The sequence below is a fragment of the Melozone crissalis genome, unplaced genomic scaffold, assembly GCF_028551555.1.
Source record: "Melozone crissalis strain CALT ecotype California unplaced genomic scaffold, PUWL_Pcris_2 ptg000019l_1, whole genome shotgun sequence".
NCBI classification, from domain to species: Eukaryota; Metazoa; Chordata; class Aves; order Passeriformes; family Passerellidae; genus Melozone; species Melozone crissalis.
In genome coordinates this window covers 15,426,142-15,548,648 of record NW_026535797.1, presented here as the reverse complement: position 1 = coordinate 15,548,648, position 122,507 = coordinate 15,426,142, and the positions used below count along the sequence as shown (strand labels likewise).

At 36.0% G+C, this 122,507-nt stretch overlaps 1 protein-coding gene across 1 annotated transcript; it reads left to right on the top strand.

Annotated features, from left to right (window-relative positions):
- The first annotated feature begins 6,008 nt into the window (after window positions 1-6,008).
- Window positions 6,009-80,215, top strand: DNTT (DNA nucleotidylexotransferase). Its single transcript, XM_054276577.1, has 11 exons — window positions 6,009-6,211; window positions 9,457-9,631; window positions 16,146-16,271; window positions 23,968-24,138; window positions 25,428-25,499; window positions 28,159-28,282; window positions 29,380-29,512; window positions 53,652-53,754; window positions 60,315-60,578; window positions 62,027-62,110; window positions 80,129-80,215. The coding sequence occupies exons 1-11, from the start codon at window positions 6,009-6,011 to the stop codon at window positions 80,213-80,215; spliced, it is 1,542 nt and encodes a 513-aa protein (XP_054132552.1).
- Window positions 80,216-122,507: the final 42,292 nt, after the last annotated feature.

Sequence of the window (122,507 nt, the reverse complement as noted above, 5' to 3'; positions counted from 1 at the left end):
ATGGGAAGAACGACATGGAAGTTTTCTGGTGAAATTCTTTATTATGGTGTGTTCTTTTGATTTGTCACTTAAATATTGAATTACAAGCTTGACTAATAGTGAAGTGATAGCATATTTAGTCTGACTTTTTACGTGGAAGAAAATTAATTTCAGTTTCTTAAAACTGAATCCACTCTGCAGCAGAAAGCACAGGAAAGAGGAGTAAGGCTCATAATGTAACTATGTCAGTTAGGTGCAATTGTACTGTGTCTTTGAAAAGTATAAAAAATGTGTCATAGCTTGTGATGGAATTTTCTAATAAGCAAGTGTGCATCATAAAATAATGGCAAGAGACTTGTACCTGCCATTTAAGGAGTCAGATGACTCTAAGGGCTGCCTTTTCAAAAGTGTTCTACAAATAGTGCTTTGTTTATAAAGATTGACCAGCACATGCTCACTGCTAAGTAAACATGCAGTGCTACACTGGGGCACAGTTTATAGGGGCAATTGCAACTTTGAAATGACAGTAATATTGAGTTTTCTGCAAGATGAAACAATGGAAGCAAACCTTGAGATAGCCTGGAAGAAAAATGGCTCATAGCTTGGAGAAATATTTTTTTATGCAGTTGGAAATAAATTAACCTTCTTTGTAGTTAAAGGTAGAGCCATTAAATCCACATTGCAAAATAAAAACTGTGTAAATATTTTGTGATACTCTGGGCAGCTTCCAAATTATTAGGTGAAGTCAGTAAGAAATGGAAAGTATGCTTTTATGTGGAAACTGTCAAAATCTGTTTTGTGTTAAAAAATTCCTGCTTCCTGATTCTAAAATTTTCTGCTATGAATTAATTACTCCTCTAGGTCACTTCTGCTGTAATTAGTTCTGCATTAGTGGAATGCTGCACCTAAATAAATTAAAAAGGTGAGAATTCCGTTCCATTCCACTCTGCTTTTCAGCTTCCTTCAGTTCAGATTTCTAGGATTAAAAAAAAAGGCTTCTAATTGATTTTTCCTTCACCTGCAAAATTCACAACACATCACTTGGATGAATATCTGCTTTGTTTTCCCTCTGTAGATAACACAAAGATGTGTCTAATCCTCATCAGCAATTCCTTCAGCTTCTCTGATGTTGGCTCTTTTTCCTGCAGCTAATTTCAGTGGAGTGTGCAGAATGAGCCCTGTCAGGACTCACTGTGCTGTTAGGTCTTACCTGTTGCTTTTGCTCAAGAGCCAAATTTTATCTTGGTTTGACTTGCATAAACTCTTAAAAGAGGGGCATTTTGTATAATATTATTCATAAGTTTTTCTTCCCTTTCCCTATGGTACTAATTCTTACTTAATTCTCTCTTTTATATTAATTGATCACATTATCTCCTCAGCTTGATGGTGTGGGAGCTTTCCTGTACTACTAAAAATTGAACACACAGTTGAAAGATTTCTGTGAATCATGGCAATAGCCTTTTCCCAGTTTTCATTTCTTGGGCTTAGGTACATCTATCTTTATTAAAGGCATCATGCTGTGCTACCTGTAATTATAGAAGGCATAAATCTCACACATACTGCTGTTTGTATGTTCTGTAATGTAAGTAGGTCTGGAAATGCTGCAGTGTCACTGCAAGGTGCATCAATTCTGCCACCTGATAACTGTTACAATAACTAATTAAAAGAAGATAAATTAACAATTTAGATATTTTATTTGCAGTGTCCTACTAGAGGAGCAGAAAAGGACATAAATATTCTTTATAGATAAAGAATGATAGGAGTCGTTGTTATTATAACAGCGTTATAATTTTATTTTAATTTTACAGTGTTTATTTCTAGTATTATATGGTTATATAAGAAGTTTTTGAAATGTCCACAGAAATATTATTGAGTCATTGCTGAGATAAGTAACATTTACAGCTGCCTAAATTTAGACTGTTCAACCCTGTTTGTGAAGCTCCTCATCTCTGGAAGGTTGCTTGGTATTTCTCAGCTAATGGAAATGTCTTTAACACTAGCAGTGAGATAAATGGGACCAGCTAAATGCTGCTCAAAATCCAGGCAGATTTACCTTTGTATACTGTGCTTGGAAGAGATGTGTAACTGTCAAAGGATCTGCCTGGCCATGTATAGGGATGGGATTATGCAGATATGTCTCTGCTTGTTGCTAAAGGTTCACAAGGCTCTCATGAGACTAAAGTATAAAGAAAACCATTGATGTACCAGCACAAAAATCAAAGAATAGTCCAATAACAATCACAACAAGGAGAAGCAACTACAATAGGCAGAGTAACTAAAGAGAACAATTGCAAACCTTGTTACTGAACAGAGAGGCTGAAGGATGAGTGAAAATAATAGTTTCCAGGGAATATAGGAATATTGATGTGAATAGGAAACAGCTCCTGCCAGGATTTGTCACCAATTACTTTTTCTCTATGCTATAAGGGAGAACCCTATTGCTCTATTTAATTATTCAGAGCTATGATATTGCTGTTCCTAGTTTCTTCAGAAAAGGCTCAGAAAAAAACCTTAACCTTTCTAGAATACCTATGTATGCAGTAAATTAAACAAGCTGTTACCTCTTGGTATGATTTGAGAGATGTTGTCAAATAAATTCTTTTTATTCAGATTTTCATTTTAATTAGGTAGCAAAAAAAAAAGACAACCAGCTCTTTTGACCATATATTGACCATATATATCAGTAATATTGTACATTTGGTGACAACAGCTGCAGAATTTTGTGTCCTCTCTAAGTCTACTTTACTTTATATGCCAAATAGCATCATACAGCCAAGCAAGCACATTCAAAGCATGCCATCATTTAATAAGTTTTCATGAAATTCTTGGTCATATGGCTTCTTATGGAGTTTATCACCTTTGATGGGAATAATTCAAGCACGTATAGCTCAGAACTGCCCCCTAAAAATATTCCAGTGGTTCAAAGAACAAAAACATCACAAAATCAGTTAGGCTGGAAAATATCTCTAACGTTGAGTCCCACCTTTGACTGAGCACCACCTTGTCAACCTAGTGCCACATCCAGTGTTTCCTTAAACACCTCCAGGGTTGGTGACTCCACCACCTCCCTGTACCCTCATTCCTATGCCTAATCACTCTTCCTGTGAAGAAATTCCTCCTAATGTCTAACCTGAATCTCCCCAGCTGCAGCTTGATGCTATAAAAAGGAATGTGGGAGAAACAATTTTTAAAACAGGAAAAACACCTGCTGTATGATTTTTAGGCACTGAAAGATTGGTATAATGGGTATAAAAAACAAAGGAAATGCTTAGCAGTCAAGAAAGCCAGAATTCAAACAGAATAACAGTAATGGGAATATCTAGACAAAAACAAATGTGAGAAGAATTTAAAAATTTCCATGAATTGGTTCATTGGAAAATACTGAATTACTGAAGAAAAATTACTAAATTAAAAAGCTAGGGAAAATTAATCATTGTGTAACAATACTGCATGAGAAGCAGTTAAGCCTATATGAAATAAGAAAGCATCCAATCACTTTTCTCATTTTTACTGTTGGCATTTGAGAGATGTTTTCTCTGAAGGTTAGCAAATTGTAGCTATGTGTTAAAAGAAAATTTCACAATTCTCCTCATGAAAGCGACATGAATGGACAAGTACTATTTTATAAAGTATTTACAATGCAGCTCACATGATATCAGGGCACTGAAAGACTGACAATAATCAAGAATGTGCAGTGAAAACGTGAATACTGAAATTCAGAGGAGCTGTACTTTGCAGCACTCTTCCTCTCAAAGAACCTCCCTTTGAAGTTGATCAGTACTCTTCTCCTCAGAGGAGTTTGGGATGCTGTTGTTGGCACCCACATCACAAGTGATGAAAAATGTTTGCTTAAATGGCCATCAGTATTTGTGTCGAATTCTTAATCTTTGCCTTTGATAGTGTTCAGCAGTGATCCATAGCAAGAACGTAGAAGTTTGTTCAGATTTCCCTCAAGGAATGTGAAATACTCTGTACTCCATGAGGCTGTAATGAGACGGAAAATTTCTGCAAGTTTCAGTGGTTTTAGGCCATGAATCATATGTGGTGCCATGGCTCAGGTAGAAGTATACTTTTCCTTTGTCATAAATAAGAGACATGCCTTTTCTCTGTTGTATTTGCTTTCTCTCTAATGCATGTTCTACTTTCTGTGGTACTGTCGAAAATATTATGATATAATATTGTAGGAGAGTAAGTAATTCACTCATCTGGGATATGGAAATCCTATTAATTTTAGAAGGTGCATTTAATAAAATTGCATCATTGGCAGAGACTTTCATATTATACTGTGTTTATTAAAGAAAATCTCTTTGCATTAGGTTCAAAGCCAGAAATTGATTTCCAAAGGAGCTGAATGCTTAGGTTGCTTAGATATTTTGAAAATCCCACTAGGTCTCTGTTTGCAGCTTTTTGGCACATAAATACCCTTGAAAATCTGGCTTAAGAGTTATAACAGTAACACAAAGGAATAAAAACTCGTTATTCAAGCCAGAAGGATTTTACTGGCACTGAGCATATTGATGTTACACTGGGGAAAATTATATTTACATGTTTTAGGGCACTGAATTAATTATAACATAAAATAAAACTTTGTTTAACATATGTAAAGAATCTGTTCTCCAATACATTATTCCTTGTAGGGACTGAGATAAAGTGTTCTACCAAGTCTAGGAAAGCTATAAACAGGGAAGTGACCAACGTTCAGTGGTTGATTAGTAGTCTGGAAAAAAGACATGGAACAACCAAAACAGATTGCTCAGCCTTAATGCCAGATCCATTCCTATTTTTTTTTTTTTTGCTTCCTTGCTGCTATTCTTTTGCTTAAGCCTCTTGAAGTCAGCTTGTCCATTTTCCAGGTTCTATGAAAATATCTCGTATAATTTCAAAATAACCTTCAAATGATTTATTTTGACAATTTTGATGTTATAAATCCAAAAGAGGAATAGATATTTTGGCTTCTGGGTTATCCCTAGGCAAGGGAAGAAATTAATCTAGTCTAATCTATATACTGCACTATGTATATATTTTTTCATGGCCTCAGGAAGACCCCAGAGCTGAAAGCTCTATATTAATTTTTAGGTGGTTAGTTTCTATTTGGATGAAAAATATTTCTTTATCTGCAATAATACTGTTGAAGCCGCAAGAGCTATAGGGCTCAGAAGATGTCTGCAATACTTTTACAATTTAATTTTAAAATCAGGTCCATAATTGCAGGAAGCGGGTTTTGACTAATTTTCCTGAAACTCAGCTTGTATATCTACCTGTGATAAAAGAACTGAAAATATAATTGATGGATCTGACTTAGGAATTTTTCCACCTTGCTTGCCCATGAGAACATGAGCAATGAGAACTGTAACATAACATTTCTGATGTGTTGTGAGGGACTGGTACAATCCAAATTCTCTGCTATGTTAAAAATAAAAATCCAGCTTGACATGGGAGTAGGGGTATTCACCACTGAAGCAGGTTTGTGCTGAAGTAGATTTGTGCTGAAGCAGATGCACAGGCTGTAAACCTGGTTCATGGTGCTCACCTTACTCTAATAGAAATACAAGGAGATACAGAACTGCATCCAATGTGACACTGGCAAAAACTTCGGTGTAGTTCTGCAATGAGCAGTACCCCCTCCTCCAGAAGAGGAATGTAAATGGCCTCTATGATGTCCTCTGTAGCTATTTGGAGGTCACTGGGTGCTTAAATGCAAAAAGGTGGAACTGAGCCATTCAATTAGCTGAAGACCTGGTTGAAATGTTGAGATGATTTGGCTGATCAATTTTATCTGGATAATCTTTGTAGGCAATGGCTGTTTTAAGGAATGAAATAATTTTTGCACCTGTCTGGAGTATTTCTATTGAAGAAGTCCCAGCTGGCAGAGAGACAGTGATGTTTCTGCTTGTGTAGCACCTGGTTTTGATTTCAGAGGGGAAACAAGAAAATTACTTCAATGGGTGGTGACATTAAATACAGCTGTTGCCTGGCAGAAAGCATGTTAGCTCTATTTTACCCAAGTGAGAGCATTTCTACCTTGCATCATGGATAGGTTCAAAGCTCCAGCTGTAATCTCCCAGAGGAAGAGACAGAAAGGGTTGCATTCCCCAAAACCTCCCTGCAGTTATGAAATAAAGTTCAGTAACTTTGTAATTTTTATTATGCAGAGGAAGATGGGGCTGACCAGAAGGATGTTTTTGACGGAACTGGGAAGAAGAAAAGGTTTCAGAGTAGAAAATGAGCTAAGGTAGGAAAATATTTATATGTTTTGAAATAACATGTAGTAATGCTGTTTGAAGCATTTTAATTCAATATAGTAAATACAAGTAACTGATTGAAGCTTTTGCCTAAGTTTTTGGTAGTTATACTTGACTCTTTCCATTATAAATATGTTTCAAGGGTTCAGTGGGTGTTCCTATTATGTGGTTTATTTCAATTATCTTCTGGACAGAGAGCAGGGAAAGCACAAAACTTAGCAAAATTTCTAATTTTTCACTTTTAAAATGTGCATTTCTAATTTATCTTAGATCTGTCAATTTTCATGGGTCTGCGTATAAATTGTGTCTTTAGCTCATCTGAATCACTCATTGTTTATTTCCTCTTTGAAGTCAGGTTAAGATTAAGCTAAATTTAATGGCCAATTTTGAAAACGAAAAAGGTTAAATGTACAGGAATGGAAATGTGATGGGTTGAGGGGGACATTTGTCTACATCATCTCTGGTATTATAGTATTTAACTTTTTTACCCTAATGTGAGTCTCAAAGTTATGGCTTCTGCTTTGGTACAATCTGGAAGAGCACTGGAGAAAAATCTTAGGAGTAAAATACCACAGATGTGGCATTTGAGAGTGGAAACACACTCCAGATTCAGTTTTGTCTGGTTTCAGCAAACCAGCTCATTCAGAGGGAAGCCTTCCTCCAAACAGGGCTTTACATAAGTGCTGGTTATGTCATTATGCAGTTTTCCAAAAGCTGCATCATTATATAGGTTCTCTGAAAAGCTGGAGGAAAACCAGGTATTGATCTCGTCTCTGGATCTGTCTCTGGAGTGTACAACCCTACAAAAGTGTATTTCTACAGACTTCTTTTCAATCCCATCAACTTTGAAAGTCTGAGGAAGAAGGGAGGGTAAAATAATTTATAAAGCAAGATTAAAGCAAGTATTGAACAGAAGTAAGCAATTAGGATCTGATACAAAAATAATTGAGTTCTTGGGGAAAAAAGAAATAAAGAGTGCTCTTCTGGATCCTATGTTAATAATCTGTAGAGTAAATGCTTTATCTGGGCTGCTTTGACACACAGGTATTTATTGCCAGTATTTTAGGCTTTCTGTAAGTTTTATGAGGCAGGTGTTATGTTTAATTTCAGCTTAGCTGCTACTGGATAAAACAAAACTATTTAACTGTTGATTTTAGCTTTTGAAAATGACAGAGGAAATGTTAAATCTGTTATGTTCTGTGCCAAGAAAATAGCACAGCTGTACAGGTATGAGAGGAAACTGGGGCACAGCAGCTAAACTGCTGCTGTGTGCATAGTTATGGCAAAGTTCCCAGCTCTGCAGCTTGGTACAAATACATGACATATGAATATTTTATATGAAGTGAAATAAACCACAGGAAGCAGAAGTTCTATGTCTCTAACTGTTTGGGTTTTTTTAACTTGGGTATAAAGATGTGACAGTTTAATTAAAGTAGGACCTAGCTGGGTCAAATAATAATAAGTGTTTCATGGGGATTCACTTAATCTGTGTTTGTGGTCTTTTAGAAAAAAATAAATTGGGATTTATTCTTTTTCAATGGAATCTGCTCTCCAAGTTGCACTATATGGAGAGAAAACAATTGTGCTATAGCATGACACACATTTCTGAAGTACAATTCTTTCAGTACCTTTCTTATAGTTTGAAAATACAGTATGTTTATTGCATTGGAGAGTTATTTGATAACAATTTTCTATGGAGCAATTCCAGTATTTGTCATTGTGATTTCATGACATAATGAAATTGGTGATCACTCATTTGAATAAGGATCACAGAGATAGGCCAAGAGATTTTCTTGGTTTTCTGGAAGGTAATTTGCTTTGAAGTGTGCAGTCTGCCTTTAACAGCAGGAACATGTTTTGAAGTGATTGCCACCAGTGGTGGTGTCCTCTCTGCTTTGACAGGCTGATGGCTCCACTTCTCCAGCTCTTGCAGAGGGCTTGCAGAGCAATCTGTCAGGTCCTCCATTGGAAATTTACTGTATATGCAGAAGGCTGTCACCATCATGGGCTACCAGAAAGTCACAGACTTTCAAATGGATTTGGCTGCCATTAAGACAATTTATGTTCCAGCTCTAGCTTCCTTTTGTAAAAATAGTGTCAAATAGTGACACTGCCTGTCTGTGCCTTACCTGCAAGGAGTTATCTGTTGCCTGATAGAAATGAATGTTGGACTATATTATCTAGATACTTAATTCTACAAGTTGATGGAAATGAAGAATTTTCTTCTTTCTCTCATGTTTTTTTGTGGGGGTGACAGCATCCTTGTGGGATGCATAGGGAGCAGGAGCACTCAGAATCATTCAAAATTTCCTACCAAATCTGTATTTTTTCCAAACTTGCTGAGAAACATCAGTAGGCCAGACAGAAACTTACAGATCTTCCTAAGTATGCATGTTATCTTTTCTTGAAACACAGCTTTGTCCCTGTCCATTATTTTTCTGTGATGGGTACAGAAGTGTCTCTTTTTAATCTTTAAAAGGATCACCTTTTAATCAGGTGTTCCTTTCCAATGTTGTTCTTGTACAACAACTGAAATTTACTGCAATAGCATTTGTGCTGTTGTATTTTTAGGCAATGTACACCATATAATGTATTGAATAACAATTCCAGCTGTGAATTTTGTATTCACTAAACCATCAGTTCTGTTATATTGGCTTAAAAGCAAGGAAATGGTCTTTATATGGAGCATGTAGTTCATAAGATTTAATTCATGAATATTTGGCAATGCCATGTGTAATAAATGGCTTCATACAAGTACAGAAAACTTGAGTATCCAAATAGATATTACTAGCTGGAAAGTTTTAAATAATTATTGTTAACTGACTTCTTAATGTTGCAAATCTTTAACTCGTTGATGAGGAATATTGGGAAGAGGCTGTCCGGTGTTGTCAAGCAGCTTTTTAATTATAGTACTGCTTGTGTAAGCAAAATATTCTCAGAATTGCAAAGAATGTGTATTAGGTTAGTGTCTATGGAAGGTAAATGATCCTTCAAGAAAGAAAATGCTGCACTTACAGGAGCTGTCAGACTACAGTCTTTCCTCAAGGCAGAGTCAGTGACTAGAATAAATATATGGTGATATGAAAACTTCACTGCTCCCACATCCTAAAGTACAATATACACTACAATTGTCAGGAAGTGTATGGTAAGTAAATACAGAAAAAACAGCTTTGTATCTGTGTACAGTTGGATTCAGTGAAAAATAAAAGAAAACTCTTTGTGTACTTCTTGACAGTGATTCTGTCACTCATATTGTGGCTGAGAACAACTCTTACCTGGAGGTGCTGGACTGGCTGAAGGGACAGGCTGTGGGTGACAGCTCTAGGTTTGAGCTACTGGACATCTCCTGGTTCACAGCCTGCATGGAGGCAGGAAGACCAGTTGATTCAGAAGTGAAGTATCGTCTCATGGTAAGACAGATCCCGCAGTGTGAATGCAGTGATAGCCAGAATGAACGGCTGTGATTTTATTTATTTTTTTAACTGAATATAGATATAATTGTGTTGTGTTATTATTTTTAGGGTTTTTTTCTGTGAAATTTATGAGTAATTCACACAGATTCAATAGAGTGGAAACACTTCTGTGCCTTCTTTATCAGTGTCTGGTAATGCTGAGTTACTGTTTCATCACAGGGTACAAACTGGTAAATACAGAAACACAGAATGGTTTGGGCTGGAAGGGACTTTGGAGATCGTCCAGCTCCCACTTCCTTGCCATGGACAGGGAAACCTTCCACTAGATCAGGTTTCTCAAAGTCCCATTCAACCTGGCCTTGAACACTTCCAGGGATAACGCAGCCACAGCTTATCTGGACAACCTGTTCTAGTGCCTCAACACCCTCATAGAAAAGAATTTCTTCTGTATATCTGATTCAAATTTCTCCTCTGCCAGTGTAAAGGCATTACACCCTGTCTTTGTCACTGTCCCTTGGTAAGTTCTCTCTCCAGCTCTCTAGCAGCCCCTTAAATTACTGGAAGGCTGCTGTTAGGTCTTCCTGGAGCCTTAAGGGGCTGAACAGCCCCAGCTCCTCTGCATTATCCATCAGTGAGGCACTTGTTGCTGTTCTGGTACTTGTGGTATTTGCTCAAATACATCAATATCATGGTAAATATCCCAGGGAAAGCAGGGCACTTCAATGGGCTGTTGATGGCATTTTTGGCCTCCTCAAAACAATGCAAAAATATTACAACTTTTGCTGTTGCAGGGTGATCAGGTAACAGCTGGGCCCTTGAAGGACCTGTGAAAAGAAGACTGATGTAGTCTGTGGACATGTGTTTACAGACTTGGCACCGTCAAGTAATTGTGCTAAGTTTTATTATATTCTCTTATCTCTCAATGGAAGCTGTAAATCAGAGGATGTTGAGAATGGCAGGTTGATGATTTGATGCATGGTGTTTGACCTTGAAGCTATGGATGATGATGTTTTCCTCTGATCTATATCTGACAAATTACCTGCTAGTTTCTCAGATTGGAGCGTAGTGAGGAGCAGTGGTACTCAATATCTTGGCACAGACTCTAGAGTGGTGGGGGTTTGGTGGGAATGCCAGGTATGCTGTGCCCAGCTTGTGCCACTGAGCCATGAAATAGGCCCAGCAGTGCTGCTAGAACGAAGCTGTCCCCTCCTTCTGCACCCGTCTGAGCCTCATGGTGAAGGGTTTCATGTGCACCAGCAAAGAAATTTATTCATATGTGAAGAGAGCTACAAGTCTGATCTAAAGCTCTCTAAAGTAAAGTGAAGGATCCCTGCTGATTCCTGAGGGTCTGGATTAGACTCTATGTGACCACACAGGGGCCAGGGTAGGATGTGCAGCATGTGCCCTCCTCTGAGGCACAGAATGCCTGAATATTTAACAGCAACATTGCTCTGTTTGCTGCTTCATCATTTTGGTATTTAGATTATGAAGGGTGATGCATAAATACCATCCTTTCCCAAGAAAAAAACTGTAGCTGATTATTTTTTTTCCCAGTCATATTGCATTTTCCTTGCCAGAAAATATTTTCCAGGTTTTTACATACAAGAATTACTGTTTAATAACAGTTTGGGTTGGGGGGAGGGGGAAGTGAATACACCAGATGGAGCTGTCGCTCTCAGGCTCAGCATGATTCCATGACAGAATGTGTGTTTATATTTGAAATCCTTCCAAGGATATATTTTTGCAATAAATTTATAACATTTTTCAGTGAATTTGCTGGAGGGAGAATAGACAAAGGAAATTAATAAAAAAAGAAAAAAATACAAAAGGAAGCCTTGTAACTACTGCTTTATTTTATGTTACAGGCCATAAAAATATAAATACAGGGAATGCAGAGAACTACTCTGTAAGTAATGCATCAAAACCACAAACAAAATCCTGTGAGCCTTCCTGAGAGTTTCACATCAGCATTAAAAGTAAAACAAATTACCTTTTATGTGCATTCTTAATTTTGGCAATATGAACACACCTATAGATTCAGATAGCTCAGAAAATGTGATTTCATCGTTTTTTTTTCTTTTCAAGGCTAGAAACACTTTTGTTTTTCTCCAGAATTCCTCCAATTTTCTTTTAAATCAATGAGAAGTTTTTTTAAGTCTATGAAACTGCCTTAGTTTTATATAAAATTCCTTTTGGACTATTGGTGTAGCATAAACTTCTGAATAAGGTATCAGCACCGCCAGCAGATCGTAATTATACTGTGAGACTGGCTCTGCAAGTAAAAGCTTATGTTTTTATTGAAACATAAAGATTTCATGCTAATAAATGCAGAGCACAATAAGGAAGCCAGTGACAGCTATACTGGTATTTTTAAAGCTTATAAAACCAATCTTAATTATATAGTTGCTCTGAAGTAATAAACATTTTGTAAAGAAAACAAGGAGAAAAGAAGAATTCTAGAAGTGTAGCGTATTTTAAGATAATTTTATTGTTGCAATGTCACCATGCTAATTCTTTTTTCTGCCTTGAGAAATGAGGAAAGATTAAAGTAAAGGTTAATTTTCTTTTTAAGTACTAGACCGAACTCATACATAATGTAATTTAATTGGAATTTCACTGAAGACAAATTTGGTTCGTTATGTCAGACTTGTAAAATGTGAAATGAAAGTGAATTAACAAACCTTGAACTCAAGCTAGATCATTAAGGTTTTGAAGTAAAAGGAATGGATTGCAGTGGGGGAGTGTTTTGGGTGAAATCTTGTCCCCATGTAGTTTTGTGGTCAAATTCCTATTAATATCAATAGCAGTAAGATTTCATCTTTCAGACCCTGCAGCAGCCTATTTGGAAGGTTATTCCTCATTCAGGACATTTGTTTTACTGCATTAGTAAAAAGAAATGCCCTTCTTCATGCAAAACAAGGGGAATCAAGTCAGAGTTACAGACCGTTAGCTAACATCCTAATTACAATTGTCATTAAAGTACATCTTTCTGTGGTAGTGATGATCCAAGAGATGCTCTGATGTCAGTGATTTATAGAGAATGAAAGGTTGGTTGACCAGATTTAAGATGGACAGAATTATTATTGATTCATTCAGTCACAGTTGACTTTTAGGGTTAGTAGCCACCATTTAGTTTAATTTTAAGCTTTGGAAATGTGGAAGCCAGATATCTGCTTTGAGAGGGAAGCAGAATATTTCTGTGGCCGAGGTCAGCCCTTGTGCAGAGACACCTTTCCTAGCACAAGCAGGAGGGTATCCTTGACAATAGCAGGACATGGACATTAATGGGTACACAAGGGCATCCCCACATGCCAGAAGCTACTGATGCTTCCTGGGCTATGGAAGAGAAATAGGCAGAGGGGAGGTGTTCAGAGAGGTAAAAAGAGAGGAAGAGATCCTTAAGGGTTGCTGCACACTCAGCAGCCTTAAGAACAGTGCTGTGATTGCATCTCTTCTGCCTTTTCCTCAGTCAGAACCCAGAATTTGTTAGCTAATTAGTTTTTGTTAGTTTGTTTTTGTTAGTTTGTTTTTTCCTAGAAAGGAAAAGAGATTTATTTATTTGAAGAAAGGATTTTTCTCCACATTAGGGAAAGAAAGTACCATCTTTTGATCTTTTGTCTTATCATGTGTCAGGAAACATATTTAACATTTTCTGGAGCATCTCTCTCTGTTTCATTGTGAAAGAGAGAGGCCGTAAGTAATGGAAGAAATCCTTCATCCTGACAGTCTGAGTTTCTCAGGAAATAAAAATGAAACCTATAAACTGTCTGCCTTCTCTTCATAAAATTCTGGATATCAGAGGACTTTATTATTTGGTCAGTGCTGCCAGGGTTTTACAGAGCTGCTGGCTGCTTGTCTCTGTGCACTTCATTCACTGCTGCTTCATTTTCTCCCTTTTATTTCCCTGTGTCATTAAACTTCTTGGTGTGTTAAAAAATAATTTGACAAAGAGCAAAGTACTCCTCCGCAATATTAATTCTGCAACCAAGTCTGTCTGCTTTACAAATTGATGCTAGTGGTAAAGGCTGTTTCCCCTGCTTATGCCATGTGGAAAATGTCAGTGTGAAAGAGTAGCAAGTGACATTCACTGCAGCCTGGATGTGGGGTAGAAACTCTGACTAGCTCTAGTGATTAAGTAGCCTACACATTTAGGTATTTTTCAGTGGTTGCCCCTGTGCAGTGTACTGCAAATTCATTTAAATGTAGAGTTATCTTAAAAAAAAAGGAATTTTTAATGCTTACATTTTTCCATTTTTCTCTTATCTTTAGTTGTTTCTTCCCAGTACTAGAAATTATTTTTGGTCTAATAAATTTCCAGGATTCCTTGTTCTACACTGTAGTTGCTATTGATGGAAGTTTAGGTTTGTCCTGTAATCTGTACAAACAATTTTTTTCTCATCTAGTTTTCCCACCAAATATCAATTTGAGCAGTATCAATTCAGCTCATGTTCTGCTGCTGATAGATCATTTCTATAGTTCACATGCAGGCATTATAATATTCCCTGCAAATCAGACTGTAGTAATCATTGTTTGCCAGATGTTTTTCCTGTTAATTTCTATCCAGAATTTCTTCTGTTCTTATATATAATCAAGGCCAGTTAACTAAATGCATCACTCTTATTGATTAAGGAAAATGCTCAAATTTCTCTACTAAGGCAGGAATAGGATGTTTCTGTCCAGTCTATCACACTCTTAAATGCACAGATTTTCTGCATTAGTTTTGCCCTCCTCCACAGTAGCAGCTGATGCTGCATCTAGGGCTCTTGTTCTTTGTGTGTCTGTGTCCTAGAGAAGGTAACAGCTTATTATATATTCTGTTCAGTAACATTCTGTTTGTTCACAGTCTTTGCAGCTGGCACTATCATTTCAAGCAGTATATTAGCACTAATCAATCATAGTTTATATGATTTAAAATAAATTTTAAAATATAATTCATGAATGTGTGCAGAAGTGGATGAGTTGTGTTGCTGTCCTGACTGAAACCCATTTTGGTTATTCCCAAGACTGGTCTTACACATAAAATTGCTTTCTTCCTTTCAGGGCATGCTATGAAAACCACCGTATAATTCACTGCTCCTTCAGTTGTGCAAGCAAATACCTTTTGTGTGTGTGAATACTGTTCTTGAGCTACTTTGTATCAAATACAAAGGAAATTTAGCATGAAATGATAATTGGGGATGTGATTATGAAGATACACACATGCTTGTAGGTTTGCTAGCCTTTGTGTGATTGGATACAGGGAAAAAAGGGCTTATCATTCCATTTTTGGTGTGAAAATTCTTTTGTGTTTTCATGACATTTTTTATTGTAATTGTTGAACTCTTTCCCTGTGGCTTTTGGATAGTGCAGTGGAATAAGTTTTTGACACATCTGCCAAAAATTTTCAAGCAGAAGGACCAAGACCAAAAAATACAGCGAATTGTTAGAGGTACTTCATGTTTCTGAAGTATTTCAGATTTGGCACATCAAAGAAAGTGAAAGAATTGAAGGACTGGATATATAAAGCAGCAGAAAACCAGTGTGACTTTGCCTTTTTCTAGGTGCTTCCTAGTCAGGACATCCACATGTTGAGGACTTGTGCTCAGGATTCTCTTTTGCCAGTGGGGATATGACTCTGAATCCTGCCTTTCAGGAGAATTCCTGTCTTTGAGGGATGGATTGCCCACAGACCTGTACGACCTTGATCTATTTTGCATGGAGCAAAATTAGGTGAAAAGTGAATGAGCATGGAGGCAGCCTGGAGATTGGGAAATGCCCATTCAAGTCTTGGCATTTGTCTCTGTTTCCCTGCTTTGGTGAACATGTCAAAATGATGTCTGGATTGGATCAGCATCTATGGGAATTGGCTAAGGGAGCAACCACATCACCAGCTGGCTGTTGAGTGAATAAAGGATGGTGATTACTCTTCTGTAGCTGTTTATAAATGTTTCCTTCACTCTAAAATGACTCCAAAATTAAACACTTAGCTGGATGAATTAAATCCAAAAGAAAAAGTTTTCTATAATTTTACCTGCAAGAGGGGAGAAAACTTGATTTCTAATTCATACAAAAATTTTTCCCCCACTACTGAATTTAGCTACAGACAGAAAAAGTCAATAGAACATTTCCCGTTGTATTGAATAATCTAATGTTTTCTGTGAAAACTCTGTGTTTTAGAGCTTATCTGCTCTTAAAGTTTTGTAGTTTTTCAAACTTACTGCAGTAGTGAGAGTAGTAGAGACGCACATCATTTAGAAAGACCATTTTTTTTAAAATGACAGTGCCATTGAAAACTCCCTGTAAGAACTTACTGCAGAAAAGCAAAAATCCCAGTAATCACCAGATAAACTGTACTGTCAGTCCAGCCAATGTGAAATCACCTGTTTTTCATAGCAGGATGACAGGAGCATTATTATTTTCTTGCCTGCTCTTCAAAGGTTTGTATTTTGGGCTCATGAAATGTACTTTTTTTTTTATTTTTAAGCTATTTGCCATGTGTGTCACTAACTCTTCTTTTTTTTACCCTTGTTAGGAGCAATCCCAATCTCCTCCTCTGAATACACCTGCATTGGAAATGCCAGCATTTATTGCAACAAAAGTATCTCAGTATTCATGCCAGAGAAAGACAACTTTAAATAACTACAACAAGAAATTCACGGTAATATTTATTCTATCTATAAAATAAAAACCGGTATAATTAGAATAATTACTATAATACTTGCCTCAGTATTTTCTGTGGCACCCTCAGCAAATTCATGAGTTAACAGGAAGCATAATAACAATTTAAATAGTTATAAATCTGCCATACTTAAATTAAAATTGAGTGCAAGCTTACTTGCATCCTCTAAGTATTGCTGAAAGCTTAACATAGTGGATCTTTAAATACATTAACAGCTTGTAAACACATGAATTTTTAAAACAAATGATAGAATAACATTCCAAAAATGTCTTTTAGCCTTTCATCACAGTCTTACTTGACAAACTGGAAGTATGATAAACAAAGTTGGGTTTAGGTGAGTCCAAGGTTCTTCACAGTTGCTGTGCTGCCTTTTGGTTTTGCCCAAGTTCAGTTCTTCAAAGTGTGGCACTAAACTTCAGATTTTCACAACTGAGCAATTAGGAAAACAGACTGCATGTTAATTACTTTAGCATCACAAAACCCCCTTTGAATTGTCTACTTAAATAGAAATCTTGGAGACTGCCATATATCCTAGTTAATGCCCATAACATTGCACATTTCAGAGGGTATGAAGGTCTGAGTCCTTGAGTCTAAATTCCTCTGGAGTTCTTGTGCTTAATGGCTCCTCCTGGCTCTAAATACTCAGTGACCACTACTCAAAAGAAAACATTTCTCAGAGACTCTAATGTAGTGCAGTCTAAATATATCTGGCATAGTTACATGCATATGTTTCAACTATAACATCAAACACTTCCTCATTTTCCTAAAGCTTTATTATGTGTTTTGTTATTATTTGTAATTTTTATGATTCTACTTGTGTGTTCCTGTAAATACATACAAATATTCAAGAAAATATTATTTGTAAGGTTCATATAAAAAGAATAGCAACAGATACCAGTTATTGGTGAATATAAACCGTTTACCAGGTAATTACTAAAACCTTTGGGTATTCAGAACTAAAGATAAACCTATAATGAACTCAAAAATGTCTTGATCTGGGAATGCACAGTTAAAAATTAAACAACCTAAAATTTGGCTTGTAGTTATGCTTTGAAATAATCAGCAATTACATCAAATATATGCTACTATTTATGGTAGCCAAGTAGGTTAAACTGTTTGCTTATTTACAAAAAGCCCCCTTTGAGCAACATGATGGGAATTGAGTTTTGACCCTGTTTTGAGCCTGAGATTGGGCTAGAGACCTTCTTAGGTCCCTTCCACTTAGGTCCCAGTGTTACCAGTATTCCCAAAACTGCTGCTTTTGAAATGGCTGCATTTCCCTACCTCCTGCTACAAAAAAGGACTGTGATTGCAACCATTTAACCTCTTGAAAGCAGCAGTTCTTTTTCACTGTTTATAAATATCAAATACAAGCTGCTGTAGGGGAACATGTCACACCAAACATAGTACGACTGAAACATTATGTAAAATACCAAACTTCTTGGAGAAATAGGAAGTGTCTTAGTTCTACACTTCTTGAAAAGAGTAGAATGTGGGACCTGGCTCTTTGATGAATTTTCTATATCACAACATTTTGTCAGACATTCTAAAGGTAAAGAATTAAAAGGAATGTGACGGATAATGGCAAAGGAAAATGTTTGCTCCCAGAAGGCACAAAGTTGTTGATTTAATTGTCATTAGCATTTAGACCACATTCTTAGAGTGGTTTCTGTTATACCTGTGTTTCACAGAGGCAGTCCCTAAATTACTTCCAGCTTTATCAATGCAGCAGTCTTAATGTCAAAGTACAGCTTGTATTTGTTGAGTGAATTTAGCTGAACACATTAGAAGTGGGGCAGTTTGATGATGGGAGTATGGAGATTCCCTTCTGTTACCCTATATATTAAACATTTCTGGGTAGACACTGGGTTTTGTGGTGACAAAAGTGTCAGTTTTTCGTCTTCAACATATTTTGAGAGTAACTTCTCAGAGTTCATGCTGTGTTTTGTTTCTGGAGGTGGAACTGAGTAAGTTTATGAATCTGTCTAGAATCAGCATCTTGACAGCTGTAATGGAACTCCTCAGGGCTGTTGCCCTTATTCCTCACAGCCAAAGCTGGCAATGACAGCTGAAGGGTTGGGTGTTTATGGGCTGCCAGAACTGGCCCATGCCTTGGAGAACTGCCAGTTAGTCTCCCTAATGTCGCAGGAGCCTGATTTTTAGATTTGCTGTTGTTTTGTTGGCCTTGTATTAATCCTGTAATTCACATTCTCAAATAAAAGCATTCCTACAGATTTCTCAGTGCAAGCACTTAGCAAATGCACTGAAGCATTGGTGTAATTCACTTCTGCATGCTGTGAGCAGCCAGCCATTAAATGACAGATTTTCCTTGGGTCAATACCATACATCCTGAAAATTGGGTCCAAACCATCTTGACTTATGTGTTGATGGTAGCATTTTGTTATAACAACCTTATTCTGTGGGCCAGGCTTGTTCCCTTTTCTTGCAGATTTTGTTTTCTTTGGTTAGCTTGTTTTCTGATCATGCCCATAACAAGGGTACAAACCTATTATTTGCTAATGTATCCTTCAATGAATTCCTGGATTCTTCCTTTTACTGGACTTTGCCCTGAGATGTTGTATCCAGTTCCTCTTTCAAATAAGTAGGGGTTGTGTTTGAGAAAGTGTAGTAATTACATTGGAACAGACACTAATAGGCAGTAATGTGGGTGCAGCAGGATTTTTACATCCTGGTTTCTTGGGAGAGGCACTTTAGGGGACTTGATTTCTGAAGAAATTGATAATTAGTGACCCTTTTTAATCTTGAGTCCTGTTCTGCATATATTTCATCATGAAAGACTAATTAAAAAAAGTAACAGATATTTGATGACAGCTCATGAAGAAAAACTGGTGGTTTAATATACTAGGTGCAACTTCAATGTTCAAATGTCTCATGTTTCCTGTCTGTTGTAATAACCAGAAAATAACTTGCAGAAAGTTACAAGAAATCAGTTTTACACATGGAAGAAGCTACCAAAGAGTTGACATAAATTGCAGATGTCAAGGTTTTGTTAGTGCATTCAGTATGGGGCAAGTCCTAGTCAAATAATTTATGAGCGGTTGTGTAGTAAGGCTTGTGGTGTGAAGAACACACTAAGAATGTCAGATGCCACGGAGTAGACAGTGGAACCATGGTTCAGTTGATGGGGTAGAGATGCAACTGATTCAGGCTCAGTCTCTGTGCAGTCTTTGGGTCCCAGTGTCCCCTGGCCTGGGGGCAGGCAGGCTGGGAACCCCTGCCTGGGGCTTTGCAGGCCTGGCTGGTCCAGGAATGCCCCTGAACACATCACCCTACTCATAGGTGAGCTGTGGCTGCTCACATGGGCAAAGCTGCAGAACAAAAGAGCAGATCCTGTGAGTAGTGTCTCTACCTTAGCAAGTTTCCTTTATGTTTGTCTTAAATATGAACGTTATTATGGAATATAATATTCCAGTATTGTTCTCTGGCTTATTTGTAGCTATCTTCTCTCTCCCACTGAAAATATACACTTGGAGGCTGCATTGTGTTTTCTTGTGCTAAAATAAAAGGAGTCATTCTACTGTGCCCAGGAGGGGATGTTGGATTTGAATACTAATATCAGACTGCAATAAAATTCAGAAAGACATTCTTCTGTGAAGAAAATACAATTTAATTCTTACAGAAGAAACTAATTAAGTCAGAGGCAAATGGTTCTGTGATTCTGAGGCTTATTGCTAATGCTACTGGATGTTACTTTGCTTTGGCTGTTACTCATGGTAATGAGAATGTGGATGTTTAGCACAGGAAAGATGCCTGGTTTCCTTTCCACTATGTTAGAGAAAAATAAAAAAGAAATATTTCTTTCTTCTTTTATATCTTCCAAAGAATGTATCAATGATGCCAATGGCTCAAGCGCTTATTATTATATTATTATTATTATATTTTAAAGCATACCTCAGAAGATCCTCAATTTCAGTTTCATAATCAACTTGGGAGCTGTGTAGTAGAAAGCCACTAACTGAATGGACACTTAATAACGTAGTGTCCCACTGACACAGCTTCCTTCAGTAAAAATCTGCAGACTGCACCTCTGAATTATGATGTGAATGTGTGCAAAGTGTATGCCTATTCAAAAATAATTGATTGTTTGGTCTAAGGAGTAAATATGTATTCAGATTTTTAAGATAAATGGGAAGGTGCTTTGTAAAATACAGAGTACAATGGCATCTTTACTTTTCAGCAGTTTAAATTTGTGTGATACATCAATCTATGTTGCTTTCTTTGACCATATTAATGTATGTAATATATGTATTTTATATTTCTTATTACTCAGTGTATCTATCATGCAGGTCATTGTTTTGTGATTAACACTCTAACTGCATTTCTGTGCTGTGTCAGCAGACCTTTTTTCAAAATTGTATTGTTTTCTTTTATAATGTGGAATAACATTAAAACTTCTCATGAATTCCTCTCTGTTTCAAGAAATGAACTTGTTATTGTTTCTTAATATGAGGAGCAACTGGAACTAATGTGTTTATTTCTTGTAATGGTGTTTATGCAGGGACCCTGAGATCATGCACATTATGCTTTAATTGTTACTTTCTCAGCTCCTTTGTTTTTCTAGCTGATGTAAAATAACATGATAAAATCTTAGGATCTGGGAAAGTGTTGGGCTTTTCAGTCCAGATACAAAACCAAAAAAATCAGACGGAACAAAAAGGAGTAATTTCATTTATTTGGAAGTAACTTTTTTCAATAATTCAGGTTGGCCTAAATTGCTTAATTCTTCTTGAAATAAGCACCTGAAGTATTTCTTTTCTCTCTCTCAGCCTATACAAAGGTCATTCACATGCCAGATATCTCCTCCTACCTACATACAAAATTGAGATTTACAGAGGTGGAAGAGAGAGGAAAATCATTTGAATGCAAGCTGCATTCTAAAACTTTGGTTGCTTTTGAATGATCATCAAACACTGATGATGCTGATGTAATGAGTAGTGGGACCTGTCCTTTGGATTTGCAACCTACTAAATAAACAAGTAGAAAAGAGTGACTGAGAGGGAAAACAATTTAACTCAAATTGCTGTTCTGAGTATAACAGGTTCTCAAACACACATACCATGTAAGATTTTTGCGGATTTTAGTCACAATTTGCTATTAAGCTCTTTGGCTCTTTTAGCTAATTTGTGCTGCAGTAATGTTTGCAGACTCAAGTAAGGTAGGAGCCTTTTTTATGAGAGGTGCTGTACAAGCACATTGTGAAAGCATGCAGGCCCTGCAGTGTTCACAGTCCTAATAGAGAGTGAATGGTAGAGAAACAATGGCAGGGAGGTGTGGAGCAGTTTTCCAAGCTGGCAGAAAGTTGTGAGTGTAGGCATGGCTGTAAGACAAGTGCCTTCTCCATAAAGATGTAACAAATTCTTTACAAAACAGATTGGATTTAAAATATGGGGGTTTTAGATTTAAAATATGGGGTTTTTTTTGGTGTAATATTTATAATTTCTGTTCTAGCAGAGTCTTAAACTGAGTTTATTAAAGACTGTTTTGCAAGTAGCAATGGACCAGCTCTGACATTGTTGTTGAGAATAGTATGAAATAACACATGGGACCATTAATTTGTTTTGCTTTTCTGCATGACTTGTGCTCTGATAATCAGGCTGAATGTTACTGGGTCAGCTGTTCAGCAGCCAGAAAGTAGCATGGTCTTACTGATTATTTTTTTCTGAGAATTGTTCTCATATATTATTTGAGAATCTTGCACTTTTTCTTGGTTTCACAGGAGTGATTTTTAGTATTTATAATATTTCAGTTTGCATTTTTTGCATATATAAGATGATTACTGGTAACTTTGATGATGAAATTAATGATATTTTATCTTATTAGTTCTTAAATACCAGATATTAAATGAGAATCAGAATTCCTGTCTATATCTGTCACCTTTCTTATTTTTAACACAATTCAGCAAAATCTTAGTGGGTCTTGGATCTGATCCACTGGAATCTAAAAGTGCATTTAAACCCCACATTTTTGCCTGATCCAAGTCTCACCAGCAAACATTCCACAATTTCAGAGACAGAAGTAAAATTTTCAATAACCGAAGAACTGAAATGTAGCCCAGCTCTGTTGCATATTTAATTAGAGCAGACCCTGCAGAGTACTCTGAAGATAATGAAATTGTAATGTGCTGGAAATCTCTGGAAATTTAGTTTCCTATTAAGCTGGTACTTTTTAAACAGGTAATCTGAATATTGATCTGATTGATAAAGTGAAGGTGAGGTGCTTCATGTAAGACATATAATAGTTTAGAATAAATGGTCAATAACTTTCCTTTTTATATCACCATAAGTTGACTTCACCAGAGATCCATTAGATTGTAGATTTTTATTAAATAATATTAGGTTTTTGTATGCTTTTCTCCTCTAGAATATTACTCAATATGAGCTATACTGTTTAATAGACAGCAAGTCCAGTTGCTGTCTTTTTTTAATAAAGAAATGTTTAGTAAAAAGAATGGTAAAAGCAGTTTTATATTAAAAGACCTATAATTAGTTGCAGCATTTGCAGGCAGTGTGGTTTTTTGCACAGAGAATAATGAATATTCAATACTCTTTAATTGTTTATTTTAAACAGCTTAATGAGCTTCACAAAGGCAGGAAAACACTGAAAAATGTAAGCTAGAATCATAAAAATGCTTTGATTCTATTTTCTTGCTGACTATCAACAGCCTCTGAGTGAAATGCTTCATGTGATTGTGTTTTTTAGTAGTGATGGTGACACAGCTTTCCTGAGAGCTGCCCTCCTGGCAGTGGGAAGGGGCTGCCACCTCTGTGCAGCAGGGCTGGTGCTGGGATGTGCAGACACAATTACTACAAGGGCTGATTATTCAGTGTAGAACACTTCATGATTATTCAGTGTAGGACACTTCAGATGTGCATGTGAGAAGCTGCCTTTTGGGAGTGAGAAAAAACATTCTAGGATTTTTTGAGCACTCTAATCAAGAAGATGGTTTTGCAGCATTGGTTCCCTCTCAAAAGCTGATACTCTACAGTGGCAAGCAACAAAAAAATTCCTCATTCTCTGCTGTTAATATAAATATTTTTTAATATATTCTGCAAGGGACATAGACCTCATTTGGATCATTTAGGAAAAAACCAGCTGTATGGACATTCCTCAGGTATTTTTGAGTGTAATGTTAAATAAACCAAACCATAAAGAAAATGTGTTTCTATTTGCAAAGTTATACATCTGAGAAATGAAGAAAAGGAGAATTTTTTCCCTGAATTACCAAGTAGAAGGATGGCTACGTGTTGAAAAAGATGCAGGTGGTTTCCAGTACTGCCACAGATTCCTATTTGGTTGTGTCTGAAAATGCAGATGTTACATGCTGATCTGCTGGATTACTTATGGTTGGGCATAATTCTAAAAATTATGGCTCTATTTGACACTGATTTATAAGATCCACATAGAATACAGAAGGCAAACCTCACAAAATGTTTTCAAGCTTGGCTCTAAAATACTGTTTTAATGATACCTGGAAAACTTCAAGTTGGTAGAAAATTGGTCTGCTTTTTTTTAATGAACTCTATCTTTTCTATGTAGTGAAAAGGAGTAATTCTTGAATTAGCATACAAAGTAATCTTTCTAAAGAGCATACTGAGTATTTTAAGCTTTTATTAAACTTTAACTTTTTTTTTTTCTCTACCTCACCCTGTCCCAGGATGCCTTTGAGGTAATGGCAGAAAATTATGAGTTCAAAGAAAATGAAATATTCTGCCTGGAATTTTTAAGGGCAGCTTCTTTGCTGAAATCTCTTCCATTTTCAGTAACCAGAATGAAAGATATCCAAGGGTTGCCCTGCGTGGGAGACCAAGTCAGAGATATCATTGAGGTAATGTACTTCTGAATTATTTGCCAATGGATTCTTTTACAGGCCAGCATTTACAGGTCACAGGGAGGAGCACTGACACATCTCTGTGTGTGTACAAACCTTCTGCATTTCCTGTAATAGCAATGTGTTATCTATGCTTCTAAGAATGAAATGATTTTTGGAAACCTTTTGTCATAACACAAGGGTCAGTCATGGAACCCCCACTCTTAGGAATGAGGGTAACAAGTGAATAAATACAAGGGAATAAATAAAGCAGTATGAGCTTTGCATGGAATTTCTAAGGACTCACTCTGATTTCGATGCAACAGTTAAACTGTTAATAATTTTGTTCATGTGACTTCTGCCCTTGGCAACATCACTTCACTCACCTGAATGCTTTATTAGAAATATATTTTTTGTGGAAGTGGTAAATATTTTACTACTTTAATGCTAAATCTTACCTTGCTAGGTTATAGCAAGTTATATATAGTTATAGCAGAGCCTTTTAGCCTGGTGATGGATGAACTCTACATTCCTACTGGAACTTGGAGTATTCCCTGCATTTTTCTTTAGTTCTTAGCCTTTTCAGGACCCACATCTGAGTGCTGCTGTTCCAGCAGGCAGCTGCTCAGGGGTCATTGCTGAGTGCTGTGCTTTGCTCTGGCTCCTCATTTCCCCATTCCACCAGTTAAGAATGCACCCTCTGAAGTGCTTTCAGTACTTCCTGTGTGGGGGCTGGGATTGCAATGGGGATCCCACAAAAAATAGGATGGTTTTTAGGGGTGCTATTGGTGGTTTTCTTTGTTAGTTTTATTTTTAATTTTTTATCAGAAAGACTAAAAGAAATGTACACTCCAGAAAAAAGGTATTCGTTCTTGCAATGGTCTTACTTTTGAGAGTAGAAAACGTAACCAAATAATGAAATCTAATTTTCAGGACAAGTCATTGATAGCTTGTGATAAATAACTGCTTTCTGGCTGTGACTTTATGACTAAATAAGTACTGTGAAATATATTCCATGGTCCCGATTTCTACTTCATCCTTGAGTAAATTTATGAGTAAGTAAGGACTGTGAAATTTATTCTGTGGTTCCAGTTTCTCCTTCATCCTTCAGCAATTTTCTTTCTTTAGAAGGGTTGCAGAATTTGATCATAAGAGAATAAAACAATATGCTTGCTAGGGGTTCTTTATTGATTAATAAATATTGATAAAACTTGATTTTAGATTATTTCACTAAATCTTGTAATTGTAGTAAGGTCTTAAAATGGGTTTTTAATTATTTTTAACAAATAATATTTTTCTTTGTTTAGGAGATTATTGAGGAAGGAGAGAGTTCTAGAGTTAAAGAAGTGTTAAATGATGAGCGGTACAAGGCATTTAAGGTAAATCCTTTGAGTTTTGTTGCTGCTGTTAAAAATTTTCCTCCCTTTAGTAGAACTTGGACAAGGCCATCCATGTTATTATAAAGGGAAAACCAATATCTAGTACAAAGAAGGATAGGTCTTGAATAAAAAGAAAGGGATAGCGAGAAACAGTGACAAGGAATAATGTGAAATATCTTTCTATTTTTAATTAATGTGATGTATACATAGTTGCTGTTAAGTAATATAATGCAACTTACACTTTGCTGTAAGTTTAATGTGATGTTGGTTTCATTTTTGCCTCAGCTGTTCATACTTTTAAAATTACTTTATTTTATTCTGGAATTAAGAAAAAACCAGATGAAGAAGATGACTCAGATCTATTGTAATTTTCTTTTGTGTGAGGCAGGAGGACTGTTTCTTCCTTAGGCACGTTGTAGAGCCTTATTCACACAACTTCATTGTTGCAGGGAATCTAAACCACATAAATACTGCAGTTCCCATTACTGAAATATTTATTGAATTCTCCATTGGAAGCATGCAAGATGAACAAACATTTTTAAAAATTTTATCTGCATTTTTGATCTCTATACTCAGTCTTCAGAAAAATTAAAACAGAGTAAGGATTGTTTAATTCTCCCTGTTATCACTCACTTTTACTTCAGCTATCCAAAGGCTCTTCCATTCTCTCTGACCTGCAATGGAAGGGTGTTCAGTGACAGCTGTTGATGCCATCTCTAGCGATATTCAAAAAGAGGTGTAAATTCACATGTATAGTAGGATTCAAGAAGCAGTCTTGCTTATTAATGCATGATTGCATTACAGCATAATTGAGGAACAGCTATTAAATCTTCAGGGTTTAAGAAAATCTCTTGGAGATTAGAAAAAAACCTATTAGGAGACAAATTATCTCAAATATGCTTTATACCTTGTTTCACATGCAAAATTACAACAAACTTAGGTGGCTCTACTTCTTAGCTGAGCATACATCTCAACATTTTGTTTAAATTAGTTGTGACCAGTTGTTTCCACTGATTTTTTTATGAGATTCTGAGAAGAATCTCATATTAGTGAATTCTTAGATTTTCCTGTTTAGCATGGTCTGGTACCTGCTGCTTCACTTATCACAGCTCGAAAGATCACTGCTGGCCCCAGGACCATGATTATCAAATGACTGAATTAAATTACAGTCAATGTTTTAGATGCAGGGACATGAACTGACAGAAGTGGGTGCTGCAGAGAGTGAGTTTGTGTAATGGGTTTCACCAGCTGAAAAGAAATGGACTCCCTGTCACTTGTGCTGCACAGCTGGCAGCATCTCTAGCATCTAAAAACATGCTAAATAATAATGGATCTAAGTACAGAAAGAAAAAGCCACAATTTTGTTTTTTCCCCTAAAACTATGGGTGTATAGAATCCTTTTTCTTTATTTCTTTGTCTCAGCATTAATTAAGTCTCCTAGAATAATTTAAAACCCAGTCATAGACCCTTTCGAAAATATTTCAGCACTCGCAAAAACATTAAGAGATAAAAATCAAAGTATTTAAAAAATTATATCCTTTTATAAGCACCCATGATTCAGACAAAGAGTAGGTAATTTCACACATTATATACAAAATGTAGGGCAATTCCTATTTAATATTATCAATTATTTTAATTTTTCACTTTTAAATCTTAATTATTTCAAAGGAATTAATATCTTCACAAAACCACAAAATAAAGCCAGGATGTTTGGGATTCAGAGGTTGTAGATTCAATGGAAAAGAGCAGTTATTCATGTCTTACACAGCTACTCATCGAATTCCATAGAAGTACAATGCAAGGTGGAGAGCTACAGCATTGACAAACTGAACATAAAGAACATGCTTTTAGGCAAACATGAAAGTTTTCCCTCTTCTTTCATATGAGATAGCAATCCAGTGAATCATGCTTACAGCTTCTGCTTTACATCCTTTTGTGGATAATAACTTAGTGAACAATATGACTTTGTTATAGATGGAATATGACCACACAAAAATTTCTGGTGGACTGGAAGATTTTGGTGTGTTTTAGGTTGTTTTTTGTGTGTCACTTCTTGGTTTGTTCGGGGATGTGTAGGTTTTTGGTTTTTATTCTGTTTTGTTTGTTTTGTTTGTTTATTTTGATGTTTTGCTTTTTTGGCTTTTTTTGTTTGATTTTTTTGGTTGGGTTTTTTTTGGCCTTTTTTTTTGTTTTGAGAGCTGGTAGTGCATATAGCACACAGCCATAATGTCAGTCAAATTCTGAAGATAAAGTTGTGACATCTCTTGTTCTATCCCATCAGTGTCAGGGAATCGAGCTATCTAATGTCACCGTTTGATTTCTATTAAGAAATGGAGTAAAAATAAAGAATACTACCCTTATTTCAAACCTCAGTTAAAAGTGTACATTTTAGTAAATGATATAAAGGTGCTGGGACTACTGCTGTATTTTTGTTTGGATTTCATGTTAATGAGAGCTGCCCATGTATAAAACCAGTTCTGTTGAATGTAGTCATGCAAAGAAGGGAAGCTGAACCTGTAGGTTTGTATCACACTATTTTTCTTCAGTGTAGGCTTAACTCTGCCATTGCTTTCCCTGAGAGACCTTGTTGTTGCCTACTTATTATTAATTCACTACTGCCTTAGAAAACAGCACTGAAATGTTTTTCTACTGACCTTAGCAATTCACTTCAGTCTTTGGAGTGGGAGTGAAGACATCTGAGAAATGGTACAGAATGGGTCTGCGAACTGTGGAAGAGGTAAAAGCTGACAAGACCCTGAAGCTGTCAAAAATGCAGAAAGCAGGTAAGGTGAGAGTGTCATAAAAACGTGTATCTCAGTGGTCTAAGAACTTGATAGCAGAGTCACAGGGGAAGGCAAAGCTCATTTCTGTTCTCTTGCTGCAGTCTTGTGAATACTGAATTATTAGGTGAAAATATTTGGACCACCTGAGCTCCTAATTAAAAATTGTGTCATTCAAAATATAGGAATATGCATATTTTAAATTGCTTGCACAGATACCAAATGAAATCTCTTATACACAAAACTATTAATGATTCATTATTGCATGGGTTGTGAAAAAATTACAAAATTGGGAAAGCCCAGAACTACTTTTCAGAGGAGATCTGTCTCCCTTAAGGCAGCCCTAATTTACTGATAAATCTAGACTTGTAATAAAGTACTTTTAAAATTTTTTCTACAATCCTAGCATATCTTAGATCTAAAATGTTAAACTTGATCACAAGTAATGCTCCTTCCCCATAGATTTTGTGTGTATGCACTGTTTCCCTAAATAAATGAACTAATTTAAACAAAGAAATGAGTTACATTAAGGAAAACATTCTATAATATGACATTAAAATAATGTAACTTTATTTTGCATTACATTTGTCACCTTAGGCTCCCTTGGATCGAATTTCTTGTATTTGTGCTTCTTTGTCCCTCTTTATTTTACATGTCATATTCAAATGTGAAGCAAGCTGCCGTACTGGGTACTTTCAACCCAAGCTCTATGATCAGAAATAAGATAGCTGAGATATTTCACATACTTCTGGGCTCTGTACTTGTGTAGACCACCATTATTTTGGAAAGACTGCCTTTTGAAACAGTTCATTCAAAAATGCCATTGATGGGAGATGATAGGGAAATCAGAATAATTTATAAGTATTCAGGTCCTAAGAAAGTGGAAAATTATTGTGATTGCTGTGTTGACAAATTACATGACAAATTGTAATGACAAAAATACACATAAACTCTATGGACAAAGATGAAGGAAGAAAGAGGCTGTCTTTGCCCTGAGGCTGTCTTGTACCCACCCCACCTGTGATTTGGGCCTTGAATAATGCTGTGTATATTTTATTGTTTCTGTGGAGTGATCAGCACTTTTCCCCTTTGATTTCCAGGGCTTCTCTACTATGAGGACCTTGTTAGCTGTGTGTCTAAGGCAGAGGCAGATGCAGTGAGCTTGATTGTCAAGAATACTGTGTGTACATTTCTACCAGATGCTTTAGTCACCATAACTGGTGGTTTCAGGAGGTGAGTGAAAAAAAATGAGGTCACTTGGCTGTTTTATGCAGGTGCATAAAAAAGGATGTTTGTGTCTTGGAAAAATCAAAGAAGCTTTGTGGGAAAGTATCAGAGTTTGTTTTCAACATTTTTGTGGGTTTGTTTGTTGGTTTGGTTGTTTTTTTTTTTTTTTTTTTTTGAACAGGAGAGAGAGCAGTTCTATGACAGTCCCAGGTTCCTGTTTTTTGTTGCTGCAGATGGTTAGTTTTACTGCATCTGGATTCCCAAGGCTGAGACTATTGTAAGGCCATGCTTGAAGGCAGGCTTAAAGCAGTCTTGGTTTGCACTGTTAGAGCTATACTTGGAATAAACAGCTACTAAAATGACTATAAAGCACTGACTAAATTAAATATATACTAACATCTGTATAAATGGGATGATCTCAGAATTCCTTTCCTGGTTGATTTTTATTACAAATAATTTTGGTCTTGCTCTGCAAAACCAAACCCAAAGCTGTTTTTCAGAAAAATCTATTCTTTTACCACTTATTTGAGAGCTTTCTTACAGCCACACAACAGAGTACTGAGACTGGGAATGGTCTTCAGGAGTTCTGATTTCCTTGCTCTATTCCCAGTCCCCCATTATGTCCTCCTTGTTCTACATGTTATGCTCTTAAACCAAAAAAATGTAGTCAGTTCTGCCTCTTACTGCAGAATGTCATACTTTGTAAGACTTTGAATATATTTTAAATATAAAAGTATCTTTGAAAGATACTTATTCTCATAAAACTCAAAATATACAATTCTGTGACTCTCATGCATCTAAAACTGATATGAGAGCAAAAGACAGAAGAATATTAATAATTAATGTAACACCTGTGTGTTTTAATATTGTAAACCTAGATAGGTCAGACTCAATCCAGTACTAAATTAAGACCTTTTATAATTTATAATTTCTACAGTTCAGCGATTGTGTTGAATATTTTTATGATCTTTGTCCCTTTTCATTATATTTATAATTATTCCTTGTATATCCCATATTTATTGTGGGAATGTTAGTACCCTCCAGCTACATAATTTCAATAAAACTGTGTGGTCAATAAGAAGCATTAGGCTAAGTAGGAACCCTGACCAGAGGTTTAGGAACAAGGTGAAATTTTATGTTCAAAACCTCAAATATCATCATTCTGTGAGTCTTTGTTTCAGGGACACGTGGTGTCTCTCAAGAGAGTCTCTGTTTAAGGGAATCTTTATTTAGGAGACTCTCCCCACTGATGCAAATCAGGGACCTTGTGTTATTGGTAACTTGGATGTAATTGATTAACACATCTAGATGGCTCAGAGCTTTACGGGTTATTTACTGAAAAGTCCCAGTTTCTTCTAATATAATGTATTTGTGAGCTTTGTTGGTAGCATAGTTTGCAAAGTTTGACTCTCACAAATCAAATTAAAGCCTTTAGTCTTGCCTATTGTCGTGGGGAGGTATGATAGCCATTTTCCTTTTTATTAAGAATAAGCTTTTGTATCTCTAAATGAGTGTAGCAAGGCAGAAGAGAAATTATTTAAGTACCTACTGATGCCTACTATTGGGTAATTCTGTGTACTAATTACATGCCTTTAACTGTACAAGAATATATTGAACAATAGGTTTCAATATGTCAGTCCTAATGGTATTTTACCAGCCCATGGAAAAGAAATGCTGCAGTGCAGGATTTGCAGATAACTTGATGGATTGAGATCCCTCTTTCAGGCCCCTGTATTTTAATTGCTGAGTTGCAATAGGGTTGACTACATCCATTCTTTTTTGCCTGTCTCCTGTAGTGGAAATGCTCTCCAGCAAGAAGTTTGTGTAAGCTTAGTAGCTCACAGTTTTCAATTACCAAATTATTTTTTGTTCCTTTCATCTTTATATAAATATTTTTGTAAAATACGCAAGCTGTATCATTTAAACAATTCCCTCATTCTACACCCTGTACACTGCTGTTATAAGAGGAAAAGTAGCTCATGATTGCTCTGAATGATATACCCAGGACCCAGATTTGCCTTGCTTTGTAGTCTTCTTTCATAACTTGGGAAGAAATTAACAGTTGATTGTTTTCCTCCAGATTTTTGATTGGAGAGTTCAAAGTCATGAGTCTCATAAACCTTACTATGCAGGAGAACTGGATGGATCAAAACAAGCAGAACTTCCATAGAGGTCTGCAGCTATGGAGATTCAATAGAAGCGAAAGATGAAAGTTACATTCTTTTCCCCAAATCTATTATGTACACACATGGGTGCATATATTTGTTGTGTTACTAGATATTTTCCTTTAAATGTCAAGAAATCTGATGATGTAGAAATTCTTCAAATCAAAATTAAGAAGCATAGTACAAAAGGTAAAGTAACTGATAGATTTTGTTCTATTTTAAATCCCAGCAAACTTATTAATGGACTTTTCTTTGGATTGATTTATCTTTCACCTTTTGTATGGCTTATTTTCCTAGTCTTGTAAAAAATAAAGGAATCATAATGGCAACCCTTCATATCTTTCTATTTTGAAATAATTCAGGACCAGAAATTAATAAATTAATGAAGTCTAGGTAAGTTTATCCCTCATTGCTTTCCTATGGGAACTGCTGTAAAACATTCCTTGAGTTTCAGTGGGTATAGTTTCAATTGAGATGTTGGGAGAGTTTTTCTTTTTGTTTTTCTGTCAACCTTTTCCAACACTTATCTGGGTCATTTTGAAACAGAAATTGCAACATTGTAATGCATGGAAATAGAGAAATAGAGGAATTGTAGTTATAAAATAAATCACACCCACATGGTGTGGAAGGTATTTCATTTTCTATTCAGGTAAGGTGTCAGGGAGGGTGACTGCAGAGGAAGAATCAAAGATGCTGATAGTGCAATGTAAATCATGCCATGGACAACGTTATTAGAAAGACTGAATTTGCAAAGTCTGTTTGAATTGGCATAGTATTATTTTCAGTGCTCAGCCTTTCTTATTTTGTGATTTAAGCTAATGAGACAAATTCTGAAGTGGAGAATAGCACTTCATAGGTTGCACAAGTCCCCGAGGGTGAAGTATCCCTTCCTACATAAACAGGGGCCTTGGGATGGGGAGAAGAAACCCCTTATTCTAATCAGCAACATCCCTGATAAATAATGCACTTGTCCCAGCTATATCCAAGATAGGAGTATAGTTTAGGCTAATGTGTGTTATCACTTTTAAATGAGTTAAATTGTGGACCTGACAACTGCTTTTTCCTGTGGATATTAAAAGAGTAATTTTATTCCATGAAGAGAATTAAGGACATTTCTGTAGTAACGGCATTAATTCATTTTGTGGACATCACTGCATGTTACAGAATATTTTATTTCTGTTAGCAGTACGTTAATGCCTTTAATAGTAATACTAGCATTGTTGTAGGGTCATTAGTAATGACAAGGCACTGGAGCATTATGGTATTCTGTAAGATCCTGGGTTTTAACTAACTTGATTTAGGTGCTGATACTTGGTTTTGCCCACATATGTGATCTAAATTGTAGGTTTCATAAGAGCTTGGAGGAAACACTATATCCTATATGTAGTTTATGGTTTCAGTCTCTTTACTGGTTGCTCATATCTCAGTACTGATACCCACAGCCTCCAAATTTGGCTAGAGAAGTTCAGAAAAGGATCTGGAATAAGAATTACATACCATAATAAGAATATTATATATGTATATATAAGAACTATGGTTTCAGAATGGTTTTCTGTGCGCCCTGTCCATATGATTCACACATTATTTACAAATTAGGATTCAGTTTTATTGTGCTGGATGTAACAGTTGTGGTTAGCTCTGCAGCAGTAGAGTTCTTTCTCTGTGTGAGGGCATGGTTGCCATATCATCTATAGGCACTTATTTTTTAAAAAATTATTTAGAGATCCTCTTAGTATTATGATTTCACTTGTCAATTTCTCAAATATTTACTTAGGCACACTCTTGTTGGCTTCTCCAACCTTAGCCTTTAGAGAAAGTGAAGTAGACTAAGGAGAGGTTTTGTTTTGGGTAATTTTTCATATTGCAGTTCTGAAGAAGCTGTTCAAGTGTCTTGGGTATTGCATCCTGTAGAATAACTAGTGTATCTTGTCTTGTTTTATCTTTATGGGAGGTTAATTTTTCCATACTGTATCAGTCTTCAAAAAGTTTTATTCCCAGTCTCTCTTATCGTTAATTCTGTCCTAACATGAACCTGAGTGTAGATCACTATCTCCTTGCTTGAATTTTTATTATCTTTTAGAAATGAGGATTTGATACTCTGTAACATTTGTAGATAAGAATTATTAATAGAAAAGCAATGAAGAGAGCAAAGGACATGGTGACTGTGTTTGTCAGGCACCACTGCCACACTTTTGGATATTACAATGCAAAAAATTCTTTCCTGTGTGCAGTGACATTTCCTACAAGGCAAAGGAAAGCATAAAGTAATGACACGGGACAGGATTCTGCTCTTTCCTGTTCTGTACCAAGAAAATAATTTAAAGATATCTCTTCTTTCAATCTTGGAGATAAGATGAAATAGCTGAGACAAAGAAACACTTTTATTTTACAGGTTCATGCAGTGATAAATAACCAAGGTTATTGTGGCACCTTTGTTTCAGAAATAAGACTTCTATATGGCATGTAGAATCACATTTATCTAACTGTGCTGGCACATGCTTATAAAGGAGAGACTGTGAGATTGAATGTCTGAAGAATATTACACTTTCCAGGTTTTGGAATATACACAAGACTTTGTGCTTTATTTAATCAAGCTTGTCATGTGAATTCTGGCTGAAGTTCTTGATAAATCACAGAACATCTGATCACAAGTTCTGATCCTGATAAAAAGCTCCATTTGACCTTTTGATATTGGATATTCCTAATAACTTTTGGAGGCTGTAAATGTTCTGCAATGAGGTTAGAATTCCTGACATAACACCAAATTTTTCAGGTTCTTGGAGTAAATGTATTCGAAGTGTTGTTATACAAATTATTTTCTTTCTCCTCAGGTCTAGGATTAAAATAATGTAAGGACTAACTTGCTAAATTAATATAATTAATTTTGCAAAAGATTCTTGCAGTAAGATTTTAGGCAAACTAAAGCAGAGATTGCTTATTCTACTTATACTTTGGTTTTTTTTCACTCTAAAACACAAACTGTGGTAGGAGAAGATACAAACTATATCCAGGTACTCAAGCCCAAATATAGTAATTTCTGCTCACTTTTTTTCTACTGCTGTTGAAAGAATTAGATTTTTTTATATGCTGGTATTTAATATTTTCCAGGGAGAAATCTGCTATAGAGGAGTTGTGAGGCGAGCTGCTCACTGAACATTCAGGCTGATATGGTAGTTTGCACACACTCAAATTTAAGCAGATCCTGGAATAATCTAGCAATTATTTCAGCAACACACTGGAGAGACTGCTTGGCTATCATTCATGAGCGCAGCCTTTCCTCTGATAAACTGTAGCCAACTTTGGATGAGAGTTTTAACCTGGAGATGTTCTAATCTGATCTGGGTGGTTTTAAAGCTTAGTAAAACAGCTTTGCCTTCCCAAACTCCCTAGGATTAGAAATGATTGAACTTGAGGTGTTGATATACTGCAAGTAAAAATATTCTCTGGCAGGAGTTAGAAGCACTGCAACTGTCAAAGAACTAGGGTCATCACAAGTTTCTGCTTTTAATTTTCTGTAATCCATTAATAATTAAGTTGAGAAAGGAGAAAATCAAATTAATGGCTAGCCAAGTCAATTTAAAAGATAATCTATTGAAGTAATTCAGATACTTCCTTTTGTCATTAGAGCTTTGATTATTTTCCCAGTCATTTCATCTATTATTAGCCACAATGAATCATGAAGTAGAAACTGATGAATAAGGTATTTGGGAGTCACTGACAAAAAGAACTTTGTAAGAATCCATGAAACTTAATAAAAATTGAGCATTCAGCAGGGCATATACTTTGAAAGTCTTTCAAAAACTTGTTGATTCAAAGCTTTTTACATGCCCTACACTACTTGACCCTTTCCTACTTTTACAGCCTTTTTAGCTCATTAGAAGGATGCTGTTTTGCTATTTGCCTCTCTCATCTCTAAAACTAGTTCAAGTGGTGGGTCAAGCATAGAGCTGGAAATGGAGGTGGCTGATTGCTGCAAATCCAGAAGTTTTACACTCTGTATGTAGAGCCAGAAAATTCCCTGCCTTAGTCTTACAGTTTCTGTGATCACCATTTACCTTCTGGAATGCATTTGTAAGAGCCTTTACACTGTTCACTGTTTTCTGTTTCCTATCAAGTCTGATGGTGATTGCTAGTAAGTAAGCCAGAGCAATACAAATAATGTTATAAAGCAAGATATGAAATCTCAGACTCTTTAACAGTCCCAAAATTATACAAAGTCTCTTGTATTGGTGTTTTCTTTTCAAGCTTAATTGGAAAAAATGAGATTAAATACCAAAACTAAGGGTTTCTATATACTTGCCAGGCAGTCAGTCTGAAATTTTAGTTATGATATATGATCAGATTTGTTACCATTTTAATCTAGACAAAATTTTCATTTGAAACTGATGAAAGTTTTTAAAGTTTCTGCATTGATGGATGCTTTGTGCTATTAACAATCTTTGTCATCACAGTGTATAGGGAATATTAGAGTGGAATTTTCAAACTGCAAAGGCAAACTTGTGGTGACAAAGCAGCATGCTGCAGGTACACTACTAGAAGAAGACAGAATTATCTCAAAAACAGGTTATTTCTTTCCACATCTTCATGTCATGTTCATTGATATCGAAATGAATTGAATGTTAAATGAAAAGCAAAGTGAGCAATTACTAAAAGACTGTTTATATCTGAAGGAAGAACAGAATGACAGCTAATAATGTTATTTAAGCATTTTTTCTCCTTTTTGCTTTTTTTTTCCTGATTTGCCCTGTAAGGTCACTTTCAATCATTTTTGCTATGTAAGGGTCAGCCATTTGACACTTCTAGGTTTCTAAACTATATGGAAATGTTTGTAGAATGCTTGCCACTGCATAAAACCAAAATGTTAATGGCTTCTCTAAGTCAAATTAAATTTTAATGGCCATGGTTTAATTTTTCTTTCAGCCCATTCACGTCCTTTAAGCAGCATTAAATGTGATTCAGTTGTCTTCTAATATCACAGCTGACCTGAATAGCCTTTTCAATTAGACTTTTAGATGAAGCAGATCTGATACATTCTAAATAAATAAAGATCTCTTTTTATTGGTTAAATGCTGATATTCACAGCTCATTTAATCCATTTATAGAGATGCAATGTCAAAAGAAGAACCTATTTTTTTGTGCAATGCTAGTGATAATGTGCAGAGATGAGACAAAAAATTCACATCTTTGTTTTGTCAGTGAATGGAAATTAAGGAAGAGTGACTCAAAAAGATCTATTTAAAACTTTAGGAAAGATGCATGACTGAGAAGTGATGAAAATTTTTTGTAAAGGAGTCACACATTAAAAGCATTTTACGAAATGGTGTGAAGGATAGTCAGTTAACAATGCACATTCTCCTCAGAAATTTATTCTGACATCTTACAAATAATCTTATGCCTAAACAGTAGATGTCCAATGTTTTTTAAATTGGTTCAGTCTGTACTAATGTAAAATGTTTTAATTTAATCTTTTCATGGATTTAGTGTTTACAACATAGTATGCCTTTTACACACACAAAAAGTGATAGAAATTGTTAGAAATTTACCATAGTTTGTTCAAAAGCATCTTTGATGTTTCCATAATTCTGTTTGATGTTTGTTCTCATTTTTGGATGAGTGTCTCAAGACATTCACTAGGTAACAGAGATGATTCACTGTGATGAATCCTTCTCTGTGTATGAGGGCAGGCATGGGCAAGGGGCTTCTGGGTTTCCTGCTCAGCGTGGGACCCAAGAAAAGCCATCTGGGGCATCTGATGTGCAGAAAGCCGAGCTGAGTGATTTGCACTGCCTGGGTTTCCTTCCCAGTGGCTTTGCTTATCGAAATGCAAGAGAATGCTGCTGTCATTAGCTACAGTAGGTTTCAGCACTGAGTTCAGTCTTGCCATTTTGGTAGCTTGTGTGAGTGTCAGATGATAACTTACAGCTAAGTTGCTTTCTCCTGATGTGAAGTCCCAGCTCTGAAACAAACACCAATCTCTCATGACGGCTGCCTCATTAGACCCACCTAAGTGGAAAGGAGCAGTGACAGCTGTCAGTACCAATTACGGCACCACCAGCTCCAAACTGCAGTGCCTTCTGCAGTGCCACTCCTAAAGATAATGTACCGTTAGAATTCCAAAAATGTAAAACTGATTTTGCATTATTTACACAATTTTCTGGACAAGTTTTGCCAAAGTGAATGTTTTGAAAAGTTATAAAAGGGGTATGATACAATTATTTATAGTCCTGCTTTATAAATGAATATACTTAATAATGCATATTCTACTCACCATTCCCACTTTAAAAGGTTAGCAATAAAAATTGTGGTTTTTATTATGCGAGGTAAACTGAAAAGTATTAATTCATCATTTTAGAACAATTAGCATATGCAGTGGTGGTTACTATTTGCATTATGGAAATTAAACATGGAATTGCTAAGTTCTGGTATGACTTACCTTAAAACCACTGCTCTGGTGTTTTGAAAGGGGAAATGCTTTTCCCTTCCTTGAACATTGAATTTGTACATTCCTCTAATGTACAAATACATAATTTTCAGTGAGTATAAAACATGTATTAAATAAAATTCAGAAAAGGCCTTTTTCACAGGACCCAGACACTGTTGCTGAGACAGTCTGAATAGGACCACATCATTAAAAAAAAAGTCACATCAAGTCTGACTGCCCCAGGTATTATTATAACACATAATCTGGGGCTGAGGCAGAGAGGCAGATTGCATGATACAGAGCATGTACTAAAATTGATTTATCAGTATAATTTAATAAGCTGGAAAACCTGCTTCCTGCATTAGGGTTGAACTGTTACTCTTTGAATGTTCTGGTAGTTTGGGAGTAGATTAGTGTGATAAGGCATGGGGGAATAAAAGCTTTTATGATTAAAAGGGAAGCTGTACAAATAATGGGTACCTAACATTAACATGTCCAGAGATGCATTCACACACTGAAAGAGCTTCATTTTCAAACTCTGTAGAAAGAAGGACAAGCAGTTCTTTATGATAAAAAATTGTGCACGATCAGAGATGGTAACTGGTAGGACTTTCTGTCGTAGAGTCATGTTATATGAGTTGCAATGAATTCGAGGTGTATAAGATAGGGCTCAGGCAGTTTGCCAGACTTGTTCTTTCTTGTGCTACTGATATTAGGTATATTACATAAGGAATATGATAAAGGGAGAATATGAATAAGTAATTTCCACTACATTTTTAATTTTATTGTATGTTTCATAATGCATAAGACACTCTAAATTCTGTGAAGATTTGATTCATTCTTTTTGGAATTTTAGTGGCATTTCAGTGACATTTGGTTTCTTGTTTGTTTGGTTTGGATTTTCTTTTTAGTTCTAGAGGATAGGAGAATTTGTATATTGCTGTTGGGTAATAGGTATTGCAGGCTAAAACGTACCAACAGGATTATGGAGCAGCTGTCTGCCCAGAAATGAAATTAGTGAATGAAATGAATCATACATTTATGTTTAGGGTTGCTTCTAACATATCTACCAAAATATCTATGACTATTGTTTGTTTTCTGTGAAAATTTTCATTTCTCAATGAAGAACTGTACAGAAATGTAATTATTTTCCTGGTAGGGGCTATAATTCAAATGTTTTCTTTTTTTCTTTAGCAAAATGAATTTTCTAGTTAGAATTTCTCTCTCATGATTAGCCTCAGTTATAGAAATTTCATATTCATGTGGTGTCATTTCATCTAAAGACAAGGGTATATGCATCTGGAAGAGATAGTCAGAGGTACAGAAACCTCTGTGGAGTGTCACAATGCCTTTGCAAGATGACTGAAATATTTTGATTGAGTATTTGGACAAGAATTGAATTGACAACTTGTATTAAAACATTTCTATCTCATTTATTTTCAACTGTCCACCTAAATCCTTTTGCTTTTTCTCATTTTCTTGGCCAGCTTTACTAAATCCTCTCTGTGAATAATAGATTGAGTGATTAGACAGAGAATACACAATCAACTAAAATTATCACTCAGAATTTGTAGCAAAACCAAATGTTTCAAGTTGTTAGTGAGGGGTTTTAAAAAAATGTTTGCGTTTTTTGCCTTTTACATGGATATTACGGGGAGGCATCATATTTTGAACTACTTCTCTCAAGAGTCACAATAATTGGAGAGTCTCTTATAGACATTTGACATGAATTCAGTTAATACCATGCAGAGTTTTCTGAAATGCTCAGCCAATGAATTTAAATGGATCAATTTTAATACTTAGGCCAAGAAACGTGTTCAAGTATAATTTTTAAAATATACTACTTGAAAAGTATTTTCCATATATGGATGAGCATCTAAGTATCTTACAAGTTGTCTCACAAATAAATAGCTCTAAAATAAAATATATTCATGATACTACATAAAACTGGTAAGTAAAAAATCTTCTAAAAGTTATAGAGCATTGGGTACAAGGAGGACTTTTAAGATAGTGGAATATACTAAGGGAAAGGTGAGGAAGCAAAATTAAAAAAAGACAGGAGATTTCAGATAAAGTAGTAAGATAAAAGAGAAACACAAAGCACAAGAGGTCAAATCAAAGCTATACATGGCTTTGATGAGGTGGAGATGCCTAGTTTGATAGGTAGTTCTTTTCCTTACATGTTATGTATAAAATCGTTTCATTGGAGTTCACCTGCTAAGTAGAGTATGCCTTACAAAGTCGAGGCCACTTAAGGCGGGAATGGAATGAAGAGAGACAGAACAATTGTCTTTGTAACAGTAAGAGACATGCAGAAGAAAGTGACGTTCTTTCTAAAGGAAAATCGTCAGAACTCTGCATAAAGGGCAGTTGGAACAAAACTCTGGCAGTAGTCTTAGTCTAAGTTCCCAGCAGTAGAGTCGGCTCTAAGGTAGCATTAATAGGCCAAGGATAGGGCTTGGCTATGATTAAGAGGCTTAATTAATGTTAATTAAGGCAGAATAGTGCTAATGATGCTTAGCCAGCTTTCTGTTAGACATACCTTGGTGCACCAGGAAGCAAGTGTCTATTTCTTGTTTTGTTGCACACAATGGTACTTCAGCATCTCTTACCTCTGAACTGCGGTGCCTAAGTGATTCAGGACAGAAATAGAAATTATTTAATACATTTTGTCTTGTGTGCAGTCTTTCTTGGATGTGTGTTGTTTTCTCTGAGAAGTTTCAGATGCCTCAGTGTTTTTGAGTGCATTTCTTACTATTAATATTCTTTGCATATAAATGTCTCAGGGCATCTGTGTCAGAGATGAAGTTGTGAGAATTTTGCATTGTCTTAGTGAGCAGTCACTGTGACAAACAATAGTGTTCTGTGGTTCACCATGTGCAAAAGTGTTCTTCAGGTCAGATGCCACATGGTTCAGAGATTGCAGAAGCAAATACCTGATATTTAGACTTGAGAGATCAAAAATCAGTTTTAATTGTGCTATGTATTGCACTTTGTAATTTTTTCCATGTTTTTATACCCAGGAACCTGGCTTGAAAACAGGACATTTATAGTAGAGTTTACTTATTGCTGATAGACTCTTTAGCAGCAGTCCAAGTTTATTGTAGAATGGTTAGTTGCTGTAAGGATGGTTGACAGCACAAGTTAAGAATGATGTTTCCTGTCAGATAATCATGAGAAAAGCTGCAAACATCATTGACCTTGCAGCTAGGGGATACATTTTGCAGACCCCTGTGAGCAAGAGTAGCCACAACATTTTAATTAAGTGTGATGTGATCTTGCTAGTGGTGTGGTGACATAATAACAAGGAGGTAGCTGCTGGTTAATTTTTTTTTCTTGTTGCAATATGAGTCAGGCTATTTTCTACACGTCAGATAATGGGAAAAGACTAAAAAGGTTTGCAATAAATCATGTATGAAAGGCATAAATTAAAAGATATGGTCAGAAATAGTCCTTTTAGTTTGGAAGTGGTGGAATATATTATGGATTGTTGCTGTACAGTGAGAGAGGTAGGTGGAAATGTTTTAGGCAATCTTTTTGAAGAATGGAAAATCAGCATTAAATAGCAGCAAAATCTAATATGATAGATTTGATTATAATCATCTGCTGTGATAACTGTTCTATCATACCACTAGGGCCTGTCTTGGAAAGCAAAAACCCAAACCCATTAAAGGCTTGGGTATTGCTTCTTCTCAAATATGTACTTACAAACACATGCTTGTTCATAAAGTAATAACCTTACATGCTTTATCTTGTGCTACTGATCAAGGATGGCAGAATATTTTCCTTTTATCTTGGCATATCTTACAGCTAGAGACAGGTCTAGTGGATAAACACAAGGAAAACACCTGTTTATTTGGTCCTTTTACAGTGCTTAATTTGTCCAGTTGCACCTAATTTGTTTATCTATGTGATAGCATCTTCTTTGGATATGATATCCAATGGGGATTTTCTATATTTGCTATAATATCTTTATTTCATTTATGAAATGTCTTGATGCTGTTATAGTATGCATTTGTATCACTAGAATAGATGGTACTACACCCACACTTAGCCAATGTAGATTTGACCCTCACCATTCTTACCTTATAAATGAAATGTGAACAGCATGTTCTTGTGTTCTCACTGAAAGGTTGGTGGGAGCTTGGACATTGATTTCAGTTGAATCATGACAAAATAGGGGGTCACTTTCAACTGATTGTTTGAAAAATTGAACTGGCAAGAAATGGTGACACAGGGAATACATCTTAACATTTCACCTAAATATTAAAATATGTACCTATATTGAAGAGACCCTTGAAATGACTCATTATCTGAGGTCCCAAAACCTCAGGTGAAGGTTGAAAACAAAACAAGTGAAGGTTGAAAAAGTCAGGATTGTTTTCAGAAAGAAGTCAGGACAAGTCTCTGAAAATACATGGCTAGAGCTTTATGATATCTGGATCAGGAAGAAAGGCACAGAGAGAACTCTAAGAAGCTGCATTCTCAAACAGAGTATTTTCTTGTCATGGTTTGGGAATTAAGGAAGTTGGTCAGTAATAATCAGGGAAGTTTTCAATCAAGAATAAATCGACTAAGTCAACTTCATGAGCTCCTTAGGCTGATGGAGAATCACATCTTGGAGCAAAGCAAGGAAACTTTGTAAAGGCGGGTAACAAGATTTCACAATGGAGGGATTTACTCAAGTTAGAAGTTAAATTTAATGACAGGCTTGTCCATGGTTTAAAAGGCTTTTCTGGTATGCCTGTCCTTGTAGAATATATTGGCAGCCTTTCTCAGTGGAGATGCAGTGTTCCTTTGATAGTATAGTTTAAATTATTTTCTCAAATGGAATAACCTTTTTTGGCCCAAAGGGTGTAAGTATTTCAGCTGCAGGGAACTGCTGGCACACAGTGTACATCCACACCACATAGCTATCTTGGCAAACCGCTCATGTAAACCAAGTAGACAAGTTTTGAATTTCAGTTTCTTTCTCTGTAAAAGGCTGGTGTTCTGAGTATACCCCATAGATTAGGGGTAAAGTCCTCTTCCCTTAGACAAAATTAGTAGATGACACAATCCAAATTAGGTATTGAAAGGGAACAGTCTCATTTTCTCTGCATTATGCTTCTGTAAAATTCCCTACCTACCTTACTTTCCTACTGGGGCAACTACTACTGCAAGTGCAGTTATTGAAAATGTGTATGTCAGCTCAATCCTGGAAAAATTCCACAGTTCACTCTAAAAATTTGAGTGATAAATTTTCTTAAATCTAACCAGATTGTACATGTGCTTGAAGTTTAAACTGTGCATATTTTTTTCAGAAGTACTTGAGTAAAACTTGGTAGAAAGGCTAGACTCAAACTCACCATGTTGCAGCTGTCTGCTGGCAACTACACAAATGTTTAAGTTGTGTTATATCTCCTTTGATGGAATAGATTGATAAAATATCCTAAAGTAATCACAACTAAGGTAGAATTAGACATATTGCCCCAAAATGCCAGAATTCAAAATTTGGCTTCTCATGTCTTTGTCACTATTCCAGATGTTTGAACAATTACCTACAGTCCTTGGCCATTACACCATCAGCTCAAACAGAAGTGTTAATCCTATTTCATGTTAGAATTTCTGAGAGATGTCTTGTTTCTGGTTGTTCTCCCCTCCCCTCCCCCCCACCCTGTGGATGTCAGCAATCTATTTCTCAGTTCAAGGACTTTTAATAGAAAAACTGTCATGTTTATATAACTTCCAGTACAGCTGAGCAGGAAGCAAATAGAAGCCTTTATTTTTATGGTAGGTTGATTCTACGGATTGTCCCATCACTGCCAAGTAAGCGAAACCCAGGCTGAACATTGAATATCATTCAGGCATTCTGAAAAAGCATGTTTCCTTCCTCACATGAACATTAATATTGTCTTTGAAATTGTGTAAAGAGAACATTTTGATTTTTAGAAATGCCAAAGTAGACACGCATGAAAAAGTACGTTTTGATGAAAGTTTCTGTGACAAAGGGATATATTAAAGGAACAAGCCTTTTGAAACACTCAAGAGAATTAGTTAGAATTAAAATGGATGGGGTTTGTATTCATGTTTTCAATCTACTGCCAGAAGGCTTCAGGACAAATTGTCGCTATAAAGCTGATTGTTAATTTTGTTAAGGTAGCAGTATAGAAAAATAACTTTTACCTTCTTCTTTAAAATAAAATACTGTCTCTTAAATGTAAGTTTATATATAGTTTATGGAATTCTGAGTAAGTAAAATAGAAACAATTCTGAACCAAGCAATTTTGTCTTGGACATAAAAAAATATAAACTAGTAAATGGAAACCACCTTAGCTGCAAAAGATTTTTTTTACTGGTTGCAAAAAAAAAAGGTGTCACAAGTAGTTTAACGAAAGCATTTTTAAATATGCTTTTTTCATAATTAATAATGCAGACTTTTGTTTACTTATTTCAGTAAATAATTTGAATGCAGCTGACCTTTCTATTTTTTCTGCTGCACTATTAATGATGTTGAAGAGATCACTAGGTTACTGTTTTAGCAATATGTGTCTCACTTAGCTGAGGTTTTGGTTTGCAGGAGCTGAGATGGAAGCAAAAAACTGGAAAGCTTTCTGACTTTTAAATCTCAAATGTCAATGCATTATAAAGATTCCATCCTACCTTTAGGTACTTGGAGTACATATATAATCTATAACCTGCTCTGGCCAAATTTCTTCTCTGGCAGAACACCAGCAGAATGTGGACAATGCACCTGAATAGGTCTTGAAAAAAATTAATAGCTATATATAATGGATAACCCAGATCTGGAAGGATTCAGTGCTCTCTCAGTTTGTGGGAGTCTGTCTTGGAAAGTACCAGTCACCAATTACCTCCAAAGACAGAAGTTCAAAAAACCTTAACCTTCTCTTTCATCCTCTCATATTAATTTATTTTTGGATAGAGGTAGAGGTAATTTTCTTTACCTTCCTTTCTTAGTGGTTGTTGTTGTTTTGTTTATTTGGTTGGGGTTTTGTTTGTTTTTGGTTATTTTTTGTTTGTTTGGGTTTTTTGTTTGTTTTTTTTTCCTAAAGTGCATCATACTTTCTGATAATTCACCAAAATATCTAGCATCTGAGTACACTGATTTGTATTCTTCAAAACTGGAGGTAGTTGAACTTCCTTGTCACCCAGTTTGCATAATTCTAAAGCTGTCTTTAAGGATTTTAATTAGGCCAAAAGAAACTAGGTACTTCAGGATGTCTGAGCAGGTCTAGTCTGAGATACCTCCTCTTATAAATAATAAAAAATATATCTTCTCTCCAGTCAGGTCTGATTTCTCAGTACTTATTACATAGTGGAGTATTTTCTTTTTTCCTGCAGGTTTCAGAATAATTAAAATCTGTAAAATTACCAGTAACTAAGGATGCTGTACCACTGTCTTACCGGCTGTTTCTTAAGAGTGAGAAAGCTTGTTTCCATAGAATGTGCTGACAGAAGAGTTCACGTGTGCAAAACTACATTGATGTTTTGAGACTAAATTCGTCTGCATGCCTTGCATTTCAGCTGGATATATGAAATCCCAAATCCACATCAATACTTATTGGACTGCTTGTCTCTTTCAAACATTGTTGAAGTATTTATTTTTTTTTGGTTTTTTTTTTTTTTTTGTCATTGATTGGCACTGGGAAAAATCTGTTTATGCAGGAAGTTTCTATGATGTCATTTGAAATGCTTGATTGAAATTAAGTGTAACTTAAAGAATTTGCCAAGACAGCAAAAACAAAACTTCAGCAATGTATTCCATGACTTTAAATAAAACTGTGACAGATTGGTATGGTACATTTCATAAGCTTTAAAGCTTGAAATTGCATGGCCAGCTTCCAGGTACAGTTGTGCTATTTATATGAAATTGAGACAGCACTTGCAGTGATTCAAAGCTTAAGCATAGTTTTGTTTTGCTTGGTGGAATAGTGAATTTACTCCAAGTAGAGGATTCAGAGAGGCTAAAGCTGTTAGCAACAAAAAAGTAATCTTGTGTGCAAGCCAAAAGTGATAAATATTCAGCATCAGGGTATAATTGGTGACAGCCACGTTCAGGCATCAATGTCATGGAAGGAAGACAAATACGTTTTTCCCATAGAGGAAGAACTTCTTGCTTGTGTGAGTGACTGTGCACTGGAGCAGATTGCCCAGAGAGGCTGTGGAGTCTCCCTCACAGGAGGTATTCAAGAGCAGTCTGGATGCAATTCTGTGCAAATTGCTCTGGGATGACCCTGCTCGAGCAGGGAGGTTGTACCAGATGATCCAAGGGGGTCCCTTCCAACCTGACCCACTCTGTGAATGACAGAGCACAACAGCACCACCCAGGCTGTGCAACTGATACAATCACTAGAGAGAGCCACACTTTCTGAAGAACAAGCAGGTGACTAAATTCTTACATTGGTCATTCTCCTATTGTGTTGTCTTAGTAGGAACCAGACTGCGGGAAGACAGCTTTATGAATTATTTTAATAGTGTACAGTGGATTTGGTTGAAAAACAATTTTGCAACTGTTTTTCACGGAAATTGCTTTTCTGTTTTTAACAAATCTGAAGTTAAGGTTGGAGAAAAGTAGTTTCAGCATGTGAACAGCAGGTGGTCCTCCTCAAGGTAATACTTTCAAAAATAGGTAAATCACTTTGTTTTTAATATTTTTGTTTGTGATCAGTTTTTTTTCAGTTCTTCAAATTTTGAGTTCCATTCAGATATTCATGTTGTTCCATGACTGTAGTTTTCTTAGATGCTAGTGTATAAGAGAATCCTTACACAGTCTTATTTTAAACCAAATATGCTTTGAAATAGCCATTTGGCTAAAGGTACATAGAAGGCAACATATAAACACACCAATACATAACATAATATATAATTCACCATTTGTTGTTTTCACAGGGCAGAGAAATATTTTCAGGGCTTTGCACAGAATATCTTTAACACATTAAATAATTTAAGTAATTGAAATAATTAAATAACTAAAATGCAATTATTCTAAGAGAGATTTTGAAGATCAGTGAATAGCTCTAAGTTTAGCTACACTAGTCACTTAAGTTCCTCAGCTGAATAACTGTTTTCCTTTCATTGCATTAAATTAAATACCTGTTAAAGCAAAACTTATCATCATGACATGAAGAGGAGTACCTGAGTGTCTTGTACTCTGAGAAATGTCTAAGTTTCTTTTGGGTCATAAAAGATACAGTCAAGCATAGCATGACATACTTTGATCTTTGAAAGTGCATTTAATGAGACGAGGTGAGTGCCATGCATTACTGCTTTTTTTGAGGCAATGCAGTCACTGAGGGTGAAATTACATTTCAAGTAAATTTAAGTGCTGTTGCACAGGTTTTTCACTGGTGTTCTTCACTTCAGTGATTTTTACCCTCAGAACAAAACTTGTAGAAATAACTTGTGATGTGATCCCTTCTGCTGCAGCGGGTAATGCTCCTTTCTTCTGACTTGATACAAGAAGATCTTTTAAGTAATTACTTGTCTGCATTGTTTGGTCATTCCCTAAAAGATTTCTTGAACAGAAGCTACTGATGCACAATACCAGCAATATCCTGCTGAATAAATGAGAAGCCAAAAATGCTTCTTGTTTGTATCCTTTATTAAAGCTGTATTCCCCTCTGCTGTCTAGTAAGGTTTCTGATCCTAAAGGGAAAGGATTTTTCCCAATGCTGCTTCATTGCAGAGTTGGATTAACTTGAGAAATAAAATAAATACATTCCACAGTCATGGAAAATAGATTCTGCCTCCAGTGAATTAGAATTACTGTTTCACTGGGCAAGAAAAATAGCATTTTAATGAAGTGTCCACCCTCAAGCACTTTTTCCAGAGAAGACACCTGTGAATCTTTGCCAAATGCTTACATAGTTCAGCTGGGTTTTTGTTGAATTGCTTGGCTGGGTGAAGAAGCTGCTGTATGCTACCTTTGGCAATTCAAACCTTTGTAGAAGTCTGATTTATAGCTGCCCAGGGGAACAGTTCGCAGTTTTCTCTATGTTTTTCTTTCAGAGACAGTATAACCTAAATAATTCTATTCTTAAATTAGTGGGAAAAGTAATTCTGCAGACAAAGCTATGACAGCAATTTTTTTTACCCACACATTCCCTCAAAATGAATCAGGGTAGTTCTCATAACTGTATGGTATCTTTTCAATTAAATATATAATTATATCAGTTTTAATTTTAATTGTCTTTCCTAGTGGCAGAATTTATTTCAGTTGATTTAATTATATTATTGCTATTTTAGACATTATTCAGCATCCTATTAAACCATCTTATAGATATTAACTATACCCCAGAAGAGCACTGTAATGTACCCTCAGGGAACTATTAACCCTCACGGTGCAGAAATTCCAGAATTTCCTTTGATATAGAATAAAAACTCTCAGTCAGTTTGGATTTAGAATTCTGGAAATATTCAACCCAAAGTTTTTATCAGCTGGTGCAAACCAAGTGCAGTAGGGTGACTGAAAGGCTGGGCCTTGAACTCAGAGTCCAGCTATAAAATGTTAGCACAGGTATCTTCCCACACTAGCACTTTTCATCTCCACATGAGATTGTTTTGTACCTTACCACCTATGTAGCATTAGAAAGAAGAGAATTAATTTTGACATCAGCTGGCAACCACTGGTGTCAAACTGCCTTCAAAGGCAAGTGGGATCTAATTCAAATAACTACCAGGACAGCAGAACTTATCTGAAGAAGCCCAACCCACATCTGTCTTCTACAGAGCCCTGATCAGGTCTTGGTTTGCTGTTTTCCTCATTACTTCAGGCATGTTATTATTTCTGAAAAGCAGGTTTTGACTGTTGGCATTCACTGAAATCAGGGTATAGATACTTGCAGTGTTAAAATGGGGAGGAATCTTGGTTATTATTTTTAGTAACTCTGCTCGAAATTGTCATCTAGTGCTCATCATTAGTTGCATAAAGTAACACGGTCATCTCTACAGCTTTTTCTTCCTATTTACTACCCTGTCCTGCACTGGAAGGCTTTCCTGAGTTTTAATTCTGGAATCAGAGTGATCTATGACTCTTAAAACTGCAAACTTATGGAAGCATAGCATGGCTTCATGTGATAAATAGTATAACTGACCCTTCTGTCTAATTTGATGAACTCTGAAATGGCATCTTGCTTTAGGCATCCTCATTGATTTTATGTCTGTGTCATGTTTAAGGTGGAGATGAAGCACTGAGAGGACAGATGAAGCTGGTGCTGGAGTTTGGCATGTTTGAGAGCCCCTGCTTTATTCTGACTGAACGTTCCCTCTTCCCCTCTCCCTTGGCTGCCAAAGTGGGCACTGCACAATGCGAATCAGGCTCACCAGTGCTTATGTTTTGTATTCTGCTGTCTCTGCTTTCCGTGTGTCTGGTTTTGATTGTAAACTTTGGTTGAGCTGCTTTTGCACTTCAGTGAGCATTTATTTTCTTGCTACCTTGTCTATATGTATGTGAACGACCATGGCATTGACACTGTTGAATCTAAATGTTGTTTTGGAAATGTGGAGCTGACCTGAATATTAAGGAAAGCTCCTGAGATAAAGCTGGAAGTGATTTGAAGAACAGCTTAACATGTGGTGTACAGAGCTTAGCTGGCCATTTATGCTTGCAATGGGCTGGTGCAGTATTAGGCTGCTACTTAGGCTTTTAATACCCTCTACAGTTAGAATTTGTCAGAACTTCTATTTATCAGAATATGTAATTGAGAGTTGCTAAGGAAATAACTTCAAATAAATGCTAAAGCATTTTCTTGTCTTGGAAGACACTTTCTGCCACAAACAAAATAACTTTCTGACTTCTTTTAACTATTACCTAGTTCCTGTTGCAAATGAAACAACTATGTTGCAAACATAATAATTTCTTCCATTTAACAAACTCCTTCAGCATGAAATCAGTGTTTCAGAAACCCTTGCAGATCTGACTCTGCTAATTTCTTGTCAGTGTACTAATTGTATAAGTAGCAAAGGTTAATGTCCTTCTGAGTCAATAAAGCCATTTACTCTGGGCCTAGATTTCAGACCTGAAAAAAGGTTTGGGGAGAAAATGTTCTGGAATAATAAACTTGTGATTAAATTCTGAATTCAGTAAATTCTCTTTAGGCAAAATATTCAGGGAATTGTACTTATTGATCTACTTTGTAGACCACTGCTTTTCTGTTTTGTTAAAACTCTAGTAATTTATATGTGAAGATGGGACACCATGTAACAAGGTTTTGAAAATCTATGGTATCAGAGCCAGGAATTATTCTGTAACTATTTTGAAATGGGTAGAATTCTTCTTCTGTCAAACATCCAGGATTTTACTTTCTATGTAATAGTTGCAGCACTGTCACGCTCTAGTACTTCAAGCTTAAAGAATGCTTTTTCTCTTTATAAGAGGTTTATACAAAGAAAATATGTAGTTCTTCATAGTTTGACTGACAGTAACATTGAATTATTTTAATATCTGGCTGTAAGAAGTTGTCTGTCCCCTGTTCAACGTCTCAGCAAAGACTGCTTAATAAGCAAATCCACAGCCATGCAGACTACCTGGGATTTGGGATATAAATGTATGTTCCTTTTCCTGAAAGGCACATGTTGGTTGGAGATAGGTTGTAAAAGAAAATTAATCAGGACTGCAGTTATTAGACAGAATTCCTGATCCACTTCTATTTGGTCAAATTCAACTGATGTCAAACAATAATTCTATGCTGCTGTTACAGTGGGCGTTAAATGAGACCCAGCACGGAGGATAGAGTAAAAGTATGGCATTGATATCAGAACAGAGAGAAAGAAATGTTTGCACTAGGTGTACATATGTGTGCATGTTCCACTAGAGATGTAATTACATGTTTTACTGGGCATGCACACTAAGGTTACTAGGGTTCCCCCTCAAGAACATGCATTTTATGGTACTTATAAATTATTTGTTTGCTGTTTCTAAAATAAGTGATTCTGCTACTTATTCAAGTGTTCTCTTCACTGCTCAAACAAAAGATCATTGCTCTGTATTTCTTCAGCTATGTGCAACCTTCTAATTCCTAATTCCTTTTCCATTGCCACACAATCATCACTTCAGCAATTACATTTGTTCTTCTTATGTTTATGCATATTACTCATCTATATTCAAGAAAGTCTTCAAATGTCCTCACATATTTTCAAAGTTATAGTTGGTGACTTGGAATCTAATAACATCAAGAAGGATAGTTCCAACAACCTTAAAGGTAATTCATTGACTACTAAGAAACATTTACCAGCTTTATACAAGTTTAATCAGCCAAGAATTGAACGCAGTTAATTATTAGCGCACTGTCTTTTATTGTCTTCAGGCTTGAATAAATTATTAGAACAAAAGGTAAGCTGCAATTTCCATTCTTTTAGGTGCTGGATTCTTATAGCTTCAGCCCAGTGAAAATTTAGGTTTAAATTTGAACAGAAGAAAAATATGTAAGTGGATTCTGAATAGGAAATGCAAAACTTTAATATTTTCCTGCTCAAAGCTTCAGAAAGCTGAATTCACAAAAAAATAAAAATGCCACTGAGAGCATTTCAACAAATACTCTCTGTCTTGGGAAATAGAGGGCCAACGAAGCACCTTGGATTTCCTGTGATTTTATGGTTTGATTGATGCAGGATTTTGTAGATGTTGTTAACCTAAAATATGTGGATGTGAAGGAAGCATGGGGAGTCAGCTCCCAATTCCATCAGCTTCCAATTTCTTCCTTTGATTTCTTTAGAAAATAATTTTAAGCAAATATTCTTATGCCACTCTGCCTCTCTAAGATAGGAATAGTGAATTCCTTACCTTTGAAAAATATTTTGAGACATGTTAGCAAAAAGTGCTATGTAGGAGCTTTGCATTATTATTGTAATTTTAGAGATAATGAATGGCATCCTACAAAATAACTCAGTGTTACATGGAATACTAAATATTTTCTAACTTCTTGACTTTGAATTGCTGTTCAGTTTCTAAGCCTAGACTGATGCTTTGTTTGAAACCTCTTTGAAATAATTTCTACCTGTTTAAGCAATTTCGATTTTGCTGCAGACACAGCACAATAGTTGCATTATAGTGAGTATGACTGCTTGTCAAATGCAAACCCCAGACTTTCATCTCCTCACAACTTTGTGCTAATGCTGTTCAACTATCCATCAGTTAGATGACTTCCTGTCACACAAATGGCAGTTGACAAGTCTGCCTATCAGTTCTGTTCCTACAAATTTCCAAGTTTAGGAAACCAGGTTCAGTTTTAGGCATCATTTTAGGAGGATAAATAATTTAAATAAATTTTTTAAAAAAGATTTTTTGGGTTGCACAGTTTTATTTTCATTGTTTGAATAGCAGTTCACAAGTTCTCTGAATTCTTGACACAGTGTTGACTAATGCCCTCCTGAATAATATCATCAGGTACCCTTGTGAGCATCAGCAAGAGCTGACTTTTCCCATAAACACATAAAAAACATTTGTAGATGTCCTACACATAAGATTCACTACTCCAGATTTTGGGTGCTTACTCCACCAATTCCATAAAGAAGAGTTATTCTCATTGCAGAAATCTCTCCTCTCCTCTGCTCATTTCTCCTTAGGCTGGAGTGATTGCACTCAGTAAATGTGTGTGCAGTTCCTGTTGTACTACCAAGCCCAAAATTAAAATCTTGTATTGGTTCTGCAATACTCACATGAATTACACTGTGAGATAAATTTTCATGTGTTCTCAAGCATTTTATAATTCTAAAGGGAAACATTCAATAACATGCTTTTGCCTGTTTTCCAACGATAGCCAAGTCTTAATCAGATTTCAGTTTAACACTTTTCAGTTTGGAAAGTAGATGAAAGACAAGCTGAATGCTTAGACTTAAAAGAGGAAAACAAGAGGTTATGGCATAATTTTTCATTAAGAACATTTGCAATTAAATTTGTGCACACAGATTTAATTATGAAATCCTTAGTGCATGTAATGAACAAGCTTTAGTCACATTAAGGATGAACTGCCCTCAAAAAAAAAAAAAAAAAAATCAATCTCCATCTCTGTAAAAAGCATTCTTATATTTAAAAGATCTGCAAAATAGTCAATGGACTTATATCTGCTGGTAAAAGAAACAATAAATGTTCATAATCACAGTTTTGTACATTAAAATGTTCATCAAAAGCAAAGAAGAATATTGAATATCTGTGGTAGTTTGATTGACAAGTTTATCTGCTGTTTCTGCACTGCATTCATAATATGTAACATTGTATTTTGATTATGCTTTTTTTTAAAATCCAAAGATGACTACAATCTTCCTTTTTGGGACTTAAGGGGAAGAAAGAAAGAGATTTAACATCTGCAAATGGATCTGAAGTATTTAGTTGAAAAACAGAGGACATAGATAAAAAAATTTTAATTATTATTTTATAATGAACACTAATAGACATCATAATAGAAATAAAATATTCCATTTTGTATATGTTTGAAGCAACATTGCTATCACTTTATTCTGCAAACAACTTTTCTTATAATGCAGCAAAAATGCTGTCTTTGAAAACAGCAAAATTCAACAGGAACTTAACTCTTTTAATGTCCTTGTTATTTATTCCTTCTAGGGGTAAGAATATTGGACATGACATAGACTTTTTGATCACCAATCCAGGACCAAGAGAGGATGATGAACTTCTGCATAAAGTTATTGACTTATGGAAAAAGCAGGTATGAACTAAAGAGCACTTGACCAAAAAGACATGTTCTAACTGAATTAAGCCTATATAGCTCTTAAAGAATGTCATATGCCTTGTTACAACTGACTGCAGTATTTTGGAGCAGGATATTGCTCTATTTGATTACTAACCATGATGATCTAGGTGCATCCTGTAGCTCTGAAAGCTAAGGTTGAAGGGTATATCAGAATTGCACACACATTCTGTAATATCCTACCCTAAGAATATGCAGCTGGTCAGAGGTGAGAAATCAAGCTAGGTAGAGTTTTGAGTGTCAGAGAAAATTGTTCTTTTACTTCAACAAAACTGTCTATTTCTTTAATTTCTCCTTGAGGTGGGAGTAGGTTTTCCCAGGGGAAGCTGCTCCAGGGAGATCCAACTTTAAGTGTAGAAATACAGAAAAATTGACACAGTTTTCCATGATGTCTGTGTTTGGAAAAATGCACACATCTTCAAGGTCCCTTCCAGTCCAAAGTGGTAGACAATTCTGTCATTTCTTACAGGAGTTGCTCATCTAAGGGATGGATTTTTGGTTGTTTTGTTGAGGGTTTTTTGCTCTTTTTTTTTTCTTTCTGTTCAGCTCTTCAGTTTCCAGCAGCTTTAAAGTTGGAGGTGTCTCATTTAAAACAGGTGCAGGTAGCTAAAATATTCCTAGGTCAGAAAAATACAGTATGTTGGGAAAAATGAACTTTTGTTTTTCTTCTACTTTTCTAGCCAGCTGAGATATTTTTCAACATTTACTACCAACACTACTCAAAGAAATAGACTACTTCTCAACAAGTAAAAGGCCAGCACCCTGAGGTGAATCATCAAGTGCCTCACTGCTAAGTCAAGTCAGCTTTCAGTGCTGACAGGCTGCAGAGGATGCTTTTGAATTGATTCTTGAGCTGTATACTTCAATTAATATGTAGTGGGTTAACACATGAAAGATTAAAAACACCCAACTACACAGAAGTTTATGTGACTGTATGAGGATATCTGTTTCAAGGTGGTTAAAGTCTTTCAGCTGGCTTTGATGGAAGGGCCTCAAACTTGGTTTTTTCCTGGTAAAATGCAACGTTAGCTGAATTCCTCTTCTTCCAGTTGAATTTTGGTCTTTAAAGGGTTAAAAACCTATTATTAATTTTTTTAGATTTTTCTCATTCCTCTGTGGAAGCTGTATGTGTTGGAGTAGATTGATAGCAGGTACTATTTAGACTACTCAAAAGCAATGAAGCCATGACAATTAAGGAGTGCTGAGGAAATACTCTATTTTTATCACTCATTTTATTATTAATGTATAGGTCCTTTCACAATTATTATATTCCCTTTACTATGAGAAACATTGCCTTTCTTCTTAGAATGGGTCTTTTCCCTTCTTATACACACTTGAATCTCTAGGAAACCAGGTATGGGTCCTCCAAAAATCATACTTGTTATAATAGAGCAGAATGGAAAAGTGACAACAGACCAAGGCTAGAGCCTGCCCTGAGTGCAGCCTTTCATTCCTTCTTTTCCACTTACATTACTGAGAAAAATGGCTGTGATCTGAGAATTCTGACAAGTACTAAAGTTTTCAGTTCACTTTGAGCTGTTTTCATTAAAAGGAATTGAAAGAAAAGAAATTGGAAATGAATTGTTTTTACTGGTTTTCTTGTTAAGGGGGCTATTTGGCAGAAAGGAGAGCAGGCAGAGTATGGGAGGTCAAGGGTGGCCAGGAGTTTGATAAAAGATTAGGATTCCTCTAGAAATCCCAGCATGTAGAGCATATCAGAAAAACAATGGTCATAGAAACCAAACCCAAAGAAGCTGGGTATAGTTTAAACCGATGGACAATGATTTCCTGTGTTCTGTTTGTCCTCCAGACATTTCATGGTTTATACTAGTTACACTACCTCTCTACTGTGGCATTTGTAATATACAGGCTTTTACTGGCACTACTGAAAAACAAGCTGCCTGCAAAATCAAAATGCAGAAAAGAAAGCAAGGGTTTATACACCTCTTGCCTTTTTATTATCTTTATTTCCAAGGGAGAGGGGAGGACAGAAAAAAAAACCAAATAAAGCCCTTTGTAACTTTTTGCAGTAGTCTGCATCACAGCTTGCCACTTTTGTGCTGCTCCTTCTAAGCCCAAATTAATTGATGTACATCATGGAGGTCGTGATGTTGGCTTCCTTTTGGCAGCTCTGAGTGAAGGATTCCACAATGTTTAACTTCTAAATTATGGACCACAGCTTTAAATAGTTTAAAGGGCCTTTTTCTCATCTTAAAAGTTTAGTGTTACAAGATCCTTCCATGGAAAGCTACTGAAAATGAAGTGGCTAAATCAGCACCATTATGGTCTTTGATGCAGCATCACCAGGGATAAACAGGCTGGGGAACAGAGAACACAAAGTCTTCAAAGTAGAGTGGCAAAATGGAAAAGCTGTGATGCAGTACACAGGTTATGGTCTTAATGGCTCCAAAAAGCCTCATAAAGAAAGTAAGAAATTACTTTTGTGGGTTAGAGCTTGAAAGTCTGTGGGCAAACAGGCTGAGCCATCTGTGTCGATGTAGCTTCATTCACATACTGTGAAAAAATGCTTTCATTTTTTGCTGAAATCCTGTATAGCTATATTTAGCACTGTTCCTGTTATATACATACTTTCAACAATGGAAGAGATACTGTCACTACAGGCACTCCTGCACTCTTCAGTTTTTCCCTTTATATTCATGTAAACATAATGTTGTTGTTTTTCTTTTGGCTTTAGGAAAATGAGTGATGGAGATGCCTGCCTGTGCTTACCTATTTTAATGTATTACTGGTCTGGTTTAAACTCTAGTATTCACCCTTGATGAGGGGATCAGGAAGGGGAAGGTTTGATGTCCCATTAAAGAAGGATGGTGAGGAGCAAGTAATATTTCTTCTTTTGCTGGAAACAGATTTTTGGAAACAGGGTTCACAGGAAAGCCGCACATTCATTATTAAGTGACAGCTGGATTTTGCCAGCAACAAAACCTGTTTCTAAGACAAGATATAGAAATAATTAAGAAGCCAGAGGAAAGAACCTTTTGTTTCAGATGAAAGAGTGCATAAGGATGTGGAGCTCCTTTGGGAACACATACTGTCTCATCTTTCTTCGAAATTCATTATTAATTTTTTTGGTTCATTCTGACTCAGATGAGGAAATTCTTACCTAAAAGAGATTATTGCAAGATGGTTAGAGCCTTGAAGATGAGAAATCTTGACTTAAATTTCTTTAGAGAGAGTACAGGGCTGAACCTGATTATCCTACTTGTGAGGTTATTGTATAAAGAAAGCAGAAGTGTTCCATTTCCTGTTCTAAGTGAAGATCTGGCATTTACTAAGACATGTGATCTTTCTGGGGTGTACTGTATAGCTGTGTGTGGGTGAGTAGGTACGAGTAACTCTCTGTCTGTCTGTCTCTTGTTCAGAAGTGCAAATGCCCATGGCATAGAGAGGTAAACACCTTCATTGATGGATCCAGTGCTGATCTGTCCATTGCTGTCAAAGCCAGGCTGCTCCAGATATGCTCAGAAACAGATTATTCCCACACACTGGGAACTTCAAGATAAAAAGTGACCAAGGCAGCTGCAGGATTATGCAGCAGCTGCTGAGTTTTACACTGCTGATCAAACCTTTGATGCTGTTTTCTAGTGACTTCTTATCCTAAAAGGCCTGACTTCTCCCAAGCATCAGTTCTGTCTCATCTAGATTGAGATTTTTCCAAATTAACATGCTATTTTGGATTAGATATAAGAATTTCACTGAAAAAAAAAAGAAATGCAGTTTCAGTTTATTAAACTATCTCAGAACGAAATTTAGAGCAACAATGTATACATTTAAGAAGAACATATTGGATTTCATTTTCAGATGATATAAAATGATCCTACTTAGCTTTAGAGAATTAATCCAGCTAGCAACAATTATGAATAATGACAGCATGTAACACTAAATATGGAATAGAATTCCATTTAATTAAAAATGACTGAGAATGCTAGTGACCATATTTGATTGATTTTTTGGTGATTGATTTAATATTTTTCTAAAAAGTCATACTTTTCCTCAATTTGAACATGGATTTACTCCAATATCAATGCTATTGATGTGCCAGCACTCAGCATATTTAAGTAAAAGTGTGCAGTCATTCTAAAAATGGAAAATTGTTGAGAGTCTTCACATAACTGTTCTAAAAAATACATTTAGTTTTGATGGTGTAGTAAATTTGAGAAATTAAAATGCCCACACTAAAACTTGATTGTGTAAACAAGACCTACAGCACTTTATGGTGTACAGATCAATCTGAAATTTGCAAGGAACTGCAGATTCCCTGACTCAGAGTAATGAGAAGGATGCAGCTCTGCAGGCAGCAGTGGCCACAACTTCACACAATCTTCAAAGCTGACTGCCCCTTCAGGCTGTGCCTTTTCCAAGTGTACCTGAGTGCATTTCACCTTTGCTTTGTGGGATGATGGTGATGTCCACTGTCTAATTATACTAGGTTAATTAGAAATGCTATCCCAATGCACATGACCTAGGCTTTGGCTCCTATTAATGGTGATACCCTGACTTCTGGTATATATTGTGTAGTGTCCCAAATCTCCAAGGGCAAAAAAGAAAAATGAGGCAAAAAATGAGAAAATACTGCTAAGTAGCTAACAGATTTTTACAAAAAATTGGCAGAATATTGGTGCTTAATCAAAGCATGAATTCATCAATTAATGGTCAATGATGAATGATATTAAAATTGTTTTTATTAGCATTAAAAGCAAGAAAATTAATGTAAATGGAGTATAGTTTCATCAAAAAAAGCAGAAAAATAAGCAGTTAGGCATTAACACTCAACAGCTGTTTTGAGTCTATATTTGAAAAGAGCAAGCATCAGTGCCTTGTGACATTGGGGTAAAATTAAGAAAAAATTGCTGTTTTAAAGATAGATGTTACAGAGCACCTGCTAAATTTAAGCATTTTCAAATCAGCAGACTGTGAAACTAGTAATCCAAGAGCAGAAGCTACATAAGGAGTTTTCTCATTTCAATTTATAATAAATCTTCATAATCAAGAAAAATTCTAAGCAAGTGAAAGAATGCCAATTCAAATAAAATAGTTATCATTAAAAAGGCTGGCTCATTGACCCATGAAGAGCCTATAACTGATTTCCAGTAGAATAATGGGATTGTTAATTTGGAGCTATCATCAACAAAAAGCTGGAGGCTAAGAATGTAATAATACATATCAGAGTCTCTTCATGGAAATCATATCTTGTTAAATGTTTTTGATATGCCTTTTCTTTGCGGGGGGGGGGCAGAATTATAGTTTTGAGTGATAAAGGTAATTTTATTACTGTAAAGTATTCTCCAAGACATTTAAGATATTGGCATGTAAAATTACCACACCTGCACTAAATAAAAGAAATAATAAAAGTCTGGTTTTTAATACTGAGGTATTCTTCCAAAAATCAGTTCTTTGTTACCTGGGACATTAAGAGTCTTATCTGGAGACCCTTTGTCCTGGTTTTGGTCCAGATCAGAGGGAAGGGGCACGGCCCAACCCTAATGTAATTCAATACCACTTTCCATCATTGCCAGGGATGGGGGAAAGGGACTTTCTCTCTTCCTAGAAGAAGGATTTTTCTTCCAATGGGAGAAAGTGTGGTGGTTGAAATAGTCTGGTATTTTACATGTAAATTGGTTCTTTGTCTTACACCTTCTTTTGTTAATAGTGCTGCTGTTACTGTTTGTTGTCTTACCTCATTGCTGTTTCCAGGAACTTTTGTTCTTATCTCAGCCCATGATCTTTGCCTTTTGTGTTTTCAGTTGAGGTGGGGGAGGGGGAAGCAAGAAGAGTGGTTTTTGCTGGGCTATTAAATGGGAGAATACCATTCCTTAACTACAACACCATTGTAGTTACCAACTGACAGCCATCAAATAAAACCACTTATAGGCACTCTCAGTTCAATATTGCAATTTAAAAACACCCCTAGTCCAGAGGAAGAGAATGTGTAAACTTTGAAGTGATTTTAAAACAGAAACAAAAAAGTGGTCCAAGGACCTAAAGAAATGGGCATTCCCTCTGAGCAAAAGACATGGGCAGGGATCTTCCATCTCTCTGGAGACTCCAGACCTTGTCACAAGGAAATCCTGTGCAATAGATACGGTCCAAATGGAATCTTCCACTTTGCAATCCCTCAGCAAGGCTGTGCACTGGACTAATAATATTTTTCTACATGTCTGCTACATAGGAACACATCAGTCTTTACTCAGAAATTTCTGTTAACATTAACTAGAAAAAGGCTTAGGAGAAAAGGAGGTAGGGGAAGAATTACAAATTCTGTCTTTAGTACAAGGCAGGACCTCACTACTGTCAGATATCTACCAGTGCAGATTTCCCTCAAATATTTTTCCAAAGTCTGAAGCTGTTTCATGTCTCTCCTTAGCCCAGATTTGCCCTGGCACAGTTCCTTGTTTACTGAAATTACATTTCACATGAATTTTTAAGTCAACTGTCTAGAAACTCTGGAGTGACAGTAAAACCAGTTCAGCAATTCAATGTGAACAATATCTTCTCTTTAGGACTTACTCCTTTATTGTGATATCATTGAATCAACATTTGTAAAGGAACAGCTGCCAAGCAGAAAAGTTGATGCCATGGATCATTTTCAGAAGTGTTTTGCAATTTTAAAATTATATCAGCCAAGAGTAGACAACAGCACTTGCAACACATCAGAACAACTGGAAATGGCAGAAGTCAAAGACTGGAAGGCAATCCGTGTGGATCTGGTCATAACCCCCTTTGAGCAATATCCATATGCTCTGTTAGGCTGGACAGGCTCCAGGGTAAGTAACCACAGCTCTGTATGTTTTCTTAGCATTGCAAACACGTTTTTGTTGTTTTAGGACTATTCAGAGTTCATGGATTTAAAGAAAAATATTCTTGATGTCCACACATCCCATCTCATACTGTCATCCACCACTGGTCGTGGGTTGGAGCTGATGAACTCACCACTAACATTTATGGATGTCTCTCTAGGAGGGTTAAGCTCTATTTTCCTTGAAGCTTAGTGTTTAGGTTTATGAACTGGAGAGCTAGGTTTTTGGTCAGTTGTGTTGTCTTTTACATCATGATGCTGTTAACAAGCAATTTAAATGGTTACTGGGTAGAGATGATTTGGAAAGCGTCACATAATTACAGGAAATTAAACATTTGAGGAAGAGATATTCTGAATTGGAACTTAATTTGTTTTGTAGGAAATTGAAAACAATTTGATATCTTTCTTTTTGGGTTAGATCAAATGTTTTGTTTCAGTTGCATTTGAATTGACTCCTTTAAATTGTAAAAAACTGGGAAAAAAATTAAAATTAGACATTAGTTTTGAACCAAAATAAAATATATTTTGATTTATGTTTTAATAACAAAACTTGAAATGATAGCTACTTTCACAATAGACACTAGTTAGCTGGCATAATATAAAATAGTACCCTACTTTAAAAACAAAAAATTTCAACCTAATGCAAACTCAAAACTCAAATGATTAATCTTTCTCCAGACAGAATTATTTTTTAATCTGTTCTACATATTTGCCTTCTGATGTTCATTTTTTAGGGAGTGTTTGCATGGTACAATGGAGAGCTTCTGAGCCTGCTCTGAATTATCTTTTTGATGTGCTGGAAGCAGCACTGGTGCCTTGCCACTCTGTTCTACTCAGGTTAATTGGAAACAGGATGGTTTAGACCAAGTAAAATGTTGAAATTGATGTGTTCTCCTGCTGAGTTTGAGTTACTTCAGTCACTTTTTTGAGATAAGAAAATGTATTTATTTGGACTTTGGATTAAGTTCTGCAGACTTTGGGGTCTTTTCTTATCCTGGAAGTGTTTGGCAACTTAAAAGCCCTTCTCTCAACTCTGTCGATAGGAGTCTACACTAAAAACACACAGTGTGAGGCCCTTTGGATGAGTAAGCAATGACTTCAGTTTTCTCTGCCTCACTGAGCTCCTACTCCCTGTTGGGCTAATCCACATCCAGACTGTGGGAGCCCATCGCAGGTTTGCTTTTTTATACAGAGCCCAACTGCTGTCACAGTAACCGACTGCAATGACGGACAGATGCAAATGTTTGGATTCTTTATCCAAACATTTCTCTTCAGATGATTGATTTTATCAGACTGTATTCCTTTAATACAAGTAATTTTTGGTCCTTAGTTTATTATTTGGTTTGGTGTTAGAAGGTGCAAAGGATAAGAATTTTGGTTTGTGCATGTGTTTGATACTTGCTCTATCTTTGACAGCAATTTGGACGTGACTTGCGGAGGTACGCTGCACATGAGAGGAAGATGATACTGGATAACCATGGATTATATGACAGGAGAAAGGTACTGTTTATTCTCAGAAATAAAGCTAATGTACTTTTATTTCCAGTTAGTTTTTTATATTCAAGTATATAGAATATTTTAGCTTGATTATCCATTTGGTGGTAAAACAGTTCCACCTTCACATGATTTAGTTTCACTGGAACAGTCTGATTAAATCTGAACAACTAAGTCTGGAAATCTTGAAATCCTTTTTTTTTTTTTTTTTGGCAATTGTGAGGTAATTCCTGAATTGTAACAAGAAACATGAATTAGACATTTGTTTTTGATAGGAACTGTGCAGCCTTCACAGAACTGAGAACAAACCATCTGCAAGTATTTGAAAAAGGCACTTCACTGCCCCTCTGTCTCAGAAGGAGAGGTAATTTCTGTGTCCCCAGCACACTTTCAACTCATATTGGCCTGACATTGCAAAGGAAGAGGGGATATTGAGTGCTACAGGCTCAGTTAGAAGGCTTGAGGAAGTTTTTGCAGGGTATGACACTAAGTAGAGATTAGGGATTATCCTGCTTTTAAAGGCCTGCATTCAGAAGTCTGGGTGGAGTTCTGTTTAGTCAGGCTTGGCAGCCTGGGGAGTAATTGGTATAATTTCTGGTATGAAGGCTCTTGGCTGCAGTTATACTGGTCTCTGCATTTATCTGGCTTAATGTCTGTATTTGTATGAGGCCATTTAAATAATAAGCAAAAATCAATACTGAAGATGCTTATTGATGTCAATTTAGGGAAAGGCAAAGAACCACGTCAAGATTTTACATTAATCTTTCCTATGTATTCCTTATAGAATGGAGACTGCTTTCAGCACCCCTGCTTACATGCAGTATTGTCTCATTGCTTCTTTCTAAGCAGTGATTTAAGCTATCACTCCATTTCAGCTGTTTCCATATGTGCTCATCAGGTCCAGATGCTGCTATAGCATCCTCAGTTCACATGGAAACCTGTGGAAATTATCAGGCTAATTATCCATTTAGTCAGATATCCTGTCACCAGGAATTGTCAATGCTAGATGCTTCAGAAGAAAATATAAAATCAATAATAGATAAATATGCTATCATGTGTCTAAAGAGGATGTTTCTTCACAAACTCAGGGATGATGTCAGTGTATTCCTGCCTGTCTTTTATATTTTAAAAGTATTCAAGATATAAACTCATTTCCTCAACATAATATGGTTGCTGTTATTATCTGCACATTAATATATGCTCTGTCAATAGCTTTTTGGGTGTAACAAAAAATGGCACTAGGGAAAACCAAAGAATTTGAGGAATGCCAGTGTTATTTTTTGTATGCAACAAAATTTGCCTGCTTGGTGTATGAGTTTGTATCCTTATATCTGCTGCTTTTACTCAGAGCCCTGAGACTTTCAGAGATGAAAAATGGACACAGTTCTTTCATGAACAATATCAATCAGTACTATTTTTTCTTGATTATGTTTAGGTTTTATAAATGATATACCATTGAAATATTTCTGGGGAAAAAATAAATGTTAGTTTCCATGTGTTTTTGACTGGATTAGCCAGGATGAGTCACAGATAAATGATGAGTTTATCTTCACAGTATTCTCTAGGAAGATGTTCTTGTCATCCCAAATTTTCAAGTAAAGAGCTGAGGCAGAGAAAGATTTAAAGTCTTAAACATTCATTGATTTCAAAGGCCCTGCATTTGCAGTGTCCTGCCTTAAGTTTCTCCTGTTGAGTATCTGCCTTGGAAATTTGAAAAATAAAAAGAAATGTGTATACCCATGTTGTGGTTCCCCAAACCATCAGCTGTAACTCTAATTTAGTCTCCAGACCTTCTACATGTCTGAGTCTCAATTTACATTTCCTCAGTTCTTCAGCTGTACTGTCCAAAACTGAAGAAACTGACCTAAAGAGAAGCAGAACTCAGAAGATATCATAAGGCAGGGGTTCTTGACAAAGGCAAAGAAGAAAAACTGGCAAAACAAAAACCATACTGAATGAAACCCAAAATACCAAGATCAAATCTTCAGGGAAAATTTCAACTGTCTTGACCACAAAGTCCTTAATCTATGATTTCCATATGTCAATTGAGGCACATGGTTTGGTCAGCTGTCCCTTTCAAGGAGGGACTTTGCTTTCAAATCTGTCATCATGCCCCCTGCACCCCAATATCTATGTCTGCCATTTCTCATTTAATTGCAAACACAGCTAGTTTGCTTCCAAATTCTGGTTTTTTTGCTGTAAACCACAGATGCACTGCAGATTTCAAACACAAGAAGTTGTGTTGATCTGTTGACACAGCAGAATTCTGTCCTTGTTTCTGCTGCAGTCTCAGAAATAGCTAAATTACATTAGCTGACTTTTTCCACACAGAAAGAAACTTCTCAGGCAATATGCAATACGAAAAATTTCAGATCAGGGAGCACTGAATTTGCTTAACACAGACTCTTTTTTCAAGTAGTGTTATTCTAACAAGAAGCAGGGAGAGAACTCTCTGGCAAGTATACGAATATTTATAATCTAATGTGTTAAATTCAAATATATTTAAAAATATTTTTAACTTTACAATTTTGTATTAGGTTACTCCCACAAATGACAGTTTGAACAAAACCCTTCCATACTGCCACCCAGTGTCTACTAAGATCAGAAATGTGCAGAATATAGCAGTGGTGTCTGTCTGTGAAATTCGATGGCCCATAGTCGAAGAGGAGACGTTTGCAGTAAATTGTGTGGCTGCCAAGGTTGATTTATTTTTAGGGTCATCAGAGTAGTTAGCTTAAAATAAGTGATAAAAATAATCTAATTTTACACAAGGGAACATATGCCCAAATTGTAAAATGTTTAGGGTTGGTTTGTTGGTTATTTTTTACATTAAACTATGGAGAGCAGATAATCTACTTTATTATAATCCTTGTTCTTTTCTTTTAAAATAGTTTGACTCGTAGGGAACCATAAAAACATGGGTATTTTATCTGTACTGCCTCATAAAATTGGATTGGAACATGAAAATTTGTATTTCATAAGTGTATTTCTCTTTTTGAGATGAAATCTTCCTTTCTTAAAGCTAAAAAAAACCAGGAAGCAGATATCCCTTGTGCAAGCTGCTCAAGATCCCTCAACACAAGCTTAATTAAGGTTAATTAGGCACCATATGTGAAAACTGAAATACATCTTTTTCATATTTCTCTCCTGGTCTGCTGAAGAGAGGTCATCTTATGTCACTGGCTCTGTCCAGGCAGACAAACCTTCATGCACAGCTCTGACAGTCACTGGGGTATTGACTGGGGTAGAATTTGGGAGCTGGACCAAATCCTTTTTGCTTCATTCTTTTTCTTTTATTAATCTGTGTATGTGTACAGAAAAAGCTATAGGAAGATCAGGAAGAATCAAACTATTCCTTGATCCTGCAGAAGATGAAGTCCTTTCCTTAAAAAACACTTGCCTGTCATCATTTAAAATTTTTCAAGTCATTATAAGAAGTTAATAAACCGTGCTATAGCAAATATTATTTGCTCTTATTTAATTTCTATTTGGTGGAATGTAACTGTACTTGTAAGAGAATGAATTCATTACAAAAGAAAACAATTTTTTTATTTGCTCTACATTTCAATATATAATTCAGTATACTTTGTACTTCTATATTAATATTTATCAGCTGTTTGGCCCAGATGCTTGCACTGTGGCCCACTGTTGAAACATGATGGATGTCACAGAATCTCAGATTCCAGTGTTCAAAGGGCTGCAGCAGGAGAGAGTCCTGCTTACTTTAATGTATTTCCAAAGGGATTCTGCCAGGAATTGGGAGCGTTAACACAGCAGTTAGGAGTCAATTACATAGCTTTGCAGATGGGAACAAAAGGAAGAGAAATTTTCTCCAGGGACTTGTTACAAAGTTACACTGTGAAATTATTCCTCAGCCTTGATTTATTTTTTTTTCTTTCTAGTGTGAATCTTTTTCATATATTTGTTGGTTTTGGAAGACAGTGTGCAATTATCAAACTAATGATTTTTTCAGTTATGTAATAAGAAGGGCATTATATAGACCTCCCTTTCATAGGAAAATTGTGACAAAAATTTGAAAATTTGCGGCCAATTATCTGTCAGCCTCTTTTACATAAAAAGATGAGCGTATATCCAAATCTCTGTGTCTGTAGAACTGTATACTAAAGGTATGGAAATTAGCACATGTATAGTCCAACCTGAGGTATGTAGTTCCTGTGATTTACACCAGCTGGAGGTCAAACATCCCCACTCTTACACAATAGAGTTCACTGATCAGTCACAAGGAAGAAAGAAAAGTTGTACATTCCCCATGTCTTGTGGTACTATTGCTGCTACAAATGGCACAACATTTTTATGAATGGGCAAATAAAATTCTCATTGTAAAACTTTCCCGATTAATGAGTGAACAATATGCTCTCTAAGAAAAATAGAAATGATTTTGCAAAAAATAAAACAAACCATTTTTTCTGTGTCAGCATAAGTCAGGTCAGCTGAACAGTAGGCTCTTTCTTGGAAAACTTAAGGTCCTTAGTCTGTAAACCAGGACATCAACAGTTTTGACACTCCTCTTTGTTGGATTAGGGGGCAATTATCCCTTAACCCACAATAAATTTTTTATGTGCATTGTCTCTGAACTACTGGTGTGCATACTAGGGCATTGTTGGCAAGTTTTGACAACATCCTGACAGCTTTTTACCTGGGTGAAATAGAGAGAGATCTAGTGGATCTAACTGTTTCATCCTGACAATGGCATGTGGAACAGCTTCATAGCTGGATTGTGGCCATGTAGAAAGTGTCTCTCTCCTGCATTTTACACACCACTCACTAATGGAAATTATCAAACCAAGTATGAGATTGGAGGATTGAATTTGTCTTGTAAATTCTGATTTATAACTTGTATAAATCCATTTATTTTCACAGTATTCCAGAAAATCCCTTTCAAGTCCGATTATTACTTTATGCAGCACATGGCAGCAAAAAGAGGGGATGTAAATAATTAGCATTGCTTATTTTTGTGAAAGAATAGATGGAGTTCTTGGGGTATAATAGATTAATTGAATTATTTGCATATGAATGTTCTTGCGCTGACATTGTAGGTTGATTTTTTTTGTAAGAGAAGGATCATGAGCTCAGTGTTATTTTGAAGAGTCATTGAGGCAGAAAGCAGTTATTAATTTTATGTCCCATGTAAATTTAAGATGGGAAATAGGTCCCTTAATGTTTTCTATTAGAGAAATATTGGAAAAAATATGACACTATTCAGATGACTGATTGATGATTGATGACAATTTTGCATTTTAAAAACCTTGCATGAATTTGAATGGCATGAAATGTTATTTAGTTGTTGAATAACAAGAGAGGTGGTTTATATAACTGTTCTGAATAACAAACTCACAAGATGCTCTGAAGACTTCGTAATGGGACCCAACCTTTCAAGGCATTAAGTGCTGTGCAGTTATGCTGAATATAGTAAGATTCTGTGAGCCCAGATTTTTTAAGAGAGAGTTTACTTTTTCTTGGGCAACCATAGTAAGCATGAAAGGGGAAATTTATCCTGGGATTTCTTTCTGACTGTGAAGCTCACGTGCCCTCAATAGTCACCATCAGTATTGCAGTGTCCTTTACCATTTGCCTGCAGAGTGAATTCCTATCTACAAAAACCCTGACTGACTCTTCAGGCAGGGCTTGTCCTGCCTGCCTTAGCAGGTATCTGTAAAGCCAAATAAAGGTGTGATCACAGCCCCAGTAAATGGCTATTTTATGGTAGCAATGCTCTGGTGAGCTGGCTTCGGGGTGTCGGGGTTCTGCTACTGCCCATGTTTTGCCCAAGTAGCTGCTTCACAGCCAACCTCTGTGTTTGCAGCAGGCAGCCCTTCCAGCCACGCCTGGCAACATCCTTGAGCCTCTGGCCTCCCTCATAATATTCCAGTTTTTCTGTGGCTGAGTCTGCATCTGCGTTGTGACTTTTATTTTGAAACATGGCTTACCTGGCAGTGACCCTGCTGGTGCAAAAAGTCATTTTCATGTGTTCCTGTGGTGGCTCAGAGGACAGAAACTGCTCTGAGGAAGCCAGACTGATTGCAGGTGGTTGGGCGGTTACCTGCGCTGCCAGAACTTTGTAAATATGGCTCCTAATAAAAAGCCAGCTTTGTTTTTCAAGCAGGTATTTTTTCCTTTCCCTGCCCAACACATTACTTCTGAAAAAAAAATTATCATTAGGAAAAGCTGTCTATGATTTTTTAAACCTCATTTTATTACATGAAGTTGTGTAATCTTCACAGTGTTTAATTGTGTATTCAGTAGTTGCAGTCTCTAAGTCAGTTATTTGGTATCATCTGAGAAAATCTACTCCATACTACCTTTCATTGAAAAAGTTGCTTGCAGAAGTTTACTTGCACAGTTATAGACGCATTTTTTATGATTCTGTGAAACTGGAAGTTACAGTCTTATTTTGGCAGATGCTGCTCTAAAATTATAAAGTTATAATGGTGATATAATCAGCCTTGAGAACATCTTGATGAATTAAACATGCTGCAGCTGCAGAGTTTGCTTTAGACATCTGCAACAATGACTAGATTAAAGCTACAGTAAACATAAAGAGCCAAAATTTATAATATTGATTTCCACTGTGCTCTCTACAACTACCTGAAAGGAAGTTGTAGCTCTGTGGGGGTTGGCCTCTTCTCCCAGGCAACAGTGACAGGACAAGAGGACACAGTCTCAAGCTGCATCAGAGGAGATTTAGATTGGATATCAGGAAGAATTTCTTCACAGAAAGGGAGATTGGGCATTGGAATGAGCTGCACAGGGAAGTGATGGAATCACCATGCCTGGAGGTGTTTAAGGAAAGGCTGGATGTGCCATGGTCTGGCTGGCAAGGTGGTGTTGGGTCATAGATTAGATTTGATGGTCTCAGAGGTCTTTTCCAACCTAATAGATTCTGTGATTTGAAGATTACTACAGTTAAACCCTGAGTGATTGTAAAGAGATGCACATACTTTCATTTATGTTTCAATTCTTCTCACTCTCACTCAGGAAAGTGGAAATTGCATATGTGATTTGGGTATTTTGTTGTTGGTTTTTTTTTTTTTTCCACCTGGTCTATTTTTTAAAATTAAGAATTAAAACAATCTACTTTTCTTACCTCTTGGTAAGTTAAAAATGATTAGGCATTTTCTTATGTGCTTAAGTGTGCTTCTCCTTAGCATTTTAAATGTTTCTCATACAGCATATGATTGGTCATTTTTACAAAGTTTGCATGTAATTCATGTATATATTTAGCTAAACCTAATCTCTTTGCAATACCAACACAAAGATAAAAGTACATAATTGTAATTTCCTATGCTTGGTGTGTTTTTTGAGCAGTTCAGTGAAACCTGTATTGCTAATGAAAAGACATCTCTCAAAATGCATAAGTAGGTGCAGATCCTGAATATTTTGACCATTAGCTTTTTACTAATTTTAATTTCTAGGACAGTAGAGAACCAATAATTTTCAATTGTGTCAATTCAATCAGTATGCTGGGGTAAGTTATTGAATGGGGGTAGGTTACTGAGTCTCATATTTTCTGTCAAAAGAAAAAAGTAATTAATTTGAGAAGAAGCTAGGTAGAGAGGAAGCTGGAAAAGGAAGCAACTGAGGACTAGAGAGGAAATTGGCATAGGAAGTGGGAGTCAGAAGGGATGGTGGATGTACAAATTTGAAGTACATGCAGAGTGGCTGGAAAAAGCAATGGGGAATGGAAAGGGTAGGTTTAATTAGCAGCTCCATTGTGGAAAGGAATCTAGGTTGGTTGAAGAGACAACCGAAAAGGAACACAAAAATAGAATGACAGGGAAGAGATGCAAGTGGAAGTTTGATGGACTGAAAAATAAATTAAATTCATCAGGCTAATGCTCTAAGCTGGCAACAAGAAGTAGGTAAATGTTCTGCTGCCCCAAATAACTGAGTAAACCATGCATGTCTCACTTAACTCTGGATATGGTGTGAGAGCAGCCTAGAGCTACATCAGAAATATGAGAACAGGCATCAACAACTTAGCATAGGGGAGTAGCAAACACAGGGAGCTAGAACAGATAGAGATTATAAAAGCTCAGTTTTCTAAGACTGATTGATCCCACATTGGTCTGCAACTCAAGATTGTGTCAGTGCTGTCAGCAAATATTTGTTAGCCCTGTAGCACAGTACATTTCCTGCCTTGTGAACAAAGCCTAAGCATTTTACAGGATTTCAAGTAAGCAGCATTTCTTTGAAGAAATGAAGTCTCTATGCATAAACATAGGAAAATTGAATTAAGGTCAGAATTCAATCCACCACATTCTGGGATTTCTTAAATTGCATGTCTTTGATTTTGCAATCCCAATAAAGTTCTTCTGTAGTGGTTTGTTTATAGTAATCCCATATGAATTACTCACAACTGAGTTTTGTTAAATCCAGGATTCTGCTTTTTTCTCATTTCATTCAGCCTTACAAAGCTTTATAAGGTAAAATACAAAAAACGCAACAGTATTTGACAAAGCTGCTGTAAATAGCGCAGACTTAAAGTGAAATGTGTGTATAACTAAAGTGAAAAAGGAACTAATCCCTGAGAATATTTTTAAGGACTCTGAGGTAGTACAGAGATTGTCAGAGAACTGCAAGGACAATAAATTTTTGATCTGTTTTTGTATAAAACTGTGTGCTACTTGTTAAAATTTTTGCCTGTGCTGTCAGACAGGAAGTTCCAAGTTTTCTTTCACTTTATCTGCCCCAAACTAAAAACATTTTAGTCTGGATGGCAATATATTGTGAAATGTCTTTAATTTTTAAAATTGTAATGGGAGATTGGAATGCATAACAATGTAGTGTTTTGCAACAAAGTAACCACAGATCTGTGATTTTAAACAGACAGTAGTTCCATTTTATGTACAATATGGTCTTGTTTACAAATGAAATTTTAGCAAGTTCTGTTAAGTCAACAGATAATGTTTTTTAATATTGTATTTTTCAAACTGTCAGTACATCAGCACTGGCCTTTTTCTTTCTACTTCATCAAAATTACTTGGAGTAAGTAGATTGCATATAGAAAACGTGAAGATATTTTATTACACTGTGCTATGATACAGCCGGGTAAGTGCCTAGAATATTCTAATATTAGCCCTATTATTCTATTTTGCTTGATTAATTTACTTGTTACTGTTCAGAATTTAATATTAATAAACCTCTAACAAGAGCTAGAGATGAGTTTAAGAGAAACATTCCAGTCTGGTATTTCTGATTAAAAGCACAGGACAAGTCCAGTGGTAAGATGAAATGAGAATTTATGATTATGACTTCTATTACATTCAAAAATTATTCATGCCCAAAATTATTGGAATAAATTCCACTGCATTATTTTGCATCAGTACCATTACATATGATTTTGCCTGAGGGTATCAAGTCAATGGGTAATGCTTGCAATACTGCTTTTTCAATCATGCTTTGTTATACTGTCATTTCAAAAAGTAATTCTTCTCCCCTCTGATTTATTTATCATCTTGTTTGTAGCTGGCTTAGGAACAGATTAGATTTTATTTTAAGGCAGGCATGCTGATGTGAATATTAATGCAGAAAATACCAGTTAAACCTTAAAATTACATATGGAGATAATATATTGTCAGAGAAACTTCAGGTTATTGCTACTGAAAACTGTTATGACACTGTCAAATGAAAAATGCACTGTGTCTACAAATGTTGTGGGATATTATTATTGAATTTGTAGACATACTTCACATTTCTAGCATGATTAATACTTCATAATTTATGTTCTATAATTATAAATTTGTTTGTGCTGTTGGTAGTTGCATTCACAAACAGCTTAAATAGTAAAATGTCTAATTACAAGTAAAGCAAAAATCACCAATAGCCAGTCTTAAAAACAAACCTCTTTAAAAAAACCAAATGAAAAAGATTGGGAAAAGCACAGAAGGAAAGACACTTGAAAGGTGCTAGTCATGTTGTTTAGGAAAGTACGAGAGGACAAATTGTCAGATGTTGTAACTATCCACAAAGTTTGAACAATGTGTGCTGACCATAATGAATGCAAATTCTGATGGGTAATTACTGCACAGTTCCTTGGGGCTTGATCTGTAATGTTTTTTTCATCAAGCAATGTTTCATGTTGAGAATGTTGTCCGACAGAGTACTGGTGGAATGAGCTGCTGTCCCTCTCAGCAGAATATCAGGACCATGAAGAAGTTTCATTTTTCCATGGTACTTTCTAGCAGTGTTCATACTATGCAAGACAATCATTGAGTACAATTATTTGAAAACTCTTACATAATGACAGGATTGTATGCATTTTTGTATGGAAATTGCTTTACTTAGCCTTTTTTTCTTCCTCTGTTTCCTCCCCACCCTCTCCATAAAATAATTTTTCTTGCTGTGAAGATTACTGAACACAGTGACTCTTGTTAGCACTTTGTCTACCTGATGATCAGTTGAAGATTTTAGAGAAGTAGCCACTATTTTACAGACCAGTGTTATGTTGTATTCCCATACTTTCACTGTCTATTGAAGGCACTCAACTTCCTGTCAGTCAGTGCACTGCAGGAATTTATGGGTCTTCCATAAACCTTCCTCTGCAGTTACTTTACAAAATTCTGGGTCTGTAAGTGGTGTAAAATTGCAAAGCTATTTGTTATGCTGAGGCTCAGAGCAGATTTATGTTTTCCACCAAAGATGTACCACATTCATTCTTGTAAAGTTAACAGTAGCATAGAGAAGGAAGAGAAAATTCTGGCTTCCTGCTCAGTGTTTGCAGAGCCTGCTTTCACCTTGCTCATGGCAGGTCAGCAGAGAGGAATGGAGTGGGCTGTGATGCTGAAGGTAAGGCTGCCTGGTACAGCATGACAGACCTGAATGACAGCTGGAAATCCTGGTGCATGGGCTGCAACTGCTTATGGAGAGATCAAAGAGATACCTCTTCATCTGTTAAAAAGAAATGGAATCATAGTCCCTGTGGCTTAACACTGATATCACTAAATTCTGATGTCAATAATTCTGAAGTGTTGATGGGCTCCTCTTAGTAATTTTAGTAAAAATCTCTCTCTGTTGCCTTATGTATTCCTTTTTGACATATACCATATAAAACACAGCCCACTCTCCAGCTTAAGGTGATGCTCAGTGATTCAAGTTCCACATGGTAAGGGTAGAAAATAGCATGGAGCTAGGTATTTAGGGAAGATTTTAAAGAAATATGCTTGGGAGTGGATAGCTTTCACTCACATTATTTGTATTATTATAAGTTGTAGAATAAATCAATATAAACCAAGTAATTATGCTTGTGTTTAGGTTAGTAAGCTCAAATATACTCAAAACCACATGATAATTAAGTCAGCAAAATGCTTATTTTCCTTGGAATCAGTTCCTAGCTATTGTTATGAAGAGTTATTATGCATTTTCTGATAGATTTCCTCAGACCTTGTGGCTTTTACTTTTTAGAGCTCCTATCTGCACCAGTTAACCAACAAATTCAGTCTGCAAAAAATCACTTCAGAAAGGGATTGCTTTTTGATAATGAGGAAGGTGGGAATATCATTTTGCAAGGAAACAACTATTGAATAGACAATAACTGAAACACTTGAAGTTTGCAACATCCTTTTTCTCCCTTTCTTGCAGCTGCTCCTTTTGCTGAGTCACTTTCCAGGCATTTTCCTGCACCTTCCTCTCAGAAACACACTAACCCACTTATCCATTCAGATGAAGCAAAACCAGGTTAAGCTTTTTATTCAACCAGCTGCAAGGCCCTAACTAAGTCTTAACTAAGGCCCTAATAAGTTTATCTAAAGTATTGCTCTGTTCTAGGTGCCCTTGTTTGCTTTTTCACTGACTGGTGGTTGGAGTAAATTTGTGTGGCTCCGTAAATTTTGGCTTGAGTAGTGTTGTGAATCATTATATTAGATATTTTAGTCTGAATTTGCATCTACCTGAATTCAGAAGTGTCTGAACTCAAATTCCACTGAAATTTTTTCTTCACTACTTTCTTCAGTTTTATCCCCTGTCTTATTCTTATTATGTGTATTGGACTCATTCTCCATGTGGAAGTTGTGAACTGCAGAAGCTCATCAGCATGTTCAGTATGGTGAGAACTGTTAGCATGGGGAGGCCCTTGAGGAGGTCATTCAAGTCACTCATTCAGTAACTCATCCATCCAGGTTAGGCTTTAGCCTTTTTCTACTCTGTTACTGACACCCTCCATTCTGTCCTCTCCTGTATTTTTTTTTTTGTTGTTTTTTTACTTATTTTTAGAAAATGTTAGTAGCATCTACATATTTATGATTCCAGGATAAGCCTAATTAAATTTGATGGGGATAAAGGATATATACAAACTCAAAGTGTTTATTCTGGGACTCGCAATAACTTAATTGTCAATAAATAGAATGTCCAATTAGTTGTGCCATGGAGTGAATTTGGATAATTTTTCATCAATCAGTCTGTATAATATGATTACCTCTCTTCTGATTGACCTTTCTGGGGGAAGATGTAAGTGTGAAGCTAAAACTAACATATGCTCTGCCTGTCTGTCTTGTCTTCTCTTGGGTTTTCCTGACTCAGTTGCTTTGACAGTGGTCGTTGTACTTGTCACATCCAAGGATTCTTAGACATCTGCCTTCAACACATTCAATGGTTGGCTTTGGAACTCAAGTTTCTGTTTTAAAATTATGCTTCCCTTGCTAGGGTATGACTTTTTTATGACCTCTGTGTTTTCAAGTTTACTTTTTGTTGTGAGCAAATGGAGCAATTCAGGCTCGTGAGGCAGCTCAGGCTTCCCAGTGGGAAACAGCATTGAACTTGTATGATTTCTTAAGGCTTGTTTGCTAAAGTTCAACAAAAATTCAGGCAGCTCACTGTAGTAAAATGGAAAAGCCTTTGGGATGTCTTTAATTTGCACTGAGACCTTCCTTTTCTTCTCACTGGATTTGTGTACTTTCAGTCACAGGCACCTTTAACTCTCAAAAATAGCAAGTAAATGCATTTATATAGGTAAGAAAGCACTAGATGGGTGCCTACACAATTTACCTTTGCAAAATTTGACCAGTTGATGGAACAACGTATTTATTGCTTTCTGGTCTCTTTGTTATTTCTTTCTTTCTTTCTTTTCTTACCTTTCAGGCAGGCCTCATTTCTCTTTGTAAAGAATAATGTAGCGCAAACCCCAAAATTTTCTTGCAATTCTGATCATACAGTAAATGAAAATGTGACTACTTCAAGCTTCCAAATGTCTTTTTATTTTTTTTCTTCTCAGTATTTTGTGGATTAAAAAAAGCTGCTTGGGGCTATTGTCATGTATTACATTTAATATTCATATATCAAGAAAAAATCTACGTGTTTAAAAATATTTTAACAATGGTTCCTATGGCATTCACAGAAATCCTCCCATAAAAGTGTGGGTTGTTTGCACCTCTTCTAACTTGTTGGTTTTATTTCAGTATATGGTTATTTCAACGTTTTCACAGATGAGAATAAATTTAATGTTTGTTGTCAGAACCTTGCACTGAACTCGATGAAATAGGACCACTGAGGACAGATGATAGCTGCAGTCAATCTAAGAACTGCAGGAAATGTTGGAACAATAATACTTCAGTGCATTGTTTTGTGGATATGTGATTGTACAGACTTCCTTGATGCAGTGCTCAGACTGTCTCACAAGCTGAATATTTTCGGCTTGGTATGCAGGAGTTTAGGTCAAAATAATCCAAAAGTCACAAAATAATGAAATGTATACCCATACTGTCAGGTATGCCTTATAAAAGGCTGACTTAGTAAACACAGCTTCTTCCTAAAGTTTCTGCAGTGCTGGTGCGACCTATGTGCCCTGGTGGTGCATCAATACCTGAACTGGAGAACTGGCCCAGGGGCAGAGAACAGGTGGGGTAACACTTGGGTCAGGCAAACACCCAGAACATTCCCACTGGCAGTCCTGTGGCAGATATGATGCATTACCTAAGCTTCTGCCTTCACAATTCTTTCTGTAAGCCCCTTTTTAAAATTATTTTTTCAAGAATGCAAATGCTGTTTGAGCAAATGGGATCAGAGAAAAAGTGAGTGTGACCAACTTAATAGCTTTGTACTTTTAGTCTGATATGCCATTGAGGTATATTCTATCAATTATGGGTCTGATATTATGGTGCACTGCTTCACTGAATGCCATGGCCTTCCATATCTAAAGAAGCTGCTGCAAGGAAAGTAAGCAGCATCGTCTTTTAATTTGTCCCAATTAACTTTAATTAAAACTCTTCAATTGACTTGACATAAATGAGGACTTGTGAAGATGTCACTAAAGTGACAAATGCACGTGTAAGAAATTTAAGGTGCATTGTGGTATCTTTGACCATGTCTGATTAAGCAAGTGCTATTGCTATCAACCTTCATCTACAACTGACTTTACCCATAAATCTTATTTTTAGAATGGACTCTGTCCAAGCACAATGAACAATTAAGTTCCAAGTTTGCAAATGACAGTCTGTCCTCTTCTTTTCTGTTGTTCATTTATCATAGTCTTGCTTACGGCCACTGTGATAATTTGAGATGTAAAGTGATGGGGGTTTAGACTGCTTGGGATTTATCATTCAATGTACTGGTAGAACTACAAAGTTAGGTATGATCATATTGTCATTATATCTTCACTTTAATAATTTTAAAAAGAAAAGGAAATATTAAGGTAATTAAACTGATGTGAATGTGTGCCGCATGTTAAACAATATGAAAATCAGTGATAGAAGACAAAAATTAAATTTAAAATCCCTAGACATCTTGTGTAAGATTTTGCCATTTTAAAGCATGCAACATAATCCTGGACACAAAGTAAAGGTTAGAATAAATGTGTATGTTAATGACATTCCAGGTGCTTGTCTAGAAGCAAAGTTTTATCAAAGAGTGTTTTGTTATTTACTAACAAAGTACTGTTGGCAATAATCTCTGTGCCCTTCCTCCCCTCCCCAGTTTATTTCATGTACTAGTACAGCAGAAGGAGTCCATACAGACCTCAGTGTTCATGGTCCTTCTGGATCTTTTGCAAAATAATGTGCCTTGTACACAACGTAATAATTTTCAAAAGAATAATGAAATCTGTTAGAGTATGACTGCATTCTTTCTGAATTACAGCTGTGAAGAATATAAAAGTCAGGGCTCTGAAAAGAGTAGGAAAAATGGGATATGGAAAGAAATTACTCAATCTTTAAGAGTGCAATTTGGCTGTGAACAAATTTTCCAATAGTTTATAAAGCAGAGTTATGCCAGTAATCAATTAGGAAACTTCATACTTAATTCTTGTTCTTCAGCTAATACCAAGGATTATAAGGATTTAAAGAAATAAATTAATAAAATTTCCACCATGTGTCTTATCTTCAGAACAGTGGATTTCACATGCATGTACAAACCTGGAGTACTTCACTCTGCAGCAGATTCTGTTGGTTCAGAACCATGAAATCCCATTTCATTAATGATAATATGTGGTACTAACTTCTATTTCTGGGTGCTTCAAACTAATTTTCTATGTTCATCTTCAGATGGGTTAAGTAGTAATGAAATGCTTTAGTGACAGGCTAAGACTTATTCATAGTATTACTTAAGTGTAATAGAATATTTATTTTGATACTTGGCAACACACTGTTATTGCCAAGCAATTTGGTAATAAGCAGTTGGGTATCAGTCTGCTTGGAATACAATTAAATTTGTGTCTTTCAAGAAGGCTGTGCTGTTGGCTATTGCTGATTTAGATAACTAAAACTAGAATTCTGCTTTATTAAGTAATGGTTTTGTATTGCTGGATTCATCGTGTTAAAATGTGATATGAAACCAAGTGATGTGAACTTTGGCAATGATGGTTAGGATATCATAAAGCTGTGCTAGCTCTGTGCCTTCACTCTCTGCTTCTCTTTCATCAAAAGTATTATTGATCATTAATGCCAAAATGAAAAATAAGTGGTAGCAACTCATATAAGAAAACATTTGGATAGCAATTCTCTCATTAGGTGTAGTTAATGGTCATGTTTACAACCACAAATTTAATATTTACATGCATTGAAATGACAGAATTGATTAAATGGGATAAGAGAAGAGTGTACCAGAAGCTCCAGAGCATTGTTTTTTGTAAATTTGATTGATGTTAGTGGGGCATGTTCTGAATCTCCAGAATATTAGTAAGAAGATGAAATAAAATCACAACTAGGCAAGCAGTTCATTACTTGTCTTGAGGAAAAAGAAAAAAGCAAGAAAGAATGGTAGTGAATGCAATAATCAAATTTGCAGCACTGTATAAGCATAGATTGACATAGAAGGAAAATCATAGGTTATGATTAACATTAATAACACTTACATTGCTAAAGCAGTTGGCAGATATCAGCCAGAGATTCATTTAGAAACATTGCTTGTAGCTACTGAGAATGGTATTCAGCATCAAATACTTTGTATTAGAAATTTTCCCTGTCAAGCAAATGAAATGAGTTTAGCTTGCAGGAAAACATAAAGTGACAGAACAAAAGAAATGGAATGCAATTCGGGGTCCCAGAGATATGAAGGGCTTCTATTAAAGAGTGTCTGTAACATCTGTCTACAAGTGTAAGATTTTTTTTTCTTGTTTTACTTTTGTTCTTTTTTTTTTTTTCGCATTAATGTAGGTGTATGGATTGCCCTCTTTTTCTTAATAATACTAAAAGAAAAAAAAATAGCAAAAAAATCCCTAAAATCCTGTCCTCCCAGGAGACACTTGAGGAACAAAATCTCAGTATTGTTATTCAATGGGCAGTTGTTGATGTCTTGTTTCCTTTTCTGTTCTCTTGTTCAATTTAAATTTTCTACCACTTTTCCTTGTTCTGTCTGTGTGAAGAAGTTCAGTATTTCTGCTGTTCAGTGTTATTTGTAGGTTCCTTTCATTCCAGAATCTGACATTTGAACTTCCTAGGAAAAAGAGGGATATTCTTTCTCTATGCTTTATAAGCAATCTTTGCTATTTCAGAGACAACTTTAATCAGCTCTTGGTTGTGGCACCAGAATGCCAGAAGTTGTTCCACCATGCCGTGGTTCTATCTGATGTAACCATGGGCTCCTCTTCCTGAGCCATTCCCATGGGTGTGCTGGACAGCACAGCCCTCCTGGAGGCACTGCTCGGCAGCTGACAGAGCAGAGGTGCTGCTGCTGGCACACAGGTTCCTAAACATTGGGGTAGTCAGAGATTCTCCTTACTCAAAGGAATTTATCAGTGGGTTCTCCAGACAGCAACTCCTCTTTCACAGTAGTGAGTAAGCCTAGAAACTCAACCCTGAAGTTTTCCCAACACTTGAGTTAGATTATTCAGAGTTGAACACTGATTTAGGCTTCAAATGATTCAGGAATTGCTGAAACATTGATATATCTTTCTTGCTTCCAAACTCTAAATTGTGAGGCTTTTACTAATTTAATATTCACCTATCTCAGCAGCTTTTAAAATTATTACTGTACTTTAGTGAAGAAAGGAATGCATAAGGCTATGTACTTTATTGTATCAGCCATCATACAGCATGCAAGCTTGTGAGTGTTCCTGTATAAAAATAATCTCCTGTATTATCACAAGTGCAGGTATAAAAAACAAAACTGCCTTGTACTGTAAAATATTCAGGACTGTGTGTAAAGAATAAAAAAGCTTGGCTTTTAATTGATGCTCTTAATGCTTGGCTATGGACAATTTGTGTCACCATCAAATCAGTTTGAATGCACTTATAGAGAACATTACTGTATTAATTTAAAAACATTTATGATTTCATGAAGGAAGTCCTGCTATTGACCCTTATGAAAGGGAAATGTAAGTTGGATTTGAGGGTCTTGAAAAAGTAAATCAAAACAAAGTTTTAAGCTAGTCATTAAAAGTGAAAACATCAAGCAGCATTAAAATTCTTTTTTAACTTTCTTTTGCATTTCAGGGTAGGCACGCTGATGAAGACAGTGTATTCTATAGAGGATACAATGGGTAGAACTGTCAGATATTAACTCCTTTTCAACAGCAAAAAACATCAATTGAAATTTCTTTCTAACACCCTTATTGACTTTCCTTTTAATTTTTTTTCACAGAGGATCTTTCTCAAAGCTGGAAGTGAGGAAGAAATCTTTGCACATCTTGGCTTGGATTATGTCGAACCATGGGAAAGGAATGCTTAAAATTATTTTCCAGTGTACATTCATCAGTTGACTGCAATGGTCTTCCTGCCCACCTTGCAGTCTGGTATAGTTATATATACATATATAAAATAAGTATTTCTACGACAACAAAAAAATTTACATAATTATTAGAAGCCACTTGCACTTGCTAATGTTCCTAGAAGAGTTTAAATTTTTCAAAATCTTTTCCAGTCCTTTCTAGTTTTGAAGCTTCTATGTGGGAGTGATAAGACAGAGCTTGTTTTGGGGGGAAAACTTGGAACTGGTGAGATTTTTGCTTATGGTAGGAATTTAACATTAGTATGAACAATACTTGTTTTTTAAAGTAGTCAACTACAACAATATGTAAATAATTCAAAACATTTGAGCTGAGTCAAAACATTACTGAAATGTATGCTGGTCTTTAACTGAATTTCTTATGTATTTTGCTGAACCCATGTATAAAATTGCTCTGTGTATAAGGCTTAATGACCTAGGCAGTAACTGCTTTGCAGTCTCAGCAACTGTAGGCTTCAGCTGTAATATTTTTGCAGGTAGGGAACCATTCTAGAAAAACTATAAACAAGTTGATAATTCAGTGAGGGTTAAAAAACATTTTACAGGAAGGGATTTTGAAAGGGAAAGTGGAATCATTCAGTAGCAATCTTCAGTTGTGTAGAAAAATGCTATAAATTTATAGTACCGGTTTGGACTGAAGAGGAGTCAGGTTATGAGATGTAATGGTCCTCAATCAGGAATTTGAATCATAACCTGCATGAAAAAAAATGGTTTTAAAGTGTCAGGCTGGTGAGTGCTCCAAGACAAAAGATTTTAATTATCTGTGCTCAATTTAGATAGATGGAACTTTATTTACTAGTCAGTGTGAGCTGTTGGGCTGTTGACTGCTCTAGAGTGGTATTCCCTGTCTTTAGTCAGAAATTCATGTAGGATGTGAGAAGCTTTCTGATAAAAGCCCTACAAGATATTTTGTTTCCAGAAAATGTAACTCTTGTGATCATAATGACAATGAAGGAGTCCTAATACATTTATCCTTTAATAAACAGGGGCATTCAGTGCTTTAGGAAATGAAGCTATTTACTGATCATTCGTCATTTGGGAATAAAGGTGGTTAAGAGCACCAGGATTGGTCAAATAATTTTCTCCTTAAAAATCTGGATTTTTTTTCCCTCTGTTGAGGCTGGCTTCAGCTCTTGACATGATGAGGAAAGAATGGCAATGACAGGGCTGTGCACAACAGTTATTACTGACAGTAAAGGCTTTCCATATTCAAACAGTATCTGTTACTTTAAAAAGTGTGCTTATTTTGTTACTCATTACTTTCAACTGGGTAATAGACTTTTAGAGGACTGTGTTGTAAACTATTCCAAACCTCAGGGTTGTAGAAACATGTATTGATGGCAGGAATTTGCTTCTTGCCTGTGTCAATAAAACCACCCCATTTAAGTTGCAGTTTTGCTAACTGAGCTGAAAATACAATGCTACTTCCTAAACTGCTCTAACTATGAAGAACTTGCATTGCTTCCTGCTTTATAGTGCTGATGTTTGAAGTAGCTTCTCTGTGTTTTGCATCAGGATGCTGACACTTAAGTAGCAGTGACATTTTTCAGTCCTAATCGAAGAAAAAAAAAAGCTATGGTACCTTGTCTGAATATTCTTTCTACTTGGCTAACATTTATAACAATTATCCATTCCAGTTGTGCTGTTTCTGCAAACTTGAAGACACACACAAAGTTTCAAAAATTCTGAATTCCACATAAATAAATAATTCACATCTTGGGTGCCTATGCATCACTTATAATTATGCCACCTGTGAGGAAAAAGATACCAACACAAGTTCTGTCAGCTCCTCCATGACTAGAAGAAATCAGCATATCACTTTATTCTCTTACTTCCCTCAATTTTTCCGAAGTTTATTTAGAATACATCATACAGATTGCTCACTGAATTAACTATTTAAAAAAATATATGGACCTGATAAATGAGGGGTTGTGTTAAAGAGGAGAACAGCCTAGATGACCAGGATGGTTTGACCATAAAGAAGATGCCTTCTCTTGTGCACACCCTCACTGAAGCAGATGCTACCCTAAACAGTATTGCAGGTACCGTGTGCAGGACCATCCCTGACAGCAGCTGCCAAACCAGTCAGCTGAGACAGCAATTAGAAAAGATAAAAAATCATAGAGGAGAGCTGGAAGGGAGCAGGTTAAAGGAAATAAAGCCTTTATCAGCTGAGCATGTCTGGATCCATGTGCTAGTGAAAAGTCCCTCCAGTGTGATGGAACTGTTGGAGTCAGTGGTAGCAAAGCTTCTGAGCTCATGAAGGACAGGTGGGGCCTCAGGGCCTGGAAAGGGCAAACACTTGTAACAAGAACAGACCAACATTTATAATAGGAGGAAGGAAAGAGAGAATTTCAGATCAGTGCACTTAATATCTCCTAAATTGCTCGAATGATTAATAGACTGTAGTTTTAATACACCTGGAGGAAAGTAAAGTGATAAGTTATTGGTAACTTGTTAATCAGAAACAAACGATGTCAAACTAATTCATTTGTAAAGTCCCTGGAGGCTGTTTTTTTAAAATGTCTGTCCCTCCTCCCTTGCTTTTGCACCAAGGCAATTTGGCAAGTAGTGAGTAGAGAATGATCATTGATTTAATAAGCATCTACAAACTAATGCTCTAAAAATTACTAAGTAATTCTATCTCTGGGGAAAAAAAGGGAAAAGTAAAAGGAAAGCCACTGTTATTTTATTTTTGTTTCATGGTTTGAAGTATTATATGATTTGTTCAATAATCTCTTAAGGCAAAGGCAATGAGATGTATTTAGTTTGGTGGGTAATAATGTAGTTAATGTCTAAAGGACTGATATATTGAAGGAAAGGCTAATTCTATCTATACAGCTCTACAAAATTGCAAATCTGGGCAACCTAAATACTCATACAACTGAAGCCACATGGATTTTCTGCAAATAACTGGAAACCTGAGAACTGCTGCTACATTGCATAAATAACTCCAGAATGTTAAAAACCCCAAATATTTGCAAATGTTATAATCCCAAAATGAAATTTCTTTTCTACAGTTTATGGGCAGATTTTTTTGGCTTTCTCAGGTGAGACCATCTTATTCCTCGGTATGAAATATATGATTTCACTTTTTGAACAGCTATTACTTTCTATTTTACAGTTTTCTTTGGCAACTGCAGTTAAAATAACCAGGTCCTGAGTCTAACAGGTTAGTTAGTGTCACATAAACAAATGAAGACAGAGAGCTCTTAGAAAGCTGTTTAACGTCTCCTTCAATAAATGTGTATCATAGGCAACCCATAAAATCTAACACTATTTTTCAGTGGGTGCCTCCAAACAAATACTATTCCCAAATATTACTGGTGGTACAGAAACTCCACATGTGGGTGGGTGATGCTGGACTACACATCCCAAAAGCCCAGGTGCCTCAGGGAAATCACTTGGCTGATGAGAACCAATCCTATCTGCACATGGTGACTGACCATGGGGAGAGAAGGAGAGAGAACATATGTAGGGTAAGTACAAAATCTCCCAGTTTTAAACACACTTACTGAAAACCAAGCTAATTTTTTTATGGTTGCAGATATTTGATTCCAGTTCCTTCATTAATGTGCAGCAAAAAATAATACTAAATGGTATATTTCCTTTTGTGTTTCATTCTTGCCAAAATCAACATGCTCATTCAAAGGGATTTTTGGAAATGGCAAGGCTCCCCAGACCCTTTCCCACCATTATGAGGTGTTAAGTGAACAATATTTATATAAAAATAACTCAGATGCATTTTTTATTCAATAAATAAAGCCTTTTTAGCAGGATAGCATAATTTCATGTGTTTGCTGCTTTATATACACATACTATGTCCAAATTATTTTAAGTTTTCTGTAAGCTTCAATGTCTTTTCCTCTTAAGGAACCTATGCATAAAGATACAATAGAAAACAGCAAGAAAGAGCTCTATTTCATTTGATGATTTCTCTGCTGGGGAAGGGCAGATTATATTCCAGAAATTTGTGGTTGCAACATTTAGGGGAAAAAACCCCAAATAATAAAAAATAATATCCCAGCACTTTGAAAATAAAATAATGGTCTTTGTATTTTTCTAACCAGTAAAAGAGAAATGATTTGGAATTTTCTTCACAGCTGGGTAGATCTAACTTCAAAAATGGAGCTTGAGGATGTTATGTAATTGTGTGACTGGGTAGGAGTGTTTCTGCAGTTGGAAGCTGTTGCTGACGATACAAGTCTGAAAGTGTTCCATTTTTAGTAGCCTAAGGATGGGCTGAAAGACCACTTGGGCCTGCGGCTTCCGTGAGTGTACTCTATAAATCCCACACTTCAACATGTAATGGTGGGGAAAATTTGCCTTTGCACTCCTCTGACATGCATAAGATCAAAATATATTGAGAGGATAGATAGGATCTGCTGCTTCTGGTTATCCTGAAATCCTTTGGTTCTGCTGTAAGCTGTATTCTGATACATGAACTGCGTTTCTGTGTTTTAAACTAAACTATCAGAGACTTAATTCCCTGCCTTTTGTCCTTTTACAGTATGCTTTTAAATGTGTTAAAAACTGTAAAGTATACTTTGTGTTGGCATTGTACGAGTGGGAAGTTGTTGTTTTGGAAACCCTGACAGACTGGTTGCAGGGCTGGAGCTGTTGCAGGGCTCTTGACAAATGATTGATGATTTAATTTGAATCCTTCACAATACCAACACTAAAAAAGAAGCCAAATACCATAAATATCAGTGTCCTTTCAGACTGGTTATCACAATCACAGAAGGAATATGGGTGTTTTTCTCCCATTAATCTCACCCCTTACCCCCAGTTAGATTTGATTTCATGAGGGGACAAGGGCACACATCTGAAGGAGTCCACTGTCAACCACAGAACAAGTGCTCTCCTCCTCCCTGTTGAAGAGGTTCACAACCCCTTTCTTTTACTCACCTGAAGGATGCAGAGATTCTCTTTGACTGCGTATTACCAGGAAATTGGACATTGAACAGCTTTAAGCAAATTTCTATCAGATGCACATAAAGGAGCCTAATGAACTATGTATTTTTAAAATGTGCTGCAAGCCCCACTGTTTCATGTATGTATACAGGGAAGGATTTTCAAAACCACCCAAGTGAGAAAGAAACTGTAAATGGGTGGGCCACTCCATTGAGATTGAGATTTAGTGACAGATGGTTGCTAAGACAACCTACACTATATGACAAATGACTATACATTAACGCTTTCAAAAGACAAAAAAAAAAAGTCTCCAAGAAACATTTGAACTAAAGTTTAATGATCATACAAAATTACCAGCAGATTAAGAATTGCAAGCTTTTAAAAAGAAGGGCTGAACAGAGAATAAACATTCTTCAAATGTAAGGGAGGGATGAACAGATATGAAGATTATCAGAGCTGTCAGTGATGAACTTAATATTGCAGTTATTCCAGTCCCTAAGTAGTCAAAAGAAGAACCTCAGTGAGTTGTATTAAGTCCCTCTAGAGGAAAATACTTGTCATGCAAAATAAGGTGAGTACCTAAAAATCCCTGAAAAACAAACTTACAGGCACAAGGTAGAATAAAATAACCACAGACAAATGGGAAATAATAACAAAAATTAATAATTATGAACTTTAATGAGTTACAAGTTTTAAGATAAGGTCATAATATTTATAAAACAATAGTGGAGGCTTGCCTGAGAGCTGAAGTATATTATATTAAATGAATAGAATTGAAGAAAAACAAATGACTTGTAATATGAGAAACATCTCTCTCAATGGTCTAGTTGTGAAAAACCATTATTATGGGTAATGATTTCTTGTTGTTGAGAAAGGGGAATAGTATCTTCAAAAGTATCCAGCTTGCAGAATCTGTAATCTCAGCAATTCCTTTTAAAAGAAGCAAAGAGGATTGACAGCTACTCTTATTGCAACAGGACAACTGTTCATTTTCCCTTTTTAGCTCTTCAAAAAGATCACAGAAACAGCCATATGATGTTGAGTGCTAGTTGAATTTTACTGCAAATAATTCATCTAAAAGCAGACAGAGACAACAATCTCAAATTATGCTGATATATCAATCATAGTATGCCACAGGGTTCTCTAAGGGAACAGAATTTTAAGCCTAAAGTTCTTAGCTTTTTATATGTGTGATTCATTTTCTTGCTGTTGTATGGATTTCTGCTTGTAAAACAGGTCACATTTTAGCTTTTGATCCTTATACAAAGCTAATTAAGAAAGGATTTTTACAAATTGCAGTGCCTCATCCAACCAGAGATCTTTTCACTGCTATGTCCTTTCTTTGATCTGGGTTTTTTTAATAATTTGAGTAGCACTTTCTTAGCCCCTAAGTGTTCAATTAAACATTTTAGGCATTTCTGTGCAAAACCTGTGTAAGAAGAAATACTAAGACACCCAACAGCAGCACAGTACTCAGCAATGATTGATTTACATTTACGAGGAGGTGTTTGCTGTCACCCAGCACAAACCAGACTTTGGGCTTCTGAATCTGGAGACCCATTTCAGCCACACTGATTTTAAAGTGGTGGAACTTGTGCCCTTAAAGAAGGCTGGGCTTGTTTGTGCCAGTGGCAGAAGTGCTTTGTGCCTGCAGTGTCTGTGTGGGATAATACTCATGGAAAAAAGAAGTAATCTGACAATAGGATGTTTAGTTGAATCAAGATAAACCTGTAATCATAGACAGAAAGTAAACAAATTGAGTACTCATTTATGTGAAAATATGCCTTGGATACTGTAAAAAGAGAATATTGTTGGCACCTGCACATATTATCTGTTCTATTCCTTTTAGGAAGTTACTTAGCAGGGCCTTCCAGATACTTGTTTGTGACATTCTAGAAAATAATGGGCAAAATAATGTAAATTGAGAATAAAATCCAAAATAATTTGGATTTTGTTTGTAAATTTAGCAGGATCATCAATGTGCCGAGTAATAGTGAAGTTACTAATATTATCTGGCAACATGTTATTCAACTTACAGCTATTTCACTTTATTAGTGCCTATGAGGACTTATTGAAGCAAGTTTATATAGTTTTTTGATAAGAATGTATTACTCAATATTAGCTCACAGCTTAGAAAATTTGGAATTCTTACAAAAGTAAAAATTATTCAACTTTGAAGTTTAATATTTAACAGCCAAAACCAGAATAAGTATGCACCTATCAGACAAGAGTAATAAAAAATTGTTACCTTTTGGGCCCCTTTCTTTTTATTCTTGGGGTTTCCTTTCTAAACCTTACATTTGAATAAGAAAAATCTTTCCTTTTTTGTACAACTGAGAAATTTGGGGTTTTGATTGTATTATCAAACAAATTGATTAATACAGAGAAGGTATGGTTATTAAAAATATCTTATCAAAATAAAAAACTCACTTTATGGGATGCATTAGCATTCACAACTGATAATGCAAATGTGAATTATATCATAGTACACTCAATATACCATCTGCTCCAGAAAGAAAAACATCTGTTAGTAAATGTAAACTGTGGAGCTTATGTGGTATGCAAGATGTTCAGATACTGTATGGAATAAATAAATTGGACTTTGACAATCTATTATGTTAGGAACATTCAACTACTTTCTTATCTTGAAAAGAGGAAAAGCTCAGCTGCAAGTATGTTTTGAGATGGTGGAGGAAATTATTGTGCCATGTCCCATCCAGATGGCTTTTGCTGAAGCCAGTCACTGACAGGCTGCTGCAATCATCATCAACAGTTATGAGATGCTTTAAACCAGCATGAGCATAGATGAATAAACTTCTCTACAGTAGAGGTTTCTGTGCTTGAATTTTCATGATGGTGATGACACTGCAATTTGTGACATTGTTGGAATTGGCTGTATTTTCTGGCTTGTAGGATGAAAATCATGCACATGAAAAATGTATATTCACATGTATGAATGATCAAGAAGACTTTTGCATCTTTAAAAATATAGTTATAATCTTGTGCTGATGCTATTTTTAATGTGCTGCACTGATATAAAAATGGAAAATAGGCACTAGTTTTTGAGTTCTAAGGGCCATGATAGCCCTTATAAGATCTAATCTAAACTTATAAAATCAAGCCCTTGTAAAAGCGAATGAGTTTTTTTTTCCTGATTTAGAGTATCTTGTTTTCACATTCATTTGTTCAATACATTTTAAGCAATTAGACAAAGCAATTTTATTTTTTTTTTACCCTGAGCGTGATAGCTGAAGCAGAGGTAAAAGTCTGGGAGTGGCACTGGAAAATGCATCCATATGTACATACAGTACATTTACTGTACTGCAGAAATTTCCTTGACAACTCTCCTTTTATTCCTTGTCAGCTCATGGAAAGCTCAAAGAGGTTTTCACATATTTAAGAAAAGTATTAAGCATGCAGAAATACATGTTTGGACATTTACTCATAAAGTCAGAAAACTTGTTCAAAATGTCAGGATTTCTACTTCGGTTTAAACCTTTTCTTTTCATCCCCATTGTGAGAAGGAAATTATCATAATCTGTTGTTAAATGAGTCAAAATAACATTTGTGCTAGTGATAGCTTGCAGGTTCTGTTTATTTAAATATCTTAAAATGCAGTGTTTATTTGCAAGGGAATATAAACCCTCCTGTGGTGGAGGATGCACTGATGTTTCTCCATTGTGGAGTAATCCAAAGTAAAGGGAACCCTCACTCAAGAAGATTTGGTCTTCTGTTGTAATTCTTGTCTTCAAGAACATTCATTGTTGGTCTCTTCCTTGCTTTAGCTTTTTCCTCTGTGCTGTCCTTGCTTGCCATTGTTTCTTTTCTTCAAGCATGTTCTCATCCATTTTCAGGCTGCAGGTAACAATGGAAGAATGCTGCAGACAAAACACGTTTTAACTCTTTGGATCAAACTCATCAGTCTACTGTTCTTTGTGGTGCTGCTAACACCTGTGGTGCCCTTCACTCCATGTATCCATTATCAGAGAGCTTTTTATCCCTAAGAATAGTAGCTGACACAAACCTCACAAATCATTTTATTCATGCTAGCACGTTTAGTCACCTGCAACAGAACTGAATGACACAACGCAAAGTGAAAAATCTGTGTGAAAAGAAGCACTAAAAAAGGGTAGATGTAGCAGCTCCTGGTGCAACATTGCAAAAAGATTTCCATGTATCAATATTCAAAGCACTAAAAGGGATCAATGCAGGGACTAAACAGCTCCATGTGGTTTGTCCAGCTGTACTACCTATGCAAGAGTACCTTATTTTAACCCATTACCGGTGACATAAGTGAGCCATAAATTTTGCCTTGGTAGACCTAGCTTTAACTTTTGCTTCTGTCAATATCTCTTAGGACTTGTGGTCTATTCTGTACCCTGTTTTAAAAATTGGGGTGCAGTTACTTTTTCAGGTCTCTATACAACCAGAGATGAACTCGACTGTTGAATATGAATAGTTTAAAATATTCCAGAGAACACACAGGCAACAGTACGTTTTTATGAGTTCCAATTTGTCAAAAATAGTGGATTTCAAAATATGGACAAGTTCACAGCCATCTTGCTGCAAGAAATAAAAGCACAGCCCAAGGTATCAATATCAAGATAATAAAAGAGCAGTCTATCTTAGCAGAAATAAAGATCAGTTAACTGAATGGACCTAAGCTTTAAATATTAATAACCAGATTGGCAGCTCTCTTCTTCTTTTTGTATTTGGACTGAATGTTAGATACAGGATTGCTTATGTACTAAAGAGAAAAATAACCATTTAACAACCTTTGCCAGTAAAAATAACCTGCTTTCATCTTTTTGGTTGAATTTAGATGGGAAATATTACAACAAGTCTGTTAGTGGAGATTGGACAAATGATCTAAGAACAATAAAAGTGCCTGAGGGATAGAAGGTGTTAAAGAAAGATAAGTGGAGTATCAGCATCCATGCAGAGACATGCAAATACTGCCAAAGACTTTGTCCTCTAAGTGCCAGCATAAAGATTAGAAGCAGTACTGGGCCAAGAATGGAATGATCTGAGAAACATCAAAGCTAAGCTTTATGCTTTGTAAAAAATTTAAAATCCCATAACAACCTAAGATCAGAAACTCATCACTGGTCTCCAAATTGCAGCCAGACAAGACTAGTATAGGCAGTGTAGGAAAAACCCAGTTCTTTAAATCTCCTCATTGGAGTCCCATGGAGCAGTGATGATTAAAACAGCACAAAGAAATGCATAAAGAATTGGAAATATTTTGAAATGTATATGTTTACTGAGTCATGTAATTCTGAAATAACTCTAGGTATATATAAAGGAAATACAGCCTTTGGATACAAGAGACAACTAACTGAAAGCTTATAAAGTATAGGAGACGTTTTATGGAGTGATTGTCCTAACAGCAGATAAAAGCAAAATGGCACTCAGCACATTTGACAAAAATGTAAAAGGTATAAAAATTTTATCAGCAATGAAGTTTATAAATTAGTAAGGCAACTCTTGATCCTGAGGAAACAAAACGAAAGTGTAGCTATATGACCAGGGTTTTTTTTAATACTACTTAATGGAAGTTGCACTCTGTAAACCTGGGACCTTCTTATGTTTTTACACTTGGCAGGAGACACAGAAGTGTGTGTTGAATCGTGGGTGTTGGTGATGCTGTGGAGATGCCAAATACAACTCGGTCACTGCGAATCTGTAGAAGATGTCAGAAATTTTGTTTGACAATCCTTAAAATGAAGGAGGAAAGTATAAGAGAACAGACAAGGGAGTCAAATGCAAGGAGCAACAGGGATGTGAGTACTGAGGCAATAATAGAATTCACAAAAGTTGCTCCTCCTGGGGAGAGAGTGGAGGTGCTGGTAATTGACAGGCCAAGATGAAGGGGTGCCTTTATATGTTTGACAAGAGTGGGAAATGGACATAGGAGAGCTGGAGAAATAAAGGTTTTTAAAGTAATTCTTTAATAAATAAGACCTGAAGAGGCAAGTTGCTATAAAGCTAAATACAAATGAAAGTGTGAAGTGAGGCTTATATAGTCAAAAGCAATGGCTGTCATTCTCCAGATCACAAATAACCAAGCAGTCAACCTGTCTATTTTGCAAAGCTTCAACAGGCAGGATAGTGTGGGAGTTCTCTTCCAGTGTAGGATGAGATTTAGGTATGGTGCAGATTGCAATGTCAACTCTGATGTGATCACAAAAGTCCTTCTATTTTCTCAATCTGTTTCAAGATAAAAATGTCACATTGCAAAGTTGAAGTAGATCTAAGACTCCTGAGAACCCTCCATTGCAAAGACAAATGCAGCAGTTAAAATGGGATCAAAGGAATTGATAAGCCTTATGCAATCTACCTCTAGTTATGAAGGAGGATTTTTTGTAGCTTTCATATTAGTTACATTCTGCTCTTGAAAATGCTGCATTGTTTATTGTATGCATAAAACTTCATTCTCCAAGGTCTGCAAAGAGTTTTTTTACTAAAAAAAATGGCAGCAGTTTCTGCTTCTTCCTATAATAACAACAGCAAACTGTAAAGTCATGAGTGCTGGCTATCTCCCTTGATTTTTATTTAAGATTTATATTTATTTTTTTTTCAGAAGGTCATGGTACTAATAAGGTGTTGGATATTTTAAATGTGAAAGATGACAGGTTGATTACTTTTTGTTTGTACAACTTTTAAAGCTAAGAATGTAACATAAGTAATACAGTATATAATTTTCAGCTGGTTAAGAAACAGAAGAGCAGTTACCTCAGAACATCAATTCCCGTTTACCAAGATATGTTGGGGAAACTGTGCTATTGTGGTGAGAGTATTGCATACATACACAAACTGTGTGTTTATTATAACCAGTAGTTAAATTTAAATTATTGTGAGCTATTTGGCATTCTAGTTGTCACAGGAAATACCATGGCTTCTGGCTTTAAGAATGAGGTAGATGGTATTTCTGACATAGAGAGATGTCTCACTATAGTAAATTATTGTTTTCACTTGGAGTCCACAAGCACCTTCCAGCTGGTTTTTGTTTCTTTTCTTCCATACTTTATATACTTGAAAATTATTCCTGTGCCTGCTTGGCTCCCTCAGACTCAATGTGCATTAATAGGGGGGATTTATTAGTCATCTTTGTGGAGGGCATCTCCTGCAAGCTGAAATACAGTGAATAGGAATAATCAGAAAGTTTGCTCCAAAAAATAATTCCAGATCTGGACTGCAACAGTGGTGTAATGTACCCATGCACTCAAAAGGTATCAGAAGATTTCTACACGTCAACTCTCTCTGTTTCCTTCTACTTAATGATTGATATTATTAAAAACCTTTATAAAAAGAATATTATTTTTCAAGAACACCTGGTACATCTGTAATTTCAGCACTGATATGAAATGAGAAGTACTGTGAGAAGCATGTTGAGGGTGCAGCATAAAGATATCTGCTAGCCTTTGATCACTAGGTTGGGTTGTATAACAGGGAAAGGAAAGGTCACCAGCTGGAAAGATCCTGCTTCATTATAACCTATGAAGCTTCTGGGCTGTTAAATAACAACCACTACATTGTACTGCCAGTGAAACAAATAAATAGTAGGACACATTATTTATTGATCTTTTAATGTACCGTGCTTAGGTATACTGAAGATCATTAAAAGGAATATGGGTGTCATCAGTATAATCCTAAAAATAACAAAATTAAAGGATCAGTGTCTGCTATTTTTTGCTTGGGTTGTTTTGTTGTTTGTTTTTTCTTTTATACAGTACAAAACAGAGCAAAAAGCAAATCACTGCCAAGTGTATAAATATATGAGGACATATCTTTGTAAATATTTAAGTAACTAGTAAAATAACCTTCCTAGATTTGTACAGTAAGTAGTAAAAACTGGCAAGTATGATTTCAAATGTTCTGCTTTCTCAGTTATATAATCAATGCAAAGATGTAATAGGCTTTATTTTAAAAGAGGATTCACCCAAGTGCTTTGTGTTTGTGTTCATTGTTTTGTAAGATGTTAAAAAATATTTGAAAGGAAAAGTATCACTTTTGCAGATGTACCATGGGAATTTAAGTAAGCATAGGAAAACTTCTGTACATTTTTTGACTTGGTAGCTAATAATTCCTCCTGAAAATCAACACATTTCATATCCAGTGCCACCTTTCTCTTTGACCAACAACTTTGATCAAATACTCAGCATCTGCAATGATGGCTGAACTTTCCAAGGGTGTGGTTGCATCTTTTACAAGGTCACATATCACCAGGCTGACCCAGAGACAAGTCAGTGGCTGAATCACTGCCTAATTTATTACCTTTTTTGATTTCCTGCTCCAGCAAGATATGATGTGTGTCCATCAGTGTTGCAGTGCGGTGGGAATCCAAAAGTTGTGCCAAGACTGTCTCCACTGTGATGCTGCTAGACTATGACAGCAGTCAGGAGCTGTCCTAGGCATTCTGTACATGAGAAATTACCTATTTTACAGCTATTTTACATGGGTTCTTGAAACTACTTATTCCCTAGAAAGAATGTATCTTTCATTAACCTGTTTTTAGTAGACTACATACGAACACAAAAAGACAAGCATACAGAAGCGCAGATTTGCTTCCAAATGAGGCTAGGGAGAAAGCTGTTATATTTTAAACTACCACCAAACCTCTTTTAAAAATGCTTTCTGATATAAACAAATAATAAAACTAAGACCTTCAGGGAGCATGAATGCAATAAATAATGTAGGTTGCAATGTACAGTACTGAGAGAAAAAAAATATGAGCAGGGTTGTAGGAAGATGGGTTGATGTTATCCTCTCTCCTTAATTATTAGAGTCCTTAATGAATTGCACACAATTCTCTTTTTCAGTACTTTCTTTTGCTCCATGCTGATAAATGTCCATATATGAACTTGGAACATGCCTAAAGCATTAGTAGTTACATATTAGGATATAATTTTCCTTCCTCTCAAAGTAGTGCTGCTTTCTCAGAGATGATTGTTCAGTCATCATTCCTTAGAGTACACTTAAATGAATGATGACAATGTACCTTAGAGCCACCCCCAATCTTCCACTCCATGTTCACATTCCATTACAATGAACTCTGGTGGTGTAAGACCCTGGAGAGTAATGTTTTTACAGTCTCATTACCATCTAGTGTATTAGACCATGGCAAAAACATAGCTTAACGAAAAATATATCCTGTTACAGTGAATGATCACTTGGCAGCAATGGTTATTTTAAAACTTTATCTAAGGCCTTTAAACTAAGCTTTCACCATCTGTTCTGCCTTCTAATTATACATGCAAAAAGAACATAATTCACAAGTGTATCATAAAAGTGGGTAATGTAATTGATTAAATGGTACTGCTGCATGTATCTGTGTTTGGTTATTCAGTGCCTCTGTTTTGCTTTCAGCTCATAAATCACTTCGAATACATTGTACAGTGACTTCTTCTTGGCAGACAGACAAGGATGTACTCTCACATTTGAGGGGAGGCAATGAACTGATGATAATGATGGATGGAAAGAGAATACCAGAGAGGTACAAATACTGTCAAACATCAAGTATTCATGCTCCAATTCTTTGAGGGAGTTGGACCAACGTGCTTGCTCTCTTACATTACTTCAGAAAATGGGGACCTCTTTGGCAACTGTCTTATATTAAGTAAAGAGCCAGGAAGAAATTGCTTGCTTAAATGGCTCCTGACATTCTGTGTATACCTTTTTGCATGATGCTCCTAGATGAGTGCATTGTTATGAATGGAAACCTTGGAGCTTTGTTTTGCTTAGTCATCCAGGTGTTTATATTACTTTCATATAATGTTACAATTCCATTTCTATTACATGCTAAATTAAGTTACGTGCCTAGGGCCTTAGGGAGTAAAAAAATGTCTGTATGTTAAAGCAGCTAGGAAAAAAAGAAAGAGCTACAAAAAAAGAAAGAAAAATTACTTGTAATTTGTTGCCACTAATAGGAAATTTATGAGTTCACAGATTTCAAATAATAGTAAAACCTAAATAATAGTGTAGTTTTACAATACTTATTTTAGTTAAGAATTTAGAATTCTTAAAATTAGCAGATTTTAATGAATCCATAGAAAACTCTGGTTGGGAGCTGACAACCCAGCAGAAGGTCTATTTTGATGAAAGTTTCCTTAGGCAAGTTGAAGTAGAAATTTCAAGCTCCTTCTACAAAACTAGCAAAACTATAGATTCCCTTCAGAGTCCACTGTCTGAAGATGTACTTAGTACCATCTGCACTTCCATTTAATTTTCAGTGTTTTTGCACTAAGTTTTCTATAGTAATCTACTTTATGTACATTTTGCTACACATGGTGTCCCCTAAGTGCATACATAAACCACATTGCACGAGAATGCATGTGCTTTGATGAAAGAAAATAGTAATTATGAAATCTGTTTTGAAAGATGCTTAAAATTAAGCAGAAGAAAATGTCATTCTTACATTTCTTTTAACATTTTATCCATTTAGCAGTGACTCCATTTATGCTCTAGATTCTGATTCTCACTATGTTTTAGCTGACTTCCTCTCAAAAAGCTCTTCTCTGTTGTTATCTTTGTTCCTGTGTCTGACTTAAGCAAATAAGGAGAGAGAATTTTTGTGACATTAAGAGATATTTAATCCAGTTTGTTACATCAGTAGTTTGGCCTCAATCTTCTTCTAAGGACTAGAGTACACTCCCCAGCCATGTCTTGTCATGTCTTCTGCTCTTTCTCTAATGTCTTCTTCCCTCATTCTGACAGGTAATTTAGAAAGCCTGCCACATATCTTCCTTTCATCTGATTCAACTGGATGTGAATGGATTGAAAGATGGAATGTGGTGGAACAAAGCAATCTCCAGTGGGTTTGAGTATTTTAATAAATATTTTAAAATATTTGTATTGACTTCACAAGGATTTCCTGTGTATTAGCAGTGTAATCCAGACAGAGCACTACCATGATTTTGCCAGGAAGTAATATGTGGTTGTTTCCTCAAGAGATTTTTTTTTTTTACTATCAATAAATAATGCTTTCCCCTTGTACTACTATGTAAAATAAACATTTATGCTTAACATATGTTTGCTTGGAGGTAAAATAAATGTTTGATGGAGTGTTAAAAGCAAACATGAAAACTTAGAGAAGCTTAAAACCCCATTAAATTTCTAGATGGATAATAGCACAGTTACTTATAATCTTTGAGGATGTATTGTTCAGAAGAACAGACGAAAGAGACAGGTATCAAACTTGGCATCTATATAAATTGATCAACCCCATAAACTATGGATGATGATTCATCTCAGAATGTATGGACATGGACATATGCAAAATCTCATTTCTTTCACAGAGCTGAGATACAGCACATGCAAGGAGATCAGAGACCCAGGCACAGACTGTAAATGATAGGATTAAAGCAGCAGGACTAGAGCCAAAACCACCCTCATCACTGGGACTTCTTATCCTTACTTACAGACTGTTAACTGTTTTCTGAATTATTTATTCTGAAATCTGAATAGTTGTTCCTTAGTTTATCCTGTTGCTTATGAATGTAACTTTTGCAATCAGGCAGTCCTCTGTTATACCAGCACGTTTTCACATTTTCACTTAGCTTCACACAAGAATCTACTGTCTGAAACCAGAAAAATAACTAATTTTACCAATTTCAGAGCAGGTTGCTATATTGGGGTTTTGTTAAACTGAGTAAAATTGTTAAACCACTTACATTTGTTTTTAAAATGTTTATCTTCTTGTAGAAGTCAATAACAAATGAGAAGTTTTCTAGGAAAAAAAGAAAAAGAAAGGAAAAAATGAATTATTCCAGATGCAATTACAGTCTACACAAGTATTAGCAAGATTTAATTTTATCTTCTTTTTCCAACTTTCCAAACCACCATTATTGTTTCACATGCTCCATATTCTGCTGATCTACTGAGTTTCTCTCAATTTTTTAAAGTATTTATTTTATATTTGATTTTCATTCCTTTATATTGTCTTTTTTGTTAATTTGGTTTTTGAACTTTAGTGGAATGCAATTATTTTTACTAGAATCCAAGTTCAACTTTCAAAATCACATTGTCCTCTTAAGTTTAAAACTGGGAAAAGTACAAAAAATCCTTATTATACTTAATCTTTAAAAACTCAGGAGAATCAAGAAGGAAAGCTCTGAGGGTTCATTGTTTTTAAAAAGAGATTAATTCTTCTCTAAAGCAATGATTAATATGGCAGATCTTTTGAGTTTTTCTTTAATCAAGGATCAGGCATTTTTCCTTTCCAGCAACCACAGAGATACTGACTTAGCCTGACAATGTTTATAGTAGATGTTATTTAAGCTGTAATATGGTTTTGAGATATGAAGTGAATTGTAGAAAGAATCTAAGAGGCTCTCAGATCAGCAATGAGAAATTTTCCACAAGATAACTGCAAGTCATCTGCAAAGTGAAGCTCTTTTGACCAGCTACCCAATTCACTCCTTCTCATGCTAAAATTTAACTAGATTTGAGACTGATGGATTATAAAGCCAAAAGGGACTATTTGGTTCATTCCCACTGACCTCCAGAATGGGCTGGAGACCTTTGCTGAATAAATCGCTTTTCCAAGGATTTTCAGTCAGGTGTCCACTGTTGCTGTTGAAATCTGGTGTTGACTTGAAGCCAAGGTACCCTTGATCCAGTGTTTCATAACTACCCTGTTCAAATGTCTTCCTGATCTGAAGCCTTATACCAGCTAAAACCAGTCCCTAAACCTATTCCACTCCCAGGGCTCTGCTCAGCCCTGTGCTGTGTCCCTGTCCCTGTGGGCTGTGCTGGCCTGGTGGCGGTGGCAGTGCAGGGGGCCAGGCTGGCCCTGGTGCTTGGCACCGCGAGGAGATGGCCCACTGTGCTCCAGGGGCTGCCCCTCATGCCTGCCTGCCATGACAGGAGCAGTCTATGCAGAAGGTGTTGTTCATCTTCTCCTGCTCCTCCCTGCCCTTAGAAACAAGGATTTTAATGTTGTCCCTCCTGCCTCGCAGTGCCAGGATAAAGCTGGTGCCTTTACAACATTCAGCAGTGTGGGTGCTGTGGAAGTGGCCATGGCTGAATCGCTGTCTGGACCTGGCCCTGCCATGGCTCTTTGGAGACCATCTGCTGTCTGTCCTCAGCAGCAAAACTGTGCCCACGTGCAGGAGCCAATGAAGCTGAGCTCCCATAAAATACGCCTGTGGGGACATTGTGGTCTGGGTGGAGCCCAGGAAGGTTGTTGGCCACTGTAATTGTATTTTAGGATTTCTGAGTGACCTTTAATTAGCCAGCAACTCACACAACTATGTCCCTAACTAGGGAATGTAAGTCTACTTTGTGAGTGAGGCTGTCAGTTTGATATTACTGAGTACCTGAGGCATTCAATGTTACAAAGTGTTTCCATATAATAGACTGGCTGCTGGTGGACACACTTGCCACAGGTACCAAAAGGAAGTGTGGACTAGCTACTATTAGTGATATAAATACCCAAAAGCTCAACTCCTCCATCTCCCAACCCATCTCCAATAAAGTCCTCTGGTACCTTCACAACTGGGGAGTGTTTTGAGTCACTGATCCATAACACTCCAGTCTTTCACTCACATGGCTGGCAGTGCAGACATTTGGAAATCAAATAATGTGCACTTCAAGTAGTAAAAGAAGCACACTGAGAGCTCCCTTTCTGGTTCACCAAAATTCAGATTGAGACTGTGTTATCTATGCCTTGATTCTGTCTTTATAAGTAATCCTTCTTATAATTAATTCTAAAGGGGCTTAGTCTTTTGGCAGAAACAGTTGGTAAAATCTGAATGAACTGATCTCCAAAAAGGAGAACAATGAAAAACATTCTCAGGTAAAATGAAAAGAGAGTGCTTCTGGTTTGGTTGTTTGTTTGTTTCTGTTTTGTTTAACAAAGGAAGTGAGCAATAGCAGAGTATGGCATATTTGCATGCTCGTATATACCTGTACTTTGAGAAGTTTTAACACTAAGACTTAAAGTGGCCATGGTTAAAAGACCTGTGTCTGTACTTGAACATGATTAGCATTTATGCTCTGCAGCTGATGATGAGAAGAATCAGCTGTTGCTTAAAGTTCTGTGAGGGTCATGATGACCATTTTCTCAGGTTGATAATATATGAATAACCTTAGACTAATACTAATTAACTTTGTACAGTTTCTGCTGTAAATTATTTTCTGAGCCACTTAGGATTGCTCTCAGCCAATTGCATACATGGCAAAAGGTTAATTGTTTGTGAAAGACAAAGAAAAGGGCACCTCTGTGACTCCCAGTAGAAATTAAGGAAATAATGAAGTCTTTCCATGGGAATTCATTTACTTCACATGTGAGGTACCAGCTGCAAAACTTGTAAAATATTCAAATATATACTTTCAAGAGCAGTGTTTGACTGCTCAGAGAGTGCATTTATATAAAATAATGGCATGAATTTCTGCTTTGTTCAGAAGCCTGACTAGAAAAAGCGATAATTCAAATCTTTAATTTTTGAGAGGAATTATACCATGAATACATACAAAATGCATGTATTTCCTATGCTGATTGAGGCATGCTAGTTCAAATTACCCTACAGAGAGCAGGAAAATGTACTTATATACATGGCAGCCTCTATCAGACAGATAGAGTTTGCCTAATTATTGTGGCATGAAATATTTATGCGACATATAATTACCAGATGAGATGTGAATTACCAGTTGCACCCAACAAATGGCAAAAGGAGCTGCCTGTGATGCCACACAATGATGTAGAACTTACATCTGATTTTAATGCAGACATTATGAAAACTTTGTCCTTTATTTTAAGGCATTTGTAATACATTGTCTCTTCTGTGTCTGACTTCTTTTATGAAATAAAAAATATTTAAGAGATGTTGGCTGAAGAACTCTGAAAGTAAAATTAAGATTATTTGAAAAAATGTGTAAAAAGGCTTTTGAAATTAAAGACATAATTGGGACCTTATCAAGAAATTATTTCTTCATTCTTCACCCAAGTTACTTTTATTACACTCAAGGAACTGTTGTTTCCTTCTCCTTCCTGTTACTGTTTGGGGTAATATTTCCTTCTCTATTTGGGCATCTAGAGTTAATTGTGTAAACAGAGCTGAGATCAATCAGCTTTGATAATAATATCTGAAACATGTGAAACATAATAAAGAGAAGAAAAAATACTTTGGAATAGGTATGGGGTAGGGAAACAAAAAGTTAGAAAATTAGTATGAGGGAAACCTGAAGGTCAAAGTAAGGTAGAAGAAAAAAGCTGGGTTTTGGTGGTAAACATCATGCTGATGGTTTAATTTTGCATAGCTGTAATTGGGCAGGTTAAAACCTGTCTTTGGGTAGATTTTGAGAGGCATTGTACTTTTATCTTGTATAACTTAACACTGCTTTGATTTCTTGGTCATCAGTGTCTAATCATGTCCTGGGTGAAATGTCAACTTCAATGAAAACAGTGGGTGTTTTCTCATTTTGTTAAAGACAGGCCAGACTTTATTCTTGTACATGTTTGTTTCTTTACTAGTGCTGGTTAACCATGAGAAGGAAACAGTTTGTAATGAAAAACCTATCTTGCTTTCTCCATAATTACTATTTCCAGCTGTTGCTGGTTCTCCAGATTGGGAATCATGACATTTCCCTGCAGGATAGGCCAGAAGTTCCTCCCCTTACCACGAGTGGCAGAATCAGCAACATCCAGCAGAACTTCATTGCCTTGAAAGCCTCCTAGTAAGTGAGTAACATTTGAGTAGATGTTGTTATCACTGCTTTGCAGATCAAGAAAATTCAGTATAAAGCAACATACTTTATTAAAAACCAAAACCCACACGGCAATTTTGAACAGTTCTTCCATGGCTGGAAAGGAAAAATGAATCATTGTTAAAGTAGAGGCAGCAGAGAGAAGCTGCAAACCCAGTTATTTTTACTGAAAATTTGACAAGGAATCATGTCATACCAATTTGAACTGACAAAGGTATTATTTTCTGGGTAAGGTTTCATTTGAAAAACTGATTTAAAGTAATTGTGGGGAATTGAATGGAGAAAAATCTTAGGGTTTCAGGTGTCTGATTTCCTGCCTGTAGTCTATACAAGAACTAGTCTGAAAGGAGTTTCCCACTTTTAGGTGTACTGTCATTTTTTTCTTCTATTTGAAGCTCAATAAATGAAAGTTTTAGTTATATGGGCTCTGAAGCATGTTTCATGCTGATGATATGGGAGAGCATAATCATTGCAGGAGAGCTGACGATTACCACTGAATGTTTAGAAAGAACAAAAGAAACTAGGAAATATTCTTTTCTCACAGAAATTATATTTACCAACTACCTGAAGAGGGGAGTTGGACTCCTTTAGAGTTGGGATCTGTGGAGTAATACTGTAAAGAGGACATTTTACAGTAATACTGTAAAAAGGTTTTGCTCCCATGTAAATAGAAAGGAAATTAAATTGTTTTTTAAGGTGAATAGTTGTGATTGCAGAACAACTCTTTTGTAGTTCAAGTTGCATGCAGGAGATAAATTACAAAATAGATGGTGATTTCTTTTTACAGTTGAGACTGGCTACAGATTTTCCCACAGTCTTCTGTTGAAGCATTCAGGTTACACAAAAACAATGAATTTGGCAAGATTACAGTAGTTGGCCTTTTTTTGGCAAATGGTTTCAGTCATACAGTTGTTTTTCCTGCCTTCTGCAGATAGGTCTGGCTCATATAGTGCTGCTTGAAATGTGGTGTGTGAAAAATACTAAGCTTTAGAGTAGAATAGAAACTATGTGATGAATATTTTGATTTTTGGCATGTAAGTAGACACATGTTGTCAGTGTCTGTAATTGAATTAAAGGAAGAAGGTTCACATAAACATTCAGAGAGAAAAAGATGTACAGAAATCTGCAAACCTCGGTGTGCAGCAGTTACTACAGTGAAGATAACTTCAGCAGAAATTGGAATAATAAAAAAAGATAAATAACTGCAGTATTCAACTGTTATGAGTCTAAAAGATTAAACAAATACATTAGTAAGAGCACCTGTTCCATTATGCTTTTTAAAATTTTTCTTTATGACAAATTGAGCTCATGAACCTCTAGATCAGAAACACGACTCCAAAATATCTGCTTACTTTTAAAATTTTAAAAATGTTCTGGCTTGAGTGGTTAGGATGCTTGGAGAAGGTGATTTTCTGCACTTATTTAGATATTATTTTGTTCTTTTTCTTACAATTATATTAAGCCATTGTTTCTTTTTTTTTAAAAAAATTAGATTTAGAGAAGTCTGTGTAGATGTGCAGTCTTGAAGATTGTCTTTTTCTGTATTTTCACAGGTTAATTTCCATTGTAAGGTTTATTTTTAAGGAGAATTCTAATACTAATGAGCAATACATTATAATTCTTCTAATAAAAAAGAATAATAACTATTTCTTATCATGACAATGTAAAAGTATTAGTCAAATGCTGCCATTTAAAAGATTCATAACCCTTATTTATAAATGCAGATTGAATAAAACATCAATAAAATTGTCACGAAAAAGAACAAAGAGGACATAATTACATTCTTCATTCCATTTGATTAATCTGCTTTCAACAAAATTGGTATTTTAGACTCAGTTTATGTTTAGACTTGGAATATTTTAAGCTGGAAATGTTATATTTTTGTGTATTCTACTTTTTTGCATATGCCGCATAATTAGGAACACTGCTTAATATTTATTAGGACTTTTTAACACAAAGGATGATATTTTGTAAAAGAACTCCTGCATTAAGATACATTTAAGGTTGTCTTTCACAACTTAAAAGAAACAGGGACTCTGTTTTCATCTGTTCCTCTGTTTAAGACTCTAGAAATATTTAGAAAATCTTTCTGGTTTAGGGGCTGATGAGTACCTCTACCAAACATAATTTGAAATTTCTGTTTATTGTAGAATATACTTCACTTTATTCTTAGCAGAATTCATTCTTTTATCTGCATTTTGCTTATCAAAGAGAAAGGAGGATGTTTAGGTTTTCAATTTAACTCACCAGTTTACAATTACATCACTGCAGTCATGGGCACAGCTGGGCCAGCAAAGTGCTTTGTGTTCTTACAAAGAGCACAAATACTATGGTGGGTTGAAGGCTTACAAACAGCAGTAATTTTAAAGGTGGTTTTTGTTGGCGTAGCAATGACATTTTTATTCATGCTTGAGCATATCTGCACAGCATGGGAGGTCGCAGCTGTCAAACCATGGTGGGGTGTGTCGGGCTGAAGCTGTTCCGTGGGGCCAGGATGAGGGGAGGGGACAGGAGCATGGTCTGAGTGTTGAGGTAAATGTTCCACTCACCACTGAAGGGCAAGGGCTGACCCTCTGCAAGGCTCTGGGCCTAGGAGATGAGGGGAAGGCAGGTGGAACAGTGACAAACTACAGCTATTTGGCTAAACTAACTCCTCTGGAAGCTTCCAGACATCACAGGGCTGGGATCATGTCAGGTGGGTAAGGAGAACTTCCCAATTATATAACTCTGAGTAAATTTAGTTTTTTTATAGAAACTCTTCATGAGCTCACTCAGCCACTCCTATGCATTTGCCTAAAGTGTTCTTCTAGTTTCAAGCAATCAATAATTTATTTCAGGAATTGTTTCTGTAGGTGTTCATACAGAAATACACCAAAGGTTTCAACTAAGATTTATGGTCTAATGGATTGATTTCTCTAGTCACTTTTCTCTAATCCACTATGTGATATTAGAATTAAAATTATGATTCTATTAGAATTAATTTGAGAATTAGAACACTGTATTTGGAAGCATTATAGTTCATTTGTCAGATTAAAGGAAATGAGATAGGCAAGTTTGCACAAAACACTCAAATAACGGACTTTGTCAACTTCTGGAAATGTTTTGTATATTTTCTTGTAAATTTTTTAGTCCCGCTCTCTTTCCTGTTTGGAGATTAAGCTGGATTTTACAGAGGCTGCAGGAATTAGTTAATAAGTGCAGTGGGGCAACTTGCATGTCCTGTTACTAATGGAAGTACTGTTTTATGGGGGAAGAGAAATCCATTGTTGTTGTAAAGACAATGTTTGATATGACAGACACACACTATTATTCCTTTCAAGAGCAGCTAGGAGAGACTTGCTGCATTTTGGAAGTTGTATGGCATGATTTATGCATGCTTGTTATTGAAATGCTTTGGCAATAATAAATATAATGTATTTGTCTGTAACTTTGAATACTCAAATAATGTTTTTATTCATAAACAGAAATTTTATTCTAAAAGTAAAAGCACACAAAAATTATATCAGCAGGTTCTCTCAATATTTGGAAATATTTTATGTGAAAAGTAGTTACAAGAAATCTCCTTTGCAGTTATATGTGTGGCTGTAAATTGGTTTGTGGTACAGTGAAGACTATTCATTTTCTCAACATATGACATATTCTATATTCCTGGTAAATATTTCATATTAAAAATCTGTAAATATGTCTACTGTCAGCTGAGGTAGATGGGAACATTTCTAAACATGTTTCATTAGAGATATTTTGCTTTTTGAAATTTGCAGATATAAAATCTATATTGTTCATAGGTACTAGAGATTAAGCCTTCTCCCTGGAAATGGCAAATATAATGGCAGAAATCCCTTGTTCATGGATGGATGTGTGTGAATTTACTCTGTTAGTATTTTTGGTATTCTTCCTGTAATACCAGGGATAGCAGAGTGTTACTGACTTTATTAGTTTCAAAGCAGTGCAGTTTGCCAGTGAACATGCTGAGAAAATCACAGCTTTGATAATGAAAGTTGGAAAGACAAATGCTGCAATTTTCTGTAACACATTTATGGTTTGTATGTGGCTAGAGATTTTCACACATTACAGTTTTTGTAAGTGCTTCACGTGTGCCTCTAACATATTTTTGTTGGTGTTCCGTATTCTAAGTTTAACATAAGCAGCATAATCCTAAACAGTTGTGGTTGTGTTTCTATGTATAAGAACATAGCTGCACAGAATATTTCATATTCTGCCTATCATTGGATACTCTGTATATGGTATATCATTCTGTACCACAGTATATTAAATTATCTGCAAAATATGATTCTTGACTTTTTTCTGTATAATCCCATGGCTCTTCTAAAAAAGTTAGAACAGTAAGATTTGCAATCTAAGTGTTATAATACTTCACAGTCCCTGATCAACTTAATATCTAATGGGTTAAAACACATTTGAATTCAGAATCATATTTGAGCATCCTAACTGCTGGGGGACCTCTTGCTTTCATGAGGTTTCATTTCTACCGGCAGAAATCAGTTGTCACCTAGTCTTAGGCTATGCTCAAAATAAAGCTGAATGTTAGATTTTTATTTTTGACTTGTAAAGAACAAAGGATAGGAGTGAGCTTTGATCTGCAGAACAGAATTCTTACATGTCTCTGTTTCATGATGTCTGCAATTCACAATACATTTCTCTCAGCTACACATTTTCTTTTTTAATTTATCTGTGTTTACAGAGTGTTATGAAGAAAGTAAGCAAGAGCAGGTCTGATGTATGCATTGGGGTTTCTGCTGCTTTGATGTGGTAGGGAGCTGCTTATTTGCTGCAAGACTGGGTTATCTTTTGGTTGGCCACCACCAGAAAGGCCACACAAGTATGGTTTCTAGAACACATCTACAGGAGGAGGTCCATTGTACTAAACAAACCTGGAAAATTCTAATTTTTTTAGGGATAAGAGACTATTTGTACCCAGGAAAGAGGCTGAGATAAAAATGGCACATTAGCCAAAACTCATTTCCTTCTGGCTGAACAAAGGGAAAAAAAGTATTTGAAGAAGTTTCCAAACAGTTTGCTCCTCAGGCCAGTCTAGGTCTTTGCTGCTTGATCACCACTTACCCCCACTACCACCATCTCTAGCTTGTTCTTGTAACTGAGATAAGCAGTTGGTAGTGAAAGTCTGCAATGTATATAAAAATACTTGACTTCTTTAAACTATATTTAAACATATGTTTATAATTTAATAAATTTTATATCTGATTTTTTATATATTTAGATGCAAGATGCATTTTTTTTTGTTCATTTACTCAATGATAGCTTTTATCAGTGTTATTCACTCAGAACAGTTACTGCAGTGAAAGCTACTATGGAATGAGAAGTTTATGCTTACACAGTGCTTAAATTTAGTAGTTTGTATTAAACAGCCATTCCTTCCGGCCTCAAACAAGAGCAAAATGGGAATTGGGTTTTCTTGGGATGTTTTTGCTTCCCCCTGCACCCCTCCCTGTAATTACTAATATACTCACTGACAATGTCAAATATTATTTATAAACAAACCTGATCATTCCAAGAATTTTTCCTACTATCTCTTTTCTAATTTTTTGCATAAAAGCCAAAAATACACAGGCCACTGAATAAATATTTGCTTCACCCAAGCTAGGATTAGAATATCCCGGTGGCATTGTTTAACAAAAGTATTCAGGAACATGAGCAATATGGGAGATTTTATTTTCAAGTTCAAGATCTATGAAGCAATCATCTTTGTGCACTTTGTCTGAATAATTTTATGCTGGAGAGCATATTTTCCCCATATTAAAGTAGAAACTGCTTACCTCAGTGGTGAGCAAAGTCTGTGCCTCAAATACAAATGAGTAAGTAAAGTGACTTCTGAGGAATGCTTCTCTGTGTTCATAGCAAAGCTGAGCTCTTGGAGGAATGCAGCCAGTTGAAGCTTGTGAAGGGTAGTGTTCTAAAACCATTTTTTCCTATTCATTTACAGTGCAGATGGTACAAGCATTTATTCTAAACAGAATGCATTGTTAGAATAGTCTAGACACACTATGATCAAGGGACCACAAATGAAAACAATTTGGTGTTGAAAACTTTTTATCTGATTACAGGGATAATGACTTGAAAATCAACCTGGCAATTTCGTATGATTAGAAAAATGATGTTCATGTTGATTTCTCATCATGTTTCCAAATAGAAACAGATTTCTGCCACATATCACAGACCATTTTTCTTATAGATGACGCTCTATCTAAGTTTCAATCAACAATTTCAGCTATTCCACACACGGAGCTGTTCTTTTGTTTTGACAGGCAAAGACACATCAAAATCTTGTATTAGTCACTTTCCACAGTACCGAGTCTATATGAAGGCCTTGGAAAAATAAAACCAGAAAATAATATTAAATTTTTAAGGTTTTGGTTTACATCAAATCTGAAGTGTTCACAAATTGCTTTATGAAAAGATTTTGTTGGCTTTTTTGGTTATTCATGGTATTAAAGATAAAAGGTGATCTATTAAGAAGTTTCAGAAGATTATAACAAAACACAAGACTGAAAAGCAAAATTATGAAATCCAACCCAGATAAATGTAAAATCATGCCAGAAAGTGAAAAGTCCTAATATCACATTCAAAATAATGGCCTCTGAATAGGCCATTACTACACAGGAGAACTAGGGATTGTAGAAGGTCCATGAATATGTCAGATCAATGGAGGAGCAGGAACAAAGCAAAGAACAAAAAGTGCACTCTACATCCATTTTTTACCTTGGTAATGATGTGACTGTTCTGCTCCTATTTCAAAAGCAATCCAGTAGACCTGGAAAAGGTCCTTTGGGGAGACAGGCAGGATGACCAAAATAATGGAATAGCTTCCACACAAGGAAATGTAGAGGATTTAGGAAAGAGTACACATAGAAATTTGGAACCAGGAAATCCTCTACTTACTTTCCTTTACACTTAGCTTGTTCTCCTTAGTATAAAGCAAATGTATTTTCCATGGTATTGATCAGTATTACCACAAGAAGTTATCAGAGCTACCTCGGGAATACTATTTCTCTCATGGTTGGATTTCATTGTTAGCTGTTCACAACCTCCAAGTGTTTGAGGGAGGATATAGTTCATTCTTGTTCTTATTAGTTAAGACTGTGTACTTAATTGTTTTACTTCCATTCCCTGTTCCTGCTTATATTTTTCCTAATTGTTTTACTTTGTTCTATAGAAATGAAAGGAAAAAATACTTACAGGAAAGAGCCTGGAACAGGTAGAGTTGGTAACCACTGCTTAAGAAGGTGTAACATTGTGGAAGAGAAGGATATTGAATCAGTGTTCAGAACCCCCATAAATTAGAAAGAAAATTAGGTTCAACCAAATAGCATTTATCCAATAAAGATGGATGTTTGTATTCAAGGGAATACAAACAACAAATTGATTCATTTGAGTTATTTTTAGCTCTGATTTTTTCCTGATACTCAATCCCTCTGCTTCTGCTTTCCTTGTGCCCATAAATTTGTTGACCACCTGTATGTAACATTGCCCATTTTGGCCACTGCCTAAACTTGTCTTTGAAACTAATCAATAACTCATGTCCTCTTTGTTTCAGCTATGTTCATATCCAAAGCCTGTTACTCTCATCTTCTTAATTTTTCTCTCCTGATAGAAGGAGGCTGTTCGATTTTGTGTGTGTGTAAATCTATGATGTTCCAGGCTCTGCCTAAACACTGTTTGTTTTCTGCTCAGGGTCATTTTGTCTACAATCTTCCTATGCCATGGAAGCCAGGAGGACTCATTGAGTAATTTAGTGCAATATAGCACAAAGCCATTTCATTTTATCCACTTATTCTTATTTTAAACCTCCTAATTTGAACTAATCGATTTCTGTGTTTTGAAAACTAAATTGTTCCATGCCCATGCTTGAAAAAAGCATTAATTGCAGGAATAATGTTGGATCTGAATTACACATGTCACCAAGAATGAGGCTTGCCATTTGAACATTTGTCTGTTAACTCTGGTAATTCAAAATGCATTTGGTTTCCTAAATGCTGACAAAGGATTGTAGACAATATACAGTAATTTATCACTAAAATTAAGTCGTAAAGCACTGGGCTGATTTTTAGATAATACTGACAGTCTTTGGGAAATTATGACTACAGCATGATTAGTCATTCACATATTTCAATACAGCTCCTTTGTCTAATCATAGTTCATCAAAGACAACAAAGATGGTGAAGGGTCTGGAGCAGATGAAGGGGTTGGGGGTATTTAACCTGGCAAGAAGGAGGCTCAGGGAAGATTTTATTGTCCTCCACAACTACCTGAAAGAAGGTTGTAGTGAGGTGGGAATCAGTCTCTTCCCAATTAACCAGAGATAGGACAAGAGGAAATGACCTGAAGTTGTGCCAGGGGAAATTTAGATTGGATGTTAGAAAAGATTTTTTCACCAAAAGGATTGACATTTGAATGGTACACCCAGGGAAGTGGTTGAGTCACCATCCCTGGGGGGAATTATACGTGTAGATGTGGAACTTAGAGCCGTGGTTTGTTGTTGGATGTTGGACTTGGCAGTGTTGGGTTAACTGTGAATCAAGTGCTGGATTCATGATTAAGAGATCTTTTCTGACCTAATGATTCTATGCTTTTATGAAGAAGCTGAGTGTGATCTCTTGATTCAGAATGAAGACATCATCTCTCAGTAATAAACCTTTGCTTGTGGCAAATATGGCAAGTTGAGTTTGCTAAGAAATGGTTTTAAAATTATTTAACCATTGCAAACTAGAGCAAATAATCTTTAAGACCCAGTTTGTCCTTTAAGTGTGTACTTAGCTTGCATTACCTGCCTGTGTAGCCACTTAGAAAACACTGTTAGAATTCTTTCAGTATGAAGTTGAAAGAAAATATTTCTCTGTTTCGTGTTTGCTAATCCTTATGCAAGGAGAGATGGAAACCAACTTGTAGACTACTTGTATGCGTTTTGACATTTTCTTAGAATCTTGTACATATTTTTTATTAATTCCAGTCTTTCAGTTTTGTATATTTATTTCCTAACAGTACATTTCTTCTTTTCATGGTCACTTATCTTTGCTTGAAAGTAAGTTCCCTTTTGCATAAGAATGGGAATGTCTATACAGGAATGACTGTCAGGCTGTTAGGCTGGGTTTTTATTATTCATCCTTTATTTTGTTCCACCCACTACTTTTAAAAGCTCTTTGAATGGTGACTAAGGAAATGGAACAACTTGTCAGTACCTTTAAGTTAGACATGTGGAACTCTGCCTCTCTATTGAAAAAAACCCCGAAACCAAACAAAACCCAAACAGATGGGTGTGTGTGTGCAAAATGAAAATGACTAAAAAGCGTTCCTAGGTTTAAATTCACAAGATTATTTTAATAGGAAAAGAAAAATCAATCTCTTTTTCCTTGAATTTTTTTCATGTCTTGGAAATAATTACACAGCTTTAGGCTGCCTATGTTGAATTGAGACTGAAGTGAAAACTATGTATTCTTTTTCCATCTTCTGAAAAATGATAATTTTACCATTGTTAGAATCAATCTTCTTTCAAAGATATAATGACATGTTGTCGTTTTATCTATCCTTAAAACATTAAATCTTTTATATGAATTGGTTGACAATTTTTGAAGGATAACCTTTTCAACATTGTAAAATAAATGGAAGTGGTGAAGGATTTAGATTCAAAATGCTTTACCAGTGCACTAATAATTTGATGAGCACTGCTATCATTTTTCTAAAATGGCATAAGATTAAATCTTATTCATCCAGCAAATTCTTTTGAAGAGTCTCACCTTTAAAAGCTGATGACACAAACCAGCTTGAAAATGTGATTGTGGTATTTGAAATGCCCTGTCACTAGAGTAAATTTGTTTATGATTTATGAAGAATATTTTGTGTTTCTTTACAAGTTTTGTTACCTTTAGTATTAATATTTTAAAGCAAAACTTACAAGGACATACATAGTTGCTGCTCCATAGTAAGATCTTGTTTCTGGTAACAGCACATTTTTCTCCAGGCATTCATGTCAGCAGCACACAACCATGATGTGAAAGGAAATTGCTTCCAACGCCTCTAAAATTGCTTGCTTGGCTTGAATTAATCTTAATCGAATTTCTGTCTGAGATGTTTAAAAGCTTACAGAAACTCATCCTTTGAGCACAGCTTTGCTAATTTGATTCTACATTCCAAAGTGACAAGAAATTTTGAGACCTGCAGGGCTGCTGTTGCTGATAATGTTTCTTTGCAGGTGGTGTGAACCACACTGTGCATTAATGTGACATACCTTTATAATGAATGTCCTCAAATAATAGTAGGGAAAACAATGAACTTGCATCCCTATTTAACTGTGTTGTCCTTCTGTCTAAAGTACCAAATGTACATTCAGCTTTGAGAAGGAAAAGCTAAGAAAATCAACTGTATTATATTTCAGATACTTAGATTGGGAAGAAAGCCAAATTATGAACCTTAACAATGTGATTTTTTAAGAAATTGTAACCCTAAAATATTACCACAGCAGAGAAAAAACAGAAGGGGCAAAGATGTAGCCAAAATTTCCTAAAGATCACTTGCTGACATCATTAGAGTCAGTCTACAGTAGAGTAGTTCCAGAGTTTTTAGTCCTACTGGCCACAATGTGACTGCTACCTTTAAACTTATTTGTAAATAGGAAGGATGAGTCAGATGATCACGTTGTCTGAAACACAATGGTAATTTCAATTTTAAGGATTGCTCTGAATGCCACAATGTGCTGGATGGCTCCAAAACCGGAGGACAAAATAAATATTTTCTTAGAATACCTGCTTCAGTGCACGTTGCCTTTTGCTCACTGTGGTGGGGGTTCCAGGCTGGTCTGGTCTCTTCTCTGAAGGAAATCAAGTGCCATTTTTAGAGCTGTTATCTTGTGATGCCTGTAGTAGAACTTTGGTCTAAGTGCCTGACTCTGCTCAGGATGGGAGCCGAAAGACCCTTCTTTGCAGAATTCTGAGCTGTGAACCAGCTGAGACCATGAGGTTTTTTTGTCTGCTTGAGCTCCTCAAGCACCAGCCACTGCTGCCTCAGGAAGGCAATGGCAGCAGGACAGACAGACAGCATCACCTGGGGACACCTGGGGGACTGGCAGGACACCTCCACTCCCGCTGCAATGAGATAAGCCATCCTTGTTCTTTCACTGGCTGTGTTTCATTGCACTTTCCTCTGCATGGTCTCAGCCTTCTGCTTTTGTTATTCACTCTGCAGCTCCTGTAGCATGGCCTGGGGAGGGAAAGGAGTGAATTTTGTTACTTCTTTCTCCTCTGTGCAGGTAATTAGGAGTTGCGATGAGATGTGAGAGCTGCTTCCAAGTTATTTTGAAATACATAAATAAACATGTGCAACATTAAAAATTTAAATCGTATTGGCTATAATTGTAAATAGAGGGAAAATGCTTCTTTAAACCTACTAGTAATCTCTTTAAAGTTGAAATCTCTGTAAGCAGAAATAAAATGTAAGATATTAAAAACCTGTTTGGGTTGTATGCTGCTGAAAGGTTCAGCCCAATTATTAGAATTCTACTGCTTTGTATACAAGTTTATAAATTAAGAGGCGTGTACAAATACAAATTTGCATCCATGGTTCTCAAGAACATGGGGAAAAACCATAAATAGTTATGAATTATTATTGTCAGACTTTTCTTTGATTTGCCAGAATTGTAGAAAATTGTCAGCACCTTACTGAACTTTTTAAGAGATTTGCAGGGATGCTGCACAGGTTTAATAACTCATTTTCCTAACAAATACTGTGGTAATCCAGCAGCACTAGCTCACTTGTCTTTGAGAATTGCCTTTATTGCTTGCTGTGATGCAGTGGCTGGTTGGGCCATGACAAGTAGCCTTGCTGCCTGTGCTTGTGAATGGGGGCTCTGAAGCTCCTTATGTCCCACTAAAGCTGACAGACCCAATTTTTATTATTTTTTTAAAGAGACCTGGATTTTGTAACATTTTGTATTTAGCTCTGAGTGCTCTGTTTAGCTATGTCTCAACCTTTTCATAAATCTGGAATTTCTTTCAACTCTCCAAAATTCAAAAAAGAGCTGTTGCTAGTTTGTTTTATACAATGGCTTCATCCATGTCTTGCATCTCCACCAGTGTTCTTCATTTTTCCCTTTTTTTCTTTTCCATCTTCTATTGATATTTACTATATATTACTTCCAGAAGTAAACTGAAACTGCTACTTGTTCACCTGATGACTAATACATCGAATGGTCCAAGAGTACTGCCAAGAGTTGTGCACTAAATTTCTACTGACCACTGAGCTGCTGAATTTGGCCTACAAGCTTATGGTAGCAAGTGTTGTCTTGTATTTACTGTAGAATTTTATTCAGGCCAGTTGTCCACCACATTTCCCACATTTCCCAGGACTATAGTTGGCTCATTTATTTTTCCACTCTGTGTGCTAGTGGCAAAAGGAGCAGGCTAATAATCTCTTTTCACTTTACAGCTCTTTTCTTCTCTTATGTAGTACTGGTACTTTCACTGCCTATATCAAAAATATCAGGGAAGAAAACATAAAAAGCATCTGATCAGTGCTAGCTGGAATTTTTCAGATATTATAAATGGTGCTATCACCCACTGATCTAAAGCCTTCACTGACACAAATATCAAGCGGAAGCAGTCCTCCCCTCATCAGAAACTGCACTACTGGGAAGCTTCCAGAAATCATATTGTCCCTCTTGGGAGCCAGTACAACTACAGTGTGCTCCCTTAATTAGTCATGAGACTGCATTTAAAATGCAGTCCATCATCTAGATAGGGATTCCACAAATTACACAGTTCAGAGTAAGGCATTTGTTTTAAGAGTGGATGAAGTTGCAGAAATATTCAAAATACATTTTTCAGTCAGGGTACTCTTTTCATGCTGTCACCCCTTCAGCCCCTAGAGGGTATTTTCACACTTGATGATAGTAGTAGTAAAGTCTAAGTCTGCTTTAACTTAGAGTTATGCAAAAACTTGGGTTCTGACATACATTGAAGGTCACCTAGACCCACCCCAGAACAAAGCAGGGCTAAATTACAAGTCAGGTTGCATTGCACAGCCACTTATCTGGTTGAGTTTAGAATATCTCTGGGAACTGGGAATTCTACAGCTTTTCTTGGAAACTTCACAGTGCAGATAGATAGATAGATAGATAGATAGATATTGCACACAGTGCATCTCTGAGGGGAGTTGCTTTCACTCCCACCTGCGCCTCTCCTTAACATATTGGAAGGCAACAACTGTATTTTCCTTTAGACTTTTCTTCTTCAGACTGTAAAACCTCAGTTCTCCAAAGCTCTCCTCCCTAACCCTTTTTGGTTCCTTCTGTGCATTCACTCATATCAAGAGACGTCAGAAAAATTAAACAGAATCAGTCTGTATTTGCTTGATCTAGGATGAGAGTTATGCAACTCTGCTGTATTGGGTTTTTTTCTGATTCTGAGTGTATGTGAGGTAGAAAAGCTCTGAAATGACTCATGACCTACCTGGGGATAAACTCTAGTCTTCTCGCTACTGACTGAAGTTTTCTGACAGATAAGCTATGAGTCTAGGCTTTAATGTCAAGTTTTAATGCCAGGTTAACCATTTGGTGGACTTGTATTTTTTTTTTAATTTTGCAGCAGGGATTTATCATTAAAATTGAGGAAGTAGGATGTCATTCTTACCCTTGGGTGTCTGGGCTGAGGAGTCTCAGGACTGCAAAGGATGAACCTCTCATATCCTACCCTGCTGGCTGTGCTGTAGCCAAAGTTTCTGCCTTTAGGAGAGAGAAAAAGACATCATTTGTTGAAAAGAAAAAGACAGTAACTGTAGGACTTTCTCATAGTTGATCTTCAAGCTAAGTAAGTTCTTTTACTACTGCGGACTTAGTCTTGTTTTTCATGGTTCTCCAGTTCTGTCCTGAGGAAGATTCTGAACAATTCCCTGTCTGTAATCCAAACATGGTTATGATAATTGTGCATCATTGGTCTTCACAGGGTCTATCAGACACAGTATTTTCCCATGAGGTTTCCTCCTCACTATTTGTCTGAATGTTTTTCCACATTTTCATACATTTTGGTTGGTATTAAGTGTTTGACTGATGGGATACCTCACCTGTATCAGATCTTAATTTCAGTTAAGTGATGTATGTGAGCTCTTTTCTCCATTGTGTTTACTTTAGTGTCTCATAGCAGTTTCACTATGCAATGGTTTCTGCTTCAAAGGATTCACTATTTACAGTTTTATTCTTATGTGCAAGCTTCCACTTTAACCCTTTCACTCCACTAAAGTACTTGGTCAATTTAATTTCATTTTTGATCCTTTGTGTTTGCACTTGTTTAAATATGACTGTTTTTTCACTCTCCCACTATCCAGTAAATGTATATAGTACAGATTGTGTAGAAGGAGAACAATACCCTGAAAGTGAATATTTCTGCAATTTATAAGGCATGAGTTTAGAGGCAAAAGGTGGTTTGCTGCCTTATTGCTCCCTATATCCATGTCTATGTGTGTACACAAAGAATGTCTTTGCCAGGACTGTCCTTGAGTGAGGGGAGATGAATTGACACAAGGATTATCACAGACATCATATACCAGTGTTACTCAGAAAATTCATTAAGTGTTAAATGTTCTGTTTTACTTTAAATCTACAGCAATTTGATACTAATTTTTCATTATTAGGCATACTTCATGTTGTCTCTTTTAGGTAAAGTACCAACTTACCGGTTTAAGCCACTTTTCAGTCTTTACATATAATTATTTTTGTGTACCCAGAAAGTGCCCTATATTCATTGTTATTTTTTAAGAATGATGAGTACTTTAAAATCAGATTCTACTTTATGTTAACTCAGATGACCTTGCCCTGTCTCCCTCACTTACCCTCAGATTCTCATGTATATGCTGCATCTTGTTAGCCAGAAAGTTTTCTGTTGGACCATTGTTTTAATTCTTATTTATGTAATTTCTTGCACTCTCTTTTCTTGAAACTTAAAAGACCATGATCATGAAAAGTCATGGATTGTGAATACTGAGGGGAAAAAATTATATTTCAGTGAAATCCATACTCCGGTAATGTCAATCTCAATGGATCTCAGTTTAATAATCTCTAAAATGTATGTTAATCACTCACTAGAAGAATGCATGAAGATAATCAGTTTAATGTGGATCTTGATTCTTTTGGAGTAAGACAAATTTTGATATACATAACAAAAGTTTTTAGTTGGCATTCCAATTCACTTGCTCTAAGCAGAAAGAAAATTGCTTTAAGAACACTTTATAAAAATAGCTTAGGGAGAATTAACTAGAAATATGAGGGGGAAACCTACTGTGCATACTGAGACATCAGAATAAATATTTAACTTTATGTTATTTCTGACAGCACCAGAAATCCTTTGTGAATGACAGGGATTATTGAGGATGGGTTCTGAGGGATGCTTGGATTGCCTCACTGTAGCTTTTTAGAAGTCACATACTTAATGCTTCTTTACAAGAGGCAAAGATAGGCATCCCAGGAGTAACTCATCCCACCTACTTCTCAGGTGAAATGGATTTAGAGGTGCCTGTCTTACTCTGAGTGTGAAGGGAGTCAGTGGTTCACTTCAGCTGGCTGCCTTCCTCCTGTACAGCTCCCTGCAAACTGGTCTGGGAGCTGCACACCCACCTGTGCAGCACCTAAAAGCTGAGAAAATGCAATTGGCAATCTAATGTTTATGGAAAAACTGCTAGTGGAATTTGGGCGAAATCTTTTACATTTGAGGGCTTTTTTCCTTTCATTCCTGATTGCAAATTTGTTCTTTTCAGGTTATGACTGAAAGTACTGTTGCCATAGTAGCAAATTTCTGCTTTTGAAGAAAACAAAGGGCATTGTAACATATACAAAATAAGCATAAACATTTTGGTGGAAAGAAGGTGAAAAAAAAGTAAAGGCCTTATAGGAAGTACATTTATAGGTGAAATTACATGGTGTGATTTATTTTCTGCCAAATGCAATTATAATAGGGAGTGTGTTTTCTATCAGGGTGGAGCAAGGACCACGCAGAAAAGCCTTGATTTCTTGTACAGGAGATGGTGTGCAACACACAGCCCCATTTATAATTCCTGAAGAAGGTTTAGCAGAGGTTAGAAGTCGAATAAATGTTAAAATTCAACTACTTGCTATGCTATGCCACGGCTAACTGGTGTTATTATGGCTCTTCACCTCTACTGTGCTTTCATTTTCATACCATCTGTCTCTTGCACTAGATGACAGATACATAGTCTTAAGTGGCTGAGCATTTGACAAGTATTATGGAAAGGATATGCTGAAATGGAAGCTCTATTCTTGATCTAGAAGAAGAAAACCACCTTATTTTAAAACACCTTAGTTTATGGGAAAGCTGAGTTTTTGAAAATGGACAATTCCAGTAAAGGTGAAAGACTGTAAAAGGAAGAAATAATGTGTTCTGGAAAGAGAGGAACCGAGTTGCCACAGTAAACCCTTGGGAGCTGAGAACCCTTGAAACTCAAGTTACAGTTAGGCAGTCACTACACCTATTACTGCACACCATTGTTAGACTGCTATGATCTATTTTATACTTATTTGCTACTTTCCATGCACTGCTTTGATCCTCAGTCTTTTAAAGTTGCACTAGCCAAGAACAACTCTAAAATAAATCTTTAGAAAACTTGCATTCTGTCCTCAAGATTCATAAGCCACTCAAAAAATTTTCTTTTTTTGCACTGGTTACTGTTACCTGTTAGCTCATATGGTGATGTTGATTTGAAACATTTACCTCAGAGCTGACTTCATCGGTCAGATTTTATTCTCAGGATGTGATTACCTTGTTATTCCATCATTGGTTTTACCCTAAGTGAAAATTAAAGAAAAACCAGAAAGGAAAATGCAGATCAGAAGAACCCTATCATTAGCAAGGGGATGTTTTGATGTTAATTCTACTTCTCAGTCATGTTCATTTTTAATTGTAAAGAAACATATTGATTCTGATTTCCCAGCCTGTATTTGTGAGTCATTAATGTGCAGCAGCTTGGAGAATGTGTGGATGAATGTCTCAGCTAAATAGTGTTTCACAGTCTGCTTCTGCTCCTCTATCACCTTATGATGCTTTCTTTCATAAAATGGCAATAATTCTATGACTTTTTCACACAGAACAAACTTTCTATCTTGTAAAATTTATTCTGCTCCTCAGAAGGAATCTTTGCAAGTTCTCTCCAGCTGAAGCACGGATTTAGGTACATTTGTGCAATTCTATAAATTGCCTTCTCACCATCTTGTGGCTTAATACCATTTATTTTTCTTACACTATTAAATTAGCATTCATTTAGAAAAACCAAGCAGTTATGTAATTAAATGTGTGTAAACGCAACATCAAAAAAAATCTTTGTGTTAGGAGGTTGTTTTTACCCCAAACCTTTATGAAAAGTAGGCAAATAGAAACACCAGCCTTTCCTGCAGTAATTTGCAGAGAACTGTGTGGGTAACTGTTCTACTTATGTTTTGAAACCTGTAATTTTCTCCACCAGTGCCAATCAGAAATCAAAATGACTAAATTACACTTAAATTCAGTTCAACAAAGCACAAATATAAGGACTAAATAGCAGATAAATGGTCAATAACCTAAGATGAAAGAGGATAATATGCCATGTACCTTTCAGAAGGAACTGTAGTAATTTCTTTAACAGCTAATAACTTTTTTCTTGTAAACTGCAAGAAATAAGAACACCAGCAAACAAACAAAACCCAAACATTTAAAAATATTTGCAGAATATTATTATTCTAAGCTAAAAACATTTGCTGTGAAATGACTTTAGTTATATGAGTTACTAAAATCACAATAGAAACATACTAAATAAACCCAGTATTATTAGAATACAAGTGATGTATTTCTCATCTGGTGGATGTAGAAAATATATCCTGAAGTTATTCTGTATCTTCTAAAATAATGAACTGTTTACTGAAGTTATTCTGTATCTTCTAAAATAATGAACTGTTTATCTCCTTTGCTCTAGCATAAAATCATGTATTATTTCTGAAAACCTGAACTCTATATAGCTCTAACAACCTTGATGTTTGTAAGGTGGAGAATATAATACCTCTCTCTTGTGATTTTCCACCCTACATTACTGCAAAGCTTGACATTATTGGTTTCCAGTTCAGAGCCAGTACCTGCAGATGGGGCTGAATCCTGATGAGGTTATTTCCCTTCCAGGCTTCTTAAATCAGCAATTCAGTAAACATTAAGGAGCAAAAAACACATTTAAAGGTGCAGTTAGTCAAATTAAATCCAAGTGTCTGACTCTTAATAATTTTTGAATTGATAACATGATAGTTTTTGAGAATGAGCCTGTGCTCATAAAGATGTATGTCAGTTTCTCTGACAGTAACTTTATGTATTGGAAAGTCCTACATTTTCAGAGAAGTAAGTAAGAAAAATAATCTTAAAAATGCCTAATTTCAATCTATCCAGGAAATAATCTATAAATGGGAAAATTATTCAAGGGGAGGGGATCAAGGAAGCTAGCATACATTTAAATAATAAAAAGATTTCTTAAAAGCACTGCATTTACCTGATGTATTGTGCAAATTGTTCCATCTAGTGTAGACAGTTCTAAAATTCTGGAGGTCTGCTTGGGATCCCAGGAGATCAGAAGAATACTCCAGAACCACAACAAATTTCTAATTTTTTTTTCTTTTTTAATAAAGAAGCACCTTTCCTCGTTTACACCATTCAGATAATGCTGTTAATGATGCTTCACTGAATTTTCCTGACAGAAACAAGAGCCATGCAAAGGGATGTGAACTGCATGAGCTTTCACTATTTATTTATTTATTGATTTTTCATTCAGTTTTTAAGATACCTACTTGTCTAATCTAGAAAAACAGTCAAAGCTTGACAGAACAGTTGGCATCTGTTTTTTCCTGTTGTTCTATTCGTGGTCACATTAGATATTCCTGAGCTTACTGAGCGTTTTCTTTCCTGTTCCACCACAATGTCAAAGTGTTTTTTGTGGTGTGCGGTTTCTTTTTTGAATAGTGCTTTCCTTCTTTAGCAGATACTCCTGTCTTCTCTTTTATTTGACCTGGACACAGACTGCTTGGGTGAAAACCAGTTTTGAGGTGGTGCAGGAGTCTTACGTGGCTAAAAGCAATATGTAATTCATCAAATGTCCCAATTAATCTGTTTCTAGATTTTATATTCCTGTGTTTTGCTCTTTCATTCAATATTATTTTTAACGACATGCTTGGATAAAAGCAATTTAATGCTATTTTTAATTCTTTAAAATGTTGTTGCATGGCTCACTCATGCCAGCAATCTACATGGGTAGGGTTGGTTTCTTCAAGTGTAGTGTCTGAATGTATTTATTTCTAAGATTTTTTTGTGCTTTGACTTTGAGTAATCATCTCAGTCATACTGTGCATTTGGTGAATGTGTTTTGGGTAGTTTTTAATAATTCATAATTTCAACATCCTCAGTGAAAAGTATGTTTCAATAGAGATGTGTTTGGTACGGCAGATTTATTTGAATTTTTTTTCTCTTCATATTTTGTTATATTCTATGTGCTACTACATTTTAAACACACTTTACACCTGTAAATATATGTATACCATTGTATGGTGCTTGGGGATATTTTTTCATTTTGCATTGCACAGGTACTAAATAATTATTTCCCAATATCATAAAAATTTTATTTCATACTTCATGTGAAATTAACCAATGCACAATTCATTTGCAAAATAACTTTATTTCCCAGGTAACATGAACTGCCTCCAGGTGCTGACTGCCCAGTCAGAGTAACTGAGGCAAATAAAATTTATTTATGTATGTAATAAATCTTGTAAAAGTACTCCTTTTTCTTGATTAAGTGTTCTTTTATTGTAATTTTGTGAGTGGCTATGGTCTGGTAGAAGGTCTGTTCAGAAAATAGGAGCAGTAGGGTTGAACAGGTTTTGGACACTGGTTGGGTGGCAACTTTGAATGTTTATAGTATATTTTGGCTGACTTACACACTGCTTTTTTACTCCATTAGTAATTTTTTTTTCTTTAACAGAGAGGCAACTAAGAACAAATAGCACATTCTGTGTGCTTATTTAAAAGCCTTGCTTCCAATGTACACCACAAAAAGCAAATGCTGAAGTGTGTGCTCACACTGTATAACTTCAGGCATGCCAATGTAGTACCTGGGTTTAAGAGCTGCTCTGAAAATTGTCAGATTAGATGGTGAAGCAGAAGGGTGCCTAATTGTATTCTGGATGTTTTACTGGAACTATTAAAAATTTATACTAAGCACAGAAGAGAAGGAAGTGCAGACAGAACTTGTACAATGAGCTTGAAGAAAAATATTCAGTGAACTACTAAAACATTCAGGTTGTTAGTGAATTTAACAGCCTGGATGGAAACCCTTTCTCTGCAACATGTAAAGCACTCGCTACATTTCAGACTGCTTATAAGCTTTCCTCACTTCCTTTGCATTAGGAATTAGTAGCTTCTTTACAAAATTTTAATGAATATCAACAATCCTTTAAAGCAGACAGAATAGAAAGAGCTAACTAAATAGATATCTACCTGAAACTAGGATGTAATGTAGGTTTAATTACCTTTCTCATAATCTATAAAACTCAAATGGCACAGAATAACTGATTAAGTTTTGAATTGATTTTTATTTTGTTTTTGTAAAACAAGCCCAGTAGCACACGGACCCCTTTTTGATTGATTAATACTTTGTTATGGTTTCTGGCATCTTTTGGACAGCCATCAGCTTTTAATGCAAGATGCAGAGGCTCTTTCAGGAGGTCTCCTTTGTGTCTTGACTAGATCTAGTGCTGTTTGGATAAACCTTCAGTGAGGCCAGAATTCTATATGCTTTACCTGTCACAAATTTCTCCTGCAAAGAAAAACAAGGGTAGGGATTATGAAGACGACAATAAAATTAATGAAAAGATCAGCAATGAGTGACCTTTGCTGTATGAGCCAAAAAGGGTTTGGTGGGGATAAATGTCAGTCAGGAGCAGAGACCTTCAGCTGTAAGAGTTTGTGTGGCCTTTATGTGGCCACGTCCCTGCCTGGCCTTTCGGACAAACACAGGAATCAGTTTGGAACTTGGCATGGGAGAGTGGCTTGATCTTAATGCAATCATTAAAAGTGGTGCTGGGAATCACTGGGATGCACGTACTTTGTGTGTGCAGTGGGTGTGGTGTCTGTAGGAATGCTGTAGTATGCTTTTAGTGCTAGCAGAAAAATGCATGTGATGATCTGCAGTGGCAGGAAAATAGAGAATGATTGCCATGAATAGAAAAGATGTTATCACTCCTGCTGTAATGTCTTTTGTTGACTTGAAGGCACATGAGGTTGCAAGGTGGTCCTGCAAGGTGATCCTGCAAACTCTCCACTCACTTTTAGAAGAGACACAACTTTCAAGGGCTACACATCTTTGGTTATAGAGATATTAAGACCATATAGTGCTCATGAACTGAGAGGAAAAATTTGGACCTTGTTGAAATACACTGAGCTTTCAAAATCTACAAAAGTTCATCTGCATTATTTTAACAATAAAACCTACCTCTGTTATAATTATTTCATGGACATCCTTTGGAGAGAAGCATGAAGGTAATGTACTACACCTTTGTAAATAGCAGATTCTCTTTGCA

Excerpts from the sequence above, each read along its gene's own strand:
- DNTT (XM_054276577.1), top strand. The coding sequence starts at position 6,009 with ATGGATAGGTTCAAAGCTCCAGCTGTAATCTCCCAGAGGAAGAGACAG. Across the intron at positions 6,212-9,456 it reads AGAGTAGAAAATGAGCTAAG|TGATTCTGTCACTCATATTG; the intron begins GTAGGAAAATAT and ends ACTTCTTGACAG. Across the intron at positions 28,283-29,379 it reads GTCAAAAATGCAGAAAGCAG|GGCTTCTCTACTATGAGGAC; the intron begins GTAAGGTGAGAG and ends TTTGATTTCCAG.